This window comes from Sciurus vulgaris, assembly GCF_902686455.1.
Source record: "Sciurus vulgaris genome assembly, chromosome: 17".
NCBI classification, from domain to species: domain Eukaryota; kingdom Metazoa; phylum Chordata; class Mammalia; order Rodentia; family Sciuridae; genus Sciurus; species Sciurus vulgaris.
Genome location: NC_136478.1, coordinates 35040760 through 35184938, shown reverse-complemented (window position 1 = coordinate 35184938; position 144179 = coordinate 35040760).

Below are 144179 nucleotides of genomic sequence, written 5' to 3'. Positions count from 1 at the left end.
AGCCAGAGATATTTGGGACATCTATAATTTTTAAATGTGAACACACATTAAAGTTTCCTCCTAGAGCTGCTTTCATACTGTCCCAGAGATTTTGATATGTCATGTCTCTGTTCTCATTCATTTCTAAGAATTTCTTAATTTCTATTCTCACTTCTTCTTTGATTCATTCTTCATTTAAGAGAGTATTGTTCAATTTCCATGTGGTTATGCGGTTTTTATTATTTTTCTTGTTGTTGATTTCTAGCTTCATTCCATCATGATCTGATAGGATACATGGGATTACATATATATATATATATATATATTTTTTTTTGTATTTGCTAAGATTTGCTTTTTTAGCCTAGAATTTATTTAAATGAAAGTAAAGATGAAGACTAAGAAAGAAAGTGAAATTGAGATATTTTCACATAAACTTACCAAGACCATTATTGAAAAGTGCTATTTAAGGATAATATCAGGAACAAAGAAACAAAACATGGAAGGAGAATAATTCAAAAATGTTGGTTTTAGAAATAGCAAAAAACATAAGGGTAAATCAAAACAAAATTAGGTAACTATGGGAATATAAAAACAAAGGGTTCTTATGGGATTCATAGAGGATATATTCTATGAAACCCATTTATGCAGGGTGTGGTGGTGCATGCCTGTAATCCCAGAGGCTTGGGAGGTTGAGGCAGGAGGATCTCAAGTTTGAAGCCAGCTTCAGCAGCAGTGAGGCACTAAGCAACTCAGGAAGACCCTGTCTCTAAATAAAATACAAAATAAGGCTGGGGATGTGGCTCTGGTCGACTACCCCTGAGTTCAGTCCCTGGTACCAGAAATACAAAACAAACCAAAACCAATACAAAAAAAGAAACACAAAAGCCCACTTATAACACAAAAAACCTAAGTGTACACAAAATATCAAATGATGATAACATGTAAAAAAGGAGAGATTGATGATTATAATTAACATGTTCTGAGATTCTAGTATCATTTAGAAGAAAATAGATTGATTACATTTTGTTGAGTCAGGTATACATGTATACTCATCAGGGTTTTGTAGAGAAAGAGGAACCAGTAGGATACATGTTTATGGGAATTGATTACAAAGGCTGAGAAGCCCACAATTTGCTCTCTGTAGGATGGAGAACCAAGAAAGTCAATGGTGTAATGTCTAGTCACAGTTGGAAGACCTGAGAACTGAGGCACTTTATGATGTAAATCCCGAGTCCAAGGGTCTGTGTACCAGGGAGACAATGGCTGAGGGCAGGGAAGAGGGATGTTCCAACTCAAACTGAAGCAAATTTGCCCTTCCTTTACCTTTTTGTTCTATTCAGACTCTCAGCATGTTAGATTGTGCCTAATCACATTGGTGATGACAATCTTCTTTACCCAGGGTGCCAATTCAAATGATAATTTCTTCCTGACACCCTCACAGACACACCCATAAATAATGTTTTACTAGTTATTTGGACATACTTAAACCCAACAAGTTGGTGCATAAACTTGACCATCATAACATGCTAAAAATCAAGTATAAAATACCAAAATAATAGAAATAGAGTATATAATTTTCAAGTTAGAGAAGTAAAGAAAAAAGAGAAAAACCTAGTCAATTCCATTAAAAATGTGTAGGTAGAAAGAACAAGAAAAGAACACAGTAAGTAGTAACCACAAAACTGCATTTGGATATAAATTTAAATATATTGGAAATCTTAATAATGATAAATAAACTTGAGCCAGTTAAAAAAAGAAACTTGGGGCTAGGAGTTTAGGTGAGTGGCAGAGCACAATCTTAGCAAGAGTGAGACCTTGGGTTCCATACCAAGCACCTGAAGAGAGAAAAATTTAAAAAAAGAAGAAAAGGAGTAAGACAGAAATTCATATATTGGAATAGAAAGTCGGAAAATCAAAGGAGAAATATCAAAGGAAATGTACTTATATTTGTACAATAAATGCTTAGTAAAACCAATCATGGTATCTGGGTGTGGTGGATATGTGTGTAGTACCAGAAACTGAGGAGGCTGATGCAGGAGGATTGTAAATTTGAGGCCAACCTGAGCAACTTAGCAAGACCCTGCCACAAAATAAAAGATAAAAGGGCTGGTGAGGTATCTCAGTGGTTAAGCACCTCTGTGTTCAATCCCTAGTACTAAAAAACAAACAAAACAAACAAACAAACAACAAACAAAAACCCTGCTGGGTGACCATATTAATAATGTTAACATCAGCCCAACTCTACCAGTTTCCTTTTCTTTTTTTAAAATATTTTTCATTGGTGCATAATAATCATACATAATCACAGGATTTCTTATTTTTAGCAGTTTCCAAAATAAAAAGCCTTGTTAAGGATCATGTTTTAGGGGAGTTTCAAGATGGCAGAATAGAGATACTCACTTTCCTGGCTGCCCCATGGCTTGAAACAAAGAAAGTAGATAGGCAGCTTTTCAGCAAGGTGGGTGAACAAAAAATACACAGGGGACCTTACTTGAATTTAATATTGAACATTCAAAGCAGATCAGGGACTCAGGAGGGTGGATATAATAAAATAAGGAAGAAATTCCCCATGTTGCAGCCACTACTGTGACTGGAGCCACCAGCCAAAGCAGTCTCTTCACAAGCAAAGTGGAGGGACAAGGGAATTAAAGGAACCCACATTTTTAGGAAGCCTGAGGCATGTCTGGGTACAAGGAGTTGAGAGGTCAAAGACACTGCCCAACTAAACTGAAAGATGTGCTGCACAACATCCTTGTATGGGAAAGAAGCCACATCTCTCCTGGCAGCTTGCAGAGGACAGAGGAAGGAACAATTTTGCAGCTGCAGCATGGGGCCAATAGCTGAGGGAGTCGATTCCTGGCAAACCCCAGTTTTGCCCACAAAACCTGGCAAACCCACACTTCATGACACAGAGTGTGCCTAAGTGAACAGGAGAAAATCAGTTGTGGAGAGAGATTTACACAGGGGCATATTGGTTGTGAAAACCTCCTGGCAGTGCCCTTTCCCCTCCAATCTGGCTGCTTGCAGGGCTGGCTGGGAGAGAGGTGCAGGGCCTAGCACTCAAAAGAGTGGGGGTGGGAGAGATTAAGTTTGGACACTGAAACTGAGACCAGAAAATGTGGGGTCTGCAGGTGACACAGTGGACTAAGAATTGGCTTCTCCACCACATGGGTGGAACCCCAGGGAGATCCCTGAGATGGGGTCTTCCAGCATGGATTGGCAATTACTGGGCCCTGGAAGTGCACTGATGTAGATCTCCAGACCAATTGGTACTCGGGGAAGAGTCCGGAGCCTGCCCCTGCCTCCGGGAGTTCTTACAACTCTCACTCCACAATCCATCTGGAGGGTGGAGCAGCATCTTCTAGATGACCCCACCTAACACTGCTGAGAAGAGAAGCTGAGAATCTTTTGAATTCCAAAGGAAAAAATTCTTTAACTTTTCATGAAGTTTTTTTCTCTTTTCTCTTTCTTTTCTCTGTTTAATTGTGACTTAATGGTTCAAGGACATTTATACATATTCATATTGTTTTTTTTTCTCATTTCTAGCATCTTTGAAGCCAGTTACTTTTCATGGATCAGTTTTTTGGGGACTAGGATGTTTGATTAGTATATTTCAGCTTTGTTTAGTATTCTTTTATTATTTTAAAAAAGTTTTTACTTCATACATTTTTTTCTCTCACCTGTTTCCCTTGATTATCTTTCTCTCCTTTCTTCCATTGTCTATTGATTTCTCTTTCATTCTTCCTTTAATGTTTTATTTCTATCTCCACTCCTCCTCCCTCACAATCATCACATCCTATATCACTTCTGTTCTCTCCTTGTCCACCATTGGAAAATATAAACCTTTTTCTAACTTACTGTTTTTATTGAAGGCAGTAACTAATCATATCATACCTGTTTGTTGTGATAATTAATATTGCAGATGTTATAATATAAAGCTGCTCCCCGCCTCCCAACTTCTTGTCGCTCCTCCCCCTGCCCTTTCTGCTGCAGTCATATCCCTGCCTACCAACTACTTGTCAGTCTGTGAACATCCTAGCTAGCTATTGGTTCATCAGTCAGATTGCAAGTATCCTTCTCCGTTATTGGTCCCCTGTTAGCCCAGTGGAATTCAACTGCTTAAGGATAGCGCCCCGCCATTTTTCTCTCTCTTCTCTCCTCCTCGCTTTCATGCTGTCTCCTCCATTTCACTTTCCTGCACATGCGCCCTTTCTCCTTTCCTCATTTTCTCTCTTACCCTACAGGGAGACACTCTGTCTGTGTGCTTAATAAACTCCCTTATGTGATTTTCCGTGTCCAGAGTGCTTTTCTGGGTTCTTACAGATGTCATAGCTGGAACTATTTGGTTTAATGCTGAATAATGTTTACATTAGTTTTGTTATTATTTGTCTTCCTGGTAAATGGTGAAGTACTAGAAACCTTGAGCAACACCACAACTCCACAGGGTAGAAACACTACGGCATCAGATTCACACTGTTAGATGGGTAGACATACAAGAAACATGAAAAAACAAGGAGCAAATAGCCCTAAACAAACCTAAATACTGCAATAATAGAATCCATTGATACCACAGTGGAAAATGTCAGAGAAGGAGTTTAGAGTGTACATAGTTAAACTGATTTTTGAGGTAAAGGATAATGTAAGGCATGACTTCATGGAGAAAATACAGGAAGTGAAAGGTCACTTCAATAAAGAGATAGAAATTATGAAAAAATCAAGCAGAAATCCTCAAAAAGAAGGAATCAATAAATGAAATTAAAAATTCAATTGAAAACATCACCAACAGACTAGACCACTTGGAAGACAGAGAGCCAGGCAATGATGACAAAATATATAATCTTGAAAATAAAGTTGACCATGGAGGAACGATGTTTCAAGACGATGAATGAAACATCCGAGAAATATGGGATAACCTGAAAAGACCAAATTTAAGATTTATCAGATAGACGAAGGCTTAGAGATACAAATCAAAGAAATGCACTATCTTTTCAATGAAATAATATCAGAAAATTTTCCAAACCTAAAGAATGAAATGTAAAATCAAATACAGGATGCATACAGAACCCCAAACATACAAAATTACAACATACCCACACCAAGGTACATTATTATATGTGTACTAAGCACAAGGCCAATATCATTGTAAATGGAGAAAAATAGAAAGCATTCCCTCTAAAAACTGAAACAAGACAGCCATATCCTCTTTCACCACTTCTATTCAACATCATCCTTGAAACTCTAGCCAGAGCAATTAGGCCAAAGAAATTAAAGGGATATAGATAGGAAAAGAAGAACTCAAACTATCATTATTTGCTGATGACATGATTCTATATGCAGAGGATTCAAAGAATTCCACCAGAAACTTCTAGAACTCATAAATTAATTTAGTAAAGTAGCAGGATATAAAATTAATGAATAAATCTAATGCATTTTTATACATCAGTGATGAATTCACTGAAAAAGAAATTAGGAAAACTACTCCATTCACAATAGTCTCAAAAAAAAAAAAAAAAACAAACAAACTTGGGAATCAATCTAACAAAAGACGTGAAAGACCTCTATAATGAAAACTACAGAATACTAAAGAAAGAAATTCAGGAGGACTTTAGAAGGTGAAAAGATCTCCCATGTTTTTGGATAGGCAGAATTAATATTGTCAAAATGGTCATACTCCCAAAAGTGCTATACAGATTCAATGCAATTCCAATTAAAAACCAACATCTTTCCTCATGGAAATAGAGAAAGCAATTATGAAATTCAATTGGAAAAATTAGAGACCCAGAATAGCCATAGCAATCCTCAGTGAGAAAAGTGAAGCAGGAGGCATCACAATACCAGAACTTAAACTATACTACAGAGCTATAGTAACAAAAACTGCTTGGTGTTGGCACCAAAATAGACATGTAGACCAATAGAACAGCATAGAAGACATAGAGACAAACCCACATAAATACAGTTATCTCATTCTAGACAAAGGTGCCAAAAACATACACTGGATAAAAGATAACCTCTTCAACAAATGGTGCTGGGAAAACTGGAAATTCATATGTAACTAAATAAAATTAGACCCCTATTTCTTATCTTTCACAAAACTCAACTCAAAGTAGATCAGGGACCTAGGCATTAGACCAGAGACCTACTAGAAGAAAGAGTAGACCCAAATCTCCATCACATCAGCTTAGGAACTGACTTCCTCAATATGACTTCTAAAGTGCAAGAAATAAAATCAATAATCAATAAATGGGATGGTTATCAAAATAAAAACTTATTCACAGCAAAGGAAACAATCAAGCATGTGACAAAAGGGTCTACAGAATAGGAGAAAATCTTTGTCACCTGCACCTCAGATTATTAATCTCCAGGATTTATAAAGAACTCAGAAAACTTAATACCAACCCACCCAAAAAAACAAAACAAAAAACCTCACAAATAACCCAATCAATAAGTGAGCAAAGGAACTGGACAGACACTTCACAGAAGAAATATGATCAGTCAACAAATATATGAAAAAATGTTCACCCTTTATAGCAATTAGAGAATTGCAAATTAAAACTACAGAGATTTCATCTCACTCCAGTCAGAATTAAAATTATCAAGAATATGAGCAACAATAAATGTTCATGAGGATGTAGGGAGAAAGAAACATCCATATCGCTGGTAGGACTGCAAAGTGGGGCAATCACTATGGAAAGCAGTTTTAAGATTCCTCAGAAAACTTGGAATGAAACCCCCATTTGACCCAGCTATCCCACTCCTCAGTTTATACTCAAAGAACTTAAAATCAGCATACTACAGTGATGCAGTCACATCAATGTTTATAGCAGCTTAATTCACAATAACTGAGCTATGGAACCAACCAAAGTGCCCTTCAGCAGAATGAATGGACAAAGAAAATGTGGTATATATATTTGATGGAAATTACTCAGCCATAAGGAAGAAAGAAATTATGGCATTTTTTGGTAAATGAATGGAACTGAAGACTATTATGCTATGTGAAATAAGCCAGTTCCATTAAACCAAATGCCAAATGTTCTCTCTCAAATTCAGATGCTAACTGACAATAAGTGGGGGCATGAGGAGAAAAGAAGTTCACTGGATTAGACAAAGGGGAATGAAAGGAAGGGAGTAGGGATGGGAATAGAAAGATAGTAGGATGAATCAAAGATTTCCTACGTTCTTGGTATGAATACCTGACCAGCGTAACTTGTCATCATATACAAATTAAAAATTTTAAAAAAGGATCCTGTTTTATGATATAATTAAAGGGATGTATTCCTTGTATATGCTTTCTATTTGCATATACTTTGTTAATGCATGCTAAAGACTTTGTTTCTGGCCTCTGGCATTATTGGGAAGTGGTGGAACATTTAGGAGGCAGGCCTACTGAAAGGATCTTATGTCACTGGGGGCATGCTCTTGAAGGGACTATTGGGACCCAGTTCCTACTTTCTCTCTCTCTTTTGCTTCCTGACTGCCATGAGATGAGCAACTTTGCTCTTCCATGTGTTCCCTGCCACCATCTTCTGCCTCACCACAGTTCCCAAAACAATGGACCCAATCAACTATGGACTATGTTATAATTTGGATCTAAAATGTTCCCTAAATACTAATGTTAAAGTCTTGGCTCCCAATGTAGGAATAATCAGAGGTGAGGGACTTTGGGAGATAAATGTATCATGAGAGATCTAACCTCATTAATGGATTAATCTTGATGAATTCATAATTTAAAGGGTTACTGGGAGGTTGTGGAAACTTTAGAAGGTGGGACTTAGTTGAAAGAAGTAGGTCCTTGTGGATGTGCCCTTGAAGACTATATCTTGCCTTTGGTTTCTTTTCTATCTTCTCTTTTTGTTTCCCAGCTGCCATAAGGTAAGCACCTTTGCTCCATCACATATTTTCCATGATGTTCTGCCTTATCACAGGTCCAAAAACAGTGGAGCCAAGTGACAATAGAACATCTGAAATCATGAGCCAAAATAAATTCTTTATTTCTTTGAGTTGATTTATCACAGGCATTTTGTCACAGCAATGGGAAATTGAGTAATATAGACTGAAACCTCTGAAACTGTGAACCAAAATAATCTTTCCTCCTTTAAGTTGTTTATCTTAGGTATTTTGTCACATTGAGAGAAAAATGACTAACACAGACCTAAAAATATAGCCTCAAGGCAAAGCAGAAACAAAAGAAAACAAAAATAGAGCTACATGAAAAAATGGACAAATCTGCAATAAATATAGAATATTTTCATGCATCTAAACTATTAGGTGATCAGTTTTTAGATAAGCATTAAGACCTAAAAGACTTTACTAACATGACCATTTCCATTTGTTAATAGGATTATTGAATATATTAGGAATATAATGGACATTGAGTCTATTTCATTATTTATAGAATACCTGTCCTTTTCGAATACATATATAAAACATTTATACATTCAACCAAGTACTAGGTCAGAGAAGAAGTCTCAAAATATACCAAACAACTAAATCTACAAAAGTCACATTCTCTGGCCACAGTGCAAGAAAAATATGAATCAATGGCAAAATGACAACATTTTACCCTTTAAACATTTAGAATTTTTTTGAGTGTCGAACCTAATACTGGAACAAGATGTTCTTGAAAAAGAGCACAATTAAAAGCCCTTATTGGATTAAAAACATCAAGACAGAAACTAGTAAATATTTAGTGCTAAACAACAGTGAAAAAATTTCACATGAAAGTGGTAAAATTCAGTTAAAGCAATATATAGACATTTATGAGCTCAAATAATACAATGGAGGAAACAAGGATGAAAAATTATTGGGCACTTCATACAATCACCTTGGCAAAAATGTAAAACTCTTAAAACATCAAAAAAAAGTATAGTACTTGGAATGATGGAAGCTTTCATAATGGTGGGAGGACCAAACTGATACCACCACGTTAGAGAACAACTTAGTAGTATCTACTTCAGTTGATTTCATAGGGCCCAACAATTATACTTCAAAATATGTATGTTCCAGAGTAACTCAAAATAGACACAGGGCTGGGCTGTGGCTCAGTGGTAGAGTGCTTGCCTTGCACTTGCAAGGCACTGGGTTTGATCCCCAGCACCACATAAATAAATAAAGATTGTGTTAAAAAAATAGGCACAAAGTTTTTCCAAGAATGTTCATAGCAACATTATTATTATTGCAAAAAATTGGAATCCAATGTAAATATTCACTAATATGAAAGTGAACAAATAAATTTGTGTTAATCAGTTTTGTGCCATTGTGACCAAAATATCTGACAAAAGCAAATTAAAAGTTAAAGGTTATTTTGGCTCATAGCTTCAGACATTTAGTCCATGGTGGGCTGACTTCATTGCTTTGGGCCCAAGATGAGGCAGCACATCATAGTGGAAAGGCATGGCAAAGGGAAGCTGCTCAAGACGTGACAACCAAAAAGCAAAAAGAGAGAGAAGGGGGAAGGGGCCGTAGAGAAGATGAACTCTTCCAGGGCATGTGCCCAGCGACACTCCTCCTCTTGCCATGCCCTGGCTGCCTACAGTTTCCACTCAGTCCATTCAGGCTAGGATGAACCGATTATGTTACAGCTTTCACAATAAAATAATTTTACCTCTGAACATTTCTACATTTAGGGGATGTTTGAGAAATAGTTCTTATCAAAATCATAACATTCCACCCCTTATCTGCAAAAGCTCATCTCCATTTAACAATGCAAAATGCACTTACTTCACCTCCAAGAGTTCCATGGTCTTAACAGTTTCAGCACTGCCCCAAATTTTAAGTTCAAAGTTTTATCTGACACCCAAGACAAACTCTTGGCTATGCCCTGTAAAAAATCAAAATCAAATCTGATTTTGGCAATCACTCCAAAAGGGAGGAATAGAGGCACAGAAAGAAGGTATGGGACCAAAACTAAACCAAAACCCAGACAGACAAATAGATCTTATAACTCTATATACAGCATTGCGGAGGTGTGATGGTGATACATGCTCTTCAAAGGGTTAGTAGTGCCCTACTATTATAATTGCTGGGCACATGGGCTCTCTTTTAACCTGGCCCCCTCTGGTACTAGCAGATTTCCCCATAGACATTCCATGTTACCAGCAGCTCTTAATTCCTGGGGGATTTCATTCCAGCATCAGCTTTACCTTCACAGCCTCATGTATTTATTGCTCTCTCTTGGAGGCAGCCCTCAGGAATTCCAACCCTGCTATCCTTTGCCTGACCTCCCAAGCCTTCCTTTGAAATCTTGGCAGAAGCCTCCATGACCTCTAACTCCAGGATCCTGCATTCTTGTAGAACCATCATCATGCGTATGATAGATACCAAGGTCTACTACCAGTTCTTGTAGTAACTGCCAATGGGATCAGAGCTGCAGTAGCCTCAGAGTGCCTGGGTTGTTGTGTACAGTGAAACAATATTTTAGCACAAGTGGGGTGCTTCTAGGATTTCTTCTCCAAAGATTTCCCCCTTCTATACTCTGGATCCTGCAGTAGCTTTACTCTTACAAATCCCTGAGATGATCTCAAGGGAATATCCCCATTGTCTCTGTGAAAAGTACTTAGCATCTCATTAGGGGCTGCAATCTCTTCAACAGCTATACTTTTCTTGGCTGCAGTTTTACATGCACTTTTCTGGTCAAACTGCTAGTTTTAAAAATTCTTCATCTTGATTCTTATAGTAAACCTGATTAAAAGTAGTCAGAAAAATCCATGCCTCTGACTAGATTTTGTGCTGCCTTGAAATTTCCTCCACCCGATTTATTAGCCCATCATTTTAAAATTTAGCCTTACACAGTCTCAGGACATGGGCCAAACATATACAAGTGCCTTGCCAGAGTGTGACACAAATAACATCTATTTCAATTCCCAATAAAATCCTCATTGCCCTCTTAAACCCCATGAGCAGTCTTTGTCTGCATTCCTCTTGTCATTGTGTTTTATTTATTTTTTTTTAGTTTCCACCTGAATCACCCATTAACCTCTGCTTGAAATATTCCAAGGTTTCTCAAACCTGCATCTCCAAGCACTTCCAAACTCCTCCCACAAGCCCATTCCAAAGGCTTCTGAATCACATGGTCAGGTTATGGCAGCAACAAGCTCACTTCTTCATATTAATTTTTGTTATTCAGCTTTGCATCACTGTGACCAAAATATGTGATAGAAACAAGTTAGAGGAGAAAAAGATTATTTTGATTTGTGGTTTCAGAGATTTACTTTAGGGCAGGATGACTCCATTTCTCTGGACCCATGAGCATCATGGTGGAAGGGCATGGCAGAGGGAGATGTTCGGGACATGATGCCCAGGGAAGACAAACCCTTCCAGGACATGTCCCCAGTGACCCTCCTCCTCCAGCCAGGCCACAGATGACTATAGCTTCCAACCAGTATGTTAAAACTCAGATGCACTGATGCTGTTACAGCTCTCACAATCCAGTTATTTCACCTCTGAATATTCCCACATTAACACAGGAGCTTTTGGGGGGACACTTCATATTCAAACCATAACCTAAATTAATAAATGAATAAGTGACAACTCTCCAATTAAAAATCAGGCTGGCCAAATGGATTAAAAAACAAGATTCAATTCTATTTTGTTTGCATGATACTCACCTTACAGGCAAAGATAGTCACACAATGAAAGTGAATGGATGAGTTGGGCATGGTGGTGCATGCCCATAATACCAGTGGCTTGGGAGGTTAAGTGCCCCTACATTCAATTCCTGGTTTACAAAAAGAAAAGAAAGTGAAAGGATGAAAATTATACCATGCTAGTAAAGTCCCAAAACAATCAGGATAGCTACTCTCATATCTGATAAACAAAACTTCAAGCCAAAATTAATCAGAAGAGACAAAGAAAGTCACTTCATATTGGTAAAGAGAACAATCCAACAAGAAGACATAATAGTAAATATTTAAGCCCTCAACTTTGGTGTACCTAATTACATAAAACAGACACTACTCAAGTTAAAAACTCAGACTCTGGTACAATAATACCAAGTGGTTCCAGCACACCATTCTCATCAATGAATAGATCATCCAGGCATAAACTCAGTAAAGACTCTTCAGACCTAAAAACGTATTATAAAACAAATGAACATAACAGACACCATAGAATATTTTATCCAACAATAGCCAAACACACTTTCTTCTCAACTGCTTATGGAACTTCCTCCAAAAATTATCTATTTTAGGTCACAAAGCAGCTCTTAGCAAATATAAAAAAATCTGATATAATTCCATGTATCTTATCTGATCATAATGGAATGAAATTAGAAATCAACACACACACCACACCCCCCCATCCTATAGAAATCATATAAACACATGGAAATTAAGTTTTGATGAATGATGAATGAGTGATAGAAGAAATAAATCAAGGAAGAAATTAAAACATTCTTAATTCAACTGAAAATAGTGATACAACGTACAAGAACCTAGGTATAAAATGAAGGCAGTTCTAAGAGGAAAGTTATAGCTATGAGTATCTACATAAGAAAATTAGAAAAATCCCAAATAAACAACCTGATGATGCACCTCGAGGCCCATGAAATTCAAGAATAAACCAATTCCAAAATCAGCAGAAGGAAGGAAATCATTAAGATAAAAAATAAAGGAAATTGAGAATTAAAAAAACAATACAAAGGATCAATGAAACAAAGGGTTGGTTCTTTGAAAAGGTAAACAAGATTGATAAACTATCAGCAAAACTAAACCAAGGAAAAAGGGAGAAGATTCAAGTTTATGAAATTAGAGATTAAAAAGGAGAAATCATTACCAACATAACAGAAATCCAGAGTATCATTAAGGACTACTTTGAAAATGTGTACTCTGAGTAAACTGGAAAACTTAGAAATAATGGATACATTTTTAGACACACATGATCCACCAAAATTGAATCAAGAAGACCTAGAAAACCTAAATAGACCAAAAAGCAGCAATGAGAAAGAAACAGTAAGTCTTCCAACAAATAAGAGAAAAAAAGAAAAGAAAGAAAAACTCAGTATCAGATGAATTCCCAGCTAAATTATTCCAGACCATTAAAGAACTAATGACAATTTCCCTTAACTTATTCCATGAAATAGAAAATGATGGTATACTTCCAAATTTATTCTATGAAGCCAGTATCACCCTCATACTAAAACCAGACAAAGATATATCAAGGGAATAAAACTACAAACCAATAACCCCACTGAACTTAAATGCAAAAATTCTTGATAAATGTAAGCAAAACACATTAAAAAACACATTAAGAAGGTTATATAACATCATCAAGTGGATTTCAACCCAGAGATGCAAGTTTAGTTTTACGTGCATAAATCAATGAATAATTCTCCACACAAATAGGACTAAGGACAAAGGTCAGATGGTTATATCAATAGATGCAGAGAAAGCCTTTGACAAAATTCAGCACTTATTCATGGGGAAAAAACTCTAAAGAAACTAGGGGTAGAAAGATCTTACCTCAACATCATAAAGTTGATAGACAACAAGTCCCAAATCAACATCATAGGGAGTGGGGAAAACCTGAAAACATTTCCTTTAAAGTCCCAAACAAGAAAAGAATGTGGAGGGGCGTTTCAAGATGGCGGACTAGATGGTGGCTGCATTTCATGTTGCTCCAGGACTCAGGATTCAAAAGAGGAGATATTGAGAGACTTGGGACCAACTCAAAGCAGCCGGGTGAGTCTCTCCCATTGGGGAGGCGTCCCGGATGGGGTGGTAGTCCCGGAGCGCAGGGAACTTTGTGAAGTAGAGCTGCTGGCTAGACACCCCTCCCCCCGCTGGAGCAGTGAACTCCGACAACTAGGAGCATCGTAGAGGAGGCTGCTCAGCACAGCGCTGGGACTCGGAGCAACCACTGGGGCTCCGGTGGCTGCCCAGGGGAGGAGCGGGCGAGGAGAGCTGTGTGGCCGGGGCCTGCCCTGAGGAGCAGGAGGAGGAGCGTGGCTGCTTGGATTCAGAGTGACTACACCAGAGCTACAGGCGGTTGCCAAAGGAGGGGCTGCGTGGTGAGCTGTTTGGACTCAGACCACTTCTGAACACCGGGACCTGCCCAGAGGAGTAGGAGGAGGAGGAGGAGGAGGAGGAGGAGCGCGCCAGGTCGTTTGGACCCCCAGTGACTTCATTAGAGCTCCAGATGGCTGCTCAGAGGAGGCAGCGAGTGGTGAGTTGTTTGGACTTAAAGCGACCACTCCTGAACACAGGGGGGCTGCCTGGAGGAGGAGCGTGGTGGGTCGCTTGGTCTCCAGTGGCCGCACCAGAGCTCTGGGTGGCTGCCCAGAGGAGGCGTGCAGCGGGTCACGTGGATTCAGAGCCACTCAGAGAGACCGCTCCTGAACACCCGGGGGGTTACCTGGAGGAGGAGGAGGAATGGGGCGGGTCACTTGGACTTGGAGTGATTGCCCAGGGCTACGGGCGGTTGGTGGGAGGAGGAGGCACGCAGTGAGTTTCTTGGACTCCTAGTAACCGCACCGGAATACTGGGCGGCTGACTGGAGGAAGAGGCGTGCGGTGGGTCTCTGGGACTCAGAGAGATTGTACGGGGCCCCAGGTGGCTGCTCAGAGGAGAGGCCGCATAGCCAGGCGATTAGGTGCAGAGCAGGGTCCCAGGATCTAGGAGGCTTCTTGGTGGAAGAGCCGCACAGAGACACGCTTAGGGGCGGAGCGAAGGTTCCAGGACTGCGGGCAATTCTCTGAGGAGGGGCAGCCTAAGGAGATTCATCTGCGAAGGGTGAGGCTCCCAGGCCCAGGAGGTAGTGCTGGGACCCTGGGAATGTTGCAGAGGAAGGCAGCCCAGCCCAGGCGGTAGCTGTAAATTGAGGGGAACCTCTAGGAGGGGAACCGACCAGCGAGACCTCCCCACCAGGTGAGTCTTCCCTGCCGGGTGAGGTTTCCCCACAAGGATGGTAAAACCAGAGACACAGGCCCAAACAGGCCTTGCCTCAGCCTGGAGCCTAGTTCCCCTTTGGATGACCATTGGTCAACAAGTGGAGGCAACTCTGCCCACTAGCAGGGAATATACCCCACCTGAAGGCCACCACGCCTAGAGAGGCAACTTCCTTGTGGAGTACCGCATTATCAACTTCATCCAAGACTTCAGCCTACTGAAGGCTAAGAGGGGATATATATAGAAATCTTCAAGGACATTGTAAGTCAATAGAGGAAATCTGCAATATCTCAGCGGTCCACTGATACCTGAACAATATGAGAAAACAAGGAAAGAAAATGCCACAAAAAAATCTAGATGTTACATCAATAAAACCCAATGACAGCATGGCAGAAGAAATGACAGAAAAGGAGTTCAGAATGTACATAATTAAAATGATCAGGGAAGCAAACGATGAGATGAAAGAGCAAACGCAGGCACTGAATGATGAGATGAAAGAGCAAATGCAGGCATTGAATGATCGCACCAATCGACAGTTAAAAGAGCAAATACAGGAAGCAAAAGATCATTTCAATAAAGAGTTAGAGATATTGAAAAAAAAAAAAAAAACAAACAGAAATCCCTGACATGAAGGAAACAATAAACCAAATTAAGAACTCCATAGAATGCATATCCAGTAGGGTAGAACACCTGGAAGACAGAACCTCAGACATTGAAGACAAAATATTTAACCTTGAAAACAAAGTTGAACAAACAGAGAAGATGGTAAGAAATCATGAACAGAATCTACAAGAACTATGGGATATCATGAAAAGGCCAAATTTAAGAATTATTGGGATTGAGGAAGGCTTAGAGAAAGACACCAAAGGAATGAACAATCTATTCAATGAAATAATATCAGAAAATTTCCCAAATCTGAAGAATAAAATGGAAAATCAAGTTCAAGAGGCTTATAGGACTCCAAATACACAAAATTACAACAGACCCACACCAAAGCACATTATAATGAAAATACCTAACATACAAAATAAAGACAGAATTTTGAAGGCTGTGAGAGAAAAGAACCAAATTACATTCAGGGGGAAACTAATACGGATATCAGCAGATTTTTCAATCTAGACCCTAAAAGCTAGAAGGGCCTGGAACAACGTTTTTCAAGCCCTGAAAGAAAATGGATGCCAACCAAAAATCTTATACCCAGCAAAACTTACCTTCAAATTTGATGATGAAATAAAATCCTTCCATGATAAACAAAAGCTAAAAGAATTTACAAAAAGAGCCAGCATTACAGAACATTCTCAGCAAAATATTCCATGAGGAAGAGATGAAAAACAAAGAAGCAAATCAGCAAAGGGAGGAATTATCCTAAAGGAGTTGTCAAATAAAGGAGGAACCAAGTTGTGTCAAATAAATAAATAAATAAAATTTAAAAAATGAACCATATGACCGGGAAACCAAATCATATCTCAATAATAACCCTGAATGTTAATGGCGTGAATTCATCAATCAAAAGACATAGACTGGCATATTGGATTAAAAAGAAAGATCCAACAATATGTTGCCTACAAGAGACTCACCTCAGAAAAAGATACCCATAGACTAAAGGTGACAGGATGGGGAAAAACATACCATGCACATGGACTGAGCAAAAAAGCTGGAGTATCCATCCTCATTTCAGATAATGTGGACTTCAAGCCAAAGTTAGTCAGAAGGGATAAAGAAGGTCATTTCATACTGCTTAAGGGAAGCATAAATCAGCAAGACATAACAATCATAAATATCTATGCCCCAAACAGTGGCTCATCCATGTATGTCAAACAAATCCTTCTCAATTTCAGAAACCAAATAGACCATAACACAATAATACTAGGTGATTTTAACACGCCTCTCTCACCACTGGACAGATCTTCCAGACAAAAATTGAACAAAGAAACCATAGATCTCAATAACACAATCAATAATTTAGACTTAACGGACATTTATAGAATATACCATCCAACCAAGAGCGAATACACTTTCTTCTCAGCAGCACATGGATCCTTCTCTAAAATAGACCATATATTATGCCACAAAGCTAATGTTAGCAAATACAAGAAGATAGAGACACTACCTTGTATTCTATCAGATCATAATGGATTGGAGTTAGAAATAAATGAAAGAGTAAAACACAGAAACTATTCCAACATCTGGAGATTAAACAATATGCTATTATATGATGAATGGATAACAGAAGATATTAGGAAGGAAATTAAAAAATTCTTAAAGGTAAATGAGAACAAAGAAACATCATATCAAAATCTCTGGGACACTATGAAAGCAGTACTTAAAGGGAAATTTATTTCATGGAGCGCATTTAATAAAAGAAGTAAAACTCAACAAATAAACAACCTAACACTACAGCTCAAAGCCCGAGAAAAAGAAGAGACCAGCACCAAAAGTAGTAGAAGACAGGAAATAGTTAAACTCAGAGGTGAAATCAATGAAACTGAAACAAAAGAAACAATACAAAAAATTGACAAAATAAATAGTTGGTTCTTCGAAAAAATAAACAAAATTGATAAACCTTTAGCCACACTAACAAAGAGAAGACGAGAGAAAACCCAAATCACTAAAATTCGGAATGAACAAGGAAATATCACAACAGATAGGATGGAAATACAAAACATAATTAGAAGCTATTTTGAAAAACTATACTCCAACAAAATAGAAAACTTCGAAGACATCAACAGGTTTCTAGAGACATATGAATTGCTAAACTGAATGAGGAGGACATACACAATTTAAATAGACCAATTTCAAGTACTGATAGAAGTAGTCATCAAAAGCCTACCAACAAAGAAAAGTCCAGGACCAGATGGGTTCTCAGCCGAGTTCTACAAAACCTTTAAAGAAGAGCTCATTCCAATACCTCTCCAAGTATTCCATGAAATAGAAGAGGAGGGTACCCTCCCAAACTCATTCTATGAAACCAATATTACTCTGATACCCAAGCCAGACAGAGACAAATCGAGGAAAGAAAATTTCAGACCGATATCATTAATGAACATCGACGCAAAAATTCTCAATCAAATTTTAGCAAATCGCATACAAAAATATATTAAAAAGATAGTGCACCATGATCAAGTGGGTTTCATCCCAGGGATGCAAGGTTGGTTCAACATCCGGAAATCAATAAATGTAATTCACCATATCAATAGACTTAAAGTCAAGAATCACATGATTATTTCAATAGATGCAGAAAAAGCATTTGATAAAATACAGCACCCCTTCATGCTCAAAACACTAGAAAAAATAGGGATAGTGGGAACATTCCTTAACATTGTAAAGGCCATCTATGCTAAACCCATGGCTAATATCATTCTAAACGGTGAAAAACTGAAAGCATTCCCCCTAAAAACTGGAACAAGACAGGGATGCCCTCTTTCACCACTCCTATTCAATATCGTTCTTGAGACTCTAGCCAGAGCAATTAGACAGACCAAGGAAATTAAAGGAATACGAATAGGAAAAGAAGAACTCAAACTATCCCTATTTGCGGATGATATGATTATATACTTAGAGGAACCAGGAAATTCCACCAGAAAACTGTTAGAACTCATAAGTGAATTCAGTAAAGTAGCAGGTTACAAGATCAATGCTCATAAATCCAATGCATTTTTATACATAAGTGATGAATCTTCAGAAAGAGAAATTAGGAAAACTACCCCATTCACGATAGCATCGAAAAAAATAAAATACTTGGGAATCAATCTCACAAAAGAGGTGAAAGACCTCTACAATGACAACTACAGAACACTAAAAAAAGATATTAAAGAAAACCTTAGAAGATGGAAAGATCTCCCATGTTCTTGGATAGGCAGAATTAATATTGTCAAAATGGCCATACTACCAAAAGTGCTATACATATTCAATGCAATCCCAATTAAAATCCCAATGACGTACCTTACAGAAATAGAGCAAGCAATTATGAAATTCATCTGGAAGAATAAGAAACCCAGAATAGCTAAAGCAATCCTTGGCAGGAAAAATGAAGCAGGGGGTATCGCAATACCCGAACTTCAACTTTATTACAAAGCAATAGTAACAAAGACGGCATGGTACTGGTACCAAAATAGACAGGTAGATCAATGGTACAGAATAGAGGACACGGACACAAACCCAAATAAATACAATTTTCTCATACTAGACAAAGGGGCCAAAAATATGCAATGGAGAAAAGATAGTCTCTTCAACAAATGGTGCTGGGAGAATTGGAAATCCATATGCAACAGAATAAAACTAAACCCATAACTCTCACCATGCACGAAACTAAACTCAAAATGGATTAAGGACCTCGGAGTCAGACCAGAGACCCTGCAAATTATAGAAGAAAAAGTAGGTCCAGATCTTCAACATGTCGGCTTAGGACCAGACTTCCTTAACAGGACTCCCATAGCACAAGAAATAAAAGCAAGAATCAATAACTGGGATAGATTCAAACTAAAAAGCTTTCTCTCAGCAAAGGAAACTATCAACAATGCGAAGAGAGAGCCTACAGAGTGGGAGAATATCTTTGCCAATCATACTTCAGATAGAGCACTAATCTCCAGAATCTATAAAGAACTCAAAAAACTCTATTTCAAGAATACAAGTAATCCAGTCGACAAATGGGCTAAGGAAATGAATAGACACTTCACAGAAGAAGATCTACAAGCAATCAACAAACATATGGAAAAATGTTCAACATCTCTAGTAATAAGAGAAATGCAAATCAAAACCACCCTAAGATTCCATCTCACCCCAATTAGAATGGCGATTATCAAGAATACGAGCAACAACCAGGTGTTGGCGAGGATGTGGGGAGAAAGGTACACTCATACATTGCTGGTGGGGCTGCAAATTAGTGCAGCCACTCTGGAAAGCAGTGTGGAGATTCCTTAGAAAACTTGGAATGGACCCACCATTTGACCCAGGTATCCCACTCCTTGGCCTATACCCAAAGGACTTAAAATCAGCACACTACAGAGATACAGCCACATCAATGTTCATAGCTGCTCAATTCACAATAGCCAGATTGTGGAACCAACCTAGATGTCCTTCAATTGATGAGTGGATAAAGAAACTGTGGTATATATACTCAGCCATAAAGAATGATAAAATTATGGCATTTGCAGGCAAATGGATGAAATTGGAGAATATCATGCTAAGTGAGATAAGCCAATCTCAAAAAGCCAAAGGACGAATGATATCGCTAATAAGTGGATGATGACATATAATGGGGGGAGGGAAGGGTTAGTGTTATGGTTAGAGTTAGGGTTAGGGAGGGGGGCAAGTATGGAGGAAAGAAGGACTGTGTAGAGGGAAAAGAGGGGTGGGAGGGGGTCAGGGGAAGGGAAAAAATAACAGAATGAATCAAACACCATTACCCTATGTAAATTTATGATCACACAAATGGTATGCCTTACACCATGTACAAACAGAGAAACAACATGTATCCCATTTGTTTACAATAAAAAAAATACATTATAAAAAAATGAAAAAAAAAAAAAGGAAAGAATGTGCACTCTCAACACTTCTATTTGATATGGTTCTTGAAACTTTAGCTGAAGTAATCAGGCAAGCAAATGAAATTAAAGATATGAGTAGAAAAATAAGTCAAATTATATCTTTTTGTTAACGACAAGAGCCTATATCTAAAAGATCCCCCAAAACTCCACTGGAAGACTTCGAGAGCAGATTGAAAAAAAAAAAACCAAAGTAGGAGATTATAAAGTGAAAATTAATAGCTTTCCTATATACCAATAATGAATATGCAGAGAAAGAAATCAGGAAAACAATTGCATTCACAATGTAGTCAAAAATACCTAAAAATAAATGTAATCAAGGAGATAAAAGACCTCAATAATTAAATCTGTGGAACACTGAAGAAATTGAAGAAAATCCAAGGGAACTTCTATATTTATGAATAGCCAGAATTATTATTCTTAAATTACTCCCCAACGTCATGGACAGAGCCAATGCAATCTCCATTGAAATACATGACATTCTTCACAGAACTAGAAGAAAAGTCCTAAAATTTATTTGAAAATATTAAAGGCCCAGAATAGTCAAAACTTTTTTTTTTTTTTTTTTTTTTTTTTTTTTGCGGTGCTGGGGACTAAACTCAGAGGCATGTGCTTGCGAGGCAGGCATTCTACCAACTGAGCCATATCCCCAGCCAAGTCAAAACAATTCTAAACAAAGAAAGCAATGCTGGAGGCATAGCAATACCTGACTTCAAATTATGCTATAGGAATAAAAACAGGCACAGAGATCAATGGGACAGAAGGTGTGGATAAAACCCCATACAGACACAGTTATCTGACTCTTGACAACAGCACTAGAAGCACACTCGGAGCAAAGAGTCTTTTAAACAAAAAGGAACAGTGTTCTAGGAACACTGATATGTAGAAGAATGAGACTAGATCCTTATCTCTCCACTCTGAACAAAAGTCAACCCAAATTTGATCAAAAACCTAGGCATTAGATAAAAAACTATGCAACTCCTTTGAAGAAAAGGTAGGGTCAGCAGGCTAACATAAAAGTGCAGGCAATGACTTTCTCAATAGGACCCCTAAAGCTCAGGAAATAATGCCAAGAATTAATAAATGGAATGGCATCAGATTAAAAAGCCTCTGCACAGCAAAGGACACAATTAAGAATGTGAAGAGAGAACCTACAGAATGGGAGAAAATCTTTGCTAGTTACTCTTCTGAAAGATGATTAATATCCATAATATATAAAGAAATCAAAAAACTTAACATCAAAAAAACCCCAATTAATTAACAGGCAAATGAACTAAATGGACACTTCTCAAAAGAAGAAATATAGAAAAAATGTTCAACATTTTTAGCAATTAGGGAAATGAAAATCAGAAGTACACTGAGATTTTGTCCCACTTCAGTTAGAATGGAAGCTATCAATAATACAAATGATTCAGCATGAAGATTTTTCAAAAAACAAGGGATGAATCCAGTTTATGACCCAGCTATTCTCCTCCTTTCAGTATCTCTGGTATTTCCCCCAAAGATCTAATATCAGCATACTACAGCAATACAGCCTCCTCAATGTTTATAGTAGCGTGATTCACAATAGCTAAATTATGAAATCAGCTCAGATGTCCATAAATAGATGCATGGGTTAAGAAATTGTGATATGTACATACAATGGAGTTCTACTCAGTCATAAAAAAGAATGAAATTTTGGCAGTGGCCAGTAAATGGATGGAAATGGGGAATATGCTAAGTGAAATTAGCCAAACTCAGAAACTCAAAGGGTGAATATTTTCTCATATGCAGAAGCTAGAGTAAAATAAAGGGAAAGGGGAGGGAAGGATAGGATGACATAAAGAACTAATGAAGTACAAATTAATAGATAAACAAAAGGAAATCTAGTAGAGTAGAGGGAGGAGAATGGTGGAGGGATGGGAGTACAAGAGGGTCAATGGGGAGAGAAAAATGGGGTATCATGAGGTGAAATGTATTTCTGTGCATGTATGAATTTGTTGATATGAACCCAATTACTATGTATAACTGCAAAGTTCTAATAAAATAGAGATTAACAATGATAATAACAAAACAGAATAATTATAACAAAAACAAAAATAATACAAACAGTAATAAATTCTGGAGAGAATATGAGAATAAGAAACATTTGACACTGTTGATGGGATTGTAAATTAATATAACCATCATTGAAATCAGTATGAGGGTTCCTTAAAAGACTAGGAAAGGAAACACCATGTGGCCCAGCTATCCCACTCCTTGGTGTTTATAAAGAAATGGAATGGCAATAATAAAGAAATAAAGCAATAATATTAAAGCAATATATGCAGCACAAATTCACAGTAAGTAAACTATGGAATCAGACTAGTTGTCTGTCAATGGATGAATGGATAAAAAAAAATGGCATATATACACAATGGAATTTTATTGAGCCATAAAGTAGAATGAAATTTTGTCACTTGCAGAAAAATGGATGGAACTTGAGAACATTATTTTAAGTGAAATAAGCCACCTCTTAAAGCCAAGAGTCATTGGTTTTCTCTCTTATGTGGAAGCTAGATAGGAAAAAGGGGAGTGTCCTATGAAAATTGAAGGGAGATCAGTAGAGTAGAGAAAAGGGACCAGGGAGAGGGAGGAAGAAAGGGGAATGATATTGGACAAATTATATTGTTATATTGTGTGCATACACAAATGCATAACAAATCTCACATAATGATGTATTATTATAATGCACAAATAGAAATATTTAAAAAAATCAGAAGAAAATTGAAAAATTTAAAATAAAAAATGATTGAGTACTCATACTATATTATATGATATAGCAATTAAATAAACTACAACCTAGTTTATTTGGTTAAATTTCAGCTACTTAAAGTTGAGCAGAATGAAAGAAAAGCAAGTTTTAAAATGATATGAATAGAATGGTTCCAATCATAGGGACACTTTTTATTTTAAAATACATAGACATAGTTTAGAGCAGTTTTAGGCTTTCAGAAATACTATAGCAGTATCTGAAATAAGTGAATTCCATTCATTATTGCCCAAGACATTGAAAATAAGATGTAAAAGTATTTCAGATAATATATGTCAATGTAAGATTAACATTAGAGTCCATATTACTTTGTTAAATTACTTAGAAGTGTCAAACCTATTTTCAGAGCAGAGATTTCAGTTGGGCATGGAGCTGCATTTCTGTAGTCCCAGCTGCAGAGGAAGCTGAGGCAGGAGTATGACTTGATCCCATGAATTCAAGACTAGCCTGGGCAATATAGAAAGGCCCCCATTTCAGAAGAAAAAATAGGCACAAATCTTTATCATGTTGGCTTAGGACTAGACTTCCTTAAAAAGACTCCCAAGAGTGCAAGAAATAAAAACAAGAATCAATAAATGGGATGGATTCAAACTAAAAAACTTTTCTCAGCAAAGGAAACAATAATGTGAAAAGAGAACCTACAGAGTGGGAGAAAATCTTTTCCACACACACTTCAGACAGAGCACTAATCTCCAAAATTTATAAAGAACTTAAAAAAAAGTTACACCAAAAATACAAAGAACCCAATCGATAAATGGGCTAAAGAACTGGACAGACACTTCACAGAAGATGATCAACAAAGATATGAAAAAGTGCTCATCATCTCTAGTAATAAGAGAAATGCAAATAAAAAACACCCTAAGATTTCATCTTACTCCAATTTGAATGGCTAATTGGCCAAGAACACAAGCAATAATAAGTGTTGGCATGGATGTGGGGAAAAAGGCACACTCATACATTGCTTGTGGAGTTGCAAATTGGTACAGCCACTCTGGAAAGCAGTATGGAGATTCCTCAGAAAACTTGGAATGGACCTACCATTTGACCCAGCTATCCCACTCCTTGTTCTATACCCAAAGGACTTAAAATCAGCATACTACAGTGATGCAGCCACATCAATGTTTATAGCAGCTCAATTCACAATAGCTAGATTGTGGAACCAACCTAGATGCCCTTCAATAGATGAATGGATTAAAAAAACTGTATTATATACACACAATGGAATATTATTCAGTCATAAAGAAGAATAAAATTATAGCATTTACTGATAAACGGATGGAGTTGAAGAATATCATACTAAGTGGTATAAGCCAATCCCCCAAAACCAAAGGCCAAATGTTTTCCCTGATAAGTGGATGATGATACATAACAGGAGCGGGGTGGGGAGATAAGAGAAGAATGGAGGAACTTTGTATTGTGTAGAGGGAAATGGTGGGGAGAGAGTGGGGAAAGGAAAGATAGTGAACTGAGACAGATATTATTACCCTATATACATCTATGATTGGTGTGAATCTATATTGTGTGCCATAGAGATGAAAAGTTGTACCCCATTCGTGTACAATGAATTAAAATGCAATCTGTAAAAATAAAAAAATAAAAAATAAAGACCCCATTTCAAAACTAAATACAAAAAGAAACAACAAACTCCAAAAAACAAAAACAAAAAACAAAATCCAAAAGAAACCAAAAAATCCCAGAGTTTTCAAAATCAAATATTGTATTATATTTTGAGTTCTGCTATTTTTTAATAAAATAATGAAGATTCATCAATATTTACTGTGGAAAGGAAGAAGACCTCTAGGTCTTCATAGTGTTTTTATTTTAATAAGTTCCCATATTTGTTAGTGTTCTTTTGTTTCAACTTGAACTCTATTTAGCATTTCCTATACGGCTAATCTAGCAATGATGAACTACCACAGCTTTTGTTTGTCAGACAAAAATCTTTAGTTCTTCTTCATTTTTGATGGACAGCTTTGTGAGGTATCATATTCTTCCTTGGCAGTTTTTACTTTCAGAACTTTGACTACATCATTCCACTCTCTCCTGACCTGTAAACTTTCTTTTTTTCTTTGCCCAGTTAAAATTCTTTTTTTATTTTAAAAAAAAATTTAAAAATTCATTTGTTCCCTTTAGATATACATGACAGTAGAGTATACTTTGACATATTGTACATACATGGAGTCTAATTTATTCTAATTAGGATCCCCTTCTTGCAGTTGTATACGATGTGGAGTTTCACTGGTCACGTATTCATGAAAACTGAAGGGAGATCAGTAGAGTAGAGAAAAAGTTATGTCCAATTCATTCTACTGTCTTTCCTATTGCCATCCCCCCTCCTTTCCCTTCATTCTCCCTTGTCCATCTGAATAAACTTCTATTCTACACCTCTCTTATTGTGTGTCAGCATCCACATATCAGAAAAAATATTCAGCTTTTGATTTTTGGGGACTGGCTTATTTCACAGAATGATAGTCTCCAGTTCCACCCATTTACCTGCAAATGTCATAATTGTATTCTCCTTTAAGGCTGAGTAATATTCCATTGTGTATGTATATCACATTTTCTTTATCCATTCATCTGTTGAAGGGCACCTAGGTTGGTTCCACAGTTCAGCTATTGGAAATTGAGCTGCTATAAACATTATGTGGCTCTGTTACCACAGTATGCTGATTTTAAGTGCTTTGGGCATAAACCGAGGAGTGGGATAGCTGGGCCAAATCATGGTTCCATTCCAAGTTTTCTGAGAATTCTCCATACTTTTTTCCATAGTGGTTGCACCAATTTGCATTCTCACCAGCAATATCTGAGTGAACATTTTCTACTGCATCCTTACTCACATTTGTTGTTACTTATATTCTTGGTAATTGCCATTCTGACTGGAGTGAGATGGAATCTTACAGGTTTAATTTGCAATTCTCTAATTGTTGAAGATGGTGAACGTTTATTTTCATATATTTGTTTGTCATTTGTATGTCTTCTGTGAAGCGTCTGTTCAGTTCCTTTGCCCATTTATTGATTAGATTTTTTTTTGTATTAAGTTTCTGAGTTCTTTATATAACCTGGAGATTAATGCTTTATCTGAGGAGCAGGTGGCAAAGATTTTCTCCCATGCTGTAGGCGCTTTCTTCACATTCTTGATTATTTCCTTTGCTGTGAAGAAGTTTTTATTTTGATACCATCCCATTTATTGATTATTGATTTTACTTTTTGTGTTTTAGGAGTCATGTTGAGGAAGTTGGTCTACTTTTCCTTCTAGTAGGTGCAGGGTCTCTCTGGTCTAGTATCTAGGTCCTTGATTCATTTTGATTTGAATTTTGTGCAGGGTGAGAGATAGTTATTAAATTTCATTCTACTGCATATGGATTTCCATTTTTCCAGCCCCCTTTTTGAAGAGGCTGTCTTTTCTCTGATGTATGTTAATGGCACCTATGTCTAGAAGGAGATAACTGTATTTATGTGGGTTTGTCTCTGTGTCTTCCCTTCTGTTCCATTCATTTTCATTCCTGTTTATGTGCCAATAACATGACATTTTTTGTTTCTAAAACTCTGTAGTATCGTTTAAGGTTTTGTATTGTGATGCCTCCTGCTTCACTTTTCTTGCTGAGGATTGCTTTGACTATTCTGGGTCTCTTATTTCTCCAAATGAATTCCATGACTGCTTTTTCTATTTTTATGAATAACACCATTGGAATTTTAATAGGAATTACATTAAATCTGTATAGCACTTTGGTAGTATGGCCATTTTGACACTATTGATTCTGCCTATCCAAGAACATGGGAGATTTTTCCATCTTTCCTTCTTTAGAGTTATGTGGTTTTTATTGTAGAGGTCTTTCACCTCTTTTGTTAGACTGATTCCCAAATATTTTATTTTATTTTTTGAGGCTATTGTGAAAGAATAGTTTTCCTAATTTCTCTTTCAGTTGGTTCATCAATGAAGTATAGGAATGCAATTGATTTATGGGTGTTAATTTGATATCCTACCACTTTGCTGAATTTGTTCATGAGTTCAAGAAGTTTTCTGGTGGAATTTTTGGGGGTCTTCTAACTATAGAATTATGTCATTGGCAAATAGGAATAGTTTGAGCTTTTCTTTTTTTTTTTTTTCATATTCCTTTAATTTCTTTTTTTCTATTTAACTATTCTGGCTATTGTTTCCAGGACTATGTTGAATAGAAGTGGCAAAAGAGGGCATCCTTATCTTGTTCCAGTTTTTAGAGGGAATGCTTTTACTTTTTCTCCATTTACAATGTTGAGGTATGTTTTTACTATTCCTAGTTTTTCTAGTGTTTTGAACATGAACAGATGCTGAGTTTTGTCAAATGCTTTTGCTGCATCTATTGAGATAATCATGCATGCAAGTCTTATTTTTAAGTCTATTGAAGTAATGTATTATGTTTATTGATTTCTGTATGTTGAACCAACCTTGCATCTCTTGGATGAACTCCACTTGATCATGGTGCACTGTGTTTTTAATATGTTTTCATATGTGATTTGCCAGAATTTTATTGAGAATTTTTGCATCTTGTTCATTGGGGATATTGGTCTGAAGTTGTCTTTCCTTGATGAGTCTTTGGTTTTGGTATCAGGATGATACTAGATTCATAGAATGAATTTGGAAGGGCTCCGTCCTTTTCTATTGTATGGAGTAATTTGAGGAGTATTAGTGCAAGTTCTTCTCTGAAGGTCTGGTAGAACTCAGCTAAGAATCCATCTGATAGAGGGTTTTTATTTATTTATTTTTTGGGGTGTGTAGGTTTTTAATGGCATCTTCAATTTCTTGTTTTAAATTAATCTGTTTAAATTTTCTGTGTCGTCCTGATTCAATTTGGGTAGGTCATATGTCTCTAGAAATTTGTTGATGTCATCATGATTTTCTGTTTTGTTGGAGTATAGATTTTCAAAATAGTTTCTGATTATTATCTGTATTTCCGTAGCATTTGTGGTGATATTTCCTTTTTAATCATAAAGTTTAGAAATATGAGTTTTTTCTTTCTTTTTATGCATAAGCTTGGTTAAGGGTTTCTAAATCTTATTTATTTATTCAAAGAATCAACTTTTTATTTTGTTGATTTTTTTGGATTCTTTTGTTTCAATTTCATTGATTTCAGCTGTGATATTAATTTTTTCCTGTTTTCGGCATTAATTTGTTCTTCCTTCCCTAGGGCTTTGAGATGTAATGTTAGGTTATTTATTTCTTTCAATTATTTTAATGCAATGAACTTTCCTCTTGCACTGCCTTCATAGTGTCTCAGATTTTGATACTTTGTGTCACTATTCTCATTTACCTCTATATATTTTAAAAATTTCATCCCTGATTTCTTCTATCCATTGGTCATTTAATAGCATATTATTTAGTCTCCAGGTGTTAGAGTGGCTTCTATTTTTTATTTTATTGTTGATTTCTATTTTAATGAAGCCAGAATTGAGAACAGGCAGTTAGTGTAGAATGGGGAATTGGGTCAAATCAAGAAAATGGAGGCCATCTGTGTCTGGAGACTGCCCCTGGGAGAATGGAATGTCAAAGACCTCTGGAGTCCTTTGATCACCAAATTTACCTGCCCTTATCATTCTTTTTCAAAAGACTGTAGGCAAGACATTGCTAATGAATGGCCCCTGGGCCCCTACCTATCTGAATCACTCCATTTGGCCCCTCCCTCCTTCCCCTCTGTTTCTCACTCTTTTGCCATCTCACCTGCATCTCTGGGGCCTAGTCACATAGGATGGAAGGAGAGACAAAAGGGGGAAGGAACAGGAGAACAAAACCTATAAAAAGGACAAAATTTGCTCATCTCAGGGATTCCGCCTTTGTATCCCTTCTTTCACCCAGGAAAAGGCTGTTCTACTTTTCTTTAATAAAACTTCTTACTTTCTACTCTACACTTGCCTCCGCATGCTTCCCTGGTGCTATACTTCAGCTTCTGAGGAAGCAGGACTCATCAAGGTAACCAGTGGTATCAATTTTATTCCCTTATGATCTGATAGAATGCAAAGTATTATCTCTATTTTTTTTTGTATTTGTTAAGAGTGCTTAAGATATGGTCTATTTAGGGACATATCCATGTGCTGCTCACAGGAAAGTGTGCTCAGTCATTGATGGATGAAATATTCTATATATGTCTGTTAAATATAAATTATTAATTGCATTTTTTAGTTTTATAGCTTCTTTATTTAGTTTTTGCTTGGAGGATCTCTCCAATGCTGAGAGAGGTGTGTTAAAGTCACACATTATTATTGTGTGGTGATCTACTTGATTCTTGAGTTTGAGAAGGTTTTTTTTTTTGATGTATGTAGATGCTCCATTGTTTGGGGCATATATATTTATGATTGCTATGTCTTGTTGATGTATAATTACCTTAAGCAGTATGATATGTTCTTCTTTGCCCTTCTGATTAACATTAGTGTAAACTCCACTTTGATATGAGGATAGAAACCCTTTCTTCTTTATGAAATTCATGTGCATGATATGTTTTTTTCCCCATCCTTTTGCCTTCAGTCTGTGGATGTCTTGGATGTCTTTGCCTTGAGGTGAGTCTCTTGGGTCTTGTTTTTTAATCCAACCTGCCAGTCTATGTCTTTTGATTGATGGGTTAGGCCATTTACATTGAATGTTGTTAATGAGATATGATTTTTATTCCCTGACATTTTGATTTATTTCTGGTTTCTAATTTGAGTTTCCCTTTTGAGTATTCTTCTGATGTAGTTCCTCTCTTTGCTGATTTTCACTTTTATTTTTCATTTCTTCATGAAATATTTTATTGAGTATGTTTTTTAGTCAGGCTTTCTAGTCATGAATTCTTTTAACTTTTGTTTATCATGGGAGGTTTTTATTTCATCATCAATTCTGAGGCTTAATTTTAGTGGGTATAGTGTTCTTGGCTGGCATCCATTTTGTGTCAGAGCTAGGTATATATTATTCCAAGACCTCCTAGCTTTGAGGATCTGGGTTGAGAAATCAGCTGAGATCCAGATTGATTTCCCTATAAATGTTACCTGTCATAGTTCTCTGGCCACCTTTAGAATTATTCTTATTCTGTGTGTTAGGCATTTTCATAATAATGTGCCTTTGGTGTGGGTCTGTTGTAATTTTGTATATTTGGGGTCCTGTATGCCTCCTGTATTTGATTTTCCACTTCATTATTTAGGTTTGGGAAATTTTCTGATATTATTTCATTGAAAAGATTATATATTCCTGTTTGCATCTCTGAGCCTTCATCTATCCCAATAAATCTCATGTTTGTTCTTTTCATGTTATCCCATAATTCTTGGAAGTTTTTTCATGGTCTTTTAACATATTTTCTTTGTGTTCAACTTTATTTTTGAGATTATATATTTCATCTTCATTGCCTGAAACTCTGTCTTCCAAGTGGTCTAGTCTGCTAATGATGCTTTCCAATGAATTTTTAGTTTATTGATCCCTTCATTTCAAGGATTTTTGCTCATTTTCTTCAGACTCTCTCTTTATTGAAGTGTTAGCTTCCTCTACTTCCTTTCTGAAGTCACCTTTATATCCTCCTTAACCTCACAGATCAGTTGAACTATGTACATTCTAAACTCCTCTCTGACATTTCTGGTAATTTGTTCTTTTGCTTTTTCATGTTGTTTGTGTGTCTACCCATTGAACAGTATAGTTTTGAGGCAGTAGAGTTTCTACCCTAGGTGTTTATAGTGTTAAAACAGTAATTTTACACAAGGATTTACAATTTTAAGTGGTGCACAGGGATAGAATGGAGGTGATGTAGGATGTGACAATTGTGAGAGAGGAGGAGAGAATAGAAATAAAAACAGGAGGAGTGAAAGAGAGATCAGTAAAGATAGGCTGTTAGCAAAGGAAAAATGAGAAAGAGAATTAAGGGAAACATAATTGAGAGACAAAATATATAGAATAAGAAATTTAAAAAATAATATATGAGAAAATAGACATGAATATGTATAAGTTTCTATAAATCATTCAGCTCATAATTGAACAGAGAGAAGAAAAGACAGGAAGAAACATATTTTGATGAAATGTAAAAGAATTGTTTCCATTGGAGTTTCCAAAATGTTCCTGGCTTCTTTTCTCAGATGTGTTAGGTAGGGCTCCTGGAGTGTGAAGGGAAATCCCTTAGGTGAGGCTCCTGGGTGTGGGCTTATGCTTAGGTTGATTCCTGGTTCTTCCTTGAATAGTGACTGGTCTAAAGATTTTAAATCAGTGCACCTCCTGAGCCAAGCAGTTTTGAGCAGTTACAGGATGATATTAGGGCCTATCCCCCAGGAAAAACACCTGGGTTTTACTCCTGCAGTGAAGGGGTCAATCCTTGTTCCCTTCAGTCACTTTCTGTTTCCTGGACTCTTGGATTCAGACTCTAAACTCAATCAATTCCTCCCCTGTCCTTTAGATTTCCTGGTCAGGCACACCTCTCCCAGTCAGGTACACCTTTCCAGGTGACCTTTCCCAATTGATCTTTCAAGTGACTAGTCTGGAGGGGGAGTGGGAAGACAGGTGAGTTTCCCTACCAGTACTCTCCTATATGAATTCCTCTCCATGTTTGATTTTTTTCCTTATCACTTAGGCTCACTCTATGCTGTGTGGTGTGGACTTGCCAGACCTGTGTTTTGGGCCAGGTGCAGTTGCCAGGATTTGGTACCCCAGTTGCTGGTCCCTCATGCTGAAGCTGCATCAAGGTTCTTTCTGTTTTCCCTGGAAGCCAGCAAAGGTGTGGCTTCTTTCCTACATGAGAATATTGTGCAGGACACTTTTCAGGTTAGTCTGGCAGCATCTTTGATCTTTGATTTCTTCATACTCAGACACACCTCATACCTCCTAAAAATGTGGGATCCTGTAATTGATGAATCCCTCCACTATTTTAGTGGAGGGGCAATTGCACCAGCAAGCATCACTGCCAGTGGCAGCAGCACAGGGGATTTTTCTTTATTTTGTTATATCCAACCTCCTGAATCTCCAATCTGCATTGAATGTCCATAATTAATTCCAAGTAAAGTCGCTCTCCTCACATTGCTGAGAAACTACATGTCTGATTTCTTGGTTTCATGCCATGGAGCAACCAGGAAAGTGACCTTTAATCTGCCATTTTGAATCTTCCCTCACCTGGAATGTTTGTACTAAGAAATCTATAGATAGTCTCATGGTAGGTTCCCTGTATGTGACAAGTCACTTTTCTTTTGCTTTTAAAAATTCTTTGTCTTTGATTTTTGAGAATTATCAAATTTACATGATCACTTGATATATCTTGGTGAAGATCTCTTTATATTTAATATTTGGGGTTTTTTGACTTTATGAGTATGGATGTTTATTTCCCTCTTCAGATATAATAAGTTTTCTGTTATTTTTTAAAATAAGCTTTCTTCTTCTTTCTTCTTTTCTGCTCCTTTTGTGACTGCAACATGTGAATTTCCATTGTGAACTTGACTTCCGTAATGGTGTTGTATAAGTCCCACAGACTTTTGTTTATTCTTCTAATCCTTTCCCCCCTTTTTATTAATCTGGGTAATTTCAAATAACCTGCCTTTGAGCTCACTAATTTTTTTCTTCCAATTGATCAATCTGCTTTTTGAACTGTCTATGAAATTTTATGTTTCAGTCCTTAAATTCTTTAGCTCCAGAATATTTTATTTGATTATTTATTAATGGTTCTATCACTTTGTTTCACTTCTTTTCTTGTTCATTCATTGTTTCCCTGATTTTATTAAGTTGTCTGTGCTCTCTTGGAACTCACCTTTTTTTTTTTAATTTGTAAAATTTGTTTTAATTAGTTATACATGACAGAATGCATTTTGATCCATCTTATAATGGAGTATAATTTCTCATTCTTCTGGTTATATATGATATAGAATACCAACAGTCATATAGTTATATATGTACATGGGGTAATAAAAGACAATTATATTGAATTATCTGTTGGGCAGTTGATAGATCTCTATTCCTTTAGGATCAGTTACTGATACTTTATATTTTTCATTTGGTAGTGTTATGTTTCCCTAAAAAAAATTTCTTTTTTGTGGTTCTCATGGACTTGTGTTGTCTGTATATTGGAAGAAATAGGAACTTCTTCCAACTGTTACAGAGTAGATTTGTTAAGTCCTTCACTAGTCAGGCCACTGGGAGATTATGGACTGGACATTTGAATAAATTCATGAGCAGGCTTATGTCTGGAGTCCTCAGGTGGGCTGCCTGTTGCCAGAGTCAATAGTTGGGTGAACCTGGGTCCTGATTCCACAGAGGCCACTCCATAGAGGAGCTCATGTGTATGGGGGCTGGGCCTGAAGTCTAGGACTTAGATTCAGGCCTGGATCACATGTCTATGGGAAGTGTTGTAGTTTGGATATTGTTATGGTTTAGATATTAGGTGTCCCCCAATACTCATATGTGAGACAATACAAGAAAGTTTAGAGGTGACATGATTAGGTTATGGGAGTCTTAACTAATCAGTGAATTAATCCCCTGATAGGGATTAACTGAGTGGAAATTAAAGGCAGGTAGGGCATGACTGAAGGAGGTAGGTCTTTGGGAGCATGACTTTGGGGTATATATTTTGTATATGGTGAGTCGAGTCTCTCTCTGCTTCCTGATGCCATGTTCCCAGCTGCTTTCCTCTGCCACACCCTTCTGCCATGATGTTCTGCCTCTCTTCCAGCCCATGGCAATGGAATGGGCCATCTATGAACTGAGACCTCTGAAACTATGAGTCCCTGAATAACCTTTTTCTCTAAAATTGTCTTCATAAGGTCTTTTGGTTATAGTAACAACAAAGCTGACTGAAACAAATATTAAATGTTCTCCAGAGGTTCATGTATTTAAAGTTTGGATCCCATCTAAGGGAGCTACTGAGAGGTGTGCCAACACCTCTTTAGTAAGTGGGGACTAGTTAAAGAAAGTTAGATCATTGAAGATGTCCCTCAAGGGGGATTTTGGGACCCCAGGCCCTTCCTGTTTCTCCTTTCACTTTTGGCAACTACAAGTGAGAAGTTTTCTTCTGCCATGTGCTTCCACCATGACATTGTGCCTTACTATAGACCCAAAGCAATAAAGTCAAGCAACTTTGGACTAAAACCTCTAAAACAATAAGCCAAAATAAATCCTTCCTCCTTTTATGTTGTCTCAGGTATTTTGTCACAGTGACAGAAAGCTGCCGAACACAGGAGTCAGCTTAAAGCCTGACGTTGGGGATGCCAAATTGGAACAAGAGTGGGTCTTGAGATTGAGTTCAGTGAAGTCAGAATGGTGATTGTATCCAACTGGCCCTGGGATCTGTGGGGTTTGGTTGGGAGTCTTGGGTTTTGTGAGATGGTCTGACACTGGGATTGGTCTAAATTGGGGTCTATGGCAGTCAGGCACTCATTTTACTCTCCTCCCAAGTTGATGGTATTTCTTTTCATGCTGTGATGCACTGGTTTGGAGGGGGCCAAGGTAGGTAATGTAAAACTGTCCTTCCCACTCTCTTCAACATCTTATTTCTCTTCTCATATGCTATAATCCATTATCTAGATTCTTTAGCTTTTGTGTAGGTATTTTTGCACATGTATAGTTCTTCAAACCATGTTTCTGCAAGGGGGGTGAGTGCAGGACAGTCCTATTCTACCATATTCTTTTTTTTTTTTTTTTTTTTTTGTGGTGCTGGGGATTGAACCCAGGGCCTTGTGCTTGTGAGGCCAGCACTCTACCAACTGAGCTATATCCCCAGCCCTTCTACCGTATTCTTATACCTCACCATTTATAATGAACTTTAAAACATACACAATAATGCTATACATTAATTATGGTTGTATACATGCATAGAAAAAGCATAAAAGGACACATGTACATGATAACCTCTAAAGTCAGTATAATGCTTATTTCTGAATTGGGGGGAAAGAGAAATCGAATGTCTTTATAGCATATGTACATTTTAAATAATAGTGTCTATTAAATTATTTTCTACTTATTTTGCAAGCATGAGGTAATTAAAATACTGAGCAAAATTTATTTGCCCAGAAAAGAAATTATAGAACACAGAACAAGTCCATTAAGTAGAAGAAAATTGGTACAGACAATAATAAAATTTAAGGCAATGAAATAGAACTAAAAGCTAGGTTTTTGAAAAACAGACAAACCTCTGTAAATTTGATCAAGATAAAGAGGGAGAGTAAATAAAAACTTTAGTTCTGAAAAAGGGAGTAACTACTGATCCAGTTTAATGACTACATTATAAGAGCACACCACAAGCAACTTGATGAGTCTGAAACTTATACTGAAATGGACATATTTTTAGTAACAGATTCAAGATAAAACAGAAAATCTGGGTAGACTTATAACCACCAGAGAAGCAAAACAGTATTAAATATACTCATTTAAAATTTTTCTAATCCTAGTTTGATTGGATTTATAGGTGAGTTTTGTCAAATTTTAAGGAACATCTGATTATAATTCTGCATAAAATTTCTTACCTAATGGTAAAGCTGAAATGCTCTAATTTTGATACATACCTGAACAGAGTTATTCTGAGAATAACTATGAACATAATTTTAAATTACTTTTTGTGTTTATTTAGAAATCATAAATTATTAGCAAAGTAATTTGAATCAAGCAATAAGTAAAACAATGCATCATGATTAAGTAGACTTTTTCTCAGAATTATAAATATGAAAGCTTTCATATTAGATAATATTTAACTTAATTTAGCTCATTGATGGAGTAAAAGAGGAAAATTTCATGATAAACTGAATAAGTACAGAAAAAAATTTAATAAAAAAAATCAATATCCATTGCTACAGACTGAATTGTGTTCCCCTAAAATGAACACATTGAAGCCCTAAACTTCAGTGTGATGGTATTTGGAATATGATGGAGACTTTGGGAGGTAATTAAGTTTAGATTAACTTATGATGGTAGAATGGCAGAGTTAATGACCTTGTAAGAACAAGAAGCTCTCTCCCTTCCTCTCCCCCTCCCCCCCCCTCTTTCCCCCCCTTCTCTCTCTCTCTCTCTCTCTTTCTCTCTCTTATATGAAATACTGGAATTATCTAATTCCTTGGTCTGTGACTTCTAGCCTCTGGAACTGTGAGAAAACATGTTTGTTGCTTAGGAGGCCCAGTTTATGGGAATTGTGTGTGTGTGTGTTTTGGCAACCCAAGATGACTAATACATGCAGCTGTAGTAAAAATTTGTGCCAAACTAGAAATATAAGAAAGCATCCTGAAACTGATAGCACCTCCTAAAGGTTCTTGTAGCTATAATTAGTAATAATAATTTTAGAATTAGTTTTATTAAATTCAGTGTAATGAGACAAAAATATCAAGAATTAAAAGAAAGTAAGAACTCTTATAATGCACAAACAATGTAATTTTCTATGTTTGGAAATTCAATAGCATCTAGCATAAAATCATTACCAGTAACAGGGAAGTCCAGCAAATTTGATAACTCTTAAGATTAATATACTAAAATCAATTATATTTCCAGGTAGCAAAAACAACAGCAAGTGTAGATTTTGACAAATGCATAAAGCCATAAAACCTCCACCACCAGTCTCCAAATTTCCCACGGAGCCCTCTCTAGTCAATCCCCACCAACCTCTCAAGTCATCACGTTGATTGTGGTCTCTATAGTTTTCCCACCCAGAAACAGAAGTGGAATAACAGAGGTAATTCAGATTGTAGTCTTTACTGTTTTTAAAATGTATATAATATAATGTTTTATATATATACATTGCCGCCTGCAGTGACAACACTGCGGGAAAGAATCGGAGGTGGACTGGGAATGACCAACTTCTTTATTCTACTTTTGGGGGATGCTTCCTTGCATGCTTCTCTTTGCAGGTTTTGTGGGCTGAAGTGCAGGTCTTGGGTGGCGCCCCCAGGAGCCTGGCGTTTCTGCCTCTTCCTCCTCCAAGGCCTCACTCACCAGGTTCTCCAGCCCGCAGCGCAAGCGCAGCCAGGCCGCTTGCGCGCACAACAGCAGCTGGAGGAGGCTTAGCGGGCCAGCAGGTGTTTGCATCCTGCTCCCCAGGCAGCCCCATGGTGGGGGGCCGGGAAGGGCCAGCAGCAGCCACCACAGCCAGCTGGAAAAGTCCCCGCTGTGCCGTGACTGGCTTGCCCACATGGCTATTGCTGTGCCGCCTCAGCGAGAGCTTGCTGGGGCTGCCCCGCATGTCTGCGGAGGGGTGCTGCGTGCGCACACGCGAGCACGGTCTCCTACATCTCCCCCTTTTTGTTTTAAAAGGTGAAGAAAACTGTAATGGATGCGTGATAGTTATCACTACATCTGGATCAACTGTGCCTGTCTTAGGCGTCCACATGTCTTACTGATATTCTTACCCATCACCGGATTACCAAGAAATTTGATATTATCATCTTGGCTCCTGTCTTAGATTGATATGTCAGTCACAGGAGACTCTCCCATCCTTGACTGCCAGCCGTCCATTTGAGACAGCCACGCCTGAGGAGAAGTTCCTCAGGCACAAGTGCATTTTTTACAATGATCTCATCCCTTTGTTGGTGTAGGTGCATCTTACACATGCAATAAAATGCTAATACAATGAACAACAGAAGTATTAAACAGAACCCCATAATGCCTGCCCATTTTTGACCCCATTGTACAATATCTTTAAAAAACGTAATTACATCAGCAACAGAGGGCACACTAACTTTAGTAGAATTTACTAAGATTATTTGGGCTTGTAGTGATCTGGTGAGATTATCAAACTGATAGTTCCAAGATCCATTAAGCACAGCACTAAGTTGTTTTGGTAAATTGGCAGCCCTGCTATAATTATGGTATTGAACCCCTGTAAGACATAGTCCTGAATAATGTCCAAGACATTCTGATGCAGCAAGGTCCATCCAAATATCCACTTGTTCTTGGAGAAGATCAGCACGTTGGTTGAGTACCAGAACAAAGATGTTGATCTATGGTCTCCCGTGTTTGAAGAGCCATGCCACACTACCAGTGAGGTTGTTCAATGCGTCAAGACAACACCACAGGCCGATCTTCCACATTGGCTAAAACTGGCATTGGGAGGTACCTAGGAACTTGAGCAACGATCATTAAAGGAAAACTAATATTCCAACATTGAGTTAAAAAAAAAAAAAAAAAAAAAAACATGAGGAGGGAGTGCATTCTAAAGTATGATTAAGGATGAACCGTGACATGACACATAAGGAGGGAGGGACAAAGGCCATAACTACCAGAGTTGTAAGGTGTTTCTATCAATCAGTGGACTCATCAGGAGAATTATCATGTTCATGTTCACTGTTTTCAATCAGTATGAGTCAAATTTAAATTACTTAAAGACTCAAGCATACTTATGGTAATGGTTTTAAAATCTAATGATTGATGGTATCTCTATTTTGGTCCTCAAATATGGGCAGGTTCCACGAACTCTGGGGTTCCCTGCATTCCAGGGCATCTAAATGCTTAGGAAGGTCCTGAATGGCCTTGATCAGAGGATCTCCCCATGGTGGTGCAGAAGGCTGAATCTAGCTTTCCCCCACCTTTTCCCGTACTTTCTAAGTCACTGCCACTCAATTCTTCCCCACCTCGTTCTCCCCGTTTCCTAAGGCTTCCACATTTTCAGCGACACTTTCCTGGATGCTAGGTTTAGATGAAGTTAAATGTTCCCTAATTAATTGCCACACAGGAAACGTTCGTTTAGAAAGAGGAGCCCTCCGTTTTTCTGTCGCTATTAAATCCTGTTTATGAAGATCCCCTTGTGGCACATTAAGTAAGCCTTCCTAAACCACGGGCTCACTGTTGCCAAGGTTTGAACACATGACTCTACAGTAGATTCCTCCACTGCTGACTTGCTGATTTGTTGCTGACTCATCAACAAATCCTTTATGACTTTGGTCATCTCATTGAGATTTCCGACCCCATTATGAACAACTTTACTTTCCTTCATCCTACTCCTACGAGGTTCCTCAGTTTACCCGCCGTGCTGATGACTGAGGCAGACTGGGAATGAACAACCTTTTTATTTTCCTCCTTCCTTCCTATTTTTCTCTTAATTTCCCTCGATCTTAACTGCTCTGGCCAGACTCTCCCGCGAGGTTCCTCAGTACCTACCCACAGTGCCAAATTCCCTGTACGGGCCACCACTTGTTGCTGCCTGCAGTGACAACACCGCGGGAAAGAATCGGAGGCGGACTGGGAATGACCAACTTCTTTATTCTACTTTTGGGCGATGCCTCCTTGCATGCTTTTCTTTGCAGGTCTTGCGAGCTGAAGTGCAGGGTAAAGTGCCTCGCGTGGCGCCCCCAGGAGCCCAGCGTTTCTGCCTTTTCCTCCTCCGAGGCCTCACTCACGAGGGTCTCCGGCTGCAGCACAAGCGCAGCCCGGCCACTTGCGCGCACAACGGCAGGGGAGGAGGCATTGTGGGCTAGCAGGTGGTTGCGTCCTGCTCCCGGGGCAGCCCCATGGTGGGGGCCGGGAAGGGCCAGCGGCCGCCACCACTGTCAGCTGGAAAAGTCCCCGCTGGGCCGTGACCGGCTCTCCCAAAGGCTGTTGCCCCGCCGCCCAGCCTCACGCGCTAGCTTGCTGGGGCTGCCGGGCACATTGGAGGCACTCGGCCTCCTACGTATATATATGTAGATAGATAGATAGATAGAGAGAGAGAGATAGATAGAGAGAGAAAGAGAGAGAGAGAGAGAGAGAGAGAGAGAGAGAGAGAGAGAGAGAGAGAGAGAGAGAGAGAGAGAGAGAGAGTTAGTTCTATTGTATATATGTGATCACTGTTTGTTTTCTCTTGGACAAATATCCAGAAATGGAGATCATGAGTCATTTGGTTTGAACTTGTTTAACTTTATAAGAAACTGTCAAACTATTTTCCAAAATGATTCTACCATTTTGCTATTCTCATCAGCAATGCATGATAGTTCCATTTTTTCCTCATGCTTGCTAGTATCTTGTGAATTTATTCTTATAGCCAAATTAGGCTAGTAGTAAAATTGAAAGGAAGCCACAGAGATATTCTATATATATCCCCTACTCCTGTATGTGCACAACCTTCTATGTTATCAAAATTCTCCCCTGGAGTGGCATATTTATTACAATTGGTGAATTCACTTTGACACATCATTATCATCATTATCATATTGTAGGGTGTAAATTAATAACCTACAATAGAGGCTACTCTTGGCATTATGCATCCTATGGATCTGAACAAATTTAAAATGATGCATATCTACTTATATAGGATAATACAGTTCATTGCTCTAAATATCCCTGCTTTCCACGTATTTACCCCTCCAACCCACCCTTCCATGGAAACAACTGATGTTTTTTCTGTCTCCACAGTTTTGCCTATTTCTGATTGTACGTGTCGTAGAATCACACTAGTCATGCAGTCATAGATGTACATAAGGTAATAATGTCTGTTTCACTCTCCTATCCTTTCTATCCCCACATCTCCTCCTCTCCCCTCCCTTCACTGCCCTCTACCTAATCTAAAGTAACTCTATTCTTCCCTAGTGCCCCCTCCCTTATTGTGAATTACCATCTGAATATCAGAGAAAACATTTGGCCTTTGTTTTGGGGGGTTGGCTTATTTCACTTAGCATATTCTCCACCCCCCATCCATTTACTGGCAAATGCCATAGTTTCATTCTTCTTTAGAGCTTGAGTAATATTCCTTCGAAATATATATGTCATGTTTTCTTTATCCATTCATCTGTTGAAGGACACCTAGGTTGGTTCCATAGTCTAGCTATTGTGAATTGAGCTGCTATGAACATTGATGTGTCTATGTCACTGTAGTATGGTGATTTTAAGTGCTTTGGGTATAAACTAAGGAGTGGGATAGCTGGTCAAATGGTGCATCCATTCCAAGTTTGCTGAGGAATCTCCATACTGCTTTCCATAGTGATTGCAACAATTTGCAGTTCCACCAGCAACGTATGAGTGTGCCTTTTCTCCCACAACCTTGTCAACATTTATTGTTGCTTGTATTCTTGATGATTGCTATTATGACTGGGGTGAGATGAAATCTTAGCATAGTTTTGATTTACATTTCTCTAATTGCTAGAGATGTTGAGTATTTTTTCTTATATTCATTGATTGATTGTATTTCTTCTTCTGTGAAGTGTCTGTTCAGTTCCTTAGCCCATTTATTGACTGGGTTATTTTTTATTTTATGTTTTTGTTGTTAAGTTTTTTGAATTTTTTATATATTCTAGAGATTAATGCTTTATCTGAGATGAATGTGGTAAAGGTTTTCTCCCATTATTGATTGTTTCCTTTGCCAAGAAGAAGCTTTTTAGTTTGACTCCATCCCATTTTTGATTGTTGATTTAACTTCTTCGACTTTAGGAGTCTTGTTAAGGAAGTCAGATCCTAGGTGGACATGCTGCAGATTTTGGCCTGCTTTTTCTTTTAGTAGGCACAGAGTCTCTGTTCTATTGCCTAAGTCTTTGATCACTTTGAGTTAAGTTTCATGTAGGGTGAGAGACTGAGGTTTAATTTAATTTTGTTACATGTGGCTTTCCATTTTTCCCAGCACCATTTGTTGAAGAGGCTATCTTTTCTCCAGTGAATGTTTTTGGCACCTTTGTCTAGCATGAGATAACTGCATCTGTGTGGGTTTGTCTCTGTAATTCTATTCTGTACCATTAGTCTACATGTCTCTTTTGGCATCAGTACCATGTTGTTTTTGTTACTATAACTCTGTAGTGTAATTTAGGTTCTAGTATTGTGATGTTTCCTGCTTTACTTTTCTTGCTCAGGATTGCTTTTGCTATTCTGGGTCTCTTATTTTTCCAAGTGAATTTCATGATTGCTTTTTCTAGTTCTATGAAGAATGTCATTGGGGGCTGGGGATATAGCTCAGTTGGTAGAGTACTTGCCCTGCAAGCACAATGTCCTGGGTTTAATCCATAGCACTGAAAAAAAGTCACTGGGACATTAGAATTTTAATAGGAATTGCATTGTATAATGCTTTTGGTAGAATGGCCATTTTGACAATATTAATTTTGCCTATCCAGGAGCATGGGAGGTCTTTCCATCTTCTAAGGTCTTCTTTAATTTCTTTCTTTAGTGTTCTGTAGTTTTCATTGTAGAGGTCTTTCAAGTTTTTTGTTAAACTGATCCCCAAGTATTTTATTTTATTTTTTTGAGGCTATTGTGAATGGGGTAGTTTGTCTAATTTCTCTTTCAGTGGATTAATCACTGATTTATAGGAACACATTTAATTTATGAGTGTTGATTGTATATTCTGCTACTTTGCTGAATTCATTTATTAGTTCTAGAAGTTTCTGGTGGAATTTTTTGGCTCTTCTAAATATAGATTCATGTCATCAGCAATAGTGATAGTTTAAGTTCTTTACCTATTTGTATCCCTTTAATTTCTTTCTTCTAATTGCTCTAGCTAGAGTTTCAAGGACTATGTTGAATAAAAATGGCAAAAGAGGGCATCCTTGTTCCAATTTTTAGTGGGAATGGTTTCAATTTTGCTCTGTTTATAATTATGCTGGCCTTGGGTTTAGCATATATAGCTTTTATAATGTTCAGGTATGTTCTCATTATCCTTAGTTTTTCTAGTGTTTTGAACATAAAGAGGTCCTATATTTTGTCAAATACTTTTTCTGCATCTATTGAGATGACCATATGATTCTTGTCTTTAAATCTATTGATGTGATGAATTATGTTTATTGATTTCCATATGTCGAACCAACCCTACGTCCCTGGGATGAGCCCCACTTGATTGTGGTGCACTACCTTTTAAATATGTTTTTGTATGCTATTTGTCAGAATTTTATTGAGAATTTTTGCATCTATGTTCACCAGGGATTTTGGTCTGAAGTTTTCTTTACTGGATGTGTCTTTGTCTGGTTTTGTAAAAGGGTGATATTAGTCTCAGAATGAGTTTGGAAGGGTTCCCTCCTTTTCTGTTTCATAGAACACCTTAAGGATTTGTATTAATTCTTCTTTGAAGGTCTTGAAGAACTTGACTAAGAATCTGTGTGGTTTTGGGTTTTTCTTGAGTGGTAGGTTTTTGATGGCATTTTTTGTAAAAATGAGGGTCTATAAGTAAAGAAAAGTGCACTGATCAAAAGGTTAATGGAGTTGATACTGAAATATGTAGAGAGAGTGAAATGATTGTTTTTTCATATACTCCTGTGTGCCTAGCTTTCCTTTTTGTGACTTTTAACAAGAACTTTTCTAGACAGTTATTTTCGCAGATCGCACAACAATGAACGGATGGATTCGACGAGCTGGTAATAAGGCTTCAACGGCAGATCCTCGCCATGAACGCCACTAAGGTGGAAGTCAAACCGGGAGAACTTATCACGGGAGCATTAGATAAACTAACACAATTTGGCACCAAATTTGGGGGACTCTTAAGTTCCACACTAATAAGCTTGGGTATGCTTGTGTTAATTCTATTCTACATCTACAAAAGCCTCAAAGCCAGTCAACAGGCTTATAATGTGATTGTAAAACAGGCCATGGCCGCCCTTGGAGCCGGACAATCTCCCAGTATATGGCTTAGTATGCTGGGTCGGTAGTCAAAGACGGGTAACCACGGGAAAACACTGTACCAACCTAAGACAGAAGGGCCAACCCTGCCTTGGTATCCTTTGATGACAGGTAAGGACAGGATGTTGATTCCCGGGACCTAAGATAGACACGATCCCTGCCAGCTTCCTTTTCATTTCATATAAGGAAGGGGGGATTGTTGGGGGCTATGCCATGCGGACTATGCCAAGATGGCGCCTGGCAGCCAGCCAGAAGTTGTTTTGGTCACATCAGCAGTGAGGAGGTTAGTTAACATAAGCACACTCAGGTGATTTGTCATTGGCCATATTCAATTAAGTCCACACACACAATGCATGCACATGTGTTCTGGAGCACTCCTGATCGTGCCTGCTCGTTTTGACCTTTACCATGATTGGGCAGCTGGCTCCTCGCCTGATCTTCACATAATTGGCATCACATAATTGTCTCCTGGAGGGGATATAAGCTGGCTCTCCTCGAGCGCCAGGGTTCCAGATTTGAGGCTCTGGTTCCCTGGTTTCCTGAATCCACAATAAACCGTTCGGAATTCAAGAGCCTCGCTATTCGTTTGTCTCCCACGACAAACTGAATCCGCTGTACGGTGTCAATTTTTTATTTCATTACTTGAAATTGATCTGTTTAAATCATGTATGACCTCAGTTTGTGTAGGTCATGTCCCTAGAAATTTGTCCATGTCTTCAATATTTTCTATTTCACTGGAGTATAAATTTTCACCAAAATCGTTTCTCATTATCTTCTGTATTTCAGTTGTATCCATTGTGATAGTTCCTTTTTCTTCATGTATTTTAGTAATTTGGGTTCTTTTTTCTCCTTTTCTCTTCATTAGTATGACTAGAGGTTTATCTATTGTATTTATTTTTTCAAAGAATCAACTTTTTGTTTTGTCAATTTTTTCAATATTTCTTTTGTTTCAATTTCATTGATTTCAGCTCTGACTTTAATTATTTCCTATCTTCTACTGTTTTTGTTCTTTTTCTAGGGCTTTGAGATGTAATGTTAAGTCATTTATTTGTTGACATTTTATTCTTTTAATAAATGAACTCAATGCAATAAACTTTCCTCTTAGTACTTTCTTCATAGTGTCCCAGAGATTTTCGTATGCTGTACTGGTATTCTCATTTACCTCTAAGTATTTTTTTATTTCATTCTTGATGTCTTCTACTATCCATTCATCATTCAATAGTGTATTATTTAATCTCTTAGAGTAGCTTCTATTTTTATTTTGTAATTGATTTCTAATTTCATTCCATTATGTTTCATAGAACTGAGGGTATTATCTCTGATTTTTTTTCATTTATTTTTATCGTCCAATAATATACCATTTTCTTGAGGTGCCAATTTATCTGCCCATTTACTTACTAAGAACATCTTGGTGATTTCTAAGTTTTGGTAATTATAAATAAAATTACTTAAATATTCTGGTGAAGGTTTTTCTGTGACCATAAGTTTTTGATTCCTTTGAATACCAAGAAATGTGATTGTTGAATCATATGGTAAAAATATACTTAGTTTTTAAAGTGTCTTAGTCCATTCTGGCTTCTGTAACAAAGTGCTTTAAAGTAGGCAGTTTAAAAGTAAGAGATTTTTTTTCTCACAATTGTAGGCTAATAAGTCCAGGATAAAGACACAGGCATGCTTCCTGATTCACAGAATTGTTATCTTGCTATAGTTTCACATGGTGGAAGGTGTGCAAGTTCTCTTTTTGACTGCTTTATAAAGATACTAATCCCATTTCTGAGGATTCTATCCTTGTGGCCTTATAGCTTCCCAAAGGCTCCATCTCCCAATATTTCTTCCCAAGATTTCAACATATGAGTTTTGAGGGGGACACAAACATTTATACCAAAGCCTTAGGAAGCTGGCAAATTCCCTTCCTAATGCAAGTTCATGTTGCTCCACATTTTAATCAGTATTGTTGGGGTCATTGTTTTGGATTTTGTCCTTTCTAGAAGGTATGTAGTGGTATCTCATTGCTTTTTAGTTTCCATTTTCCATGATAACATATGATGAACATTCCATCATATACCTATTTTCTTTGATGAGGTGTTTCTTAAGGTCTTTTATCCATTTTTAAATAAGGTTGTATGTTTTCTTATTGTTGAGTTTTAAGACTTCTTTGCAAGCAGATGGTTCTTTACTTAGCATAGTTTGATATACAAAGGTTTGACTTATGAGTTTTGATTTTTATGAAGGTGAGAAAACGATTTGCATTCGGTAGAAACTCTACTTTGAATTTTGATCTTTTCCTGTGAGAAATCAATTTGCATTCAGTAGAAACTATACTTTGAATTTTGATCTTTTACTCAGGTAGCAATGTTATAGTGATACTGAGTAGCTGTGTTGAACTTTTACTCCCAGTCACAAGATCGCAAGGGTTAACAACCAATACTCTACAGGGCACTGTGTTTTTAAGTTATGATTTTAATTTGTTAGGTATACTAATCGAAGTTTTGACTTATGATATTTTCAATTTATGATGAGTTTATCAGAACATAATCCCATCACAAGTTAAGGAACATTTATTTTGTATAACATCCTTTATCAGATATTTCTTGCACAAATATTTTTTCCAATCTATGGTTGTCTTTTCATTCTCTTGACAGTGTCTTTTGTAGAGTAGAAGCTTTTATTATAACAAAGTACAATTATCAATACATTCTTTCATAAATTTTTTGGTGTTGTATCTGAAATGTCATTACCAATAATGGTGTTGGTTATCTGAACGTCTCCTGTGTTATCTTTATGAGTTTCATAGTTTTGCATTTTACATCTTTTGTCTGTGATTCATTTAGATTTAATTTATGCAAAGGGTTTAAGATCTGTCTAGATTTATTCACTTATTTTTGCATGTGTATGTCCATTTGTTCCAACACCATCTGTTGAAAAGAATTTCTTTTCTCCATTGTATTGCCTTTGCTCCATTGTCAAAGATAATTTGACTATATTTGCCGGAGCCTATCTCTGGGATCTTTATTCTGAGACAGTGATCTATTTGACAGTTCCTTTGCCAATTTTGCTGATTGTCTTGATTGCTGTACTTTTATAGTAAGTCTAACTTTGTTCTTGTCCTTTGAATTTGTGTTGTCTATTCTAGCTCTTTTGCCTTTCCATGTAAACGTTAAATCCATTTATTGATACACATAAAATAACTTGATGGAATTTGACCAAGATTGCATTCAATGTAGATCAAGTTGTCAGTTCTTGACATCTTCACCATACTGAGTCTTCCTATCCATTCGCATGGAATAGCCATCCATTTACTTAGTTCTTATTGATTTCCTTCATTAAAGTTTTGTGGTTTTCCTTATTTGGATTTAGAACATATTTCATTACATTTATACCTAAGCATTTCAATTTTTGTGGTTCTAACATAAATAGTTGCTGTTTTCAAATTGTACTTGTTTATTGCTATTATAGGAAAGCAGTTTACTTTTGTATATATATATTTTTATTTTTATTGTAAACAAATGGGATACATGTTGTTTCTCTGTTTGTACATGGCGTAAAGGCATACCATTTGTGTAATCATAAATTTACATAGAACAATGTTGTTTGATTCATTGTTATTTTTTCCCTTCCCCCCACCCCTCCTACGCCTCTTTTCCCTCTATACAGTGCTTCCTTCCTCCATACTTGCCCCCCTCCCTAACCCTAAACCTAACCCTAACACTAATCCTTCCCTCCCCCCCATTATGTGTCATCATCCACTTATTAGCGATATCATTTGTCTTTTGGCTTTTTGAGATTGGCTTATCTCACTTAGCATGATATTCTCCAATTTCATCCATTTGCCTGCAAATGCCATAATTTTATCATTCTTTATGGCTGAGTAATATTCCATTGTATATATATACCAGTTTCTTTATCCACTCATCAATTGAAGGGCATCTAGGTTGGTTCCACAGTCTGACTATTGTGAATTGAGCAGCTATGAACATTGATGTGGCTGTATCTCTGTAGTATGCCGATTTTAAGTCCTTTGGGTATAGGCCAAGGAGTGGGATAGCTGGGTCAAATGGAGGGTCCATTCCAAGTTTTCTAAGGAATCTCCACACTGCTTTCCAGAGTGGCTGCACTAATTTGCAGCCCCACCAGCAGTGTATGAGTGTACCTTTCTCCCCACATCCTCGCCAACACCTGGTTGTTGCTCGTATTCTTGATAATCGCCATTCTAATTGGGGTGAGATGGAATCTTAGGGTGGTTTTGATTTGCATTTCTCTTATTACTAGAGATGTTGAACATTTTTCCATATGTTTGTTGATTGCTTGTAGATCTTCTTCTGTGAAGTGTCTATTCATTTCCTTAGCCCATTTGTCGACTGGATTACTTGTATTCTTGAAATAGAGTTTTTTGAGTTCTTTATAGATTCTGGAGATTAGTGCTCTATCTGAAGTATGATTGGCAAAGATATTCTCCCACTCTGTAAGCTCTTTCTTCACATTGCTGATAGTTTCCTTTGCTGAGAGAAAGCTTTTTAGTTTGAATCTATCCAAGTTATTGATTTTTGCTTTTATTTCTTCTGCTATGGGAGTCCTGTTAAGGAAGTCTGGTCCTAAGCCGACATATTGAAGATCTGGACCTACTTTTTCTTCTATAATCTGCAGGGTCTCTGGTCTGGTTCCGAGGTCCTTAATCCATTTTGAGTTTAGTTTCGTGCATGGTGAGAGATATGGGTTTAGTTTCATTCTGTTGCATATGGATTTCCAATTCTCCCAGCACCATTTGTTGAAGAGACTGTCTTTTCTCCATTGCATATTTTTGGCCCCTTTGTCTAGTATGAGAAAATTGTATTTATTTGGGTTTGTGTCCGTGTCCTCTATTCTGTACCATTGATCTACCTTTCTATTTTGGTACCAATACCATGCCGTTTTTGTTACTATTGCTTTGTAGTAGAGTTGAAGATCTGGTATTGCAATACCCCCTGCTTCACTCTTCCTGCTAAGGATTGCTTTAGCTATTCTGGGTTTCTTATTCTTCCAGATGAATTTCATAATTGCTTGCTCTATTTCTGTAAGGTACGTCATTGGGATTTTAATTGGAATTGCATTGAATTTGTATAGCACTTTAGGTAGTATGGCCTTACTTTTGTATATTAACCTTGTATTTTGTAACCTCATTAAAATCACTTATTAGTTATAAGGTGTAATATAATTTATTCCCTTGGATTTTCTATACTTATAAACATGTCACCTACTAACAAAATTTTATTTCTTATTTCTCAAATGGCATACATTTTAATTACTTTTCTTAGTGCCTCAGATAAAACTTCTATTACAGCATTGAAAGGAAGTAGCAAGAAGGGGTATCTGAAGCTTTATGAGAAAGCTTCAAGTATTTCGGCATTAAATATAGCCTGTTTTCCTCTATATCCTGTTTGTGTGATGGAATATATTTTTGATTTTAAAGTGTTGAACCAGCCTTGAATACCTGGAATACCTGATTATGATGCATAATTCTTTTGGTACATTGTTGGATTTTATTTTTTTGATCTAGGGTCTCACTATGTTGCCAACACTGGCCTTGAACTTATGATTCTCTTGTCTCAACCTCCTAAATAGCTGGGATTATAGGGTGCCACGTGCCTTGCTTTGGATTTGATTTTTAAAAATTTTTTTTGAGGACTTTTGCGTGTGTGTTCATTAAAGATATTTATTTTTATTTCTCTTTTCTTACAAGATCTTTGTTTGGTTTTGGTATTAGAGTGATGCTGGCACCATAAAATGAATTAGGAAGTAGTTCTGCTTCTCTTCTCTTAAAGAATTTATAGAGAATTTGTATAATTTCTTCCTCAATGTTTGATCAAATTCACTAGAAAGCCCATCTGGCCTTGACATTTTTCTGTGTAAAAGGTTATTAAAATTGATCAGATTTCTTTTTTCTAACAATAAAAGTTAGATTATGTCTATTTAATGAAAGCAAATTCTGCTTCTTGCTCAGTATAAAATTGATTAGATTTCTGATAAGTTGCAGGCCTATTCAAATAGTTTTTTCTTTTGTGAGTTTGGCATGTGTATATATCAAGAAATTGGTTTATTTCATGTAAGTTATCAAATTTCCTGGCATACAGTTTCTCATAATATGCATTTTTTGTTTTTTTTTTTTTTGCAGTACTGGAGATCGAACCGAGGGCCTTGTGCTTGCAAGGCAAGCGCTCTACCAACTGAGCTATCTTCCCAGCCTATAATATGCATTTTAATACCCATGGGATCTGTAGTGATGTCCCCTTTTTAATTTCTAATATTAGTAATTACTGTTTCTCTCTCAGTCTAGGTAGAGGCTTCCCAGTTTTATTTATGTTTTCAGAGAATAAGCTTTTGGTTTGAGTGAGTTTAACTTTTGATTTCCAGTTTTCGATTTCATTGATTTATTCTTTAATTTTTAATTTTTTTTATTTTTTGCTGTGCTGGGGATTGAACCCAGGGCGTTGTGCTGCAAGGCAAGCACTGAGCTATCTCCCCATCCCTATTATTATTATTATTTTTTAATGGTACTGGGGATTGAATCCAGGGCTTGTGCTTGTGAGGTAAACACCCTACCAACTGAGCTATATCCCCAGCCCCCCCGGCTCTATTCTTTAATTTTTATTATTTAGTTTTTTTATTGCTTACTTCAGGTTCAATCTATTCTGTTTTCCTAGTGTCCTTGGATTGAAACTTCAAGTATTGTTTTTAAGTCTTTCTCATTTTCTTCTACATACTTTCCATGCTCTAAATTTCCTTCTAGACATTGCTTTCATGGTATCCAATATTTTTGGCAAGTTTTATTTTTATTTAGTTAAAATCTTTCAAATTTTGTCTTCAGATCTTTTTCTTTGACTCAAGCATTACTTAGAAATGTGGTGTTTACTGAAGAAAAAAAATGAAGAGACTAAAAGATGGTAAGACTGCCAATGTTACGAATAAGCAGAATTAATAATGCTAATATGACCATATTACCAAAAGCGATCTACAAATTAAATGCAATTCCCATAAGAAAAACCCAATGATATTCTTCACAGAGCTAGAAAAAACAATCTTAAAATTCATATGGAAGAAAAGAAAATCAAGAATAACTAAAGCAATCCTAAACACAAAAAGCAATGCCAGAGGCACCACAAAACACTTTTCAAATTATTCTACATATCCATAGTGATATAAACCATATGATACTGGCAACACAATCAGGTAGAAGACACAGAAACAAAGCAACACAGCTGCAATCATCTGATTCTTGAGAAAGGTGCCCAAAGATACACTGGAGAAGATAACATCTTAGAAGTGGTGCTGGTAGAACTGGTTATCCACATGTAGAAGAATGAACCTAGATCCTAATCTCTCATCCTGCACAAAATTCAACTCAAAATGGATAAGGCTTAAGTCTAAGAACAGAAACTTTGCAACTCTTAGGAGAAATGAAATCTCTCTTAGGAGAAATGAAATTTCAACATATGCGGTAGGCAAAGACTTCCTAAATAGGATCCCTATTGTTCGTAAAACAAGAGCAAGAATCAATACATGGGATGGCATCAAATTAAATAACTCCTAGGAAACAATTAACAGAGTGAAGAGACAACTGACCAAATGGGAGAAAATCTTTCCTAGCTATTCTTCTGACAGAGGATGAATAGTCAGAGTACACAAAAAACAAAAAAACCCTGAATATTCAAAAAGCAAATAACCCATTGATAAAAGGACAAGCTGAGCAAAATTTTCTCAAAAGAAAAAGTAGAAAATGGTCAAAAACTATGTGAAAAAATGTTGAATAATGTCTTAAACCATCAGGAAAATGCAAATCAAAATTGCACAGCTTTTATCTCACTCCAGATAGAATGACGATCATCAAGAAAATAAATAACAACAAATGCTGGTGGGAATTCAGGGGTAAAGGAACTCTTATACACTGCTTCTGGGAAAGGAAATCAGTCCGACCACTATGAAAGTCAATATGAAGCCTTAAAAATAAAAAATTAGAACTACCATTTGGTCTAGCTATACCACTTCTTGGTATTAATCCAAAAGAATGAAAGCATACTTTAGAGACATGCATATACCCATGCTTATTGTGACCCAATTCACAATAGCCAAGTTATGAAATGAACCTAGGTGTCTGTCAACATATAAATGGATAAAGAAAATTGGTATATATACACAATTTTATTGAGCCACATTGAAAGGTGAATTCATGTAATTTTCAGGAAAATAGATGGAATTGGAGACCAAAATTTTGACTGAAGTAAGTCAGACACAGGAAAGTATAATATTTTCTCTCATATGTAGAAGCTAGAAGGGGAAAAAAAACAAAGAAAAAAAGGGAAGGCATGAAAGTAGGAGGGTAACTATTAGGGTAGCGGGAGGAGAGAGGGTTATTGGAAGTGAAATTGATCAAATTGTGTTTTTTATGTATGGACACATATGCCACAATGAAACCCACCATTCTGTATAATTGAGATACAACAACGTTTAATTTTTCCTACATATTTTTATTGGTGAATTATAGTTGTACATACTGATGAAATTTGTTGTTACATATTCATACTTGCACACAATGTACAACACAACAATAATTTGGAATATGCACCAATTTTTTTTAAAAAAGAAGTTGTTTAATCTCCTGGTGTTTTGTAATTTTCCTGTTATCTTTCTATTATCGATTTCTAGTTAAATTCCACTGTGGGCTAAAAGCAGATATTGTGCAATTTTTGTTTTAGATTTGATAAGGGGGAATCTTATGGCCCTGGATGTTGTCTATCTAGGTGGATTTTTCATTTAATCTTGAGAATAATGTGCATTCTGCTGCTGTTGCATGAAGTAGTCTGTATATGTCTTACTATTTTTTAGAAAACCTTTTTTCTAGTGGATGTGTAGTATTATTTCATTGTGGTTTATTACATTCCCATGATGATTAATGATGTTGCATATTTTTTCATGTGCTTGTTATTTATAAATTCTTTTTAAAGCATTTTTATTAACATGTATTTTTCCATATTTTATTGGTGTATTGTAGTCGTACACAATGGTGGGATTTGTTGTTGCATATTTGTACATGCACACTTCACTTCATTAACACATACAGATTGTACCTATTAAGAGGTTGTGTGTGATATTTCTATACATGCATACGGCATGCTCTGATCAAGTCCAGCCATCATTTTTCCCCACCCCCAATGCCTTTTCCAGGCTGTAGTGATCATTGATCTACTTTTGTTCAACATTTTTTTATATTTAATTTTTAGCTTCCATCTATGAGAGAACAAGAAGTACTTTTCTTATTTCACATAATGTATTGTCCACCAGAAACAAATAGAAGTATTCATTTTGCTGCCAACATAGGATTCCATTCTTCTCTATGGCAGAATGATACTCCATTATGTATGTATGTATACGTATGTCACATTTTCTTTATCCATTCACCTGATGATTTGCTGATTCCATATCTTAGCTATTATGAGTAGTGTCACAATAAATGTGAGCACACAGATATCTTTTCAGTATGCTGATTTCATTTCCTTTGATTGTATACCCAGAAGTGAGATAGCTGGATCACATGGAACACCTATTTTTGTGTGTGTGATGCTGGGGATTGAACTCAGGGCTTCTCTCATACTAAGCAAGCACTCTACCACAAAGTCACACTCCTAGCCCTATTTTTAGCTTTATTGAGGAACCACCATACTATTCTCCATAATGACCATGCTAATTTACATTCTGTCCAATAGTGTATAAGAGTTCTTTTTTCTCCACATCATTACCAGCAGTTTTTGAAGTAGTCGTTCAAATCCTTTGCCATTTTTTCCTTTTTAAATAACACTTTTATTATTGTTATAAATGTCCTTTTTATTATGCTTTATTTTATTTATTTTATTACTATTTTTATTGATTATTTTTAGTTACACATGATATTCGAGTTCATTTGGATAAAATATACAAGCTTGAAATATATCTTATTCTAATTAGGACCCCATTCTTGTGGAGATACATGATGGTGGGATTCACTGTGGTGCATTCAAGTACATAGGGAATTTATGTCAGATATATTCCATTGTCTTTCCTTTTCCTATCCCCCCTCCCTTCCTTTCATTTCCCTTTGTCTAATCTACTGAATTTCAGTTCCCTGCCCACCCTGACCCCTCATTGTGGGTTATCTTCCACATATCAGTGAAAATATTCAACCTTTGACTTTTTGGGACTGGCTTACCTCACTTAGTATATAGTGTCCACATCCATCCATCCATTTACTGGCAAATATTGTAAAGTCATTTTTGGTGACTGAGTAATACTCCATTGTGTATATATACCACATTTTTCTTATCCATTCACCTGTTGAAGGGCACTTAGGTTGGCTTCATTGCTTATCTATTGTGAATTGAGCTGCTATAAATAGTAAATGTACTTTTTATATTCTGAATAGATGTTCTTCTGATATGTGTTTTGCAAATATTTTCTTGTTTGTGGTTTGTCTTTTCATCTTATTTTCAGTGTATTTTGAGGTGCACAGATTTTAATTTGTTGAAGCTTAATTTATCAAATTGTTTATGAATTATGATGTTATATCTATGAAATTTTTGTTTAACCAAAGATTGCAAATATTCCATACTTTCTTCTAGAAGTTTTAAAGTTTTAGATGTTATATTAGGATGTATGATCCTTTTCAACTTTTAAAAATATGGTACAGTATATGAATTGAGGTTTGTGGTTTGTTTTTACTTGGATTATTCTATTACCATTTGTTGAGAAGATATCCTATCTTCACTGAATTATCTTAGCACTTTTGTCAATTCACCATAAAATGAATTGGATGGATAAAATGAGGATCTATTTTTGGATTCTTTTCCATTCCACTGATGTATGTATATGTCTATCCTTACACCAATACCATATAGTCTTGATTATTCCAGCTGTTTAGAAAGTTTTAAAATCAGGTAGTATGACTTCTCCAACATTTTCTTATTTCTCAATATTGTGTTGGTCTTACTAGATTCTTTGTCTTTCCGTGTAAATTTTAGAATCAGCCTGTCAATTGCTATAAAAAGTTCTGCTGGGCTTTTCACTGAGACTAACGATGAATTTGTAGAGAAGTAACATCCTGACAATACCAAGTCTTCCAACCCATGAGCACGTATTTCCATCATTTTAGGTATTCTTACTTTAATTTTTTTTTCTTCATTTAAGCTGAGATTTATTTTGGGTGATAGGAAGTTGTTATACAGAAGTCGATAACCATAAATATCTGCCTTGTCTACTGTTTTCTACCCAAAGATTCTAGTGCTTAGAACATTTTTGGTATGTGGCTAATATCCAAAGAATACTCTTTATGTAAGGAGTTGGTACACAAGATAAAATTTGTTATTCTGGGACTATGTTAATATTCACCTCCTAAGATTATTGAATGAAATCAATAAGTGAAAAAGTGAGAAACACTGAGCACTGGGAACAGTTGGCACTCAATAAATATTAATCATATTAAAGGAAGGAAGGCACAGAAATAATTTCATATCAGTTATGTGACTTTAGATTTCCAAAGTGAAGAATAAAAAATTAACAAGATAGGACAAATGGTACAATTTGGGTTAGAGAAATACTTTAATTCAAACCAGATTAAACCAGATATTTGCACGTCTCCTTATTGGCGTATGGAGAGACGGTCATTGGGTAGATGCCGACACTTCAAAGCAAAGCAATTTATTTCTGGCTTTTTTCAGAGTGGGCAGCCCTGTGAATCTTTGCTGGGCAAAGAGCACTGCAGTAGATCGGGATTCACCTCATAGGAGTCACTCTTCAGTATATCTGAGCCCTTCCACAGTGTCCCACTGAAATGTCCAGAAAGCTCAGAACAGTGCAGTCGGGAAAGTAATAAGGCAGACAGAAAGGACACAGTTTCCGAAATTATGCAGACCTACCTCTGAGTCCTGGCTCCACCACTTACCATAACATGACCTCTGAATCTCAATTTCCTTAATTGCAAAGTGGGGAAAAGAATAATTACCTTGAGGTTTTTTTTCTAAAACTTAAATGAAACAAGATATGAAAAATGCTTAGAACCCAGTTGCCACTCAATACATGCTAATTGTCTTGTAAAACTCTGGCTAGAGCATTCTGGATCAAATTTATGCCTAAAGTCTCAAGAATGCTCTGTTGAAGTCCGTAGTCTTTACATCATTAGGATTTCTTGGGTTGTTGATTTAAAACCTGGTTCAATTACAATGTCCCTTGAAAACAGAGCTTGATTAAAAGAAAACTGAATTCAACAGTAATGAGCAACAACTCAATGTCCAAAAGAACACATGCATCTCCTCCCAACCCCACCGCAAAGTCCTGAAGAACAGCAGCAGAGTGGGTCTCTGGACTCAATACTCAGCAACTTTTTTTTAGTGAGGTCCATAAACAAATTTTACTCCCCTCTTAAATTTTAGTGTCTTTGTTTCCCTGCAGTGCCGTATGGCACTTTTTACTTCTTTCTTGGAAGCATCATCATTAAATGTTGGAGATGGATAGGTGCTGTGAGCTTGCTGCCAGCAGGCAGTGTCTGTCCACTCTGCTGTGAATGCTCATCTATGATGCTCCTTTCTTAGGGGTCAGAGGCTGGGGAGGGAGCGTGTTGAGGTGGGGCCAGTCTGGTGACAAATTAGTGAGCTTTTTCTGAGTGAATCCTTTCCGCTTGAGGGGGAAGATGGATGCTGGCACATTTAGGAGTGTTTTCTGAATCACTCTTAGCAGTCCTGGGAGTAGATTTACAAAGAGGCATATGTTCTCAGTATTTGACTAAACACAGACAGACACTAAAATATGGTGTGCTCACAAGCCGTGTACAGGTATTGAATGTTAAATAACTGGCACTCTTGGGCATCTATTCAAGGAGAAATCTAAGTTTTCAATACCACAATCTTCCTTTTGTAATAGCAGCATGGCAGAGATTGGCAGGAAGTGCTTGTGGAGAGAGGTGAAAGGGAGATGGACAGAAGGGATGGAGGACAAGAAGGAATAAAGGAAACAAAGGGGAGGAGAACATTGTTGAGGAGGGCAAAGGAAACTCTAATATCTGGTCCTTTAAAGCAAAATCGTACAAGAGTGCCTTGAGGCAGGAAGGTGACAAATTAGTGAGCTCACCATCAGCCATCATCTGCGTCTGCAGTGCCTCTCCAGAACTGAGGCAGATTGTACTCATCATCTTCCTTTTAGGGTGGTCCAACCAGAGTTTGACTCTGTCCTTTGGTCTTTTGTTGCTGCACCCCTCTGACCTTACTATCTTGGAGGCTATGCTGGGCACCTGCTAGACTTCACTGGGCTCCATAGCTGTGCAGAGGTCATTGTGCGTATACCTGTATGTCTGGGCTAAAGTAGGATAATTTGGTATGTAGATACGACATGCAGGGGTCAAGTCAGAATAATTTGTACTTCTACCTCCTCAAACTTTTATCCTTTCTGTGTTGGGAAACTTCAAACTCTTCTTGTTATTTTGAAATACTTAACTTCTCCTCTCTGACTGCATTTTGGTCCCTGTTACCCATCCCCTATCTATCCCTCCTCTTCCACTTCTCCCTATATACGAAAATCAACACAAAATGAATCAAAATCCTAAATGTCAGATCTGAAACTATCAAACCACTAAAGGAAAACAAAGGAGAAACACTTAAAGACCTCGGTAAAGGCATTTTTTTTTTTTTTTTTTTTGGATAAGACCTAACAAATATAGACTCTGAAAGAAAAAAATAGGTAAGTGGGAGTATATAAAACTAAGAAGCATCTGCACAGTTAAGGAAACAATCAACAAAGTGCACAGAAATCCTACAGAACAGGAGAAAATATTTGTAAACACTTCATCTGACAAGGGATTAATATCCAGAATTTATTAGGGACTCAAACAACTCAATAGGCCATTTAAAATTTTTTTCCTTTTTCTCCTCATTGTTTGAAATGGTGCGTTATAGTTGTACATATTGATGGGATTTATTGTTATGTATTCCTACATGCACACAATATAACAATATAAATTGACCAGTATTGTTCCCCAGCTTTTCCCCTTCCCTCCATGCCTCTCACCCCTTGGTCTCTTTCCTCTAATGATCTCCCTTAAATTTTTAGGAGATCCACCCCCACCTTTGTTTTCCTTTTTTCTGCTAGCTGCCACATAGGAGAGAAAACATATGACCCTTGACCTTCTGAGTTTGACTTATTTCACTACGTGATGGTCTCTGGTTCCACCCATTTTCATGTAAATGCCATCCTTTCATTTTCTATTTGGCTGAATAAACCTCCACTGTGCACATGGGCCACTTTTTCTTTATCCACTCATCCCTTGATGGGCAGTTAGGCTGGTTCCGTAGTTTGGCTATTGTGAATTGTGCTGCTGTAAACATGGGTATGCATGCATCACTGTAGTAAGATCATAAGCCATTTCTTGATAGGAGAAACTTCCCTAGAGAGGGGACATCTGAGAGACTGGCTTAATGGCCATCATTGGGTGCTTCTATGGAAGGTAGTGATGGCAACTCAAGAGAGAATGCTAACGGGCTCTCACACCAGACAGCAACTCCCACCCAACTCAAAAGCCTTCCTTTCTTCTCCATTTAAGGCATATTTGTAGCAATTGCAACCATCAGACTTAATAGGATCAAGGGATGTCCTTAATTAGTTAACTGATTTCAAGACAGTAAATTATACACTAAGAGGACTCTTGTCCCCTGCTCTGCAGGTTGAAAACTCTTATGGCTACCCACGCTGCTCTACAGGCAAAAATGTCTCTTCTGTGAGAGCGAATGCTCCCCATTGGCACAGCTCACTGAGCCCATGGATCAAGCGCTATAGCGGAGCATCTGCTGAGAGTTGGATCTGATGTGGAGTCCTGATCCAGACAGAACAGAAAATGTCCTTTGAGGAACTTGAGCTTGGGGAAGCAAATGGACATCTGCATTTCTGTGCACCAACACCTCCTCTTCTCTGGACAACCGCTTCACTTCTCTGTCTCCCATTTCCAAGCCAAGGGAGACTGTGTGTGGGGTGCTGCCCATCCTGGTCCCTGAAAGCATGCTGACAGAGCACTTCCGAGGACCTCGGAGTTGGACCAGAGACCCTGCACCTTAAGAGCACTTCCATGGGGGATCTGAAATTGGATTCGAGAAAGACACTTCCTTCTTTTCTGGCCGCAAAATCAGGGGTGAGGGAGGTTTGCGCTAACCTTGAACTTAGTGGCAGTCTGATAGAGAAAGCCGCGCAGATTAAGCAAGGCAGATAGGCAGGGGGATCAGATCTAAAGAAAGAGAAATTCTTTTAAGTGATTAGAAAATAATCATAGGATACGATAGAGACTGGGTGTATTAATCTCATTGCTGCTATAACAAAGTAAGACAATTTAGTGGCTTAAAACAACAGTTTTTATCTTGTAGTTCTGAAGGCGAGAAGTTCGAGATGGGGCTTTCAGGCTAAAATGGCATTTTTGTCAGAGCTGAGTTCCTTCTGGAGGTTCCAGGGGACAATCTGTCTCCTTGCCTTTTCCAGCTTCTAGAGGCTTCCTTGGTTCAAAGCACATCACTCTAACCTCTACTTCCATCATCACACCTCTCTCTGAGATTCCTACTTCTCACTTACAAGAACTCTTGTGATTACATTGTGTCCAAGTAAATAACTCGTGTCAAGGTCATCTCAAGGTTGATTAGCAACTTTAATTCCACCTTAAATCTTCCTTGCTGTGTATCATACAAATTCACGGTTTCCAGGGATTAGGACGTGGGTATCTTTGTGGGGCCATTATTCTGTGTTCTTGCACCAGTGAATAATGTCAGAACTTAATATGCTCCAGGCTGCCGAGGTGCAGGACAGGGAATGTGAGGTTAAAAGGGGCTCAAATCGAGCTCCCAGGGCTGAAGGCATAATTGATTCATAGGTGAACTCATGAGCTCACGCTTGCTCCAAATGATCACATATTTTTTTGTGCTCATATATGCACACATTCTAAACTGCTAGGCTTTTTTGTTGTTGTTCAGTTTCCCTGGCTTTAGAATCTCTCACAGTTATACTCATTTCAAAGATTAGGGTACAATTTCTGGCTCTTCTTTCCTGGGTCCCCAAACTTTCATGATTCCTCTATTTACTGACAGGTTCTGCAGCCAGGACCGAAATTCCCTGTGACCCTGAGATGTCTTCGCTTGTAGGCTGGCACTCCCTCCTCATTTTCTTAGCTATTTAGGCTTCATTTCTCTCCAAACAGTGACTGTCCTACCTCTTCTATGCCCAGTGATGCTGAAACAAACCAGGGTCCTGCAAAGCGGAGTCTGAGATTACTTGCTTTCTGTCTGTCCTGTTTTAACGTGGCGTCATTAGCTCTCAGCAGTATGTTCCTGACAGGGTTGTCTTGCTCCAAATGGTTTTCAAAATCTTTTATTCCCTCTTTACACACAAGTTTCATTCATGAGAAGGGCTCTTTGTGACACTGTTAAGGTTTTTCCAATCTTTTGTATTTGTTCCTGGTTATATGTCTCTCCTATTCCATTTTGTGTGTGTCCTTTTTATAGTGATTTTTTTTTGTCTCCTAAAGTAGCTGCTGAGTAGCAGGAAGGAGAAGCAGCTTATCTCAGCGCTCCTCAGCCTCCCCCCCGACAGATTGGTAAGCACTCAACACTGCATTAAAAAGAAAGCAGAGGCCTACTTACTGGATGTAGAGGGTACTTAATACACATAATAGCTAACATTCTTTGGGTGCTTATGCCAGACACCACATTTAGTGCATTATGTGTTTGTTTATTTTAAACTTTCAACAACATTAAGCAGTATTAACCTCATTCTACAGACAAGGAAACTGAGACACAAAGACATTAAATAAAATGCATCCTGTCAGAGAGTTATAAAATGACACAGCAGGGATTCAAATTCAGATGACCTTCCATATGCTTAACCACCACCCGACTCCTCAAAAGGAGATAGACACACTCTGGTCACCCCTGCCATCCATGGATGTGTGCTTTTAGAAGGATCCTCTGAGGTTCAGATTCTCCTCCTGGGGTGAGAATAATTTGAGATGTTTGTAACATCACAGACTCTTCTTGACCATGGCAGGACTTGGGTTGGATCCCTCCAAGGTGCTCATTTGGGGGAAGATCAAGAGGTAACAGTTTGGGTCTTGTGGCATCATCTGCTCAAGCAGAGTGGGTGAGGGCATCAGCATACCACTGTTAATGTTTGTAGCTGTCTTTTTACATCATTTCCCCCATCTGTCAGAGGCAGAGGCCAGTTCTTTAGCCCTCTAGTTCTCCCATCAGAAGTGGGAGCATGTTCTATGGTTTATTTGCTTTAAAGAACCCCTCATTAAAACAAACGGCACAAATGGTGCTGGGAAAACTGGAAATCCACATGCAGCAAAATGAAACTAAACCCCTATCTCTCACCCTGCACAAAACTCAACTCAAAATGGACCAAGGACCTCAGAATCAGACCAGAGACGCTGCACCTTAGAGAAGAAAAAGTAGGTCCAAATCTTCATCATGTCGGCTTAGGATCAGACTTCCTTAACAGGACTCCCAAAGCAAAAGAAATAAAAGCAGGAATCAATAATTGGGATAGATTCTAACTAAAAAGCTTTTTCTCAGCAAAGGAAACTATCAACAATGTGAAGAGACCCTAGAGTGGGAGAAAATCTTTGCCACTCATACTTCAGATAGAGCACTAATCTCCAGAATCTATAAAGAACTCCAAAAACTTTACACCAAAAATACAAATAATCCAATCAACAAATGGGCTAAGGAAATGAGCAGACACTTCACAGAAGATCTACAATCAAAAGATATATGAAAAAATGTTCAACATCTCTAGTAATAAGAGAAATGCAAATCAAAACTACACTAAGATTCCATCTCACCCCAATTAGAATGGCGATTATCAAGAATACGAGCAACAACAGGTGTTGGTGAGGTTGTGGGGAGAAAGGTACACTCATACATTGCTGGTGGGCCTGCAAATTAGTGCAACCACTCTGGAAAGCAGTGTGGAGATTCCTTCGAAAACTTGGACCCAGCTATCCCACTCCTTGGCCTATACCCAAAGGACTTAAAATCAACATACTACAGTGATGCAGCCACATCAATGTTCATAGCTGCTCAATTCACAATAGCTAGATTGTGGAACCAACCTAGATGCCTTTCAATAGATGAAGGATAAAGAAACTGGTATATATACACAATGGAATATTACTCAGCCATAAAGAATGATAAAATTATGGCATTTGCAGGCAAATGGATGAAGTTGGAGAATATCATGCTAAGTGATATAAGCCAATCCCCAAAACCCAAAGGCCAAATGACCTCTGATAAGTGGATGATGATACATAGTGGGGGGCGGGAGGGGGGCGAGAATGGAGGAAGGATGGATTGTATAGAAGAAAAAGACGGGTGGGGAGGGGGCAGGGGGAAGGAAAAATAACAGAATTGGACAAACATCATTACCCTATGTACATGTATGATTACACAAATGGTGTAACTCTACTTTGTGTACAACCAGAGAAACAACACTTGTACCCCATTTGTGTACAATGAATCAAAATAAATAAAAAAATAAACAACAAAAACAAAGCAAACCAAAAACCAAATGGCAAGCTATGGAACCAACTTAGGTGCCCTTCAACAGAGGAATTGATAAAGAAAATGTGATACATATATGATATATGTTATTTTTTTCTTTTTAATTAGCCATAAAGAAGAATGAAATTATGGCATTTGCCAGTAACAGATGGAGCTGGAGACTATCATGCTTAGTAAAATAAGTCAATTCCCCCAAAACAAAGGCTGAATATTCTCTCTGATATGTGGATGCTAACGCACAATAAGGAGTGGAGAGGGAAGAATAGGAGTTCATTGGATTAAACAAAGGGGAATGAAGGGAAAAGAGAGGGAATGGGAGTAAGGAACTCAGTGGAACGAATCAAACATGACTCTCCTTTGTTCATATGTGAATACACCACCAGTGTAACTAACTCCATGTCAGGTACAACCCCAAGAATAGGATCCTAATGAGAATAAGATATCCTCCATGAATATACAGTAGGTCAAAACATACTCTACTGTCATGTATATCTAAAAAGAACAAATTTAAAAAGCCATAAATGGCAGTCAAATAATTATTGCCTTTACATATTTTATCTTGTTTAGGGTGACGAAAATCATTAACATCTGTATTAGTTTCCTACGGCTGCTATGACAAATAATCACAAACTGGGTGGCACAAACCAATAGAAAGTTTTTGTCTCTGGAGTTCTGGAAGCTAGAAGTCCAAAATCAGTTTTGGCCAGACCGCTTTCCTTGGAAGGCTCTGGAGGAGAGGGTCTCCATGCCCCTCCTCACTCCGGATGCGGCAGTCCTTGGCCCTCCTTGACTTGCATGGCTCCACTCTTGGCCTCCGTTGTCACATGGACTTCCCCCGTGTCTCTGTGCCTTCACATGACCTTCCTATACAGATATAAGTCAGTGAATTTAGGGCCTACCCTAATCTAGTATGACCTCATCTTAACTAATTATCTCTGTGAAGGTCCTATTTCCAAATTAGGTCACATTCTGAGGTTCCAGGTGGGAAGGAATTTTGGGGGACACTTTTCAATACATTGCAACATCAAGACTTGGGTATTCTTTGGCCTGTTTAGCAACAACTAATGACAAATTATTTATTGTGTTTTCCTACTACAGTCCTTGCTTCTTCAAAAATAAATCTCCTCCTTTTCCTGCTTCTCAGACTGAGATAATTTCAATTAGAACTGTTAACAACATCCCTAAACATTCCTCTTGAAATCCAGTGCAAAAGGGTTTCCTGGATGGCCTCTCTGTGTGACTTCCTCTGTACCATCCCTGCCCCACTTCTTCATTGGAATTATTCATCAGAAGACACTCAAGATTTTTTATTTTTAAGAACAAAATCTACACAATCTCTACCCAAGGGACTGCATTCATCTCCTCCTACCAGCTTCCCTGATCTCTTTCTGGCTCTAGTGCCGGCATCTGACCACGTAGGTACAGGGTTCTTCTTCCAAGCTGACCCTATTGCTAAAATGATTTTGCCCTTTCTCTCAAGAGCCTGTTACTTCTACCTCACTAACCAGTGCTTCCTTAGATTGTTCAGGATTAACCCTCCCAAACTGTTTATCTCATTGTAATCAACATTTTTAGATAGAAGATTATCAGCAAGGAAAGTCAAGAGTTTGTCAAATAAATGTGTATAGAAACCTCAAATGTCCTTGTCCTTTGTTAGGGAATTCCATTTTAGGAAGTCTCCCTAAGAAAATGATTAAGGCTGTGTTCAGAGAAGTAGCCCCGACAGTACTCACTGGAGCATTGCTCGCAAGGGCAAAGAATTGGAAACATTACTGTAGTGTTGTGGCTTTGGAAATCCTCCAAAAATTCATACATGGAAGGCGTGGTCCCCAATGCAGCAAGGTTCAGAGGTGGGGCCATCAGGAAGCCGTCAGAGTCTAAGGGCTCTGACCTCATCGGTGGATCAATCGATCAATCAATCAATCGAGGGATTAATCATTTGATGGCATTTGTCAGGAGGTGGTAGAAACTGTAGGAGGTGAACCCTAGCTGGAGGGATTGGGTCCTTGGGGCTGTGCACTAGAAGGGTGCATCTTATTCCCAGCCCCTTCAATTATTTTATTTTTTGGTGGTGCTGGGATTTGAACCCAGTGCTTTACCACTGAGTTCTTTTTATTTTTTATTTTTTTGGTACTGGGGATTGAACCCAGGGGCACTTGACCACTGAGCCACATCCCCAGCCCTTTTTCTTTATTTTTTATTTAGAGACAGGGTCTCACTAAGTTGCTTAGGGCCTCGCTAAATTGCTGAGGCTGGTTTCAAACTTGTGATCCTCCTGCCTCAGCCTCCCAAGTAGCTGGGATTACAGGTGTGCGCCACCATGCCTGGCTTATTTTGAGACAGGGTCTCACTAAGTTGCTGAGACTGGCCTCAAACTTGATCCACGTGCATCAATCTCCCAAATACCTGAGATTACAGGTAGTACCACCGCTCCCTGTGAGGCCCCTTCCTTCCTCCCTTCCTCCTTTCTCCCTCCCTCCCTCCCTCCCTCCCTTCTTTCCTTCTCTCCCTCCCTCCCTTCCTTCCTTCCCTCCTTTCTCTATTTCCCTGAAGCCAAGAGGTGAGCAGCTCTCCTTTGCCACCCTCTTCGGCCATGATGTTCTGCCTCGCCTCAGGCCCAGAGTAAAGGAGCCAGCCTCCCATGGACTGAAACTTCTGAAACCATGAGCCAATATAACTCTTTCCTCCTCTAAGTTGTTTTGCTCAGGTCTTAGACAAAAAGTGACTAACACCATTGCACATGGATAATCGGTAGTTTTATTAAGTATATTCTGATTCTTCCATGCAGTGGGCTATTTGGCAAATATTAAAATGTTATTGAAGGCCAGGCATAATGGCATATGCCTGTATTCCCAGTTATGTGGGAGGCAGATATAGGAGAATCACAAGTTGAAGGTCAGTTCAGGCAACTTAGCAAGACTGTGCTAAAAAAAAAAAAAAAAATTGTGAATGTAGCTCAGAGTAGAGCAAAAAAAAAGAAAAAAGAAAATTTTATTAAAGGAGAGTGTTGATTGACCTGAAGTCATACCCACAAAGTTGCTCAAAAATAGGTTTAAAAACCATGTGACAGGAACTGGTGTTTGGCTTAGTGTGTGTTTTAATCTTCTGAGTCACAAATAAACACAAACCCATATGACAGTATGATCCCACTTTCATTAATTTAACTAATTTTTTTTGAAATTAAATTGTGTTTGTTTACAGTTTTATTCTGATCCCATTTAAAAATAAAACTTTAGAAAAAATACATTTGTTCAGAGACAGCTTGAAAGAATAAATCTTATGTGGTGGTGTCTGAGCAGTGAGAACAAGGACAGTTTTTATTTTACGCTTTTGCCCATATTTTAAGTAGGACATTTCTGAAACCCGCATCTCTATGGCCAAAGCAGTGTTGCATATAAGAAAACCGCACTGCAAGACAAAAGGTGGATGCCAGCAGCCCTTCCCGGCCTGTGTCTGCCTTTTCTGCTTTCACCCTGCACCAACCTCAGTGTTGACCTCCGTGTTTGCTCTCAGAGAGCAATCTGGACTTGACTGAAGTCTCACAGGCAGGAGGAAGGGCTTAGATGAAATCTAAGAAAAGGAGCTTAAACATCTTTCTTAGAAATTTCTTTTCACTATCCCAACTACTCAGGAGGCTGCGGCAGGAGGATTCAAGTTGGAGGCCAGCCTGACCCACTTAGTGAGACCTTGTCTCGGTCTAAAAAAAATGAAAAGGACTGGGGATGTAGCTCAGTGGTAGAGTACACCATCCTTAAAAAGGAGGAGGAGAAGGAGAAAGGAGGAGGAGGTGGAGGAGGAGGGTGGTTGGTGAAGAAGAAGAGGAAATTTCTCTCCTCACTACAGTTCTTAGCTATTGCCACTTCCTGCTGTGATGGGCTGACAGATCTGGCTCCATGAGAATGTTCTAGGCCAGACTCTAAGGGAAATGACTAAACAGACTCCATTTTGCTCTGAGACTCCATGTTATGTAGGAAATAAGCTTCTCCCATGGGAACACCCTGCCTCTGTACCCATCATCAGTTACTTAGTGTGACATGTTTAACAATACAGAATGACAATTCCTATGTAAAGAAAAATTACTCTCTTTTGATTCCTGTTGCTCCTAAACAATGTACCATGTGAACGGTGATTGTGTGAATGTTAGTAACCATTCTTTAGTTTGTACCTAGGGAAGGGTCATTTTGACCCACTTCCTCCTTTGTTGATGATCTCATGATGTTAGTTTGTAATTTTGAATCATAGCAACAGACACTTATGATTGATGCGATTTTTGGTATAAGAACCCCTACAACCCTATGGTCGGAGCTGTTCTCCCAATAGCCATTTTTGGGGGCATTGTGTGAGATAGCCAGCTGGCTGGCTTAATAAAGACTCTCACATTTGGACTTCTTAGTGGTGATCGGTCTGTTCTTAGGTTGCGCCCCACAACACTGCCTCTGACCTCCATTCCACTGTCCCCTTCAGATCTTTCTCTCTCTTCTATAACTTAGGGTAGTTCAGCTTGGGGTCTTACCCTTAAACATTAACTACTGAGTGAAAAGCAGATTGCCTTCCTCTTTGTTATGGTTTGGATGTGAGGTGTCCCCCAAAAGCTCACAGGTGAGACAATGCAGGAAAGTTCAGAGGAGAAATGATTGGGTTGTAAGAGTCTTCACCCAATCAGTGAATTAATCGCTGATCGGATTAATTGAAGTGGGAGGGTGTGTGTGGAGGAGGTAGGAATTGGGGCGTGGCTTGGGGTAGATATTTTGTATCTGGAGAGTGGAGGCTGTGTCTGTCTGTCTGTCTCTCTCTCTCTCTCTCTCTCTCTCTCTCTGCTTCCTCATGATGTGAGCTGCTTCCCTCTGCCACACTCTCCTGCCATGATGTTCTGCCTCACCTTGAGCCCCAAGGAATGGAGCTGGCCTTCTGTGGACTAAGACCTCTTAAACTGTGAGCCCCAAGATAAACCTTTCTTCCTCTATAGGTTGTGCCGATCAGATCTTTTAGTCACAGCTGCGAAAAAGCTGACTAAAACACTTTTCATCCCAACCTTGCCTTGTGCTATGTAACCCTGAGCAAAATACTTGGTCTCTCAGCCTCAATTTCCCCACCTCTAAAACGGGGAATGGCAGTACTTCCGTGTGAGGATCAAAGTCAATGGCTCATATGAAGTGCTCAGCATGATGCTGTCCTCATAACAAGCACACATGGACGTCAGCCAGTGCTTTGGTCTTCCATGCAGGCCAGCAGGGCCAGTTCTTATGTGAACATCCTTTTTGCCTCTGAGTCCCCAGCAGAGTCTCCCAAGGCTGAGAATTACAGGGCAGGTGCCAGGACTCCTATAATCTGAACGGAGGAACTGAAGTACTTGTGGAAGCTCGTGTAAGGGGTCATAAAGCTGGTTTCTGCCCGTGTAGTCCTTTACCAGCTGTTGCTATCTGAGAGGAGCAGGTGCCATGGAAAAGGCAGAAGAGGGTATGTTTGGAGAAGGTGCATCAGCTGAGATGTCTCCCCACTGACTTGGAGTGTGTTGGGGGGTGCTCCCTCCTCACCTCAGGTCAACTAAGGAGCGTCCATGGACACAAGTTGGTAGCTAGGCTTGTGTCCTCTAGGGGAACACAGGCTCTGGTCTCTGAATCATGCCTGAGCAGTGTACAGGTGAGGGATGGCACAGAGTGGGCTGCACTTTTAGCAGGCTGGGGCCAAGGAATGGATTTCCTGGGAACCAGAGGTGACCCTTTGCCAGTCTGATGCCATCCTAAAGCGGCTTGTCCTGGGGCTTCCTGGAAGGGCATAGGGCTCTAGCAGAAGAGTGGTGTAAATGTTCCCTGTGCCTGCTGTAACAAATACCACTTCCTGACTGAGGACCACACACTTTTATTTTCTCACCTTTCTGAAGATCAGAAGTCTGACATGGCTCCCCAGGGCTGTGCTGCTTCAGGGGAGAATTTGTTTCTTGGTCTTTTCCAGATTGTAGAGACTGCCTGCTTCCCTTTGTTCAACACCTGCTGCCTCCACCTTCAAAGTCAGCCAAGCAGAACCTTCTCTGACCTCTGCTTTGATGCTCACATCTTCTCCCTGATTGCAAGTCTCCTGCCTTCCTTATAAGAACCCTTTGGGTAACACTGGATTCACCCAGATAATCCAGGATGATCTCCTCATCTCAACATCCTCGATCACACCTGCAAAGTCCCTCTTGCTATGTGAGATAATGGATCTTAAGACTTTAGGATTTTATTAATCCACATTACATAGGTGAAAAAGCTGATGCACAAGGGGATAAGGAGCTTACGGAGGGTCCCGTGGACAGCAGTGGTTCCAGACCCTTGCTCTCACCCAGCATGTGGAACTGGCCCCACTTCTTCTCCTCAGTGGCAACTAGGTTTTCTGGGATGCTGTGATATTTAAAATGATAGATTAAGGTCTGAAATTCTAATATTTTTGTGGGCATGGCACTTATTTTTATATTAAAGAAAACTACCATCTGGGGCTAGGGACGTAGCTTGGTTGGTGATTCTGTTTAATTAACATGAGCTAATAGAAATAATATAATTCCTATCAAAATTGAAGCAATATTTTTCCATTTTTATTGGTACATTACAATTGTATGCAGTTGTGAGATTAATTGCTACATATTCAAACATGCACACACACACACACACACATACACACACACTCTATGACATGCAATTTGGTCAATATCATTCCCCAGTATTTCTCCTTTCTTTCCCCCACTGCTTCCCCCTTGTCCCTTTTCTCTACCCTACTCGTCTCCCTTGGATTTTCATGAGATTCTCTGTTCCCCAGAAACTCCCCCCCACCCCCTTTTTCCTCTCTAGCTTCCACATGCCCTTGACTTTCTGAATTTGACTTATTTTGTCTAACAGAATGTTCTTAAGTTCCATCCATTTTCCTGAAAATGACATAATTTCCTTTTCTTTTTTACAACTGAGTAGAATTCCATTGTGTAGATATTCCACATTTCCTCTATCAATCCATCCACTGATGGACACCTAAGCTGCTTTTGGGTTTGCTTCTGTAAACATGGGTATGCATGTATGACTGTAGATGACTTTGATCCTTTAGGATGAGAACCAAGGTGTGGTAGAGTTGGGTCACATGGTGGTTCTGTTCCTAGTCTTTCGAGGAAACTCCATATAGATTTTCCACACTGATTGTACTAATTTACAATTTCACCAACAGTGTCAAAGTGTCCCTTGTTCCCACATCCTCTGCAACATTTATTATTGAGTGTATTCTTGATAACTGCCATTCTAACTGGAGTGAGATGAAATCTCAGTGTAGTTTTGATTCGCATTTCCCTAATTGTTAGAGGTGTTGAACATTTTTTCATATATTTGTCGGCCATTTGTATTTCTTCTTTTGAGAAGAGTGTGTTAAATTCATTTACCCATTTATTGATTGGGATATTTTGGTGTTAAATTTTTTGAGTTCTTCATATATTTTGGATATTAATGCTCTGTCAGAAGCGTAGCTGGCAAAGATTTTCTCCCATTCTGTAGGTTTTCTCTTCACATTCTTAATTGTTTATTTTGCTATGCAGAAGCTTTTTAATTTGATGCCATCCCATTTACTAATTCTTGTCATTATTTCCTGAGATTTAGAGGTCCTATTGAGAAAGTCATTGTCTGTACATACATTAGAGGATTGACCCTGCACTTTCTTCAAAGGAGTTCTATAGTTTCTGGTCCAATTCCTAGGTCTTTGGATCACTTTGAGTTGACTTTTGTTCAGGTTGAGAGATAAGGGTCTAGTTTCATTCTTCTATAACCGGTTTCCACAGAACCATTCATTAAAAAGGCAGTCTTTTCTCCAATGTATGTTTTTGGAACAGATGAATACTAGTAACAATAAATATTGGTGGGTTTGTTTCTGTGTCTATTATTTTGATCTAATGGTCTATGTGTTTGTTTTAAGCCAGTACCATGCAGTTTTTGTTACGATAGCTCTATCGTATAATTTGAAGTCAAGTATTGTGGGTATTGTGATGCTTCCAGCATTGCTTTTTTTTTTTTTTCCTTAAAATTATTTTGACTATTTTGGGTCTTTTATGCTTCCAAATGAATTTTAGCACTCTTTTTTCTAGTTCTATGAAGAATGCCACTAATCTCCCCTCCCATTTGTATTAGTTCTTTTTAGTTATACATGACAGTAGAATTCATTTTGATATAATTGTATAAGCATGGACTATATCTTATCCTAGTTAGGACCCCATTCTTATGGAAGTACATGATGGTGGGATTCACTTTGGGGTATTCATATAAGTACATAGGAAAATTGTGTCAGATTCATTCCACGGTCTTTCCTTTTTCTACCCTTCCTTCCTTCCTTTCATTTCCCTTTGTCTAATGTACTGAATATCTATTCTTACCCTCTCCCCTCTTATTGTGAACTAACTTTCACATATCAGCAAAAATATTCAAACTTTGGTTTGTTTTTGGGACTGGCTTATTTCACTCAGCATGATAAGCTTCAAATCCATCCATTTACTGGCAAATGTCATAAAGTCATTCTTCTTTATGGCTGAGTAATACTCCATTGTGTATATTTACCTTGATTTATTCATTCAACTGAAAAAATATGGGATAAAATGTTCAACATCTCTAGCAATTAGATAATTGCAAATTAAAACTACACTGACATTTCAGAATGACAATTATCAAGAATATGAGTAACAATAAATATTGGTGAGGATGTGAGGAAAAAGGTACACTCATACATGGCTGGTGGGATTGCAAACTGGCCCAATCACTCTGGAAAGCAGTATGGAGCTTCCTCAAAAAAACTAGGAATGGAACCATCATTTGATATATCCAAATCAGCATCCTAAAGTGATGCAATCATGTCAATGTTTATAGCAGCTCAAAACACAATATTTAAGCCATTGGTCTTTTAATGGGAACTTCATTGAATCTGAATATTGCTTATGGTAATATGGCCATTTAAACAATGTTAATAATATTAATTATACCTATCTATGAACATAGGAGATCTTTCTATCTTTTGTCTTCTTGTCTTCTTCAATTTCTCTCTTTGGTGATCTATAGGTTTCATTATAGAGGTATTCCGCCTCCTTGCTTAGATTTATTTCTAGATTTTGTTTTGTTTTATTTCTTTTTTTTTTTTTTTTGGTCTACTGGGATTGTTTTTCTGGTTTCCTTCTCAGCCAATTCATTATTAGTGTATAGGAAAGCTATTGATTTTTATGTGTTTAGTTTGTAACCTGCTGCTTTGCTGAATTTGTTTATTAGTGCCAGCAGTGGAGCTTTTTGGATCTTCTAAGTATAGGCTCATATCATCTTCAAACTGATAATCTGACTTCTTCATTTCCTGTGTTAATCTCTTCTATTTTCTTCTCTTGACTAATTGACCATCAGAACAATAGTTTTGTAGTTGTGAAGAGCATTTTACTAAATGGTCTACAGCATTTTGTAAATGAAGCCTACTCTGGCCATCCTATTTAAAATTGCAACCTGTTTCCTCCATTGGCTACCTCCCCACCATACTCTGTTGACAGTGTTTTTACTCTCTAACAATAATATACAGTGTATTTGTAATGTTTAAAAATTATATATGAATTTCCCTCTTCCATCATTTAATGCATGCTCTCTGAAAATCTGCCTATTGTTCACAGGAATGTCTCACATGCCTAGGTCAGTGCCTGGCACTTGGTAGTTATTCCATAAACAATTATTGTATGAGTTATTAAGTAAAAGCATTTTAACCACACACCCTTTCTGTTTAAAATCCTTCCAAGGGAGACTTCCAGGTTTTGGTCTGGCATGTAAAAGTTTGGAAGTTTTCCACTTTGTCCTAACAAGGAAAAATCTGAAATAACGAAAAAGAATGTTGACTTTTTCTAAGATCCATGGCAGACGTGAGGTCACAGAAGAAGCTGCTGCCCTCCACGTTGGAGAGATAACCGGAAAATACAGAGAAGCACAACTTAGAGGGGCAAAAACCTCTGGGAGACCCCATGCCAGGGTAGGGAGTACAGAATTGTAAATGACAAACTGCTAGAGGCTCAGGGTAGACAGGTCTGAGAGAGAAAAACTCTGGGGACACTAGGTCATTGGAGCACCCACATTTTTGTGAGTTTTATCTTCTGGAGTTTTACCAATTCTCAGAGTGAATATGGTAGAAAAATTCCCTCCCAAGTCTGCAGGAGAAGGGGAAAAGGAGCCATTTTGAAATATACCAGAACATTCTGTTTTTAAATGAGTCTGCCCTCAGCAGAAACTACAGAGCTTAGCCTGCTGGGGTTTATTACAGCCTACTTGACCTGGGGAAGAACATCCTTGACTTCAGACCACTGTACCCATCCCTTCCCACCTGGTGGAGGTGGAAGGGGCACTGAGAAACACACATGAAGTTCACAGTCCAGGCGCCCAGACTCACCGTATGACCTAATCACAGTACTACTGAATGGCTCCCATCCCACCTTCCCATCACACTAGTGAATGCTTATTTATAGCAGTTTCTTTTGCCAAGCACATCATGCCTGACTATCACAAAATATTAATAAGATACACTAAAAGACCAAAAACAGTTTGAAGAGACAGAGCAAGCATCGGAACCAGACTCAGGAATGTTAGGGATGTCAGACAGCATCAGACTGGGAATGTAAAACTATTATGATTAATGTGCTAAGGACTTTTATGGATAAAGTATGCATCATGTAAGAATAGAGGGGCAGTGTAAGCAGAGAGATGAAAAAAATCTAAGAAGAGTGAAAAGGAAAGGCTAGAGACAAAACAATGTGATGAAGAATGCTTCACAGCCCATGGGTAGACTGGATATGACTGGGGAAAGAATCTCTGAACTTGAGAAGATCTCAGTGAAAATCGCCAGAACTGGAAAGCAAAGAGAAAAACAGACTCAAATAAAAAAGGACAGCATCATCAAAAACTGTGGGACAGCCTCAAGAGGTATGAATCTGCATAACAGGAATGCCAGGAGAATAAAGAAACAATGGAACAGGAGGAACGATTGAGACAAAAATGACTGAGAATTTCCCCCAAATTATTATCAGATACCAAACCACAGATCCAGGATATCCAGAATATTCCAAGAACAGAAATCAGGATAAAAATGCTACCAACCCTCACCAAACAAGCAAATGGACAAAATAAAAAACAAATAACATGGGGCTGGGGCTGTAGCTCAGCGGTAGAGCGCTTGCCTAGCGCATTGAGGCACTGGGTTTGATCCTCAGCACCACATAAAAATAAAGGGACTGAGTCCATATACAACTAAAAACATTAAAAAACAATAACACATAAACTTGTCACTTTCGAACTACAGAAAATAAAAGATGTTAAAAATCCATTTGATTTGAGTAATGTTAGCAAGATGGCAGAGGAGATCCCTGCCCTATCTACATACAAAAAAAAAAAAAAAAAAATTGATAGCCAGCCATGGGTGAAGATAGCTTTGGAAGAACCCCAGAGTTCAGTTTGGGAACTGTAGTGACTTCAAGTAGTGCAAAGATCCGGACTGCTGCATAAAAGGGTAGGAAGGTTATCTGTTTGCCCCATTACCCACTCCAGTGCATTACTGTGAATGTCCTCAACTGAGAGTGCCCCCTGTGGTGAGTTGAGGGAAGTGCAGACTTTAGCAGCTTTTGCCACTGGAGATCCCAGCAACCCTGGCTGCCATGGTGGAGGGCTTCTCTATTCTTCTGATGTGGGCCCCAGTTGCCAGAGTTGCCTGGAGCCAGAGTCACTGTGTTGCCTTAATCTGTAGCTACCAAGTGTTGCCCTCAACGCTGGAGCTGGAGGCAATGCTACCCCACACAGCCCCAGTGCACAGCTGTGCTTCTGGATCAGCACCCTTTGTGAAGCTCGAACCCAAGCACTTGTCCTAGTGCCTGTCGAAACTATTGCGTGTGTGCCAGGGGGTGGTCTTGTCACAGCTGTGTGTGGTAGCCCATCGGATTAGGTGTCCCCCGCAGCTGCACATGCATGCTCATGGGACTAGGCACCTACTACCTGACCTAATTCCTGTTTGCTTGTTAGAACATATTCATCCCCTGGACCAACAGCTCTCTGCAGTCACAGGTGTGCCAGCCATTAGACCCAACCTCCACGTGCACCTCTAAGCACCACCCTTGTGAGTCCCCAGATTAGGCATATCTACGTATCCTCAGATCTAGATTTGGACCTGAAGCTACCATACACCCCACTCAGCTGGTACCTTTGCATCCACCCACAGAGAAGGGCTTTTCCCATCTAGGCCAGGTTGTGAAGTTTTGAAGCATAGACTGCTTCTTCAAGCGTGAAGAGGGATTGGAGGTGTAACTCAGTGGCACAGCACTTGCCTAGCACACATGAGGCTCTGGGGTCAATCATCCCTATCCCAGGACCACACACAAAGGCAGGCAGGCAGACTATAAGAAACTTGAAAAACCAGGGAAACATGACGCTATTAAGGTACACAATGACTCGCCAGTACCTGACTCCAGAGAAATGGAGCTCTATAAATTGCTAGACAAAGAATTCAAAATAATTGTGAGTTACACAAGAACACAGATAACTAAATTATGTAAAAGTACATGAACAAAACTAGTTTAACAAAGAGATAAAAATAATAAAAAAAACAAGCAGAAAATTTGGAGCTCAAGAATGCAATGACTGAAATTTAAAAAGTACAACAGAGAGCTTCAACAGCAGACTCAATCAGGCAGAAGAACAAGTGAATTCAAAGATAGATCATGTAAAATTGTCTAGACAGAACAAAAAAGTGAAAAAGAGTGAAGAAAGCCTATGGGAATTTTGGCTATCATCTAATAAAATAATATATGCATTCAGGAAGTTTAAAGAGAAGAGAATGGTAAGGACAGAAACAATGCCTGAAAATGCCTCAAATCTTGGGAAGAAAATCAATATTCAGATTCATGAAACTCCCACGTCCCAAATAAGTTTAATTATTTTAAAAAAACTATGTTGAAGCCCATTGTGATCAAATTGTCAAAAGTCAAGAGCAAAGAAAAAAATTTGAAAACAGTAAGAGAAAGCAATTTTCCATGTATAGGGGACAACTTCTATAAGTCTATCTTGGATTTTGGGGGCCTGGAGAGAGTGGGATGATATATTCAAAGTGTTGGAAAGAAAAAAATCTGCCAACTAGCAATTCTATACCTCACAAAATGAAAGCAGGATAAAATCCCCCCACCCAAAATTGAAGAGCTTTGTCACCCGCAAGATCTGCTTTATAGGAAATACTTCAAGGGAATTTTTCAAACTGAAATGAAAATATGCTAAGCAATTGCATGAAAGCATTTATAAATCTCATGGGTGAATACAGAGTAATGTAATTGTGCAAAGGTAGCATCTCATTCATTAGGAATAACAACAATCAAAAAACAAAAGATATTTGCAACTCCACCAGCAATGTAAAAGTGTGCCTTTTTCCCCACATCCACGCCAACATCTGTTATTGTTTGTGTTCCTGATACTAGCCATTCTAATTGGACTAAGATGAGATCTTAGAGTTGTTTTAATTTGCATTTCTCTAATTACTAGAGACATTGAACGCTTTTTCATATATTTATTAATCACCTCTATATCTTCTTCTATATAGTGTCTGTCCAGTTCCTTGACCCATCTATTGATTGGGTTCTTTGTATTTTTGGTGTAAAGTTTTGTAAGTTCTTTATAAATTTTGGAGATAAGTGCTCTATCTGAAGTGCATGTGGAAAAGATCTTCTCCCACTCTGTGGGCTCTCTTTTCATTATTGATTGTATCCATTGCTGAGAAAAAGCTTTTTAGTTTGAGTCCATCCCATTTATTGATTTTGCTTTGATTTCTTGTGCTTTGGGAGTCTTGTTAAGGAAGTCTGATCCTAAGCAAACGTGATAAAGATTTGGGCCTACTTTGTCTTCTATTTGGTGCAGGGTCTCTGGAGTTGCAAATTGGTACAACCACTCTGGAATGCAGTGTGGAAAATCCTTATAAAACTTGGAATGGACCCACTTTTGGGTATATCCCACTCCTTGGTTTATATCCAAAGGACTTAAAATTAGCATACTACAGTAATGCAGCTACTTTAATGTTTATAGCAGCTCAATTCACAATAGCTAGATTGTGGAGCCAACCTAGATGTCCTTCAACAGATTAATGGATAAAGAAACTGTGGTATATATACACAATGGAATATTATTCATCCATAAAGAAGAATAATATTATGGCATTTGCAAATAAATGGATGGAATTGTAGAATATCATGTTAAGTGAAATAAACCAATCCCAAAAAACCAAAGGTCAAATGTTTTCCCTGATAAGTGGATGATGATATACAATAGGGGTGGGGGAGTGGGGGGTGAGAGAAGAATGGAGGGACTTTAGATTATGTAGAAGGAAATGAAAGTGAGGGGGGCTATGAAAAATGGTGGACTGAGTCAGACATCATTACCCTATGTACATGTATGATTACATGGATGGTGTGAATCTACATCATGTACAACCATAGAAATGAAATCATGTACCCCATTTGTGTACAAGGAATCAAAATACAGACTATAAAAAATTTAAAAAAAGAATTAAATAAAAAAAGAATTCAGGCCAATTGTCTGATAAAAAGTTCCACATTTGGGATACTTCCGATTGTTTCTTTATTGTCATGTTTCAGTTAAACACTTTTGATAAGAATCCTACAAGATTGATATGTTGAACTTCTGGTTGTGTCATCTTGGAAGGCAGATGGTGTGAGGCTGTTCCAATGTTACTCTTGCTAAGCGATTGGTGACCCCTGGACAACTACACTTGAGAGACGATTTTACCCCTTAAAAGTAATCTGTAAGATAAGAATTTGATATTGTGTTACTACCCTGTTTCCCAACATCCATTAATTCGTTGGCTTTAACATTCATTGATAATTTTTGCCTGAATTAATGATTAAATTGTTTATTTCAAAACAAAATAAAACAAAACAAAAAAATAAAAAGTGTTGGTGTGGATACAGAGAAAAGGTAATTCTTGTACATTGTTATTGGGAATATAAATTGGTATGGCCATTATGGAAAACAGTATGGCATTTCCACAAAAATTAAAAATAGAATTACCATATGATCTAGCAATCTCAATTCCAGATATACATTCAAAGGAAATGAAATCAATATCTTAAAGAGTTATATTTATGTTCATTTTCAACATTATTCACAATAGTCAAGACATGAAAGCAACCTAAATATCCATTGACAGACGAATATATAAAGAAATGTGGGGGACTGGGGTTGTGGCTCAGTGGTAGAATGCAAAGAAATGTGGCATATGTGTGTTTGTGTGTGTGTGTATATAATGTAATATTATTCAGTCTTTAAAAAGAAGGAAATCTTACTATTTATAATAACATAGATTAGCCCGTAGAACATTACATTAAGTGAAATACATCAGATACAGTAAGAAATACTACATAATCTCACTTATATATTGTATCTAGAAAATTCAAAGTCATGGAAGGAAAGAAATGAATGGTGGTAATAAGCCCTGGAAATTGCAAAAAATGTAAGATGCTGGTCAAAGGGTACGAAGTTTCAGTTGTATAAGACAAATAAGTTCTAGAGCTTTAATGGACAGCATGGTGAATTTATGCTATAGTTTGGATCTAGAAAGTCCTCTAAAGGTCCATTTGTTCACAGCTGTGTCTCCAGTTCATGGTATCATGAAGAGGTAGCAAAACCTTGAAGAGGGAGGGCCTAATTGGAGGACATGAAGTCAGTGGGAGCATGCTCTTGAAAGGGATATTGGGACCTAGGCCCCTTTGTGTCTCTTTCTTTGCTTTCTGGCTACCATGAGGTGAGCAGCTTCCTTAACTATGTATTCTGCCTTGTTGTGCTGCCTTGCCACAGGCTCAAAAACAGTGGGCCAAGAGATCATGGCCTCGAACCTCTTAAACCATGAATCACAATAAACTTTTCCTCTTTATAACTTGATCATCTCAAGTACATTGTCACAGCAAAGAGAAGCTAACACTCTGTAGTTAATAATACCGTATTGTACATTGTATATTTGATATATGCTTAGATCTATGTTCTTACCCCACAAGAACATAAAAGGCAATGTGAAATGATAGATCTGTTACCAAACTTAACTGTAGTTTTATCATTTCATAGTGTATATGTACATCAAACATCATTTTGCATACTCTATATTTGATGTTTATTTCAAAAATAAACTATTAGAATAGACCAAAAGCCTAGTGAACCGAAAACCAAGGGTCAATCATATATTGTATAAAAGAAACGCCGTATATGCCTTTATATTTATAGTCAAATATATTCATGTAAATTTAAATATAATCATGTAAATTTAAATATAAAGGGCACACATAGGTTAAAAGTAATTGAAGAAAGATATACTATCTGACATAATCAAAAGAAAGCATAAGTAGATTTACTAATTTCAGATTTCAGGGCAAAGGAAGTTCCCAGGGACAAAGAGGGTTGTTACATAATGATAAAGGGAAAAATTTCCATGAAGACATAATTCTTAATGGGAATGCACATAACAGAACATCAAAGTACTCAGGCAAAAACTGATGGAATTGCAAATAGAAATAGATGAATCTACTATTATAGTTGGAAACTTCAATACCTCTCTATCAGAAATACATAGATCTAGCTGGCAATAAATCAGTAAGGACATACTTGAAGTCAACAACAGCATTAGTCATGTGGATATTATGGACTTTCATAGAGTAATTAATTAAAAAACATCAGAATACACATTCTTCTCAAGCTTGCAGAGGACTTACACCATGATACACCATATTCTGACCACCTGAACATATTTAAAAGAATAGAAATAATACATCTATTCTCAGATAACACTTGAATTAAACTAGAAAACAGAGGGATAATTAGAAAATTTCTACAGACACAGAGATTAAGTAACAAAGCAAGAATGTCTTCTCTCATCACTCCTTTCAACATCACTCTGAAAGACCTAGCCAATGCAATAAGACAAGAAAAGTAAATAAAAGGCACACTGATTGAGAAGGAAGAAAAGAATCCTGTCTTTGCTTGTAGATGACCTGATCAACTATGTAGAAAGTCTGAAAGAATAGACTATAAAACCTCCCAGTAACTAATAAGAGACTATAGTAAGGTTTTGGGATATAGGGTTAATATGAAGAATTAATTGCTATATACTATATACTAGTAATGAGCAAGTAGACTTTGAAATTAAAAGCCATTTTTGTTAGCACAACAAAAAAGAAAATACATGGGTATAAATCCAGCAAAATATGCATGATATCTATATGAGGAAAACTTCAAAACTCTGATAAAAGAAATCAAATAAGAGCTAACTAAGTGAATAGATACTTGATGGTAGTGGATAGGAAGACTCAATATTGTCAAGATGTCAGATCTTCCCACCTGGATTTATAGATTAAAATCAGTCTCAAGATTCCAGCAAATTATTTTTGAATACTGATGAAATAATTTTAAAATTATAGGGAGAGGCAAACAATCCAGAAAGGTCAACTCAATATTGAAGTAGAAGAGAAATTAGAGGATTGACACCATATAGTTTCAAGATAAGTCAATCAAGATAAGAACAAAATAGGAATTCCATCAATAGACCCACTTATATATAGTCAATTGATTGTTAGTCAAGAACAAAGGTAATATAATGGAGAAAAGATATTCTTTTCAACAAATGGTGTTCAAACAACTGGATATCCACATACAAAAAAAAGAAGATAATCTAGATACAAATTTTACATCTTTCATATACATGAACTCAAAATGAATTGTGAACATAATTGTAAAATGTAAAAACTACAAAACTCAGGAGGTGATATAGAAGAATACTGACATGACCTTGAGTTTTGCAATGACTTTTTGAAATGCAACACTAAAGGCATGATCTATGAAAGAAAACTGATAAATGGATCTGTATTAAAATTAAGAATTTCTGCTCTGTGGAAAATACTGTCAAGAGAATGAAAAGACCAGCCACAGTCTAGGAGAGAATATTTTCATTAGATGTATAAAGAAGACATAAGACATATAATAAAGAATATTATAAAGTCATAAGACATATAATAAAGAATATTATCCTAAATATACAAGTAAATCTTAAAATTGATCAATAAGAAAAAAACAATCCTGTAAAAATGAACCCAAAACCTTAACAGACAAGGAAAAATATGCAGATAGCAAATAAAAATATGAGAAGATGTTCCATATCATATCTCATCAGGGAAATGCAAGTTAGAATGATAGTGAGTTACTTCTACACACCTACTGAATGGCCAAAACCCAGAACACAGACAAAAGCAAGTGCCAGTTAGGATGCAGAGCAACATGAAATCCTATTCATGGCTGGTAGGAATGCCAAATGGTACAGCCACTTTTTTATGTAGATCTGAGTTTCTAACCAATATCATCTTTGTCTTCTCTCTAAAGAACTTCTTTTATTTATTTCAGGCAGGTTTTCTGGTCCCAAACTTCCCGAGTAATAATTTTTCTAATGCTTGGCAGTTTCTTACAAAACTAAACACTTTCATCATATGATCCAGTAATTATCCTCCTTGGTATTCAATGAAAGGAGTTTAAAATGCATGATCACACAAAAACCTGCACAAGGATGTTTACAGTAGCTTTACTCATAATTGCTAAAACTTGGAAGGAACCAACAAATTCTTCAGTAGGTGAATGGGGAAATAAACTGTGGTACCTGCAGACAATGGAATAGTGTTCAGAACCAAAAAGAAATTGTAACGAGGATTCAGAGGCTGCTTTTGGCCTGCAGATGCGTAATGGGTAACTCAAAGGAGGTTGAAAGCTTGGCATCTCTGTCTTCATTTTGCACCTGTCTCCTTTGTTACTTAAGCCTTAGTTAAGCTGGTAATCCAGGCAGCAAGATAAGAGTAACTAAGGTATTTTCAAGATTTGCAGGGATATAATAATTAACCAATTTTCAACTGCTGGTTTTTATAAAGTTCTGTTCCAAACCATTGAGTGGTGCCTAACAAGCTCCAGTCATTGCCCTAAGCTTGAAGGAACTAATGCCATCTTGCTTTCCTGGTCTGTCCTTTTCTCTGAGTCATTCTCTCCTGCAGTCACCTTGGATTTCAGGGACAACTGTTCTGATCAATAGACATCTTAGGAGTTGAAACCACCCTCCAGGTTTACGTCATGGAACCCATCTTGAGTCGAGCATCTGTATGTTGTCTCTTTCTTCTTTACCCGGCTATGATTATAGGGTTTGGCTCCAAAATCCCCTCTACAGGAAATCAGCACGTCCTTTCTCTGGCTCCTTCTATAAAGCCTTGCTGGTCTTCTGTGCTGGCTCTTGTCAAGGATATAGCCTAGGATTGTCTTTGTCTCCCTCTGCCCTGCTCACCCAGTCTGTCTGCGGTGGAGATGGCAGGAACTTCATTCCATCCATGAGAGGTGCTTATAAGGGCAGGCACTCACACACTGCTCCAAAAAATTGCTGTGGAGTCAGTGAAGGAAAAGAATGCAGTCAGGAGACTGTTTTTCATAAAATAATCATTCTCCAGTCAAGATGCCTGATAGGTAAAATATTTAATTTTCCTCTGGGTCTTGTGTAGAAATTGCTATGAATGTGCTAGTAGGGAGATGGAGCCAGTGGTGCTGAAGTCAGAGGCCTGGGTTCAAACTCTAACTCCTCACATATTAGCTATGGACCTGGGACGATCCTTAACCTACTGAACTTCAGTCTCCTAAGTCGTGAAGTAAGCATAACACCACTTACCTCATAGATCTTGTATGAGACTGGCCATGTGGTAGCACACAGGACGTGCTCCATTAATGAAGGTTCTCTTAGTATTATTGGTATGGCCTATTCATCTGCTTATTTAACTCACTTTTGGGGAGCTCGTATTTGCTGCTTGGGAGTCTGCTTGATACTGTGCATACAGAGGTTAACTTCAGGGACCTTGCTTCCACCTTTGGGGAGAGCACAGTTCTGATAACTTCCATGCTAAACTCTATACACAAGATCCATCCCGCTCAGTCCTCTAACACCCTATGCATTACCCTCGCGCAATTAGACTACGCAGTCTCAGAGGAGGCCCAGAGCGCACCCAGGGTCACAGCGCTGGTGGATGAATTCCTAAGCCCTTGCTGTCCTCTGGTCCAGGAAGGGATGATGTAGGGGCAGTGGCGCCCCTCCGCTTGGCTGGGAGAAGGCCCAGCGCTCCTGAGTGCCCATTTGTGCACCTGGGTGCGAGCCCCTTCCTGACGCTCTGCGCCCACCCTGGCTCAGGCGCAGGAAGCCGGCCGCCGGCTCCGGCAGGTCCAGGCGGGCACAGCACCCGGCGGGCGGACTGCCGGGGCTGGCCGAGCACGTATCGGCGGTAAACAAGGCACGGGACATGCTCTGCGGTGAACTTGGCCGATTTAGACACTCAGCCCTAATTGCAGCGAGCTAGGGCCCCGGCACCCGCGCGGGGCAGATGTGCCTCCGCGCCACCCGGCCCAATTGCTCCCACTTATCTGGCCCTGGCCGGCCCAGTAGGGAGCACGCGGCTGACTCCGGCCTCCAGGAAACGCCTCTGTCATCAATCAGAGGCGGCTGGGCGTTGGGGATCGATGGCTGCCCCCGCATCCAGGCCCCCAGCCTCCGGATCAATCGGCCGCCGCCTCCCGCCGCCTGCCATTCCCCAGCGGCCCGCCGACGCCCGGCGCTGGGGGACTGGTCGATGGTCTCCAGGTTCCGGGGCGCCCAGGGATACCTGCCTTCCAGGTCGCCGCGCCCCTCCCTGGCCGCGTCCCTCCCGTCGGGCAGAGGCGGTGCACACCCCCCACCCAGGCGAGCTTAGCCAGGCTTTGGGGGGACCCCTTGGATGTCGGTGAGGGAGGAGAGCTGGAGAACAGCCCTAGGTCAGGGTGGCGGTGAGGGTAATGCGGGGGCCTGGGAGGGCTCTGACCCTAAGGAGAAGCGCCCCGAAGTCTTCCCTTCCCATCTTGTGGCCATCGCCTCAGCCCACTGTGGTTCCTCAAGTCTCCCTTTCCTTCCTTCTCTTTCATGTCATCTCCCTCTTCTCTTTCCTGCACTCCTTCTCCAGGCCTCCACATCATCTTAGATGGGCCCTCTTGCTCCTCTTTCCCCTATCTGTATTCTCTCCTCTGCCTGCTCTCTTCCCCTTCCTGGCCTCCATCTCCTTTTTGTGAACTTGTAATCCTTTCTACAACTCACTGCGGCCGTTTCCTTCTCTCCCTGGCTTCCCTCTGGGGCTCCGCCTTGCTAGCTCTTCTGCAGATATGCCCGAGCCTCACCCCACCCCCATCCTTCTCTCCCTCCCCCTCTCCTTCCTAGGCTGCCTGATTCTAAGACTGTAGCCAGCCTCCTGGGCAGAGGTGCTGGTCTCCGGCACTGGGTAATTGCTTACTTGAGGGTGGGAAGATTCTCTCAGCCTTTCAAACAGAACCAGGATAATGTCAGCAGAATTAAACTCAGGCTCTCTAATTACCCCTCAGTTCACTATTAATGTTTTCATTTGAGTGCGTGTTGAATGAGTCTTTGTCAGAGAAAATCAGCAACACTGTCTGCAGGCAGCCAGAGAAATTCAAAGGACCCAAAAGTGAGGACAGAGCATTTTTGTTTAGATTCCAAAAACCTTTGGTGAATCACCTTCCTTTCTGGCTACTCGGCCTTCACCCCTGACTCCCCTGCCACCCCAATTCTTTTTATTTTTCATAAGTTCATAAAATGGTGAGGACTCTTCAAATATACAGCCAGGGTATATGAACAGTTACAGACTTCTACCTGAGAAGCCACACCCGGCTCCCAGCATGATTGCTTTCCAAAGCCTACAGTCTGTTCTCATCAGAGAAAGAAATCTGTTATAATGGAGGCTGTCTACCAGCCATTAACACAAGATGTTCCCGTCTCCATCTCCTACTACGTGCCCATTTAAAACCTTGACATGCTTTGTGGAAGCTGGCTCTCCCACCTGTTCCATGGTCTGCAGCCCTTTCCACTTTCCCCTGGCTGGGAAGGAGGCTTCGGATTCACCTGCAGGGTTCCTCTGCTGTGTTCAGCTCAAATGTGCCTGGCTGCTTCCTCATCCTGCCCTAGGTTATTTCTGACTTTGTTGAAAAAAAATTTAAAAACAACATAAGTGGTTGAAACAACAGTTGAAAAATAAGAACTTCGAGGATGCAACACCTTCACCCACCCCGTTTTGTCTTCTCTTCTTAGTGCCTGTTGGGGCTCTTAGCATTCGTGGGATAATGTTACCTGGTGGCTCCAAGACCACCTGGGGAAGGGACAGGGGCTGGGCTACCATGCTCACTGATCCAGAAATATCTGGAGTCAAATTTGGCAGAAAAATAGGTTTTATTCAAAGCCAACTTTGAGGGAAGATAGAAGAAACTTAATTGTTTCCAAGGTTCTACCTCTGAAATTCCTGAAATGGGGCACAACTTTTAAAGGAGAGGAGGCGGGGGTGAACAGACAGTGTCGGGAAGTGAGACAAAAGTCAGAATGTATACACACAGGTTCAGCCAACCTGCACTAGGCCGGCCGGGGTGCGCAGTCTCTGCCCCCATCTTCTTTGGCACCTCAGGGTGTGTGTGTGTGAGGGGGTCCTACCTGCCCCAGCCTCCACTCTCAGCATGTGGAAGCCCTTCCCAATTTCAGATGTGGCCTCCCAAATTTATTCTGTTTCAAACAGTGGCCATTAGACTTCCTCCTCATTTTTAAATAGGGCCTCAAAATTAAACTTTTCCTATTCGCTACTAATAAAACTATGCACACATCAGTCCTGCTACGAATTCAAGGAGTTATTTAGCTTGATCACAGAAAGGTCCCTCTTCCGCAAGACACTTTGCTGTTGACTGCTGGAAAACTCATGAACACTAGGCGCCTCTACAACAGCTATGGGAACAGCACCCTTGGGGCCTCACTGCCAGTCACGGCGCTCTACCAAAGGCACTGAGAAATGTCGTTTCTCTGTTAAGCCTAAGTGCATATTCCACGAATGGAATACAGTGCCTGTGAATTCATGTTTGAATCCATTCTGTATATATTTTGTGATTAGCATCATCACATCGTAATCGTTTCTTTGTGTAAAGTCATTAGTTTGTTGAAAGCACTCATCAAGAACATCTCTTAATTTTTGTAACCATCTTTTGGCATTTATTCATTTATTGTAATATACCAGAACTCACATGAAATCAACTTAACCTGACTCGTTCTGCTCTTTCAGGGGCCTGGGAGTCATCCCTTATTTGAGGGAGGCCCAGCGCCCTCTCCCTTCCAGTATTTCCTTTGGAGAACTATTTCTTTCCAACTCTCAGCCCATGAAGTAGTGGTAGGGTTGGGTCAGGCCCTACTGGCCAATCAGAACAATAGCTTCCCCTTAGGATAGGCATGTGACCGAATTTTATTGCTGAGACTGTATCCTTGTTTTATACTGCTGTGAAGTCAAGAGCTTTTCTGCCGGAGTTACCCAGGAGTTGGGCTCTGGGTAACATTTTACCACCATAAAGTGAAACCAGGCTATAAATGGATCCAATATAGAAGAACAAGCGATGGAGAGGAAGAGATATCTGTTGTTCATATTTCACAGAGGATTTAAGCAAGTGGCTCAAGCTGGCGGGGATGGGGGCTGACCTCCCAAGCTGAATGACAGTGCTTGGAAGGGATTTTATAGGTCAAAGCCCAATAGTTTCATTTTATAGCTGAGGAAGTGAAGGTCCAAGACAAGATTCAGAACCAACCTGAGAATCCAGCACTCCTTGTTCTCTTGTCCATAGGGAGTCCAGCCTGATGACCCAAAAAAGGGACCCAGAAAAAGCTGACTGTAGTGAGATGGCTGAAATCCAGACTTTAATTAAAATAACCTCATTAAATATTTTTTTTCAAGCAACTCCTGCATTTGAACAGATATGTGTTGAAGGTCAAACATGTGCTGTGCCAGACACCATGCTAGGCATTGTGGGTGTAGAGGTATGCAAAATCAGACTCAGGCATGAAAGTCCATGTGCTGCTGAAAGGGACTCTGCAGGTTGTCCACTGCCCATCTCTAAGAGGCTCAACCAAAGCTGGTGTGAAAGGACACCTAGAATTGTGCAGTGCACAACAGTGCAACTGCCCCAGGGTGTCTATCCACAGTTACACCTGAACCTGGAACCTAGTCCCAAGTATAAGAATGTGGAAGAAAGCAAGATAGTGCCTGGGTCCTGTCTGTCCCTACAGTCCACTTGCAGGGACAACCCTTCATAAGGTTGAATTCCCTGACTTTAAAAACAGTGAGAGTAGTGCCAGGGGCACTTGAGGAGAGCTCTGTCATGTCCTGCTTAATGCCAAGCTTTCTTAATAATTTTCAGTGATTGGAAGAAGGGGGATGGTGCACGGGGAAGCCAGAGGGGAACTGATGGGAGAGAAATGCTGCGGCCAATTAGCTGAAATGTTACAGTCAGTGCATCCCCAGCTTGATGGGCTCATTAAGCCGCCGAGCTCCCTGACAGTTTTTGGTTGTAGTTAAGAGCAGACGTGGACCCTCTGCCTTGCAGATGTGGTCAGTCTCGTGCCTCTGAGTGTGCAGGTGTGCCTGTTTTTCTGAGCTCCCAGGTGTCCTCCCTGTCCGTCCCCCAGGAGTATCTGTGGCTCATACGGACTCTTCTACCCTGAAGTCTTTCCCAAATACCAAATGATTTCTCTGCATGCACAGATTATATTTTCCCTTTGAAAGTTTAATCTGGATGCTCAATGTTCAGTTGCCAAAGGCTGTGAACTAATTTCTCTTGTCATTGCCACTTGGTGAAAATGTCATCATTAGTGAAGCGGGAGATGCTAAAGAAGGGAGAGAAGGGAGAAAAGGATGAGTAGGGGGCAGGGAGGTACACAGGCCCTCCCAGGGACTCCTAAATGCCACAGCAATTAGAGACCCAAAACCTGGCGAGGCGAGTGGTCCATGCGGGAGCCCAGGTGCCTGCAGCACTGAGGAGGTGCACTCAGGAGGTCTGACTGCTGGCCTGTGCTCCCCGGGTGGAGTAGCGCTTGCTCCATTGGCCAGTGGGCCCTGGGGACAGGCAGCTAGAGTCCCATGTGACCTCTGTAATGAGAAACATTTCTGGACAATGGTTCAGCCTTTTGCAAAATCACAGTTCACTCTGTGACCTGGCTTATGTAAGGGTCCTTGAAAGAATGACTCTTTGCAACTGAGCTGGGGAGATTTTGCAGACAAATTACTGCTGCCTGTTACTGGTCAGTAAGAACTGAGCCACTTGCCAGGGTATACTTCAATTAAGTTCTGCCCTCAAAAACGCTTCCGATCTTGTGATGTCTGGTCATATTTACTTTTTTTCTGTTGCCTTTAAATGGTTTTTGCATTCCTGCCTTTTATTTTCTATGATTTCCCTACCCACTCCCTCCCCCACGGCCCTGCCTGGTACTGGGGATTGATCCCAGGGGCACTTTACCACTGAGTGACATCCCCAGTCCATTTCATTTTTTTATTTTGAGGTAGGGTCTTGCTAAATTGCTGTGAGTGGCCATGAGCTGCCATCCTGTCTCAGCCTCCTGAATAGCTGGGATTACAGGCATGTGCCACCATGCACAACTTTATGTGATTTTGTTTAAAATGTGTATTTTTTTTTATAAATTATGAGATAATTTAATAAAACAAAACAACCCCTCTCCCACTGAAAGTATTACTAATACTTACTCTACCTATTTCCATCCTTAACACACAGACTCACAGGTTGGGTTTGTGCTAAATTTCATATACTACCTCACATTTTACAACCCAACAGGAACAAATATTGAGCATCTATAATATGTGCTAAGAAAAGTGCTAGGCACTGCTATAATTATTCTTTCTATTTACTGCTCACAAACAGCCCCAACTTTTTTTTTTTTTTCCCAGTTGTGGGGATCGCCTGGAGTCTTACACATGCTAGGCAAGTGCTCCGCCACTGAGTCGCACCTCCAGCCACAAACCGTCCTGACAGGTAGACACTATGGTCTTCATTTTTCAGACAAGAATCAGAAGTGATCGGTGATTATCTCAGGGCTTTCAGTGTAGTAAATGACCGAAATGGAATTTGAACTGAAGACAAACTGAGTTAGTGTTTTCTTGTGTTATTTATACCAAGTTATTTATAACTGTTTCGCAGTTATAATCAGAGCCGGGCACGGCCTGTGGTGGGTAATTCATTCTGTCTCTGGGCTGCGGTGCCCTCATCTGTGCCACGGGTATAATCTGGGCCCTGACTCCCTCATTGCTTACTCTGAGGACACGACTGAATCGCATAAGGAGAAGTGGTAACAGAGCTGTTTGGGGCAGTTTCAGGAAAATTATTGCCTCATCTGGAGTCATCATAATAGCCCAGGCCTGCTGGCCATCGTCATCATGACCCGCAGCACAAGTTTAGGCTGGGACCTGGAAGCCCAAGTCCAGGGCTGAGGAAGGGGTCACGGGCACTTGGGAGCCTCCTACTCTAGAACCCGGATCTGCTCATCTCTGCATAAAAAACTGGGGACTTAGTTTTCAAAACTCCACTCAATTCTCTCCTCCTCCACAGCACAGAAATTATTTTTGCAGTGAACTCTGCCTTCAGAGCCCCCTACTAGCCACTTTTTCAAAGAAGACCTGAGGCCTGTTGTGGGGGAAGAGTATGAGACCCTTTATACCTGGGTAGCAAGCACTGCTCATGTGTTCCCTGACCGCCTGGGTTTTGTCTTGGACCAGGTAGCTTGGTGAGCTTCCAGAGGGCTGGCTTAACCATCAGTGCCTGGCCTCCAACTACTTCCTGGTCAGGGTAGCAGTCAACTTGAGTTGTAACAAGTAGAGGCCAGGATCCTGGGACCAGTTATTCCAAGGCTGTCCTGGACTATAATTTTAAAAAATGCTCTGTCCTTTGCTTGTATCTGCTGCTATGAGCATCTCCTGAGGTGTCCAGACTAGCCCCCCAACAAGCCAGGACTTTTCACCTGCCAGCAAAGCCCTTCCACTCCTGGTCTGCATCTAGGGCCATAGGGATTCCTCTTTCCATGTCGACGGCAGTGGCCAGCATTGCCAAGCTGGCTCTTAAGCCCAGGTTCCCACTGCACCTTCCTCTACCTCTTCCCACTCAGCCTCTTTGCTCAGTTGCCTTCAGAGCACTTGCCCTAAATACTCACAGCGTTAGAACGCAGCAAAGGGGAGCAAACTGAAATGGCCACTTATTTAAAATTCCCTAAGATCAGTGTCCCTTCATCTGTCGCAGACTCGTGTCTGAGGTGCCTATGAACTATGGGGTCAAGCCCGAGTCATGCCTCAGGCCCCTGGGTCACCCAGGGAACTCCAAGGAGCCCCTTCTGGGGAATGAACTGTCGGCTTGTTGCTAGGAGACAGGACTCTACTACCTTCAAGGAGATCCAGTATCCTGGACTCCTGGGAGGTCAGAAGGGAGGGTCTACTCTTAGGAGCTAACTCTGTAACAGAAGAAAAAGGCAGAGAAGTGGAATGGTATCCTCTTTCTTTTTCTTTTATGTCAACTTTACAAAGGATTTTCCCCCATTATCTCATTAAACCCTGTGAGTAGTCAGGGAAGGGATTTGTTCCCATTTAATGTAATTGCAGCTCAGAAAGGCCAAGTGACTTTGGCAAGGTGACACACCCACTGTGAGACTTCAAGCCAAGATTCGAACGTATTCGTCTGGCTCCAAGTTCAACCAGTGCCTGCTTCCAGGAATGAGTGCTTCACTGGGGTATTCTGGATGTGCTGAGAGGGCACAGGAGCCGAGGGGACAGAACTAGACCAGGAAGACTTCTCGAAGGAGGTGGGCCTGCACTGGGCCCTAATCAAAGGAGAGAATCTGGCCAGGCAGAGGAGGAGATGACCTTTCAAGGTTGCTTCCTATCCGAGGTCTCTCCGATTTTGCAGAATCCAGATGCCATCTTCACCCCTCTCTCCACCTCTCCCACCAGGGACCAAAGGCTCAAAATTAAAAAGTCATCATTCGCAGGAATAAGGCAGCTTCGGGCTCTAGGGCTGGGCCGATGAGGACCGCACTTGACGGTGCCTGTTCACAGCCTGCCTGGGCTGAGGGGATGGAAGAGTCATTACCATCTGGCTGCGGAGCCCCACTGGTAGGGGAAAGGATGCAGCACTTGGCTGGGGTCCCTGCCAACTGGGCTCGGGCTGGAAGCTGTACCTGTATCCTGACCTCACTTCCTGCCACTTTCCACTGCTCCCTGACCGCCCCCCACCGCCGCAACCCAGGCTTGGGACCCGGGAGAGTTGGCAGCGAGTCTGCAAAGGGAAGGGACATAAAAAGGCATGGATGAAATCAAAATGAAAACAGACATTTTCAATTACGGGAGAGGAGTCTCCATTGCTTCTGCTTTGTCATTCCTGGGTCCGTGGTTTCCTGAGCGCCCGCTCAGGGCCAACCACAGTGTGCGTGCTAGGGTTGCAGTGACAAGTCCAAAACTGTCTTTTCTTTTGTAGGAAACTGATCTGTGATTATATGATAGAGATTTGATTTAATTTGTTTCTTGCTTGCTACTCTGCCCCACAACTCAAGAAGGCCCTGCTTCACATCCAGGAAGGAGAATAGGAGCTGTGGGCAGAGCAAAAGGCACCAATGCAGATGTTTACCAGGTCCAGGCAGGAAGTCTGTGTGAGTGACATGGGCCAGGTGGGGAGGGGAGGAACTGATGAACAAGTCCCATCCAGAGGGAATGTCCCCTCCTCAGCTCTAGTCACCTGTTTCCACGGAGGAAAGAGGGCCCAGGATTGCCACATCTCTTGATTTTTTTTTTTTTCCCAAGAAAAGCTGGAAATCTGAATTTTCAAACATGCAAATTTCTTACTCAGTTAATAGCTTAGTCAAATAAATATTTCTAAAACATAGTAAAGAAACATGTACAGGTGTGCACACATCAAACTTGGGCTGTGAGTCATGGCCTGACCACATCTGTAGTGGAAAAGTCTAGAGAGTGAAGGAGAAAGGGGGGAAGATAATAAAAAATGCTAGGTAAAGCCGAGAAGGAGAGAGCTGGACAGAGCAGCCCTGAGCATGTTGGCCCTGGAGAGGAAGACTTGGGGTTTCCTTCAGAGACATTTTAAGTGGTGGTTAGGTACGAGAGACGTTTGAAGTAGAGGAAGGGGCTGCTGATCAAAATTGGTTTTGGGCTATGAATGAATATCACCTTTAATATACCCCAGTAAAGGGAGTACAGATTAACATTTCTTTGAGGAATTTCCACTTAAGTCTGAGATTTCTTTTCTTTTTTTGTTTTTAAAATACTAATTCTTACAGGCCTGGGTTACATGGAACCCCAGCTTATATTTAGGCTATAGGTGTCATGCATTAGACTCTAATACACTTAGTGAGACAAAAGTGGACCCTTGATGGACTTTGGTTATTTCTCCTATTTTTTTCATTTGCATATTCATATATTTACATAGAGTAATGATGTTTGATTCATTCCGTTATTTTTTTCCTTCCCCCCACCCCTCCCACCTCTCTTTTCCCTCTATACAGTCCCTCATTCCTCCATTCTTATCCCCCTCCCACCCCTCAATAAGTGTTATCATCCGCTTATCAGTGAGATCATTCCTCTTTTGGATTTTTGAGATTGGCTTATCTCACTTAGCATTATATTCTCCAATTTCATCCATTTGCCTGCAAATGCCATAATTTTATTATTCTTTATAGCTGAGTAATATTCCATTGTATGTATATACCAGTTTCTTTATCCATTCATCAATTGAAGGGCATCTAGGTTGGTTCCATAGTCTGGCTATTGTGAATTGAGCAGCTATGAACATTGATGTGGCTGTATCTCTGTAGTATGCTGATTTTAAGTCCTTTGGGTATAGGCCAAGGAGTGGGATAGCTGGGTCAAATGGTAGGTCCATTCCAAGTTTTCTAAGGAATCTCCACACTGCTTTCCAGAGTGGCTGCACTAATTTGCAGTCCCACCAGCAATGTATGAGTGTACCTTTTTCCCCACATCCTCTCCAACACCTATTGTTGCTTGTATTCTTGATAATCACCATTTTAATTGGGGTGAGATGGAATCTTAGTGTAGTTTTGATTTGCATTTCTCTTATTACTAAAGATGTTGAACATTTTTTCATATATCTGTTGATTGCTTGTAGATCTTCTGTGAAGTGTCTGTTCATTTCTTAGCCCATTTGTTGATTGGGTTATTTGTATTCTTGGTGTAGAGTTTTTTGAGTTCTTTATATATTCTGGAAATTAGTGCTCTATCTGAAGTATGATTGGCAAAGATATTCTCCCACTCTGGGGCTCTATCTTCACATTGCTGATAGTTTCCTTTGCTGAGAGAAAGCTATTTAGTTTGAATCTATCCCAGTTATTGATTCTTGCTTTTATTTCTTGTGCTCTGGGAGTCTTGTTAAGGAAGTCTGATCCTAAGCCAACATGGTGAAGATTTGGACCTACTTTTTCTTTTATAAGATGCAGGGTCTCTGGTCTGATTTCAAGGTCCTTGATCCATTGTGAGTTGAGTTTTGTGCAGGGTGAGAGATAGGGGTTTAGTTTCATTCTGTTGCATATGGATTTCCAGTTTTCCCAGCACCATTTGTTGAAGAGGCTATCTTTTCTCCATTGCATATTTTTGGCACCTTTGACTAGTATGAGAAAATTGTATTTATTTGGGTTTGTGTCCGTGTCCTCTATTCTGTACCATTGATCTACCTGTCTATTTTGGTGCCAATACCATGCTGTTTTTGTTACTATTGCTTTGTAGCATAGTTGAAGTTCTGGTATTGTGATAACCCCTGTTTCATTCTTCCTGCTGAGGATTGCTTTAGCTATTCTGGGTTTCTTATTCTTCCAGATGAATTTCATGATTGCTTGCTCTATTTCTCTAAGGTACGTCATTGGGATTTTAATTGGAATTGCATTGAATCTGTATAGCACTTTTGGTAGTATGGCCATTTTGACAATATTAATTCTGCCTATCCAAGAACATGGGAGATCTTTCCATCTTCTAAGGTCTTCCTTAATTTCTTTCTTCAGTGTTTTGTAGTTTTCATTGTAGAGATCTTTTACCTCTTTGGTTAGATTGATATCCAAGTATTTTATTTTATTTTTTTTGAGGCTATTGCAAATGGAGTTGTTTTCCTCATTTCCCTTTCAGCTATTTCGTCGCTTGCGTATAAAAATGCTGTAGATTTATGTGTTTTGATTTTATAGCTGCTATTTTGCTGAATTCATTGATGAGGTCTAGAAGTTTTCTGGAAGAGGTTTTTGGATCCTCTAAATATAGAATCATGTCATCCGCAAATAGTGACAGCTTAAGTTTTTCTTTTCCTATTCATATCCCTTTAATTTCTTTAGTCTGCCTAATTGCTCTGGCTAGAGTTTCGAGGACAATGTTGAATAGAAGTGGTGAAAGAGGACATCCCTGTCTTGTTCCCATTTTTAAAGGGAATGGTTTCAGTTTTTCTCCATTAAGAATGATGTTGGCCATGGGCTTAGCATAAATAGCCTTTACAATGTTCAGGTATGTTACTACTATCCCTATTTTTTCTAGTGTGAAAAAGGGGTGTTGTATTTTGTCAAATGCTTTTTCTGCATCCATTGAAATAACCATATGATTCTTATCCTTAAGTCTATTGATATGATGGATTACGTTTATTGATTTATGTATGTTGAACCATCCTTGCATTCCAGCAATGAACCCCACTTGATCGTGGTGCACAATTTTCTTAATATGTTTTTGGATACGGTTTGCCAATATTTTGTTAAGGATCTTTGCATCTATATTCATCAAGGATATTGGTCTAAAATTTTCTTTCCTTGATGTGTCTTTTCCTGGTTTGGGTATGAGGGTGATATTAGCTTCATAGAATGAGTTTGGTAGGGTACCCTCCTTTTCGATTTCCTGGAATACTTTGAGAAGTATTGGAATGAGTTCTTCTTTGAAGGTCTTGTAGAACTCAGCTGAGAATCCGTCTGGTCCTGGGCTTTTCTTGGATGGTAGATTTTTAATGGCTTCTTCTATTTCATTGCTTGATATTGATCTGTTTAAATCGTGTATGTCCTCCTGGTTCAGTATGGGAGGAGCATATGTCTCTAGAAATTTGTCAATGTCTTCGGTACTTTCTATTTTGTTGGAATACAGATTTTCAAAGTAGTTTCTCATTATGTTCTGTATCTCAGTGGTGTCTGTTGTGATTTTTCCTTTTGTATCATGTATTTTAGTAATTTGAGTCTTCTCTCTCCTCTTTGTTAGTGTGGCTAAGGGTTTATCTATTTTGTTTACTTTCTCAAAGAACCAACTTTTTGTTATGTCAATTTTTTGAGTAGTTTCTTTTGTTTCAATTTCATTGATTTCAGCTCTGATTTTAATTATTTCCTATCTTCTACTTTTGCTGTTATTCTGTTCTTCTTTTTCTCGGGCTTTGAGCTGTAATGTTAGGTCATTTAATTGTTGACTTTTCATTCTTTTCTGCAATGCGCTCCATGCAATGAATTTTCCTCTTAGTACCACTTTCATAGTGTCCCAGAGATTTTGATATGTTGTATCATCATTCTCATTGACCTCTAAGAATTTTTTAATCTCCTCCCTGATGTTTTTTGTTATCCATGTTTCACTCAATAGCATATTATTTAGTCTCCAAGTGTTGGAGTAATTTCCTTTTATTGCTTTGTCATTGATTTCTACTCTCAATCCATTATGATCTGATAGAACACAAGGCAGTATCTATTTTTTTGCATTTCCTAAGGGCTGCTTTGTGGCATAACATACAGTCTATTTTTGAGAAGGTTCCATGTGCTGCTGAGAAGAAAGTGTATCCGCTCGTTGATGGATGGTATATTTTATATATGTCTATTAAGTCTAGGTTATTGATTGTGTTATTGAGTTCTATGGTTTCTTTGGTTGGATTTTGTTTGGAAGATCTATCAAGTGGTGACAGCGGTGCGTTAAAGTCACCCAGAATTATTGTGTTGTGGTCTATGTGATTCTTGAAATTGAGAAGGATTTGTTTGATGTACAGGGATGCACCATTGTTTGGGGCATAAATATTTACTACCGTTATGTCTTCCTGATTTATGGTTCCCTTAAGCAGTATGAAATGTCCTTCTTTATCCCTTCTGACTAACTTTGGCTTGAAGTCCACTTTATCTGATATAAGGCTGGAAACCTCCGCTTTTTTACTAAGTCCATGTGCGTGGTAGGTTTTTTCCCATCCTTTCACCTTTAGTCTGTGGATGTCTTTTTCTATAAGATGAGTCTCTTGCAGGCAGCATATTGTTGGGTCTTTCTTTTTAATCCATTCTGCCAGTCTATGTCTTTTGATTGAGGAGTTTAGGACATTAACATTCAGGGTTATTATTGAGAAATGATTTGTTTTCCCAGTCATTTGGCTTATTTTTGGTTTTTAAGTTGGCTTGGTTTCTCCTTTGAGTGGTTTTTCTCTAAGGTAGTTCCTCCCTTTGCTGACCTCCATGGTTGTTTTTCGTTTCCTCCTCATCGAATATTTTGTTGAGAACATTCTGTAGTGCAGGCTTTCTGTTTGTAAATTCTTTTAACTGTTGTTTATCATGGAAGGATTTTATTTCATCTTCAAATCTGAAGGTTAGTTTTGCTGGGTATAGGATTCTTGGTTGGCAACCATGTTCTTTCAGAGCTTGAAATATGTTGGTCCAGGCCCTTCTAGCTTTTAGAGTCTGGGCTGAGAAGTTGGCTGCTATCCGTATTGGTCTCCCCCTATATGTAATCTGATGCTTTTCTCTCGCGGCCTTCAAAATCCTATCTTTATTTTGAACGTTAGGCATTTTCATTATAATGTGCGTTGGGGTGGATCTGTTGTGATTCTGTGCATTTGGTGTTCTGTAAGCCTCTTGTATTTGATTTTCCATTTCATTCTTCAGGTTTGGGAAATTTTCTGATATTATTTCATTGAATAGTTTGTTCATTCCTTTGGTTTGTATCTCTGTGCTTTCCTCAATCCCAATAATTCTTAAATTTGGTCTTTTCATGATGTCCCATAGTTCTTGGAGATTCTGTTTATGGTTTCTTACCATCTTCTCTGTTTGGGCGACTTTATTTTCAAGATTAAATATTTTGTCTTCATTGTCTGAGGTTCTGTCTTCCAAGTTGTCTAGTTTGTTGGTGATGCTTTCCATTGAGTTTTTTATTTGGTTTATTGTCTCCTTCATTTCAAGGATTTCTGTTTGGTTTTTTTTGAGAATCTCTATCTCTTTGTTGAAATGATCTTTTGCTTCCTGCAGGTGCTCTTTCAGCTTATTGGTATTATCATTCATTGCCTGCATTTGCTCTGTTATCTCATCCTTTGCTTCGTGAATCATCTTAATCATGTATAATCTGAAGTCCTTTTCAGACATTTCTTCTAACATACTGTCATTGGATTCTATTACTATAGAATCTAGATTTGTTTGGATCATTTTCTTCCCTTGTTTTTTCATGTTGTTCATGTATCTTCCCCTCTAACGCTGCAGATCTGGGGTATTGCAGATTTCCCCCTATAGGCTTATAGTGGCCCTATAGGTTTCCAAAACCCTTTCTTTAAGGGGAGATCAATATTAGCAGTGCCCAAATCAGACACTATGCAATCCTTGACGAAATAGCCCCTATGGGGACAATAACAAAATTGTCATAATAAACAAAATGAGTTCAAATGTTATCTTCGGTAAAACAAACAGGTTTACAATAATGTCTGCAGTTTCTAATGGAGGACAAAGAGGATGCAGAGGGATGAAGAATATAGCTGTTAATGGGATAATAAAAGAATATACAGAAGTTCTAGAAAATAGAAAGGGTGAGAGTGTAATCAAAAGAAATTGGATGTTAGCATGTAAATAAGGGAGAAAGCGACTCTGAGGGAACAGGTAAACTGAAGGAAAAGAAAGCAAGAAACGTAAAGAAATAAAAACTTAATTTTTTTTTTTAAAAAAGGAGAAAAAAGAAAATCTGCTGTATAACAGTCATATACTAATGAAACCTCCCAGTGTTCAGTAGCCTGATGTAAGAGAGGTACCTGACAATGAGCTTCAAGCCTCCAGCAGGCGTCTCAGGATGGGATTTGTCCCACCCGGAGATCGGAGCTACGGCTTCCAGGATTATCCAAGATGGCTGCTCTGGCTTCCAAATGTGTTGGCAAATGGGGAGATGCAGCTCAGGGGTGGACGTGGTCAGCTGGAGGTCCTGGAGACAGGATGCAGTTGGTCCAGCAGTGGACCTGGAGGTCGGGTGTATTTGGTGTGGTTGTGGGATCCAGGAGGCCGGGTGAAGTCAGTTGGTCTGGGTTTCTGGTGATAGGGCACAGTCAGTTGGTCTGGGGGTCCTGGTGGCAGGGAGCAGTCAGTTGATGTGAGGGCCCCAGAGGCAGGGAGTGATCAGTCGGGCTGAGGGATCCTGGAGACGGGACTCAGTCAGTCTGGCCAGGGGTCCTACAGGGCCTGGCTGTTGTCTCAAAATGGCGGCAGCCACGTGTAATCAAACCTGCAGGTACTGTAACAGTGAACTTCCAGGCAGCAGCTGGTTCTCCACTGGCGTTCTGCGGTCAGTCTGCTGGCAGCGAGAAACAGATATCCTCTTGGTTATTTCTCCTTTGATTTAGTTGGTGGGCGATTCTGCAGCCTTTCAAGCCAATATTCCCAGAGGCAGCATGAATCAAGAGGCTTGACTCTTTCTTGTTGTAGTCTCCATTCCCACATGCCTCTTCTGGTGTGAGCTTTCTGTCCTGAATGTGAACTGAGGGAAGATGTGTGTGGATTTTTCATACAACATGAATCCTAAAGGCACAAGCCAACCATTTCATCTAGGACCCAAACAAACAGATTGTTCTAAAAGTGGAGGAAAACAAGATCATTGAACTGGTTGAGAAATATTCCATGACTTTATACCCTCTGAGGAATAATCCAACCATAACCCTGCATGATTTTTGCTTTGTGTGATGACTTTACAACCTGTCCTTCAAGTGGTTTGTAATGTGATGGATATAAAATCACAAAGAAAGTACTGTGACTGTCCAGGGAAAGTAGCAACTACCTTTCAAAGGCTGAGGGAGGCTTACAGAAGCAAATTCTTGGTAGAGCCTAAGTAGAAGTCTGTCAGACTTGGAGGCATATGGAAGGCAGGTTTTAAATCTGCTAAGTTTGGCTTAAAGCTGCCTCTACACCTGGAGTCTCTACACAGCGAACTGCAACTATATAGTATATAAACAAGTTGCAAATAAGAGAACATGCTTGTAACAAATAGCTGAATCTTAGCCAATCACAGGAAACTTCAGCCAAATCATAGACTGCCAACTCATCACACTATGCCCAAATAAGGCAAATACAGAGCTATAAGCCAATCAAGCTGTTTCTGCAGGTCACTTCCTTTTCCTGTGTGTAAATACTACTTGCTCACGTGACTGGATGGAAGTCTCTGAACTTCTAGTTTTGAGTGCTGCCCAGCTCATGAATCAGTCTTTGCACAAATAAACTCTGCTAATTTTAATTTGTCTAAAGGCTTTTTAACACCAGGGCAGATACAACACAGGCAGAAGGAATATTGTGCACAAAGTCATGAGATTAAAAAACACTTATTTGAGGCATGGTGCATCATTTGCTGTGGTTGGTGGTGGTGATTATAGTTGACAACACAGGCTGTGCCAGACTGTTTAGTCTTGTGTGCTGTGCTAAAAAGTTAGGAGTTTTGAGCCACAAATCTTGTTTTAGAGCAATTGGAGTAATATAGTCCATAATGATCTTTAGAGATCAGCTCAAGAAAGTAGGAATGTAGACGACTTTTTTCATTAGATTTTTTTATTAACCTGAATTAATTATGCATATTAATGGGGTTCTGTGTGGTATTTCCATATGTGCATTCAGCATGTACAGATCAAATCCAACTTCCCTCTTTCCATCTTTTCCCCCATATGCTTCCCAATCTCTAGTGACCACTACTCTACCTTCAGGTTGAATTATTTTTTCATGTTGAATTTTTTTCACTTCTACCTATTTTCTTTCAGAAAATATGTGGCACTGGCAAGATGGTTTTGAGAGTGCCATCATCTCCAAGCCTCAAGCCTAGAATTGAAGGGAATTGCTTTCCCAATCATCAACCTGAAAAGATAATTTTCTTGTCTTTAGTATTTCCTATTTCATCCACTTAAATAGCATCTATCCTAACCCACTTCATTTTTTTTTTACTCACTCTTGATTTAACAATTATTTATTTAGCACTTCCTGCATGCTGCACAATGTAGGAGGGATCACCCCTATTGCCATGGAACTTATGGTATAACAGGGAGGCAACCTTATACAAATAATGACTGAGGGACAAATGTGATCAGTTCCAGGAAGGAAACCTGCAGGAACTCGATCACTTCTGGAGAATAGGGGAACCAAAGACGACTTCCTCAGGAAGCATTTTTTTTTTCTAGTTAAGAATAAAAGACAAGTAGCAGATAGGAGTCAAGGGTAGCAGGCATGCTTTGAGTGGAGAGAAGACTATGGGTTAAGACCTTGAGTCGGGAAGGGCTTATGGTAGATGAGGAACTAAAGAAAGTGCAGCCTGGTCAAAGTGTGGAGAGAGATGAGGAAAGAGGTGGAGATGAGACTGCCAGAAACAGGCAGAGGTTCGATGGTGAAGGTCTGGGAGATCAGAGAAAGATGTGTGGGGTTAATCTTTGGGCCAAGAAGAAGGCATTGAAAATGTTGAGATGGTCCCATTCACGTTGCACAGGGATACTCTGGCTGCAGTGAGGAGACTGGATGGGTGGGGGGTGGGAGCAAGACAACACCGGGCGTTTAGAAGGCTTACAGAGGCCCAGACAGGAGTGAGTCTGGATTGGTTATATGTGGCTGTGGAGATAGACGTGAGCAGATCTGAGAAATATTTAATGGATTTGCTATAGCAGAGGATGGAGAGGGAGTTGTCAAGAAGAATTCTTTGCTTGTGCGTATGATCTGGCACATCCTACCAATGACTCAACAACCTCATGGATCACTTGTCCATATTCATTACTTATTAATAGATAGTTTAGAATATTATACTTAATGTTTTAAAAATAACAAGTTTATGGAGATATAATTTCTTTACCTTTCAATTCACCATTCAAAGTGTATAGTTGAACAGTTTCTAGAACATTCACAGAGTTGTGAATCATCACCATCAATTTTAGAATCTTTTCCTCATCCCCCAAATAAATTCCATACTCATTAGCAGTCACCCCCTGAATCCCACAGCCCTTGACAATCACTAACATTTTCTATCTCTATGGATTTGCCTGTTCTGAACATTTTCACATAAATGGAATCATGTGACATGTGGTTTTTTTGACTGGCTCCTTTCACTTGGCACATTTTCAAGGTTCATCAATGCTTTTGGATGTGCCAGTATTGAATTCCTTTTAACTGACAATTTCCTCTTCTATGGATAGACCACATTTTATGCATCCAATCAGCTGAGAGACATTTAAGTTGGTTCTACATTTTGACTATTAAAAATAATGCTGGTATAAACATTTATGTTGAAGAGTTTGTGTAGCTGATGTGTTTCCATTTCTTTTCAGCAGAAGTAGAATTGCTGGGTCATATGGTAACTTTGCTGGACCTTTTGAGGAACTGCCAGAATCTTTTCCAAAGTGGTTGTACCAGTTCACATTTCTACCAGCTGTATATGGGGCTCCAGTTTTCTCACCATCATCATCATTTGTATTTCTTATTATAACCATTTTTTAAAGTTATATACAAAACCCTATTTTATTCAAAAACCCAGAAGTATTAAAATAATTTTTTGGTTCTTTAGTTGTACATGACAGTAGAGTATATTCTGACATATTTATATGAACACGGAGTACATCTGATTCTAATTAGGAGCCCAGCCTGCAAGAGACTCACCTCATAGAAAAAGATACCCATAGACTAAACGTGAAAGGATGGGGAAAAACATACCATGCACATGGACTCAGCAAAAAAGCTGGAGTATCCATCCTCATTTCCGATAATATGGACTTCAAGCCAAAGTTAGTCAGAAGGGATAAAGAAGGTCATTTCATACTGCTTAAGGGAAGCATAAATCAGCAAGATATAACAATCATAAACATCTATGCCCCAAACAGTGGCTCATCTATGTATGTCAAACAAATCCTTCTCAATTTCAGAAACCAAATAGACCACAACACAATAATACTAGGTGATTTTAACACGCCTCTCTCACCACTGGACAGATCTTCCAGACAAAAATTGAACAAAGAAACCATAGATCTCAATAACACAATCAATAATTTAGACTTAACGGACATTTATAGACTATACCATCCAACCAAGAGTGAATACACTTTCTTCTCAGCAGCACATGGATCCTTCTCTAAAATAGACCATATATTATGCCACAAAGCTAATGTTAGCAAATACAAGAAGATAGAGACACTACCATGTATTCTATCAGATCATAATGGATTGAAGTTAGAAATAAACGAAACAGTAAAACACAGAAACTATTCCAACATCTGGAGATTAAACAATATGCTATTATATGATGAATGGATAACAGAAGATATTAGGAAGGAAATTAAAAAATTCTTAGAGGTAAATGAGAACAAAGAAACATCATATCAAAATCTCTGGGACACTATGAAAGCAGTACTTAGAGGGAAATTTATTTCATGGAGCGCATTTAATAAAAGAAGTAAAACTCAACAAATAAACAACCTAACACTACAGCTTAAAGCCCTAGAAAAAGAAGAACAGAACAGCACCAAAAGTAGTAGAAGACAGGAAATAGTTAAACTCAGAGCTGAAATCAATGAAATTGAAACAAAAGAAACAATACAAAAAATTGACAAAATAAATAGTTGGTTCTTCGAAAAAATAAACAAAATTGATAAACCTTTAGCCACACTAACAAAGAGAAGACGAGAGAAAACCCAAATCACTAAAATTCAGAATGAACAAGGAAATATCACAACAGACAGGATGGAAATACAAAACATAATTAGAAGCTATTTTGAAAATCTATACTCCAACAAAATAGAAAATTTCGAAGACATCAACAGGTTTCTAGAGACATATGAATTGCCTAAACTGAACGAGGAGGACATAAACAATTTAAATAGACCAATTTCAAGTACTGAAATAGAAGAAGTCATCAAAAGCCTACCAACAAAGAAAAGTCCAGGACCAGATGGGTTTTCAGCCGAGTTCTACAAAACCTTTAAAGAAGAGCTCATTCCAATACTTCTCAAAGTATTTCATAAAATAGAAGAGGAGGGAACCCTCCCAAACTCATTCTATGAAGCCAATATCACACTGATACCTAAACCAGTCAGAGACTCATCAAGGAAAGAAAATTTCAGACCAATATCTTTAATGAACATCGACGCAAAAATTCTCAACAAAATTTTAGCAAATCGCATACAAAAACATATTAAAAAGATAGTGCACCATGATCAAGTGGGTTTCATCCCAGGGATGCAAGGTTGGTTCAACATCAGGAAATCAATAAACGTAATTCACCATATTAATAGACTTAAAGTCAAGAATCACATGATTATTTCAATAGATGCAGAAAAAGCATTTGATAAAATACAGCACCCCTTCATGCTCAAAACACTAGAAAAAATAGGGATAGTGGGAACATTCCTTAACATTGTAAAGGCCATTTATGCTAAGCCCATGGCTAATATCATTCTAAATGGTGAAAAACTGAAAGCATTCCCCCTAAAAACTGGAACAAGGCAGGGATGCCCTCTTTCACCACTTCTATTCAACATCGTTCTTGAGACTCTGGCCAGAGCAATTAGACAAACCAAAGAAATTAAAGGGATACGAATTGGAAAAGAAGAACTCAAACTATCCCTGTTCGCTGATGACATGATTATATATTTAGAGGAACCTGGAAATTCCACCAGAAAACTCTTAAACTCATAAGTGATTTCAGTAAAGTAGCAGGTTACAAGATCAATGCCCATAAATCCAACGCATTTTTATACATAAGTGATGAATCTTCAGAAAGAGAAATTAGGAAAACTACCCCATTCACAATAGCCTCGAAAAAAATAAAATACTTGGGAATCAATCTCACAAAAGAGGTGAAAGACCTCTACAATGAGAACTATACAACACTAAAGAAAGAAATTAAAGAACACCTTAGAAGATGGAAAGATCTTCCATGTTCTTGGATAGGAAGAATTAATATTGTCAAAATGGCCATACTACCTAAAGTGCTATACAAATTCAATGCAATTCCAATTAAAATCCCAATGACGTACCTCACAGAAATAGAGCAAGCAATTATGAAATTCATCTGGAAGAATAAGAAACCCAGAATAGCTAAAGCAATCCTTAGCAGGTAGAGTGAAACAGGGGGTATTGCAATACCAGATCTTCAACTCTACTACAAAGCAATAGTAACAAAAACGGCATGGTATTGGTACCAAAATAGAAAGGTAGATCAATGGTACAGAATAGAGGACACGGACACAAACCCAAATAAATACAATTTTCTCATACTAGACAAAGGGGCCAAAAATATGCAATGGAGAAAAGATAGCCTCTTCAACAAATGGTGCTGGGAGAATTGGAAATCCATATGCAACAGAATGAAACTAAACCCATATCTCTCACCATGCACGAAACTAAACTCAAAATGGATTAAGGACCTCGGAATCAGACCAGAGACCCTGCAGATTATAGAAGAAAAAGTAGGTCCAAATCTTCACCTTGTTGGTCTAGGACCAGACTTCCTTAACAGGACTCCCATAGCACAAGAAATAAAAGCTAGAATCAACCACTGGGATAGATTCAAACTAAAAAGCTTTCTCTCAGCAAAGGAAACTATCAGCAATGCGAAGAAAGAGCCTACAGAGTGGGAGAATATCTTTGCCAATCATACTTCAGATAGAGCACTAATCTCCAGAATCTATAAAGAACTCAAAAAACTCTACTCCAAGAATTCAAATAATCCAGTCGACAAATGGGCTAAGGAAATGAATAGACACTTCACAGAAGAAGATCTACAAGCAATCAACAAACATATGGAAAAATGTTCAACATCTCTAGTAATAAGAGAAATACAAATCAAAACCACCCTAAGATTCCATCTCACCCCAATTAGAATGGCGATTATCAAGAATACGAGCAACAACAGGTGTTGGCGAGGATGTGGGGAGAAAGGTACACTCATACACTGCTGGTGGGGCTGCAAATTAGTGCAGCCACTCTGGAAAGCAGTGTGGAGATTCCTTAGAAAACTTGGAATGGACCCTCCATTTGACTCAGCTATCCCACTCATTGGCCTATACCCAAAGGACTTAAAATCTGCATACTACAGAGATACAGCCACATCAATGTTCATAGCTGCTCAATTCACAATAGCCAGACTGTGGAACCAACCTAGATGCCCTTCAATTGATGAGTGGATAAAGAAACTGTGGTACATATATACAATGGAACATTACTCAGCCATAAAGAATGATAAAATTATGGCATTTGCAGGCAAATGGATGAAATTGGAGAATATCATGCTAAGTGAGATAAGCCAATCTCAAAAAGCAAAAGGACGAATGATATCACTAATAAGTGGAGGATGACACATAATGGGGGGGAGGGAAGGGTTAGTGTTAGGGTTAGAGTTAGGGTTAGGGAGGGGGGCAAGTATGGAGGAAGGAACTACTGTATAGAGGGTAAAGAGGGGTGGGAGGGGTGGGAGGAAGGGAAAAAATAACAGAATGAATCAAACAACATTACTCTATGTAGATTTGTGATTGCACAGATGGTATGCCTTTGCGCCATGTACAAACAGAGAAACAACATGTATCCCATTTGTTTACAATAAAAAAAAAAAATTAAAAAAAAAATAATTAGGAGCCCAGTCTTCTTCTTGTACATGATGTTGAGATTCACTGTGGTGTATTCATATATGAACACAGGAAAGTCGAGTCAGATTCACTCCACTGTCTTTCCTCTTCCTGTTCTGCTCCCTTTCCTTTATTCCCCTTTGTCTAATCCATTGAACTTCCATTTTCTCCCGTCCCCTTGTTGTGTGTTAGCCTCCACATATCAGAGAGAACATTCATCTTTTGTTTTTTTAGGGATAGGCTCATTTCACTTGGCATGATAGTCTCCAGATATGTCTATTTTCTGGCAAATGCCATGAAGTCATTCTTTTTTATGGCTGAGTAATATTCCATTGTGTATATCATACCACAGTTCTTTATCCCTTAATCTGTTGTAGGGCACCTAGGTTGGTTCCATAGCTTAGCAACTGTGAATTGAGCTGCTTATAAACATTGATGTGACTGTGTCAGTGTTGTATGCTGATTTTAAGTTCATTGGGTATAAATCAAGGAGCATTATAACTGGGTCAAATGGTGGTTCCATTCCAAGTTTTCTGAGGAATCTCCATACTGCTTTCCAGAGTGGTTGCATCAATTTGCAGTTCAATCAGCAATGTATGAGTGTACCTTTTCCCCACATCCTTGCCAACAATTATTGTTACCTATGTTCTTAATAATTGCCATTCTGACTGGAGTAGGATGAAATCTCAGTGTAGTTTTAATTTGCATTGCTCTAATTGCTAGAGAATTTGTCTTCTGATCCATGAGCGTGAGTTTTTCTGTTTACTTAGGTCTTTAATTTCTTTTTTAAAATTCATTTTAGTTATACATAATATTAGCATTCATTTGACATGATTATACAAGTATGCAATATAATTTGCTTTAATTCTATTCCCATACTTCCCCTTTTCTTCCCTTCCTCCCTCCCCCATTCCCTCTCTTCTATTCTATTGATGTTTCTTTTATGTATTTATAGCTTTTTAAAAATTAGTGCCTTGTGGATATACAAAAAGATGAAATCCACTGTGATACATTCTTACATGTGCATAGGAAGGTTATGTCAGATTCATTCCACAGTTCCTCCCTTTCCTGCCCCAGCTCCTCCTCCTCCATCCTTCCTCGACTCCACTGATCTCTCTTCTCTTTTCATGAAATTCCCCCTCCACCTCTCTTTCTTCCTCCCTCCCTCCCTCCCTCTCTCCCTTCCTTTCTTTTTTCTATCTTCCCCTCTTTCTTTCTTCCTTTTTTTTTCCTTTTAAAATCTAGCTTCTGCATATCAAAGAAAACATTCCACCTTTGACTTTCTGAGTAGGTCTTTGATTTCTTTCAGCATCATTTTGTAATCCTTGGACTATAAGGTTTAGACTTCTTTTATTAAATTTATAATTTATTCCATAGGGGGAAATTGCTATTTTTTTAAATTGAACCCAGGTTCTCTCTACCATTCAGCTACATCCCCAGTCTTTAGTGTTTTATTTAAGATAGGATCTGCTAAATTGCCTAGGCTGGCTTTAAACATATGTTCCTCCAGACTCAGTCTCCTGAGTCACTTGGATGGCAGGACACTACCACCACTGTGCCCACCGTTTTTTAAATGTTATTGTGTAAAAAATAATTTTCTTAATTTCATTTTCAGATTTTTCATTGAACATATACAGAAACACAATTGAATTTTGTATATTGATCTTGTGCCCTGCGACCTTGGTGAACTCATTAGCAATTCTAATAATTGTTCACTAATTCCTTAGGATTTTTTTTTTTTTTACATGCAAGATCATGTTATCGAGAAATAGAGATAGTTTTACCTTTTACATTCCAGTTTGGATGCCTTTCATTCTATTTTCTTGCGTACTTCCCTGGTCTACAGTCTCTAGTATAATGTTGAATACAAATGTCAAGTACGGACATCTTTGTTTTATTTCCGGTAATAAATGTTTTTTTGAAGGAAATTGAATTTTGATGGCAAATTTGTTGAAAATGTTTTACATTAAAAAGTGAACAAAATTTTCCACCATAGTAGGCAAAATAATAAAATACTAATGCTGATCATGAACTTTGCAGTCATCCACATGCTGATCTGGAATCACTCCATCCCGGCCATCTCTCTGTCACTGTGCTACGGTAATCGGTGATGGCAGAGTGCGATCTCCCCAAGCAGCAAAGCATGGCTGAGATTCCTCTTCAGGGAGGGATGCTCTGCTCTGGGAATGTAGTTGGCCCCCAGGTGTCAGCCCTCTCAGGCATCTCTCAGCTGTGGAGAGCTGCCCTGCCCAAGGTCACACCTCTCCCTGCATGGCCCACATCCAGCTACTAATTTGATGTGGCCTAACTCAGGTTGAGTCTGAAAAACCATTTCAGCTCCAGAGCTCCCTGTTGAGCAGACATTGCGTCTAGCTGTCTCCCTCTGCCCATTCCTGCCTTCTCCCCGCTCCCTTCCACTGGTGTTTTCCCCAAGGGTACTTCATAAACATTTTGTGTACCACTGTAGATCAGAGTTTGCCTCCTGGGCAACACACCTAGCACCCATTTTACCTACTTCTCTGTGGATTGGACCCAAACTCGTTGTACCTCTAGGAAGATGTATTATAAGAATATCATCCTCTGGAAGATTTAAATGGTTTCTTTTTTCCATGTGCAGACCCCAGATATTTCCTCCTTTAGGAGCCAATAATAGCATTTTATACATTCCTGGATGGAACATATGCATTTTATATGTTCCTGGGGTGATTGCCAAGTCAGCTATTGAAAGCAAGATGTATGAACTTTCCTAGAATGCTAAGAAGTGATTATCTCAGGTGGTGGATCAGAGCCCGTGGGGGGTTCTGATGTTAATTTTGTCAGGATTAAAAAAACTTTTTTTTTTTTTTTTTTTTAAACCTGGGTATAGAAAGCTGAAATGCTAACCAGAAATATCAGGACCCAAACTGGAACCCGTAAATATTATCTTAAAAAGAAAAGTGTTTTTGCAAATGTGATGAAGTCCAGGATCTTACCATGGGAAACCATCCTGGGTCATTTAGTTAGACCCTAAATCCAATCATGAGCATCCTTATAAGAGAGAGGCAGAGAGGTTTGGCACACACAGAAGAGAAGGCAGCATGATTATGAAGGCAGAGATTGGAGTGATGTGAAGTTCAGGAATGTAGCAGTCACCGGAGACCACATGAGGCGAGGAGTACATTCTCCCCTAGAGATTCCCCAGGAAGTGTGGACCTGCCAACCTCTTGATTTTGGCTCTGTGAAGTCAGTTTTGGACTTCAGGTCTCCAGAAGTGTGAGAGGATAAACTTTGGCTGGCTTAGGACACCAAATTTTTCCATTTTTTAAAAAAATAGCAGCCTTGGGAGATTACTTCTCTGGGGTTTAGCTGTTTTCTCCTTCTGATGGCGTCTCTATTCTCCTGAGGAATACCGAGGTCAGGGGGGATAAGTAATGTCTCCACATAGCTTCCTTAGAAGACAGAGCACCACCATGCCCTGGTCCACGTTCCTGGCAGGCAACCGTTCTGAAGGGCAGAAGATATAGATGGGCAACTCCTTGATTTATTAGTACCAGTTGCAGCTCAATCTGTGGGGTGGGGGTTGGGGAGCAACAGGGCTGGAGGCTCTGCAGCATGCAAGCTCATTCTAACTCTTCAAGTTGGCTTCAAGTTGAGCTAAGACAAAGTGACCTAGACCCAATTGTGGCACTGTCCCAATTGCTTTCCTTATTTGCATGTAGTTTGTCTCGTTATATCAGCATCATAAACTGGGACTCTGTTTCCTAGGAAACAGCTAGTGATGTAATAATGACTAAGATTTACATAATCTTTTTGGTCAAATACAACTATAATCTTGGCATTTTTGCAAACATTGGGCATTTACCCTTTTATACTTACTTTTACCCACAATATTTTAGTGAGTTGTACCATTTTCCCTCAATTTACTAACTAATTTTGTTTCTATTTTTTTTAATATTTTTCTTTATTCTGATGCAATATATTTCTCATGGGTCAACACTGTCAACTCATTACTTTTCAAAGACAGTTGAAGATTTGCTTAACAAATCCAAACATACGAAGCCATAAAGCAGAACTTTCCCACTCAAGCATGAGGTGACAGAATCAGGATTTATAAAGATTTATCATAGTTGGAAAAGATAGATACAAACCAACATGTTGAACAAAGCAAAACATATATAAAATCACATTTAGTTTTAAAATAATCAACTGTACCATGCACAAGAATGATGAGGCTTTTCATTTTCCAAATGAACATCATTTTTGTCTTAAAAAAAGAAGATCTGGAGGATTTAGTTGAGCACAGGCTCAATATAAGGCAACTTTTTGCTGTGCTGCTGAAAAGCTTGCACATTCATAGGCTGAATTAATAGGAATATTGTACCTAGATAGAAGGAGGCCATGTGTTCTAGACTGGACAGATTGCATGGAATTGTCTTCCTTTCTGATTGTAAGATGGGTGGGTTATCTAAGGGTAGAGAACAGAAGAGGAAGATGATAAAGAATTTGAAACATGAAGAATAGCTGAGGAACCCCAGAATTGTCCTGGAGAAGAACAGACCAAGGGCAGACAGATCACTATGATCAAATTCCTGCAGAGCCACTCTGTAGACAAGGTACAACTCAGGGCAGCCCTAGGACCAGGGCTGGGCAGAACTTAGCTCACACAAAGAAGCAAAGTCAGAGCTGTCAAGCAAAAGGAGGAGCTTCTTTGAGCTCTCTAGAGTATTTATCTTTGTGCAGAGGGAGAATGAACATCTGTCAGGAATGCTCTGGAAAGATTTCCTGCATTTGGAAAGGAATTGGACCAGATGAGCTCTTTCCGACTCTGACAATCCTTGGTTCTTTGAAATTCATTCAGACCTCACACAAACTGTGTAAGATAGGCAGAGTGGTGACATGATTTCTGTTGCAAAGATGAGAGTTGAAGTGACTTGTCTTGAGAGTTGCAGAGGGGTGACTGAGCTGGAATAAAACTCAGGCTTTCTGAGCCCCAACCCAGGACTTTTTCTTTAAGACTGAGGTCTGCCCTGGAAGACTACATGGAAACCTGGAAGACTGGTTTGCAGTTTTTGTCTGCTGTGAAAGTCTTGGGCAAGACCTAGGAGGCTCTACTGGGCTGCTCCTAGGAAATGCTCCAGGGTCTTTTGGGGTTTGCCATTCCTCTCTTTGACTTTCTGAAATTCAGGTTTCCTCTGCCCACTATCTGCCTCTGTTTTCCTGCCTGCACATTCCTGGATGATCAGTAAAACAGCGATCTCTTTCATCTCATCTGAGGGATGAGAAATGTAAGGGGTCAGACCCAATTGATTCGGGCATTTACATTTGCCCAAATCAAGTGCTGTTTACACTTTTCTTTGTGACTTTCTGACTTGGTGAGGCAGCATATCTGAATCAAATGCATTTTTTCTTATTTGGTTGGATCCAGGCAGGACTTACCCCCATCCCCTGCCTGGCTGCAGAGCTGTGCACACTGTGAAAGACGGTGCAGTACAAGGAGGTGAGGTGTTAGGAGTGGTGATGTCTGCTTGGGGTAGGGTGGATTGGTGGGGTGAAGAGAAAGAGGTGGATTTGAGGAATATTAGAGATTCATTGCCTGGCTGGTACCAGATACCTTTTCAGTGACTTGAAGGACTGAAGAGTTAAGGTTGCCCACAAGAGGGATTTGGGGCCCTGTTGGGTCATCTGATGGGGGGGCCATGTTCCCATTGGACAACCCTTGGCATCTGCCTCAGTGTTCTTTCAGTTTCTCTTACAGGAATGGGCATCTTTCATGGGAAAGGCCATTTGTAACATCCTCCTGCCCGGAGCCAGCTGGCTGAGAGTTAACCTTAGTATCCAGAGCATGTGCATGTGCCCAGGACCAGACAGCTCCTGCTACCGGCAACATGCAGAGGTAGTGATGGCCCATCCAAGAGCTTCTCAGCTTCCCCTTCCCTTCCCAGCTCCTGTTTCTTTTGTTCTAAGCAAATATTTTACATTTGACTTCTAGCCCAGGCAGAACCCGTCTACCTCTTCCATAAGACGACTAAGGGTTGTCACTAGGCTGCAAATGAGCAGCTTCGATTGCTCAGGAAAAGATATTACAATTTTATCTCCTTGTACTGTTCAATAAAACATTAGTATCTCAGCATTTTTATTTAACAATAGGCAACCTTAGGCCAGTAATTATGCAACAATTATAATCATAAAAACTGTCCCCTGCTGCTCACCTAGAAACACGAATATATTAAACCAAGACTAACCATCTAAGAGGCAAGCAGCAAAGCCCCCTCATTTTTAATGTCCCTGCAGTGCACCATGGGAAGCTAATAATTCACCCTCTAATTAGTATCCCTTCTGCTGCTGTTGGCGCAAGGACAGACAAAGAGGGAGCGGCTTCGTTACAAACTCGCCTTGGTAATCTTTAAACGTCCGATGCTCTGCAGGTTGGCTAAGTGGAGCCGGACAAAACGGGTGTGCAATTAGCGGCGGGACCGAAGCTCACCTTGTCCTGATGGGGCACTCTTGCCCTGACAAGCTCCAGCAAGCACCCCACCAGCACGTCCCAAAGCCCCCTTTCTTTCAAACTGTGCCACTTTTCTTCTAGATCATCCTTCATTAAATGGCCATGAGAAGGAGCTAGTGGCAGTGAGTAGAGAGGGTAGAACTCAAAAAGAAAAAAAAAAAAAATCACAGGCCCTGTCCTGCTGCCTTGTGTCCGAGTGCCCTCAGGTTGGAGTTGTTAATGGCAATGGCTGTACTGCTGCCTGGAGAGGGGCCTTGTGGGCAGTGAGGGCTGGACTCCTGCCTCCAAGAAGAGGACCAGGCATCTCCGCACGCACTCCCTGGGTTCAGGGCCTGGTGATGTGCTTACTGCCAGTGGATCCTTGGGCCCGGTTCAGAGGGTTCTGCTCTCCCTTGCAAGGGCTTGTGGGACCAGGTAGGGCTTCTTAAGAACCAGAGTCCCTTCTGGCTAACCCCTGTCAGTGCACAAATGGAAAAGCCCAGAGCCCACATCAGGAAACAGTCATCAGGGGTCACACATGCAAAGGGTGTCAGGGGGCAACAGGGAGTGTAGAGACAGGGGCAGCGGCTGCTCAGTTCTAGGTGGTTAGCCACACTCAGAACATGGGTCTACTGTGGTCAGATCTTCTGATTTTGTAAGAGAAAACAGAAATCTAGGTTTTTGAGGTGAAATCTTATGAAATAAATATTTATAATAACTCACAATTACACAATTAGGTAAATCTATAGAATATTTGAAAAAAAAAAAAAAAAAATGCAATGTGTTTTTCTGAGCCAGACGTAGGCCGAGTGCTTCCAGGGTGGAACTTCTGGGTCACAGGCCAGCATTTGTGGATACATAGCCAGATGACACGGATTTCTCTGTACTGAGTTTTGGATTCAGTTTGACCAGTAATTGGCCTTCCTGGTACCCTGCCTCTTTGGCCAAGCAGCCAGCCCTCTCACTGGACAGTGGAAACCAGGTTGGGAGGGAGTCAGGGAACAGCTGGGTACAATTAGGCAGCCAGGATTAAACCCAGGTTTAAAAAGATGGGGCATTTTTCTCTCCATCACCAGCTCATTAAGCTTCCCACGTTGACAGCTGAAGCATTCCCAAGGCTGGCTGAAGCCAGTTTTTTTCCTCTAGAGCCATTGTAGAGCACCTAAGATTTGGTAATGAGATTCTCTGCGACCTGAGATGAGAGGGCAGCGGAAGGCTGAGTCATGAACTCCCGAGATATGTGGACTGACTCTCTCAGAGCCTTTTCTTCCATCCAGAGAACTGGTCTGACCAGAGAAGCATGGTGGAGAAAGCATCTGGAGATCTCAGCCACTTTGCTTAAAAAGGGGAAGGGCCCCAGGACTGTGCGGAGCTGTCGCCTCCAGGGTCTCCTTGCTGTGCATTCTTCTATGCCGCAATGTGGCTTCTGGTAGCTGTCCCAGTCCTTACAGGAGCCATTGTCCTCATCGGGGAGGGAAAATCCCTGATTAAGGCCAGGAGAAAGCCTAGTCAGTTAGAGCAAGGTTGAGGTCCTTTCTTTAAAACCCAGGGAACAAGAAATTTGGAATATTTTTAATGCATTTATCTCAGTTGCAGGGAATCACTAATTTTCTTTTTTGGGGAACTCCCTACCAGAAGAAAAATGCCTTTTCTTTGACCTTTTTGTTTTTCTGAAATGAAAATAGTATTTGAACTCTCTCCCAGTGTGTCTGGGTGGGGGGGTCTGTGCTCTCCAGCTTAGCTGATGCCACAGGGGTGTTGCTGCAGTAACTAGGTATTAGGAGGGCTGCCTGGGCGCTCTGTGGCTGCTCTGTTGGCAGGAAAAGCTGAGCACTCTATTCTTGGGGAGAAAGTTGTTTTGTATTTTTTCTTTCCTTTTTCCTCTCCTCCTCCCCCTCCTCCTTATCCTCTTTCTACTCCTCCTTTTTCTTTCTTTTTTTTTTTTTTCTATTTTGCTTTTTAAGCATTTGCATTTTTAAAATTTACTAGAAGTTTTGATTCAGGAGAACAATTACTATTGGTAATAAAGGCAATACCTATCACATGATTGAGTTCTTATTTCAAATATCTGCCACTCAAGGGAACAGAGGGGGAACTCATTTATTTACCCTCTTATCAGGATTTCAGTAACATTTTCGCATTTAGCACAGGATGTGATGTTATTGTCCCCATTTGCAGATGAGGAAACTGAGACCCAGAGGATAAGTGACTTGAAAGCTCATGAGATGGAGTCATGTGTCAAATATGTGTAGAAAAGACTAACCCAGGCTGTCCTGAAATCTTGGGATTGTCTCTCCTCTTTTTATCCTGAAATTGAGTGGTTTTCAACTTGGAGCATGTGTCTGTTTCAAGATTCCCATCCCTTACCCCCCAAATTATTGGAGCCTAATAAAAAATGTACTGGGGCCCAGGCACTTATGTATGCTTTGTAAGGACTGATGGGTGTACCCGATTCACACCTGGAGCACCACTGGTTTAGAAAGACTGACACAAGTCCTGGAATCTGAAGTCTTAGGTTTGAGTCCTACTTGTTGTCCCTTCTCAGCCCAGTTTGTCATCTCACATCAAACTTAAAAAAAATGCATTACTGTGAAAGAGAGTCCAAGGAGGTTCTGAACAGGAAGTTACTCAAGGGTCGCCACGTAGTCGGTCAATGCTCTTGTAGACACAGGAGACTCAGGTCCAGTCTTTCCCTCCAGAATGACACAAGTTCAGGTTCTCACTGGAACTCTTAGTCAAGAGCCCTTATTTGAAAATCTGACAACCCAGCTTCCTCTTCCTGCACAGTTGTTTGATGATTAAATTATTGTAAATTAGTTCTACTTGTGGTATAATAAACGCCATTAGCATGACTAATCACACACCTGATTATACAACCCACTCCTCCTCCCCCAACATATTTTCTGCATCCTACACCCAATAAATCCAGTGTTGATATAGAGCTCTTGTTAGGGCTGATAAATGGGGCTGGGGACCTTTGTTGGATGTGTGCTCTGATTCCTCCCACAAGTGGAAAAGAGAATAGATCCTCAGGTATTAGCTTTGCCCTGTTTGGCTTAACTTCCAGGCATCATTGTTATTATTTAGTTCCTAGTACTCTCAGTACCATTTGTCGAAGTCACTATGCGTCGGGTACTATTAAGCCCCTTTATGTTCATTGGTTTATTCATTGATGCATTATTTTGTTTATTCCTTCAAGATACCTTTCGATGTAGGGATTACAATTACTATTCCCATTTTATGGAAAAGACACTAAGGTCCAGAGAAGGGAAGTAACTTGCCACATCATCCTCTTGGGAAGTAGGAAGTCAGGGTTTGCGCTCAGGTCGGCTCACACCGACATACAGTGCCCTCTGGTGAGCTGACAGTTGACCAGGGCAGCTCTGCTGCTAGAGTTGGACAGAAGAGGGGCCTGAAGGCTGGTGGAAACGGGTGCACCAAAGCTCTGGGAAGCTGTCAACTGTCTCCTGAGGAGCTGGAACACTGGTTGTCAGTGACATGAGAGGCTAGAGACATGGCGAGGTTGTTGGCAATGGCCTGGTGGCCACAGAGGCTAGTGGCAGTTTTATGTTGTGACAAGGGGACAGGACTGTGATGAGAAGACCTGGTCCCAGGTCTGGCTTTTCGCCCCCTGCTTGCCCCAGGTTCATCGCCTAACCCGCGTGGACCTCAGTTTTCGCATCACAGGGCTGTTTTGAGGCTCAAATGAAATTAAGGTTGTGAAAGCAATCTGTAAGCTGTGAAGTGATTTCCATATGCAAAGGACTATTTTTAACCTTTTCTGGTGAATGAGGACATCCAGAATTTAAGACCTAAATCCTTGAGTCCTTATACAAGTGGGGGTTCACCTTCCAGCAAGGAAGGTGGCCCTGGCTGGTGTGAGGATTTGAACGCTGGAGAGGACCCTCACCCAAGGGCTCTTCCTATGACCTTGCTAAAATGAATGTTCTGTTCTTCACAGAAAAATAAAAATAAAAAAAAAAAAAAGCGGGAGTGGTTTCTCTCTGTGGTACTAGGGGTTGAACCTTGGGGTGCTCTACCACTGAGCTACCTCCCCAGTCCTTTTTCTAAATTTCAGACAGGTTCTTGCTAAGTTGCCCAGGCTAGCCTCAAACTTGTGATCCTTCAGCCTTGGCCTCCCAAGTAGCTATCTAAGATTATAGGTGTGCACCGCCACGCCCAGCTAAAAAGAAGCCATTTTTTTTTTTTTTTTTTTTTTTTTTGTGGTGCTGGAGATTGAACCCAGGGCCTTGTGCATGCAAGGCAAGCACTCTACCCACTGAACTATATCCCCAGCCCCCAAGAAGCCTTCTTGAAAGTGAATCTTTGACAAGATCCCTTCCCCCAAATTTGTATGCAGAGCTATTAGAGTTGTTTTAAAGAACTATAACTTCCAGTTTTAAGCACCTCTCAACCAGAGCTGCTGTGTGGGACAAGTTGTTGCAACTGAAAAGCTGTCTAGGACCTACACATTCGCTACCACCCAGGACAGGAATACCCACCCCAGACTTCATGTCCCTTTCTTTTTTAATAACTTAAGGAACTGCTAGGTTTTGTCTGAAGGACAGCTGGTCTTCATAGCTTCATTGGTCAGTCATGATTAAGCCCTTTAAATAGGGAGCACTGGGGACTTGTAGTGCAAAGGATACTTAGAGCAGATTTTGGCTAGTGTCAACTGTGGGGCACAGATGTTGCTCTACCACCTCACCCGCCACCCCTTCCTCCCTGTCCTTGATCATGGCAGACATCACTAGTCAATAATAGCATTCTCTCCTCTTGAGTCTCAGAACACTTCAATTCTGCACCATCCCCAATAAACTGGAGCTGGCACATGTAAGGAAACCCAGTTACCTCTGACACGCAAGGAAACCCAGTTGCCTCTGCTCTAAAGCAAAGCACTCGTCCCAGAGATGGAAGGAGATGTGTGAAGGATTATTGGCAGGATTAGAACCAGAAGAACTCCTTTTTTCATTTTATGTCCTGGCTACACTTCTAAATATGTCTTGGTACATATCACTGAGTCCAAAGCAATTTACTTATTAATTTTTTTCAGTGCTGGGGGTCAAAGTCAGAGCCTTGTGAATGCTAGGCCAACACTTGACCACTGAGCTACAGCTTCTCCCATTTACTAATTTTTACTTCCTCTTAGGAGAAGCAAACACCTATGGTGTGGTGAGCAGAAATTACGAAGTGCTATGAGCTCATATGTTGGAGCCTCAGACCCAGTGTGACAGTGTTAAGAGGGGGGCCTGCAGGAGGGGATGAAATCACAGGGTCTCTGCCCTCATGGATGAGGTTGATCCCCATATCAAAAGAGCTTGAGGGAGCTAGAGAGGCACTTTTTCACCTTTCCATATCATCTGCCATTGAAGGACACTCTCTTTGTCCCTCTGTCTTTTTTCCCTGTGAGGACAAGGCAAGAAGGTACCATCATGGAAGCAGAGAGCAGCCCTCATCAGACACCGAATCTACTGACCTTCACCTTGGACTTCCCGACCACCTGAATTGTGAGAAATAAAACTGCTTTATTTCTAACTCACCTCTTCTGTGTAATTTAGTTGTAGCAGCAAGAATAGACTAAGATAGAAGGTACACAGGTTGAGTATCCCTTATCTTGAAATTCTTGGGATCAGAAGTGTCTTGGATTTCAGATTTTTTCAGATTTTGGAATATTCGTAATGAGATATCTTGGGCATGAGCCCCACATCTACTTATGCAATTCATTTATGTTTCACACACACCTTACACACAGCCTGAGGTAATCACACAGTATTTTTCATGCACCTGTGTACTGGGTGAGATGTGAAATTTTCCACTTGTAGTCATGTATTCCATGTATTCCAGAAGTATCAGATTTTGGAGTATTTCAGATTTTGGATTTTTAGATTAGTGTTGTTCAACCTGTATCTACTGTTCTAAGGAAATCACCCCCAAGATGTCTTAAAACACCATTTTTTATTTCTCAAGAGTCCGTGGGTTGGTAGACAGTTCTGCTGATCTAGTCTTGGCTGGACAGGTGTCAGCTGGGACTGCTTATGCGTCTATAGCCAGCTGATGGGTCTGTTGGGGGCTGGCCTCCACTGGGACAGTGCACCTCTCTCCAATGGCAGAGACGGCTCATTCTCCATCAGGCAAACCCAGGCTTTTTCCTGCAGCAAGGGCAGTTTCCAGGAGTACAAGTGAAAGCATGTGCTGCCTATGGAAGCCGAGGCTCAGAAGTGGCTAGTGGACTTTCCATTGCTGTGACAAAATACTTGAGATAAACCAACTTAAAGGAAGAAGGGCTTATTTTGACTCATGGTTTCAGGGATTTCAGTCTATGGTTGCTTGGCCATGTTGCTTTGGGCACAGAACCTCATGGTGGAAGATGGGTGGAGGAGGCTGCTTACCTTATGGTGCTAGGAAGTAAGAGAGGGAAGAGGAGTCTGAGGTCCCAATAGATCCTTCAAGGGCACGTCCCCAGTGACCTGTCTTACTTCTGTGAGTCCCATCTCTTAAAGTTTCCACCACCTCCCCATAGTGCAACAAGCTGGCAATTAAGGCTTCTACACATGGGGGACATTTAAGGATCCAAACCATAACACTGGCATAATGTCATTTCTGCCATAATCTATTGTCCAAAACAAGTCATGAGCAGGACTGGGACTAGGGTGAGGAAAGAGAGGCACACATTTTAAGGAGACACTAACTCCTGGGTCCTGAACCTGCACTTGCATGACCCTGACAGTGAGCACCTTCTTAAATGTTGAACCCAGACTCCTTGAACACTAGCCTGGACTCAGCCCTGTTTACAAGGCCATCCAAGATTCTGAGTTTGGACCCAGAAACACATCTTGCATTTTAATGCAAAGACTTGTAAAGCTACATTGCCAAAGCTATCAATACAGGGGGAGAAGGAGCAATATTTCCAATGCAATCAATCAACAAAAGGGTATTGTATTGCAAAGCCTCAATGAAAGTAGCAGATCTAGAGATTTCCAGAGGGCAGTCACCGGAGTCCAGGTTTCTTAACTTCCTGATAGCCAGTTATCTGAAATAGCTCTTTGTCCTGTTTCCATTTTCTCATTCCTAAACACTTTGCCCAGTTGAAACCAGTTTGAGTCAACCACAACATTGTCAGTCTGAGGCACCCTGTGGTACAGTCCCAAACACACTTTTGAGAGTCAATGTGAGTCTAGGATGGCAAAATGCAGTCTTAGATTTTAGGTCTCCAGAAATAATGGGCATAACTATCAATTATTTTAAAATTGATTGGCAATGACACTTTTGCACAGTCAAGGTTATTTTTACAGTATGTATGACTTTAATGTGTTTGCTAAATCTAGGCTCAATGCTTTCTCCAATATGATTCTAGGAATTTAAAGAATTTATGGGTTTTCAATTGAGGAGATTTTCAAAGGATGCAGGTGTCTGAATGCATGTTTATCTGGATGTCAGAAAAGTGGATCCTTTGGGGCCAGAGATGTTGTTAATAGATGCAGTGCTTGGATTCATGGCTCTGGCAGGGAGAAGCTGTTTTCTATGGGAGGATGGAAATCCAGCCACCAAATGCATTGTTATTACAGCTGAGACTAAGGTCCCTCTTAAGTCAAGTGTATCAGGCTGGGTCAATAAGAGTGAAATTGACTTGCTCAAGTAATGGCCTCAGCCTGGGGTGCATGCCCTGCATTTGGGTCCTGCATCCAACTTTGACTCATTTGTCAAGGAGGCCTGGATTTGGCTCTCAAGTTTGTTGCCTTCCTTTGGTACTTTGTCCCATCCCCCTGACCTCTAAGGTAGGCCTGGTAGAAAAAGATGTCCAAAACTGAGCTCTGATGGTGTCATTTTCGATGGCTCCCAGCTGCCTCCCTGATCCTTTTCTCTGGTCACATTTCCTTATGCTTCCTTTATTCAGCCCATGGTCTGGCCACATTGAACTTGCCTTTTGTGCGTGCCCATGCCCCCCATCTCATGCTTTTACTCACTTTGTCCCTTCTCCCTGGAGTGCCCTGCTCCAGCTATTTAAGTCCAGATTGTATGCATTTGTTATGGCACAGATTAGTTCCCACCTCTTCCAGGAAGTGTCCCTTGATCTATTTATAGAAGTACTCCTCTGAGAGCCCATGATATTTTGGGAAGAAGTAAGAATATGGTTAAGGGTGAAGCTTTTGGAAAGCTTTCGAAGCCTTGGGATCAAATACCAGTTTCATCACTTTCTATCTGTGTGACCTTGGGCAATGTTCCCAATTGTTCTGTGTCTTAACTCTATCTAAAAAAGATAATAAAAAGAATTACTTCATAAGTTGTGGTAAAGACTGAATAATTTCCAACAGGGTCTAGTACGTACTGTCAACTTATTATTATTGTTTGAAAGTGTCCAGAAATAGTTGTTAAGCATGTCCTTCCTATAGTAGTGCCCAGTAGTATGTGAGCATTGGGAATATAGCAGGGATTGACAGATGTCATTCGATCTGCCTCACAGAGCTTCTAGTTTAACAAGGAAGAAACACAAACTAGACCCTATATTTTGATAGGGGACTATTGATTTTACCTTCTTTTACAGACTCTGAGGGCATGGCTGTTCCTCTATATTTTCATGCAATTTTTGAGTATCTGAAACCTCATTTCATTCATAGTATGTCAATGAATGAAAATGGTAATAGCAAAAACTGTCACTAATTTAGGCTGGAACTGTCCCCACCAAGAATTTTTGGGCACAGACTCTAGCTTATGGGAAAGATCTCAAATGGAGCACTTTAGCTGGAAACCAGGGCCAGGGCCAAGGCCTGCATGTAGCCGCTAAGATCTAGGGACCAGGGAAGAGTCCTTACTGATGATGTCTTGGGCAGACTGCCCCTACTCTCCTTGCCACTGTGAAGTAAATCCCGTGTCTCAAAATAGAAAATGTGTAAGTCTGATGCAGTGGGAAACATTAGCCTGGAAGGCAGAGCGTTTGTGTTTCAGCCTGGGCTCTGTGGTTGAGCATCTACATCACATAGAACAAATCTCCCCTGTTTTCCAAGCTTCAGCTTCCCGATTTGAAAGGAGGCTGGACTAGATCAGTGTCTTTTAAATCCATTCTCATCTTTTTTTTTTTTTATTTGACCCCTTCTGTCTCTTATAAATATTATAGCCCAAATCTTTTTTTCTTTTCTTTTTTGGTACTAGGGATTGAACTCAGAGGTGCCTAACCATTGAGCCACATCCCCAGCCCTTTTTTGTATTTCATTTAGAGACAGTCTCACTGGGTTGCTTAGGGTCTCACTAAGTTGCTGAGACTAGCTGGCTTTGAACTCACGATCCTCCTGCCTCAGTCTCCCTAGCTGCTGAGATTACAGGCATGCCTCACTGCATCAGGCCCAAATCTTTTAAAAATAAATTCTTATTTGGAGATATCCTACTTAAAATCAGACTGGAAATCCTGGGGTTTTCAACAGCTAGCTCTCTTTCCCCTTACGGCTTTCTACAGTGGCTTTATGGAGGTCCAAGAAGCAATTCTAAAGGCTCAGGATTTCAGAAAACTACCTGAAAACCTCTGATCTTCCAGCTTGTACAGCCCTTATGCTTCACTGTTCTATGACTCAGAGCAACAGACCCAAATGCCTTTAATTAAAATCATTTCAACTTATTCCCATTAACTATGATTGATGCACCAACCAGAGAATAAGTGCATTAATGCTATAATTATCTGTTGAGGATGTTTTATTGATTCTGCAATGATATTCTAGTCAGTTTGTATTATTTAGTTTCTGACTTAAATCAGGAAGAAATGGCTATTGGTGAAGAAATTAATCATCTAAATCAAATTGTCATTGATGCTTTTAGAAATAAAATTCCAGAATAGGCTTAGTCGAATCTCTTTCTGGCTGGTGTTGCTTGCTGTGATGATTGATGGTTTGGACTGAGGAGAAGGCTTCAGTTTTGCAACTCCAAGGCCACAGGTAAAATATCAAGCCTCCTTTGGGTTTTTATAAAATTCTTTCCTCCAGTTTGGTTTTCTGGAATCTACTCTCTAATCTTCTGGAATCCATTCTTCAAATTAAGGGTCAGTAGATGACCCTAAGGCAGGTCTAGTCCTAGGCTTTTGTGTCCTCAAGAGCTTGTTGGTCTGAACTATGAGATCATGGCTCCTGAGATCTCAGGCTCCTTCATCTTTTCAGGGGACAACAGGGGAAGTCTGAGAACCTCAGATTTGGAATCTGTGTGAGAATTGCCTCAGTTGCAAGTGACAGAAAAGCCAATGCAAAAAAGGAATCTGCCTCTCATAGCCAAAATGTCTACCAGGGGAGGATCTGTTTTCTACATGGTTTGGTTGAAGTTCAAAAGATGCCACAAGACCTGGTTTCTCTGTGCCTCAGGTCAATTTTCCTTGACATCAGAACCTCATATTCAAGCTATGTGGTAGCAAGAAAGGGGTAGCAGCTCCATGTTCCCCTATTTCAGCTTCATACCCTGTGGGAAGCTTATGTCTTTCTCTTTCAGAGACCCAGATGTGCACCACGCCTTTCTGGCTCGACCAAGCATTTTCCTCTCTTGTTCAGTGTTGGTGGCTCTGGTTCTGCTGTGGCTCTCTTCGGCTCTGCTGGACTCCTTGCCTTGTATTTTCTCCCTCAGGCTGCACACACAGCCTCATTGTGTGATGGGAACATTTTGAGACAGACAGGAATAGCAGGAAGTAGATATGACACTCCACGGAAAGCTTCTGCTACAGAGGTGAATGTCAGGATCCCTCATTTCCTATTGGCTGAAGTCAGTCACGTGACTGAGACAAGATCATAGGGGTTGAAGAGCATCCTTTTCCACAGGGGCAGAGTGAGCACTTGTAAACGCTAATAGTATCACCACTACTCCCAGCCTAGACTGGCTGAGAGGGGAGTCTTTCCAAAAGAAAAGTGGGGTGATTTTCTAGAAGACCAGTCAACCTCTTGATACCTTATCCCTCCATCTATTGTTTGAAATCTCTTTATTGCCCAAGCTGCCCTGCTCCTGTCCCCCTCAATGAAAGAGGACTCATCACTTGCAGAGACTATCTGTTCTATGTGTTGACCACTCTGTCACCCTTCTAGAAAAAAAAAAAATCATGCAAAAGTTTTCTTTAAGCTTAAGATACCATCATAAGTGGGTGGGAAGATGAAAAAATAAAGATCTTATGGCACACTTGGGCGGAGGGCTTTACTGAAAGGAAAAGGAAAGAAACAGGTATGAAAGGAATAAAACAAAACAGAAAACCATTCTCTCAAGATCTCTTCATTCTAATATATGCAAAGAAATGAAAATGTCCTTCTACCCCAGGCATCTTTTTATTTATTTTTTTAAATTTATTTTTATTGTAAACAAAATATTCCCCATGCATCTTTTACCCAGATTGATGCTGTGGACCTGGGCAAAGGAAGGTCCCTGGTCAGGGCAGAGGGCAGGATCCTTGATCAATGGCAACACGACTTCTCTTTCACACGTCTTTGAACTATTAACTTACACTTGCTTTTAATTTACTGGCCAACAATTAAGAGCCAGCTAAACAGGCCAACAAGCAGGCCTGATGCACCCAATTATCTTCTGAAAAATGTATTTCTATGATTGGGGCTTTTAATTGCAACTTAAATCAAATGCTCATGAACCCAGTTGCCATCAAGGGAATGAGACCAGCTAATGAAATAAAAAGGGCTCCGACTCCAGAGGTAAAGGGACGCAGGGAAAGGAGATTGTTCTTTTGTTTCCTTTCTTTTTTTTTTTTTTTTTTTCAAATTGCTTTTGAAGACAATGATACCATAAATCCCACCGCAAGGCAGCGATGTTACAAAGTGGGCAGCTTGTTTCCGTCAGACCACAAATGGAACAGCAGCCTATTTTGCTTCCTGGGATTCACTTCCAGCTTTGTCGCCTTGGGTCTGTGTAGGCCTTGAGGTTCCCACGCCCATATCTTCAGGTCAAACAGCCTTTGGAATTCACATTCACCAACGGGCTTCCCTCTCCAAATGCCTTTATCTGCTGATCCCAGACTGGAAGAGCAGCTCACTTTCTCACGGGGTCACAGGGGGAAGGAGCATGTATCCCTGGGACTGATTCATTTATGCAGATGTGGCATAATCCCAGAGTCCAGAGCCCAGAGCCACAGGCATCTCTTTCTCCACTAACTCATGGTACTTAATTCAGATTACTTCCCTCTTATGAAGAGCCAATTTGCCAATTATCCCTGAAATTTTTGATTAGGTGCCTTTTACCTAAGATACTGTGCCATGGGCTATGGGCTTCTGAAGTTCATTTAGTTCTCTCTGAAAGACAGGAGGGGCTGGCAGCGAATCAAACGCTCTACCATTTTTAGACATAAGCAAGTCTTTTTTCCTTGAGGTTCCATATACCTTTGGTTTGCATCTGGACAATGTGAATTTAAAACAGCTACAGTAACAACCATAATAGCTACAATTTCCCTAGTGAAGAGGCTATCTTTCCTAGCTGCCAATTAGAATCACCCTGGGAGTCTTAAAATATACTGATGCCCAGGATCCCACTCTCAGCAATTCCAATTTCATGGGTCTGAGTTGGGATGCAGGCATTAATATTTTTTAAAAGTTCCCCAGATGATTCGCATGCACACCCAGAGTTGGGAAGTATTTCTGCAATGTGCCAGAAATTGTGCAAAGAGTTTTGCACATCAAAAAAAAAAAAAAAAAAAAAAAATGGATTGAGGTATGTATTACTATTTCCATTTTATAGACAAATTATGCCCAGAAGGATTTAGTAATTTGTCCCAAATCACCCAGCTAATAGGTAGTGATGACAGGTTATTGGGTAGGTAGTGGGGAGATGTATAGGCACAGATGTGTGAATTATTTGAAATTTAAAGACCAGAGGCATGGAGAAGCTGGTGAGTGGCAGCCTTCTTTCTCAGAGATAGGTGTGAGGTCCTTTTTGAGGGGCACCCCGAGAGAAATGAGGATGCACACTGCACCCTTAGTTTCAGAAAAAGGAGGGGATTTTACCTGGTCCCTATAAAGAACAGGTGGCTAGGGAATCAGAAGTGCCTGCTGGCCATTTTGTTCCATTCTCAAGTCCTCCCTCTCTTTCTATGAAGTGGTTTTTGTCAGAGAGCCACCATTTTTCTCCTGCTATCTTGTCGAGGAAGAGCTCTCCTGATCTTGCTATTATAATCCCAAAGAGAGTTGGGAGAGAAATCCAATAGCAACAGCGGGGAAACAGTTGGGGAAAGCAAGGTGGCTTGGTGGCCTGGCAGGTGGGTTTCAGGGTGGCACTGTTGGCAAGAGGGGCATGGCAGGTGTTGTGTTGGATTTGAGTTGACCTGAAAACCATCTGTAGAGCTCAGCCACCAAGTTTGGCCAGAGAGGAGATTAGCCTCTGTAGTTTCTCAGCTGTTGTGGACCCGGAGGCCAGCACCAGCTGACTTTGCATTGTCTCTTGTTGATGTTCAATGTTCATCACTGCCATTACCTCCTCTCCTGTTTTTCTGCCATGTTGGGCTGGTTGAAAGGATCCCTTTGTCTTTTGGAGATCTCTGGGTGTGAATGTGGGGGAGGAGCAGAAACAGACATGAGTGATTATTTTGCCAGTGTCTCTCTTTCATTCTTCTTGTTTCTTCTTGCTGAGGATTCTTTCTTGGGTGTGGGGAGCCTGTGGTCCTAGAATCTTTTACCTATTTAGTTTATTGATGTATCTCCAATATAATGCCTAGTATACAATAGGTGCTTAATGCATGGTTAAATAAATGAAGTGTAAGAAAAACAGGACAATTGCAGTGTCACTGACCGGGACTATGAATACGGTGAGGCCATTGGAAGCAATTTTTGGTAGGACATCTCCACTAGGGTGATGGAGTCATAGTCTAGGTGAGACAAAGTATCATGACGAACGTCCCACCTTCTATCCTCCATCATTTCCCTCATCCACTTACAAGTGAGATGAATTAATGTGGGGGAATCAGTCTGAGTCAGTATCTTTGTGTATAATGGGAAGATTCTGCATTCCTGAAAGTTATGAGGGATTTTAAAAAGTAATATACTTAAGATGCACATATGCATTGAGCATTAATAAGTGCTTAACAATATAATTATCAAGAAGTAAGATGTGCCTGGCCCAGTTGGCCCTGCATACTAAGGATCCTTCATCTATGACCTTTTGGTTAGCTAGTTGCATTTCTTCCAAGCCCTTTTTTCCCCATCTACCATTCAATTTTTGTTTTATTTTGCTAACTGCATTTTATTCTTACTTTGCAGAACCTGAGCTAGATTTTGGTGATATCATCATAAAGGGGACAGGGTGTTCTCAGATGCCAGTACACTTGGTGCTTCAGTCAGGGAGAACAGAACCCACATTCTCTCTGGTTGGTCTTCCTTTCACACAATCTATAATGGCAGTAACTTGATCAAGCTTGACTGGGGGCATCCACAGTATGTGAGAAAAAGACCTGCTGTTCCCACCACTGGAATGCTCTTCTTTTAGAGCCTTGTTGGGCTCACACTTCTTCCCTCATGGTTCCTTGGGGAGATGTTATGTTACCCTATTCTATTTTCTTCATAGCACTTAATCAATGTGCAAAATTATTTTATTCATCTAATTATTCTTCCTAGTCTATGTTGACTTCTGGAATGTAACCTGTGATATCAGTATTCTCTTTTCATAATTGGCACCCCTTGTGCCTAGCGGGGGGTTGGTATATTGCAGTTCCTTGAAACATGTCTGTCTAGACTCCCAGAGACTCCTTTGGGCATCTCCCAGCCCTCCTGGAAGGTGGAATTTTTGGTTACAAGTTGATAAGGGATTCATCTGACAATAGAGTCAAAGAAATCAGCCATAACCAGCAGAGTTGACAGTGCCCTTTTAAAAGCTGGCATGGAGCATGTGATAAAAATACAGTGAGAGATCAGAGCACAATGAATCATATTTGGGAGAAAATCTCTTTTGAAAAGCCCAGGGTAGGTCATGTTTTTTTCATGCTTGTCAACTTGGCTGAATAATTTGCTTAAAATAAACGCACGAGAATGGTAAGTTGCTATGTAAGGGGAATCAAACAGACTCCTGGCTCCATGTGCAACATGTCTCAGCCTCTGAAGAGTCTGGCTGGGGTGGTGGTGAGCTGCGTGTGTGTTGGGGGGTGGTGGTTGATGCATTTAGTTAGGTTCGATGTCTTCTTGGCTTTAGTGCAAGTTTTCTGGGGCATCAGCACATTAGCCAATTTCCAATGCAAACAGACTTGATCCATCACTGAGGCTGAAAAAAAGCCCTACCTCCACGATGTGTCAGGTTCTCAAACATGAGCCAAATGAGTTAATATCTTCTCATTGTCATCTTTATTAAGCTTTGTTAAGCCAATCTTGGCTAATGATGTGTCTCTGTCAGAGGTCTTTTAATAAAGTAAGTGTTCTTTAGACACCCTCTCCAGGGAGAATGCTGTGGCTTATAAAGTGCAGGGAACTTCCATGTCCAAAATGTAAGTGGCTGGGCGAATCCCCACGGTGTTGGGGCTGGGATTTGCAGGGCACGGCTAGGGAACCACTCAATATTTGTGGTGCAGGCTTTGGAGGCAACATGCATGGGAAGTGAGAATTAGCTGTCCTTTAGGCCACTGAGGGACAGGATGCTTTGGTGCCTGGGTCAAGGCAGGCATCCTGCCAATCACACCACCATGGGAGATTCAATTCTCAACTTAGTGCCAAAGTCATGGCACAGGGACAAATGTAGAAAAACCACACAGCCTGGCTCAGTTTGCTCTGTCTCCACCTGTTTACAAATAAGGATGGAGGGCTCAGGGAAACCCACATTTGGTTTATTGGCAATTTGAAGTTTGCTCACCAGGCTTGCCCTGCCAAGGCAAAACCCGGATGCCAAAATTATCTCTTTCCTCATTTTGTCACAAATCTCTTTGCTGTCACCTAACCATTTTGCTGTAAAGAGCTAATAAGCTAATGTAGTAATGACTTATGTGGCAAGTAGCTCTTAAGATGGTCTCTCCTTTGATCCCTGCTTCCTATATTCACAGCCTTGTATTGTCCTGCTCCCTGAGTAACTTCCTTCAAAGCAACAGAGTATCTCAATATGAAGGAGATGTCACTTCTGTGATAAGGTTACAAAAGATTACTATGACTTCCGTCTTGCTAGTAGACTCTCCATTGCTTTCTGAGCTTGTGCACTCTTGGTGGTGCAGGGTCCAGATCAGAAAGGCCCACCCAAGAAGAAACTAAGGTCAGCTTCAGGATGACAGCTTGCAGGAAACAGAAGCTTGCAGTCCAATCAACCTCCAGGAGCTCAATCCTACAAATCACCATGTGACTTTGGAAGCACATTTTCCCCAGATGAGCCTTTAGATGAGACCACAGCCCAGGGTGACACCTTGGTTGCAGCCTTCCAAGACCCAAGTCAAAGTGGAGGCATGCTTAGACTAGCTAAGGTGAGCCTGGATTCCTGGGCCACAAGAACTGTGAGATAAAGTATGTTGTTTCAAGTCATTCGTTTTGCAGTAATTTGTTGTGCAACAATAAATAACTTGTACAACTGATAAAAGATTGAGTGAGCTTCCTGTTCTAGGGAATGTTCCGTGATAACAGGCTATTACACCTTAACCAGAGAAATGCATCTCTGATAGGAGCACAGTGGTGGGCAGGTTGGGCAGCACTGTATGTGCATGGAATATCGGTAGGGGTAGGTTCCTAGAACTTGGTTTTGAGGATTGCCAAAAAAGTACAGCTTCCCTTGATTGTGTAGATTTTTCTTTCTTGTCCCTCTGAAGGTCTGGTTGGTTCCACCACAGTCCTGCCAATCCTGTTCTGCGGAGGCAGGACCAATCTCCATACCTGGGTTTTCCTATTGACAGCTACTTGAATGGCTTCCTATCCATTTGTTTGGCGATTACTAATCTGTGACCTTTCTCTTTTCCTTAAAAATGGGAAGGTATGCTCTGGCCAAACTATATGCCAAAGCATGTAAGAGCCTTGTCTTTGGAGCCTCACTTTGGTTCTACGCCTCCCCTTCCTAACTGTGTGAAATAAGCTCTCATTATCTCAGTTTCCTTGTTGCAAAAAGGGTTAGGATCATACCAACCTGCATATCATACGGTTATGATAAATAATTGTAAATCCCTTAGAACTCTGTATTGAGTAAATGCTAACTAATGAGTGAGTATTCAATAAATGTTAGGGATTATTATGGCTTTAACCAATTTTCTCCTGAAATACTTGACGTCCCTGAAGCTCTGACAGTAGAATGTAAGCTCCGCCTGCAGACCTATAGCTTTGTCTCAGGGGAGTATGCTTTTCAGGGAATTTAAGATGTCCCTGTGTCCTAAGGTGACTGGCTCCTTCCAGAGTACCCTGCTTTCCTTCTTCATGGCTGTCAGGCGGAGCTGGGACCTCCTCCCAGCTCTACCTCCTGTCCCTGTGACTTGAATGGATAATTTCTCCTTTCTGAACCTTAGTTTCCCCATCTGTGAGATGGGGCTGAAAACAGCTCAATGTTCCTCAGAGGGACCGTGGTAAGAGCCAAAGGTATGAGAATTTGAGGAGCACTGGAGATTATCTGACACTCCGAAATAAAGTTAGAAAAATTGGAGAATGAGGCTAGCGCTTGGGGAAACCTCAAGGAGGGGAAGTAGAGAAGTGGAAAAGAAAGTCCCAGACCCTGGGCTTCTCGTCTCAGCCCCCAGAAGGAGTGATGGCTTTCATCTTCCTGCAGGATGGCAGGTGCTTGAGGCAGAGTCTGGGCTCATCCATTTCCAGGCCCAGAACACAGAAGGTACTTGGCAGATACTTGTCGGGTGGAAGTGAGAGAGAGCGAGCTTTCTCTAAGTATCTGGTGGTTCGCGCATGGCCGAGTTCCTGAAGCATAGAAACCAAGTGGCCTGAGAAATAATGGCTTGGTTACTGGGCCTTCCAGCCTGGACTCAGGTCAGGTTCCAGTCACTACCATGCTGTGATTTTCATCCCAGCTGTTAGCCTGTAGGTGTCAGAGGCCTGGGGCCAGAGATTGTAGATGAACTGGGCTGGTTCAGCCAGCCTTGTTCCAGGCACAGGAGGAAGGGGGCAGTCCTGCTAACCATAACACCAAGGCCATTAGCAAGCATGCCTCAAAATGGGTTAACAGTAGGCATTTTGATGGAGACAAGCACTTAGGTTTATCACTCAGTAGCCAGTGTATCAGAACTTGGGCTTCCTGGGTGACAGTTCAAGGTCAGAGGACAGGGTGTCCTGGAGGCCCTAGTGAGGTCTGACAGGGTGTGTCCTGGGTGCCTGTGGGGGTCTCAGGAAGACCCTGTGACTCAGTGCCAGCACTTGTCATGTGAATATGATTAACACCACGTGACCTCCCAGAGACAGACCAAGTATCCTGGGAGGGCAGAGGTCTTGATTGGCTCATCTGGATCCTCAGTGCCTGGGGCTGGAAGCAGGCAGGGCTGAATGAGCAATTAAATAAACAAGTAAATGAACAAAGGCAAAGAAGGCACGGGGAAGACAGCTCAGGTGGCCTGCAAGCCAGGAGACTCAGCCTCCCGCATTGTCCTGGGCCAGTCACTTCCTTTGCTCTGATCTATGATTTTGCCTTCTGTAAGGAAAGGGCAAGTAAGGTTAACTCTCAAACTGAGGGACCCACAGGCCACAGCAGGTCATGGTGTTTTGTTTGGCCAGCACTGAATTTTAAACATAAAATGTGAATGTCTTTAAGTAGGGCACCCACACTGCCCCGTCCAGTGGCACCTCTTGCTAGATTGTGTCCATTCTATGTGTTTTACGAACTGCTTGGCCCCCAAGGACATTTAGTCTGCTAACTCTGTCACTGGAAACTTTAGGGGCTCTTTTACTTTGAATTCTATGAGAAGAGGGATAATAAATGGAATCAAACGGGGTTGGGGGAAGGAGCAGAGGGAGAGAAGAGGAGAAAGAGAAAAGAGAAAAGAGCAGAGGATAACAGGTGGGTTAGTCAGCACTTTGTGACCAAACTGCCTGACAAGAACGACTTGGAGGAGGGAAAGTTTATTTGGGCTCATGGTTTCAGAGGTTGCAGTCCATAGCTCTGGGCCTGAGATGAGGCAGAACAGTGCAGCAGAGGAGTGTGGGAGAGGAGGGCTGCTCAGTTCACTCCAGCTGGGAAGGAAGTGAGAGTGCAAACAGCCAGGGACAAGATCATGCCCATGGGTGTGCCCCCAGTCATGCCCTGCGTGCCTACAGGAACCAGCCAGTGGTCCCTTCAGGTCATTAACCCATCGAGTGGGTCAGTCCACTGGTGCGGTTATGGCTCTCACAGTCTAATCATTCCACCTCCTCGATTCCTGTACTGCCCAATACATCAGCGTTTTGGGGGGACACATACACGCCTGCACAAGGACTCAACCTCCTTTGAGGTCCAACCTCCCTTCCGATCCGAGTCACTGTGGGGAGTGGCACAGCTTGCCTCTGGGGCTCCTCCTAGCCACAGGGGTCCAGGTAAGGTCACACCCCAAACCCAGGAGGGGCTCCCTCCTGGACGCAGCAGGGCCCAGAGGTTCTGTGCCTCTGGCTGCGGTGCTGAATTATTAATGTTCATTTCAGTTATCCTTTGGTTCAGCAGAAATATGACAAAGCAATCTCAGATAATGAAATCACCCACAAGTTCTGCTGTTCACAGCAGGTTTTCAGGGGGCAAATTTTGCCCCCACCTTCACAGCGCTGATTGAGTTACGTGTTTACGGGTGGGGGTGTAATGCCTGTGTTATTGATCGGTGTGTAGTACATAGATTAGAGTGACCTGAACACCTTTCTCTCAGCAGGTCAGTGACTGCTCATGGCCAGCAGGTGGAAGAGGGACCTCTGCAGAACAAACAGTTGTCATTCCTGAGGGGGTGTCGGGGGATGTCAGGAGGCCACGAAGCCCCACTCGGCCTGGAAAATCTTCTTGTTTCTCCCTGCTCCGCTCTCTCAATCTACCTGTCCCTGAATCTTCACTGTTTGAATGGCATCTAAGAGTTCATCTAAGCTCTAATAAGGGGAAGGGACTTTCTGCTGTCTTTTCAACACTTTCCTCCTCTCCTCTCTACCAGCTCTCTATTGACCACTTAATGGTAATTTTTTTTTTCATAATCTAAGCAACTAAATTAAAATTAACGATCAATCACCTGGAAACTCAGGACCCCAGATCAGGTAGAGCAGACATGCCAATGGACCAAGTCTGGCACTCAAACTTGTGTTGCTTCTTCGTGACTGAACAGGTCACCTCTATGGGGATTGAAAACTTCGGTTACCTACATTTTCAAATTGGGAATATCACATAAAGTCCTAAGAGATGGCATCCTCCTGAAATACCAGAACATTTGGCTGTCCCAAGCCCAGAGGGTGACAATCGCCTGGTGATGAAGTTTAAGTGTCAGCGTATTTTATGTTCAGTTCTTTGAACACTGGCACTGTAGCAGGCTTACACAAAACCAGACCGGGGTTAACTAGCACATGCCATTTCCTGATGCTACACAGAAGGCAAATAACTCAGAGGATTCTGCCATAAGTATCAGTGAAATTCACGTGTCATTTTTTTCTTAAGGTATTTGTCTTCAATACTTTGGAAATTTAACAGCTAGGTCACAGATGTCCAATTCCTCTAATCTCATGCCTTTGTAGAAGACAACCCCATCCAAAGAATAAAAAGTATTTTCCAGCTACAGTAGAGTGACCAAAAGTCACCCTGGGGTGTGTGGAGGGGGTGTAGGACCAAGCTGGGAATAGACATGGCGTGGAGCAGATGCATATACTCAGACAAGCTTTTGTGGTCAGTACTGTGGTGCCCTGGCATGAATGGGGACCTTAAATAACACTGGTGATTGTAGATGTTGGGTAAAGCTATTGGCTAATACTTGAATATCGTGCTTTGTGCCACTCATGCTGGATTTGGGAATGTTCTCAACTCTTCTTTGCATCCCTTAACAAACCTCGTTGACTTCATGATGGACTTTCTCTTCTTCATTACACTGGATGCTAGGCAGGGGATGCCCCTAGGGAGCTGTTTTGAGCCCCCAAACATCTCTGGCTCAGGCCAGAGCTGAGAAGTTCAATTGCATTGAGTCCAGGCTAGTGGATTACCATGTCTGTCCTCACCTTATGGAATGAGAAGATAAAATGACAATAAATACATACACATCACCCTTCTAAAAATGCAGGACAGAACTGGGCATGGTGGCTTTTACCTGCAGCCCCAACAACTCAGAGGCTAAGGCAGAAGGATGATTTGAGTCCAGGAGTTTGGGGCCAGCCTGGGTAACACAGCAAGACTCTGTCTCAAAAAAATAAAAAATATATCTCAGTATTGTGTCTTTGGCTCCCTGGCTTCTGATGCTCTAAAAATGGCTCTGACAAAGCAATCAAACATATACAAAGAAGACAAGAAAAGCCAACAATCACACACACACACACACACACACACACACACACACACAAAATTGGGAGATAAATCACAGCTCTACAGAAAATCTCGTGGAGGTCATCTTGTCCAGCCCTCTGCCTCGAGGCAGATAGGCTCTGGCCTCAACTCAGAATCATGGAAACCTGTTCTCTTTGCTAGGCCCGCTCCCCAGGCCTCCTCTACCAGAGGCCATGTGGGCAGAGCAGGGGATAACACATGCTTCTGACGTGCAGTCCTTTGGTTTGCCTTTGGGCTGTGAGCCTCAGGGCTGGTCCCTCAGAAGCCCCTCATCTCCCTGTCCCCTCCCCGCCGAATGGCTCTTTATCGAGCACCTCTGGCTTTTATTTTCTCCCCACGAACATTATCTATTTGTCCAATTCATCCCAAAATAGTCAGGCCCAGCCATCCCATAATACCCAGATCCTGTGTCACTCAAAATTGGGGCCCGGCAGGAGCTCCGAGCTCTCCTTCCTGTCCCTTTCTCTTCTTTAATAAGCACACCTCGGGCTTCAGTCAATGTCTTTCCTCCAGATTCATGAGTTTGCCGCTTCTGCAGCAACCCCGGATCCTGACAGATAAATCTCCCCCAGAGCTGTCAGCACAGACAGAGGGGAACGGCACAGCCAGGTCCTCAGAGAGGCGACCGTGGAGATGCCAGATTTATCACCCCCCTGTCCCCTAAGGTGTCACCTCCTTGACCTTCAGGATGGAACAGAGGTCAGTGTATGGTTTGTTTTACTGTGAGGGACCCAGTTGCCAAAGGTGCTGTCTCCAAAAATTCCATCTCTCCCTTGTCCTTGGTGACAGATGAAGAGCTTGGTCCCCTTTATCCTCAGTGGCAAATGAAGAGTTTGGTCTTGGAACATGGGAAGTAAGAGGCACTGGCTCTCCAAGGAGGAAGCAACTGCTGAAGATTCCTCACTGGAGGAAAACTCGCTGATTTCTAGCCTGCCCTCCAGGGTTATTTGGGGTTAATTTTAACTGCTTCCATGTCCCTGGATGGGCCACACATTTTTCCTCCTTAGCCATGTCCAAGGCTCTCGTCTCGCGCAGCCTCAGCACCTTCCCAAGCGAAATTGAGACATGTGCTTATGACAGCGTGTCTCCATGAAGACAGATCGCTCTCCCTCCAAGGTCAAAGCTCCCGCTGGCCGGGCTCTTTGGCAAAAGATTCGTCAAACAGGGCAGCGGGCAGCAGTCAGCTCTCAGGCCCCTGGCCGGCCGGCTCGTCAAAACCTTTCAGAGGATTATTGTGCCCTGTAGAATTTTCCTCCTTCTATTGTCTGTCTTGCCTCCCCTGCCACCCCCCACCCCCAAACAGAGGGAGGAGTTGGCACACAATCAGAAATGATGACAGGGGCCCAGAAGGCAAAACAAATCTTCTGCAGAAATTGGGAAATTTCTCAGTCATTTTACCCGGCAAGAGTCGTGGTCCCTTGTGAGGTTTAAAAAAAAAACAGAACAGTAAAGATGTTACCTACCGGGCCTGTCCATTAACTCGTCTGTCTCACACACTAACGAGGAGGGTCTGGGCCTTGTGCCCCACCAGCCTGGAGCACACTGGCTGGCACACAGGGGGGGAACTCCTTTATTGAGGTGCTGATTATGTATTTATTAAGCTCCTCCTGTTGGTCCGGTATATGGTCCCTGCCCTCATAAAGCTTCTTGTCTTGTAGAAGGTGTCAGACTTTAAAGAAGTGAGGAAACAAGGAACCCAGGGAAGTGTTACAAAGGTTATTCTGATGAGCAGCCTCCAACTGGGCACCCAGGGATTCTGCTTCTTGGTAGTCAGACCCTTCTAGAATGTTCTCTTCAATGCAGGCGGGGGCTGCTGACTCACCTCTAAAGAAAATGTGAGAAAAGTGATGGGATGCTATTTCTAAGAGAAGCCTAACTTCTTTCGCTTGTCATCAACCTCTGTCTCAGACCTCACTCCCATGGAAGTAGCTGCTATGGGTGCGTAACCCCATAAGAGACCCATGTGGCAAGTAAGAAACGGAGAGAAACTGAGGCCTGGCAGCAGTCTGTGAGCTTGAAGTGGACGTGCCCCATTTGAACCTTGAGATGACCCCAGCTTCAGCCAATATTTGATTCCAGCCTGTGGAAGACACTGAGGCGAGGACCCAGGTAAGCTGGGGTAGGATCCTTGGCCCCATAGGAACTTTAAGATCATGAGATGTTTGCTTATAAGCTACTTAATTTGGGAATAATGTCTTTACACAGGACTAGAGTAACAATGCAGGTATCAAGTGGAGCTTTCAGATGAAGATTTAGCACTAATTAAGTGGGGTGGCCAGGAAAGGCCTCCCTGAGGCTATAATGTTCAAGGAGTAGATTAAAGGTAAGTAGGACCAGTCATCCAAAAAGCTAGAGGAACAGCATTCTAGGCAAAGGGAACAACACGTGCATTTTAGTCAGCTTGTGCATTGCTGTGACCTAAAGAACCAAGAACAACAACTTAGAGGAGAAAAAGTTTATTTGGGTTCATGGTTTCAGAGGTCTCAGTCTGTGATTGACTGACTCCACAGCTCTGACCCAAGATGAGGCAGAATATGGTGGCAGAAGGGCATGGCAGAGGAAAGTAGCTCAGGACATGGCAACCAGGAAACAGACAACTCTGCTCACCAGGGACAAAATAGAAACCCCAAAGGCATGCCCCCAGTGACCTCCTTCCTCAACTCAGCTTTGAAGAGTGGGCATTATAACCTCTAATGTTTCTGGGAACACTGTGGCAGAGAGATTTGTCAGTAACTTGAGGTCACACAGCTAGAACGAGGCAGGGCTTGAATTCAAGTCCAGGAGTTTCTGGATCTGAAACCTGCATGGTTGTTCTACTTCTTTATCCAAATGACTTTATTCAAACATTTATCAGACCTGCCCCCACATGGCTCCTATTCTGAAGTACTTGCTATCTGGAGGGAGAGAGATGTTGACAACCAACATTTTTTTTCAACACTCAGGTTTGAACCCAGGGGTATTCTACCACGGAGCTACATCCCCAATTTTTTTTTTTTTTTTTTTTTTCTTGAGATAAGATTTCACTAAATTGCTGGGGTTGGCCTCAAACTTGTAATCCTCCTGTCTCCATCTCCCAGGTTGCTGGGATGATGGGTGTGAGCCACCACACCCAGTCAGTCAACATTTTTAAAGGGGTTTATTCATTTGTTCCACATAAAACTCCTATAAGGCAGCCGGGGAGAAAATATCATTGTTTTAGTTAGCTTTTTCGGCACTATGACCAAAACATCCAGTGAGAACAATTTAGAGGAGGGCAAGTTTATTTGGGGCTTACAGTTCCATAGGTCTCAGTGTGGTCTCAGATGGCCAACTCCACTGCTCTGGGCCCAAGGTGGAGAAAGGGCCTTGAAAAGGAAAGTAGCTTAGCTCAGGAAGCAGAGGGAGAGAAGGGGAATGGGGCTGCGGGGAAGAGGTACCCTTCCAGGATAGAGCTCCCAGTGACCCACCTCCTCCAGCCATACCTCACCTGCCTACAGTTACCACCCGGTCATTCAAACTATCTTGGACTGATTGCATTATGAGAGTTTTAGCCCAATCATTTTACTTCTGAATATTCCTGCATCAACACGGGATCTTCTGGGGGACACATCATATCCAAACTATAACACATTGCACCCATTTATTGTAGCCATTTCAAGATTTGTGAAATGAAGCTCAGAAAATAGTTAACCAGCATAATGGAATATTTTAGTAAGGACCAAAAGGAGATCTTGACTCCAGGGCTTCTAAACCTGGTCTTCGTACCCTTTCTTCTACCCCATGTGACCCTAGGGTCCTAATACTCATAGGATGTCTCTAAGAGAGTTGGAGAATCCTCTCAAGTCCAGAGCACTCCCTTCAGAACTCAGCTCTTGAATCACTCTGGATTTTTATGAATCACTGTTGCTTAAATTGGGTCATATGTGTATATGGCAATTCTTGAAAACAGCTGAATATGGAGAAGTTATTTATGATACATGAAAGTCTAACTTTACAGATTTACCATTAGTTTTTCTTTAAAAAAATAGGCTTTCTGATCTATTAATCTGAAAAACTTGAGGAATAACCAAAATTTGCAGTGTTGCTTATATTTCTCAAAATGAGCCATTTACCTTACATTACTTAAATCTCACTACCCTTTTAGTCTTCATTTACATGTGACTTCCTAAAATCCTTTCTAAAAAGGCATCTGATTTTTGGACTCAAATTGGGTTTCCCCTGCTGTGGTCTCACGTATCCCCCATGAATCTCCTTAGCTCCTGCCACAAGAGGTAAAGATGTGTTCACTCACGTGTCCATTTATTCAATGTCTGTGTCCCACACTAAGCTCTAAGCCTTCTGTGTCAGAGCAGGTCTGATTGGAGTTTACTGTTGAATCTAAACTGGCACAGTGCAGGGGCAAAGGAAACTTCCTTCTGCCCTTCAAAATCTGCATAGTTGATTATGCTAATCCAACTGACAATAATTAAGAGGAGAAAAGGCATACAAATTTGTTTATGTGAAAGCATGTGGGAGTCACACAAAGGATGAAACTCAGAAGGGTCAGATGGTTGAAGCTTAAGCAACATTCTGAGCTACAGGAAGAAATAGGGGGTTGAAGTTTCTTGGGGGAGGTGGTGACAAATGAATAGGGGTGTGGGGTTCACAGTGGAAGATACAGACCACAGGAGGGTGAAGGGAGAAAATGTATGGCAAACAGACAGTCTTGCCGTGCAAATATGGTCTCTTAGTGATAATCTCAGAAGGATAGATGACCTGTGGCCAAGTTTCTCTGGGTGAGGTTTCTGACCCCTGGTCCCTTTTCCAGGAAGTTCCATAAGGTGTCAGGTAGTGTCGCTGGTTCTTTGTGGTTCCATAATCCATGGATATTTGTCACCGCCTGCAGCAACAACTTGCACGGGTCTTATGGGTGGTGGAGTGGAAACTGAGGCACTTCTATCTTTCTCTTTAGTGCACTGCTTTCTTGCTTGTTCATAGAGGATAGAGGAAATGAGGTTTACTTGCTTTGAGAGGAGAGAGAGAGAGACCCCGCTTATCAGAGAGAAAGAAACTTTGCTTAAGAGAGAAACTTTGAAAGAAAGACAGGCTTTTCTTAGAGCTTAGAAGAAGAGGCTTGCTACACCTTAAAGTCCTGCATCCTGTGACCTAAGATGCCCTAGTGATGCGTCTCAGTTCTCCGTTTCGCAATCTGCCTTCCGCTGCTGCCCCTACTCGCTACTGTGTTCTTTCTTCTGGCTTTTTTGCTAATGGCTGCTGTGGCGTGTCTTCTCTGGCTAGTGCCGGGCGCGTGTCTTCTGCTACTGCTTTTCTTCTGCTAATGGCTGCTGTGGCGTGTTTTTCCCCTCTGGCTGCTGCCCCGCATGTATCTTCTTCTACTAGCTTTTCTGGTAATGGCTGCTATGTCTCTGTCTCGCTCTGCCTACGCTTATATCACCTCCAGGACGGAGAGCAGGGCCACGCCTCTTACGCAAAGATTAGGCGAGACCTGGAGCAGGCAATTAGTGCTGGAGAACACATGCACATACATTGTGTGCGTGGTCGAGAAAATCACCTGAGTGTGCTAATGTCAATCAACCTCCTCGCTGCCAATGTGATCAGGCGCCATCCCAGCACAACCCCCAACAAGGTAGGGGATCCAAGACAATTGCTTTCCTTCTGGAGGAGCTCCCTTGGTCAGATAAAGGAACTTCAGAGAAAGTTCTTCCATGTGCTTCCCTTATGGGGGCAAAGAGAATTGAGAGATGGGTGTGGGGCTGGAGGACCATTAGAGAGATCTTAAGATTGCTTCTTTAATTCAAAGCATGCCAAATGCCATACTTCAGGTTATTATTTTCTGAGCCCTTGCAATGGTGTTTGGGACATGGTAAGGACCCAGTGCTTCTTGTGGAATTAAACGCAATTTGATGGTGCTGGGTGTGTAGCTCAGTGGTAAAGCATTTGCCTGTCATGCACTAGGTTCTGGGTTCAATCCCCAGCACAAGGGTGGGGGGAGGTAGAAATGATGCCATTTGACCTAACACAAACAACCTGTGAGGTCACATGGTTGAACTGTGAGCATGTGGAAGATGGAAAGAATACATTTGGCATAGAGGTGACCTTACCCTGGAGCAACCTGAATACAAACAATGACCACAATAATAATAGGGGCTGATATTTCTTGAGTACTTATGATGTTTCTGTTTTTACCTTTAAATATGGCTTGCTTCACAAATTTGCATGTCCTTCTTGCAAGGGACCAGGTAAACTCCTGTGTATTATTCAATGTGTAGTACACACACTGCCAAAGTAATCCCCATGTTCCCAGTGTGTCACATGGTGAGTAGTCTTAACCCATGACTTACGGACCGTTCCTTTGCTTGCAGATATTCTCACGTATGAATGACAAGTTGACTAATTTGTCCTGGTTTGCCTGAGACTGTCTAGTTTTAAAATTGAAAATCCTGCATTCTATGAACTGTCCCTCAGGCTCAGCCAGATAGAATGGTTAGCCATCCCAGCAAGGGAAAACACTCAGTGGACTGTGGCCAAAGGAATAGGATTTATAAGAGAGAAGGGAGAGAGAAGAAAGGGGAAAAAAAATGGCAGAGAATCTGGGAACAGTGAATCTTGTTTGCATTTGGCAGGAGTGTGCGTGTGCCAGATAAACTGATTAGTTAGCAGCTAGAAAAGAGGCCAGGCTGTGCGTTCTGTCCTTGAGCAGAACAGAGGAGATATTAAAGAAGACGATTTTAATTGTTTATGGTTTCTCCAGAAAATCTTGGGTTTGGCCAGCAGCGTGTGTGGTGGGCTGCTCTGTGTCGTGTTGCCCTCTGTCAGTACCTCAGGCAGAACTTCCTTGAGGACATTCCCACCCATGGTGTTGGCAGAAGAGGGCCACATGGTTCTAAGTGAAGATTCCAGTCACTTGGCTGCAGAAACATGGGTGTTCCCAGAGAGCAGACAAAGAAGTGTGAAAACAAATTTCTCAATGACTTAAGGATGAGGGGAATTCCTGGATATAACAAAACATGGTCTCATTCTTGTGTGACCCCCCGCCCCTGCCGCAAACCCTCGGTTGTTGAAAGAATGCTTTGTGTTGAGGGGGAGGTGGGAGCAGGAGAGCTGGGTTCTTCATCCTTGGTGTCCAAGCACTCAAATCCATTCCCTTCCTTTCAATGGACAAATTAAAGTTGTATACATTTATGGAGTAAAAAGTGATATTATGGTTTCTGAATATAATATGGGCTGATTAAATCAAGTTGATTAACATTTCCTCAAAATTTTAACATATTTTGTTATCAGAACATCTGTAATTTTTTTAGAAAATTTAAATGTACAATATTCAGTTTTTAAGCTATTTTCATCGTACTGTGCAACTGAACTGAGAAAGAGAGAAAATAACAAAGGAAATAATCAAACTTGTTCCTCTTGAGCTTTTGCACCCTTTGACTCTCATTGCCTTATTTTCCCCTCTCCCTCAGCCACTGGTAGCTGCCTTTCTGTTCTCTGCTTCTGTGAGTTTGGTCACAGGTTCCATATATAGACAAGAACATACAGTATTTGTCTTTTGTTTGGCTGATTTCACTTAGCACAAAGTTCTCCAATTCCACCTATGTTGTTGCAAATGACAGAATCTCTTCCTTTTTTAAAGCTGAGTAGTATTCCATGGTGTATAGATGTCACATTTTCTTCATCTTTCACCCCTGGATGGACACAGACTGATTCTGTAACTCAGGAACTGTGCACAGTATGAATCAACATGCGGAATGCAGATGGCTCTTCAACATGCCGATTCCAAACCTTCAGTAGCCCATTCACTCTTTCATTTACTTATAATTCCTTAATTTTAACACATTCCCGGCTTCACTTATTCCTTGAGCTCATTTCTCACTTGTTTTGTGTTTCTTGTGTACTGTGTTGCACTGAGTGTTCTGACCCAGAACAGTCCATGCCTCAGGGAACTTACCTTTCCATGGGAGTGACAGATCCTCCCTCACAACCTTATCTATGGCAGCACGGGCAGGGTACTGATGTGGACCCTGGAAAGATGCCCATTTGAGAACACTGGTCACTAAAACTCCATGAAGGGATCCCCCCTAGAGAGACCATGGGCCTTCTGGCTATGCAACTGGGCACTGTGTCCTGGTGGGAGGCTAATACAACTGTCTGTCCCCAGAGTGATTTCATACAAGGAAGGTCAAGCCTTCATTTCTTGTTTCTTGCAGTACTGGGGACTGAACTCAGTAGCGCTCTACTGCTGAACTTCATCTCCAACCCTTCTAATTTTTTATTTGGAGACAGGCTCAAGCTGGCCTCCAATTTGTGATCCTCCTACTTCAGCCTCCCAAGGCACTGGGATTACAGGCATGCAACACCGTGCCCAGCTTTACCTCCTGTTTTCATTGAGAGTGTTTAAAAGGTGATGAGCAAGCAGATTGGATGCAATTACATATGTGTATATATATATATATATATATATATATATATATATAGCTCTACATAGCTCCAAGAATGTGAATGCTCCAGATGTAAGACTTCACTTCTACCAAATTTCTCAAGATAACTTACAGTAAACAAACCCAAGAGGAAGTCCAGGGACCAAGCTACACTATTCCGAGGAAGACTGGCGAAGGCCAGGTGTCCCATTTTCCTCTGCCTGGTCGAGCACTCAGTTGTACTGCAGACTAGTTCTGGGCCAGGCTTAGTGGGAGACCCGAAGTTCTAGTGAGGGAAGAAGCAACCACTCAGTCCCTGCTTTTGAGGTGCCAGCAAATGACATGAAACACAACAATTACCAACATGTGTGTACCTTGTGAAAAGTGCTTTATCATTTATCAAAACTTTTAAAATGCTGTTTTCATTCTGAACCTCCCTTGGGCTGAGTGAGGGTGGGTATCATTATTTTCATGTAGTGAATAAGGAGAGTCACACAGTCTGTGGAAAGCAGAGTCAGGGTTTGAACTCACATCTGTTTGATTCCAAATGTGTGAACTTGAACCCTCATGTGTGATAGGTGAGAGCCAGGTTAGGTTCTTCTTAGGTAGGAGGGATTTGGGAAATAGGGGAGGTCACTGTGGTTGGCCATAGTCAGAGGGAGCTTCTTCCTTGGATTGTGGCAGAACTAGTCATGAATTTACCCTTCCTTTCATCTCTCAGCATCCTTAATGAAGCAGGGAATGGGTTCCACCTGCCAGCTCTCATGTCTGCCTGCGGAATGGGAAATGTATCTTTTATTCCTCAGTAATATTGAGAGCTGGGCATGAGACCTAAATGGCTCAGAGAATTTAATCATTCAATAGGCAGCTTTGCCTAAGAACAGAAATAAGAACTGACACAGAGTCCTCTCTATGGGTAAATATAATTAACCTGACTATTATATGCCAAATCCTCCCTAAACCCCCATGCTCAGGCAGCTAAAGGAACCTGCTGGCTTTTGGTGACTCTCAAAACCAAGAACCTTTGCTGGAGCTACAGTGATTTGATTTATTTCAGAAACAAGCCAGCATTACAAAGGCTAGGTTTGCAATTTCAATATGCAGAGATTAATTTACATGCAGAGCTAATTAGGCAACTGAAACACCCACTAATTGATTATTACATGAAAAAGAACACATCAATTTGGAGAAATACACTCGATAAGGGTTGTACAATATTTGCAAACTTAATTGCCAAGTGGAAATTCCTCTTCTAGTGGCTAATAAATTTAACCAATTAACCTTTGCTAGAATGGTCTTTTAGTTCCTAGAGTCCAGCAGCACACGTAGGGGAAGCTTTGGTCTCTGTCTTTTCAAGTACCAAGTCAGAAGAGACAACACTGTGGCTGGTTTCTGCACTTAGCACAGTCCTGATTCATAGTGGGATAAATGCTTGTCAAGTGTCCAGAGTCTACAATAGTTAACTCCCACTTATTTTTTATGATAAGAATGTCATTGGATGATCCTCCTTTAAAACATTATTATCCTCATTTTCAAAAGAGCTTTATGGCATTCACAAAAGTACAGTAGATAATGCATTGTCACAAAGCTAGCAAAGGGGTGGAGGTGGGTCTTGAGCACAGGTTTAGAGATCCCAGTTTTAATGCTTTCCTCCTTTATCAAATCCATTTATTTATCCATGTCCCTTTTAGGTTCCATCCTGTATCCCAGTAAACAAGCTATCTGTGTAGGTAGAACAAGTATTCATCCATGGGACTTGACGTGGTGGCTCCAGAAGACCTCCAGCTTCAAAGTGCCGCCTCCGCCAGTCTGCCACAGTTCTGGGTTCAGAGAGTGACTCCTGTGAACGAAGGGAGTGGGGAGTTGGGTCTGTGTAAATCCTGTTCTAAAATGCACAGGTTTGGGCAGGTAAGGCAGATGGTGTTATAAACAGGTCAACAGCCCAGGAATGAAAAGCCCTGATGGATGGAGTGGGAGTTCTCTGTTGCCAGGGGCAGCACGAGGACACTGGTACAAGCAACATTTTGAGATAAAAGCACAGAAGTTATGGGAAGAGGGTCATGGGAAGAGTGTACTGTTAAGTGCTAAGTGTGGGGCACAGGGGAAGTTGTGCAATGCCTCCAACACTTCTGCCCCCTCATTTTCAGAGTGGGGTCAACATGCCATCTTTCCAGGCATGCATGAAGCTTAAATGAGCCAGCTAGAAGAGAGCTCTTAGTAGAGTACCACATGTTCAAGGCTGACTCTCAGCTGCTCCTGTGGAGGTGCCAGAAGCCTAACCTCCAAAGCTGGATCACAGAGGTGGGAGTCAGACCTTCCAATCCAGGTCAGCTGCACGCTCACTGCAGGACCTTTGTAAATACCTTCCTCCTCAGGCCTTGATTTTCAACTCTGTAAGATGAGGTAGTAGGAACAAACAATCTCTAAGGGACTCTATATCCAATCTATTCATTTATTGTGTTGCTCAACAACAATGTCTTAAGAGCCTACTGTGTGCCCAGTGCAATACTGGGCACCGGGGCTATGGCTTGGAGATACAAGGTCTCTACCCCCAGAGAGCTGATGCTCTAGAGAAGGAAGCAGAGATACACAAATACGTGAGATGATTTCACATAGCAATGAGTTCTATTAAGAAAAGAAAGCCAGGTGCAGTGGCACACATGGGTACTCTCAGACTCTTGGGAGGCTGAGGCAGGAGGATCCTGATTTCAAAGCCAGCCTCAACAAAAGTAAAGTGCTAAGCAACTCAGTGAGACCCTGTCTCTCAATAAAATACAAAATAGGACTGTGTTGTGGCTCAGTGGTTGAGTGCCCCTGAATTCAATCCCCAATACCCTCCTTTAAAAAAAGAAAAAAGAAAGAAAAAAGAAAGAAAGAGGATTGGTATTCATCAAGCCTTTCTTTTTCTTTTATTTCTCCAAGATACAAAAATCAATGGGTAAAGAGCAGGAATATATTGGTAGGATCAGAGATT